At 45.9% G+C, this 144,179-nt stretch overlaps 1 protein-coding gene across 5 annotated transcripts; it reads left to right on the forward strand.

Annotated features, from left to right (window-relative positions):
* Positions 1–15,785: 15,785 nt before the first annotated feature.
* On the forward strand, positions 15,786–114,099 carry CTXN3 (cortexin 3). Of its 5 annotated transcripts, XR_015309453.1 has the most exons (4): positions 15,800–16,220; positions 66,562–66,767; positions 80,847–80,995; positions 112,486–112,888. XR_015309453.1 is itself a non-coding variant. In XM_086963038.1 (2 exons), the coding sequence occupies exon 2, from the start codon at positions 112,582–112,584 to the stop codon at positions 112,828–112,830; it is 249 nt and encodes an 82-aa protein (XP_086819164.1). In that variant the 5' UTR covers positions 16,093–16,220; positions 112,486–112,581; the 3' UTR covers positions 112,831–112,952. The 5 variants fall into 5 exon arrangements, 2 of the variants coding, with proteins under 2 accessions (XP_086819164.1, XP_086819165.1); XR_015309454.1 differs by lacking the exon at positions 66,562–66,767 and having other exon boundaries at positions 15,786–16,220; positions 112,486–114,099; XR_015309452.1 differs by lacking the exon at positions 80,847–80,995 and having other exon boundaries at positions 112,486–112,887.
* The last annotated feature ends 30,080 nt before the right edge of the window (positions 114,100–144,179 follow it).

Raw genomic sequence — 144,179 nt, forward strand, 5'->3', positions numbered from 1 at the left:
AGTTACTAGAGGAACAAGACAGGGGTGTCCGTGCTCTCCGTTATTGTTCACTATATTCACTAATCCTTTCATTCTCAGACTAGAATACAACTTGGCGATACCACCAATCAAAACTATTAATGGCAATTCTAAGACGCTAGCCTATGCGGATGACATAGCAATAGTTACCGGAGATCCTAGCGTAGCAGTGAAAGCAATGAAAGAAGATGCCAAACTATTCGGAGAGGTCTCAAGATACAAACTTAATCAGGGAAAACCCCAGATAGTTGTCAATAACAAGATTACATACCATGATGACCGGGTAGTTACCAACACCTTGTATCTCGGAGTGAACATAACATCAGACCGAGACAATCTGGTCAAAATGAACCTGGAACCCCTCATAAACCATACAAGCAAAAACCTCAGGAGAATTCATAATCTCCATCTGACCTTAGTAGGAAGATGCAATGCCATCAAAATGCTATATCTCCCAAACTTTTAATATTTCTTTCGGACCATTTGTTTAGATTTCACCTCACAAATATTTCAGGACATAGATACCTTATTCTCACAGTTTATATGGAATTATAAAAAAAACACATAGGGCACTCAAATGTATTACACTCCCAAAAGAAAGAGGCGGGCTTGCATACCGAATTTCAAAATATATTGGTGGGCCACGATCATACAGTATAGCAATATACTACTGACCTCGAATAACCAAGCAGAATGCGAGGGAGCGATCCTGACACCACAGGGTTTAATATTAGGTAATGAAGCAAAAGCACATCTCATGCGACTAACCTACAATTGCTACTACAAAAAAGTACGATTTAAAACCCTAAGGGGTGTATACTCAGCCTGGAACAATGTTCGAAAGCTTTTGGGTATTGGGAGATTTTCCTATTACACAGCGCTAGTGGGAAATACCAATCTCCCAGAAACATTTAATGACGCGTGCATGATAAGGTGGCAAAGGGCAGGGATCACCCAATGTGGTAATTTTTACTCCAATATAGGATTCAAATCATTCGAGGAACTGAAATCAGAATTTGGATTAAACCAATCAGATTTCTTCAAATTTTTACAAATTAATGATTTCTTAATGAAGAAAGGGGGAGGCCCTGCCAAATTTGGAAAAATTCACTTAATCGACACAATAAGTTTTACCCTCACTATAAAGATTGGTGGTATATATATAATAATCTCATATCCACTCTATCAGATGATATTGCAAAATTTATAACAAACTGGCACGAAAAATTAGACGTGGTGGAAGATACCTGTGAGAAATCCCCTAAGGCATCTCAACTATGGCTAATGTCGGCCAACCTTCAAGCCCAATATTATAAAACTTTTTGCCAGTTATATTGTACCCCGAACAAGATCGCCAAATTGGGGTCGGGCAGAGGTACAGAATGCCCTCGTTGTAAGCAGTACGAGGCAGATATCGCACACATATTCGCAACATTTGTCACATTGGGTACAATACGTAGGGAAATCTCCACCTTTCTATCCAAAATCTTTAACATATAAATTAAAATTACCACAACAGAATTAATACTTGGTCTAGATGGAGACAAGCGGCCAAAGGAAATTCAAGGGCTTATATTTATTGCTGCGGCTGTATTCAGATTATGTTTGGCTACAGCATGGCTAGACCATAGCCCTCCTGCTTTTGAACAATGGCGGGCCAGACTCTTGGCCACATATAATCTAGAAAAGGCTATATATCGAAAGAAAGGTAGAAAGAGACAAAACGGGGCTGAAAATGTTGGACCCACTGACACATTGGATACAGAATCCGGCTGGATAATTATATAATTTAATCTGTTTGCAATTGTATCGAGAAAATGCATATTATGTTTTCTATAATTTGGACACAAAAAAAATGTCATGTATCATTTACCGTGTTTTCTTCAATTGTTTCTTTGTTTATGTATATACTCATGCTTGGGGGGAGGGGGGTGGAGGTCATGTACATCAGTTTTAATTTCAACATATGGATTTTTTATGTAAAATCAAGGCAGGGATAAAATGAAAATGCCTCAATAAAGATTTATTTTAACCCCTTCCATGCTGATGACAGAACGGTTCCGTCATCAGCTACGGGTGAGCTGTGCTGATGACGGAACCGTTCCGTCATGAGCCCGTTAGAACCTTAGAACCTTCAGCACAGCGCGAAAATTCGCTCCGCGCTGAAGGGGTTAAAAAAACAACAACAATATTTATAGATTATACTCCCCTGGGTAAAGCATATCCATATCCATACTAATATAATAAAGAGAGAGCCCAAACCTTTGACTCGGGTAATCTCAGGAACCAAAGCACCAATCACAACACCCAATACAGTGTTGGAAAGGGCAGTTGCAGCAGAAGGACATAGGCTATGCAGACGCCCACCATATACATTTAAAAGGTAAAAGAACCATGCCAGCAAAGTAGTCCCTTGTGGGAGTGTCTGCGTTGTGCTGTGGGCGTGTGCTGGGGGCGTGACAAATGCTGGGGGCGTGTGGTACGTTCCGCCCTTCATTCCAAGTCTCACATCGTGTTCTAATCCCACCCTGCTCCCTTTAAATACCCCTGCACCCCATAATCATGACCCACCCTTTCTCCGTAAAATACCCCAAAACCCTTAAACACTAACCCATCTTAACCCTATAAATATACCCTGTACCCCAAAACCCAAACCTATCCCTAAACCCTAAAAATACCCCTGTACCCCAAAACCCAAACCTAGCCCTGAACCCTATAAATACCCCTGTACTTCAAAACCCAAACCTACCCCTGAAACCTATAATACCCCTGTACCCCAAAACCCAAACCTAGCCCTGAACCCTAGAAATACCACGGTACCCCAAAACCCAAACCTACCCCTGCACCCTAAAATACCCCTGTACCCCAAACCTAGCCCTGAACCCTTAAAATACCCCTGTACCCCAAAACCCAAACCTACCCCTAAACCCTAAAAATACCCCTGTACCCCAAAACCCAAACCTAGCCCTGAACCCTAAAAATAACCCTGTACCCCAAACCCCAAACCTACCCCTGAACCCTTAAAATACCCCTGTACCCCAAAACCCAAACCTAGCCCTGAACCCTTAAAATACCCCTGTACCCCAAAACCCAAACTACCCCTGAACCCTAAAAATACCCCAATACCCCAAAACCCAAACCTAGCCCTGAACCCTAAAAATACCCCTGTACCCCAAACCCCATACCTTTCCCTAAACCCTAAAACTACCCCTGTACTCCAATACCCAAAACTATATCTGAACCCTTAAAATACCCAAACACCCCAAAACATATACCTCAGTACCCCAAAACATATACCCCCTATACCCATACTTACCTTATCCAAACATTTTAAAAAAACATGCTTTTACCATTCATGCATTTACAACGAATTTCGTTGTAAATGTATGCGTGGTAAAAGCATATAAAATGTAATGCCATGCGTTATAATAACATTGAGGAGTCATGGTACTCGTAATGAAAGTATGCGGAGTGATGGTATGCGGAAAGAATGTTGCAGAAGAATGGGTGTTTACCCTCCCCCGGTAAGTACATTGGTGGCACGGCGGCCCACATCTCCAGCAACATACTCATATTTTTTCACCACCCATTTGAAAAAATGCACAGGTTTCTCTCATTGGTGGCCAGCACCGACATACATTTTTAGTCACACCTCCCGCCACAAGTTCTAAAATTGCGAACTTTAGAGCTGGGGAGCTGCGTTCGCATCTCGGCATCAGCTCAACATCCTGTGATTCCAGGCAAATCGCTTTGTCTCCCCGTGCCTCCCACAAATGAATGTGTTCTTCTGTAATGTAAATTGTGCTCATGCCATGTTGTCGAGTTCGCGCTATACATTATTGCAAGGAAAAATAAAGTAGGTAAACTCGAGTTCACACACTACTGAACGCGCACTCTTATGTGCATCAGCAGTGCGCTGTGAATCGGAGCGCTTCACAGGCCTGTCACAGATAAGAAATGCTATCAAAACGAAATCCTACAAAACAATATACTACTGGCCCGCAGCAATTCATACCCGGACAACGTCGGGACGGGCTGCTAGTGTAACATAAAATCCAAGCTATAAAACCAACCAGCAGGTCTATTAAGTGTTCATGGCGCAGCAGGCTCTAACAGCTGCTTTTAAAAAGCTATGCTATATTTTTCTACTAAACAGGCAAGCACAAGTGCAGTTACCTTAAGACAACAGGGTCATGATTTGAATGGTGCAGTGGCACCGGGACCAAAAGTTGTCAGAACTCCTCTAAACACCTAATATTGCTACATTTTACTACTATACAGGCAGTCACATTTGTAGTTACATTAAAAGCTAAAAGGGGTTTGATTTAAATACTGCAGCGGCACCGGGCCAAAAGTTGTCATAACTCCACTAAACACCAAATATTGCTATATTTTACAACTAAACAGTCAGTCACAAGTGCAGATTTTTAGCAAGTGCTATGGTCATGATTTCAATAGTGCAGCAGGTGTAGTGGCACCGGGACAACAAGCTACTTGGAAAAGACTGTAGCACCGAGTTCAGTGCTGATTAATAATAAAGTAGCGTGTCACCTCTAGACACACAACCACATAATACACACTATCGCAACTAAATTAGAATTTTTTTTCGATTTTATTGATCTTTTAGTATTTTTTGTAGATAGAAAAAATACATATATAAATAAATTCAGTTTATACATGATTTACTTCAAAACATAAATAAATACATACACATTACAACATATATGACACTGGTTAGAACCACATTTTGATATCCATTATGATGTCACCTGAAATAAATGTATGTTGATGTGCCACAAACTTATAAAAGATAAATAGTTATACAATATATTGCACTTGTCACAATCTGTGTTACCAGAACACAATTTCACAATAAAATTACCGTCATATATATAAAATACTGGTAGTGATTTGAGGAATACCACCAATGCGTTTTGGCAAATGCCTTCTTCAGGATTTTCTTTACCAGTGAATACTTGACAGAGGCGCATCTTCTGTATTGAAATTAGTGTTCAGAATAGCAAGGGCATATCTTCTGTATTAAAAATCGTAGAATTCAGGATATAGGGATGACTTCAATGTACTCTTCCTGTTTTATATCTCCTTTTTTTCCTTTATATGGCCCTTGATTACATATCATCACTATTCCTAACGGTCGCAGGTCTGTTGAGTGCATATATATCTCTTCTAGCATAAACAGGATCCAGGCCGAAATGGTATGTTCCTATTCTCTTGTTTACCCTCAAGTATATAGAACTAATATTTAAGATTTGAGGATTCTGTACCTCTATTTACAAGTGTCACTGTTTCCTGTTTCTTTATTTGCTCCAGAGTTGATGGCTGACTCTTTACAGAACCCTCACGGACCCCTGTTTTAATATCTTGGCCACGATGTGATGGCGATCTCAGTCGCTCCCTCCGACCAGCTTTTCTGTCTGCTATAAAACCAACCAGCAGGTCTATTAAGTGTTCATGGCACAACGGTCTCTAGCAGCTGTTTTTAAAAAGCTATGCTATACTTTTCTACTAAACAGGCAAGCACAAGTGCAGTTACCTTTAGACAACAGGGTCATGATTTGAATGGTGCAGTGGCACCGGGACCAAAAGTTGTCGGAACTCCGCTAAACACCTAATATTGCTACATTTTACTACTATACAGGCAGTCACAATTGTAGTTACATTACAGCTAAAAGGGGTTTGATTTAAATGCTGCAGCAGGTGCAGGGACACTGGGGCCAAAAGTTGTCATAACTCTACTAAACACCAAATATTGCTATATTTTACAACTAAACAGTCAGTCACAAGTGCAGATGTTTAGCAAGTGCTAGGGTCATGATTTCAATAGTGCAGCAGGTGCAGTGACACCAGGACCAAAAGCTCCAGGCACCCCACTATACACCGATTATTGCTATATTTTTCAACTAAAAAGACAGCCACAAGTGAAGATACCTTGCAGACAACAGGGTCATGATTTGAATTTGTCCCGAAATGCATTGGGTTTAAGTTCAAATGGTTACTGATGAAGCTTTATGAATCGTTATATGCTGCAGAATGAAGCCTGGAGTGGTATTTCATATGTACTTGAACACTGTAATTACAATGTCATTAAACAATATTGAAGAAGGAAGAAAAAAGTGATTCATTTGGTTACAAAATTGGTAATAAATTGAATTAAGATTGTTTATTACATTGGCCTATGCCGATGGGTTGTACATCTAGGGTCTGGTGCACTTTTTGGGCACAAGCAAGTGGCAAAGAGGTTTACATTGCCAGGTTGAAATGGCAGTTTAAAATTGCACACACAGGCTCTGCAATGGCAGGTATGAGACATGCTTAAAGGACTGCATAGGTGGGTGGCCCAATCAGTGCTGCAGGCCCCCTAGTAACATTTAATTTACAGGCCCTGGGCAAATGTAGTGCCCCATTACTATGGACTCACAAGTAAATTAAGAAAGCCAATTGGGTATAAGCCAATTCTACCATGTTTTAAGGGTCGAGCACAAGCAGTTTAGCACTGGTTAGCAGTACGGAGGAGTACAGGCAAAATGTTTGGGTGTGACACTGCAGCGAGGGTCAGGTCCAAAACTAACCAAGAGTATTAGCACACAGAGGCAATGCTTGTTGGAGGGTTACACCCTTGTGCAGACTTTGACAAAGAGAGTCTGCTGAAGCATTGAATCCTTTTATACAACACAATTCCCTAAGGAAGTATTTGATGACACAATTACATTTTACATTTGCAGTTGAAGCCAAATCATAACAACTACGGCCCAGTATCCACTTGTGTTTGAAAGTTGTGTAGCCTCCTAACTGTGATCCCACATCAAGGACAACAACCTCCTTGGCTGCCTTCAGTTCAGATTCTGTCAAGGCCACAGCAGTGAGACTGCAATTCTGTAGGTTGTGGACGAAGTTCTCCGTAACCTTGACTCTGGTAACTCCTGTCTACTTGTTCTCCTCAACCTCTACGCTTTGTTAGACACTCTGAAGTACTGAATGGGTAATGCTGGTGTTGTCCTTAAGTGGTTCACCTCATACCTACCAAACTGCTCCCAAAGTATAACAATTGGGAATGCAGTCTCAGATCTAGTCAGCCATTTACAATGTGTCCCCAAAGGTTCGATTCTTTCCCCAACACATTTCAATGCAGTCTCAGATATAGTCAGCATGCGACAAGGGGTCCCCCAAAATGCGATTCTTTCCCAGACAACTTTTCGATCTCTACCTTTAACCCCTCTGCACAATTCTCTTCTACCTATATGCCGATGACAACCATATCTACCAGGATATCTCATGCCTGGAAGACTTCACTCACCTATCCAACTCCCTGAATAGATTTCAAGCTTGATCGGCAAACAACCAACAGCAAACTAAAACCACCAAAAAGAGAATTGCTTCTCATCTCTCCAAAGAAAGCCAACTCTTTGATCCAAGACTGGATGGATCTCCTCCTGGACATTAAGGCCTCACCTCCATCCTTCAGAAGGCCAAATCCCTTGGTTTTACCCTCAACAGATTTCCTAACCTCCAGAGCCATATCTCCTCCATGGCTAAGAGTGCCCGGTTCCAGCTAAGGCTGCTTTGGGGAATCAGGAACCTCATCCACCACAATACCTTAAATCTGTGGTTCAGGCGCTCATGCTCTCTAGGCTCGAGTATGAACTTGCACTCCTTTCCGACATCCCTAAAGTCCACCTAGGTCGACTGAGAGCAGTCTTACATGTGGCACCCCACTTTGTGATAGTTCTCAAGGCTTAAGAAATTTGATGACATCTCTCCCATTCTGTGCTCACTTCATTGACTTATCATAGAGGTGAGAGCTCAATTTCAAACTGCCTGCGCACTTATAGATCTCTGCACTCTCTCTACCCTGGTACCTCTCGGAGAAACTGAAAATCTCAGGTGCGGGCCGTGATTCAAGAAATGCTCAACTGCTCCTCCTCGAACCTCCCACCTTTAAGCATGAGCGATACATGAACCAATCATTCTCCAGAAGCGCCACATAAATCTGGAACTCCGCTCCTGTTGAGCCTCCACCGGACTACATGTCATATTATCTTCAAAAGAACCTTCAAAGCTATTCTCTTCGAAAGACACCTGGCCTAAACGCTCCTTCCTTCTCACGCTCCCTTGTATTGCATACCAACCTCAACCTGCACGATCAGTTGATGTACCACCTGCTCTTCATTGCTTTTTCCTGCTATAAATATATGTGAAGTGCTCAGTGGAGGCCTACACAATGAAGAGGTGGGGGGCGTAGGGCAAGGCAGAAGGGGGAGCACATAGGGGGTTTATTACATTTAAAAAACAATTAAAAACTTACCTGGAGGTCCCAGCCGCCTCCCACATTGAACCTCGGCCTTCCTGGTCCCAGCAGGCACTGGAGCAGCGTTAGACTCCCTGTGCAATCCCTGCACTGCTCTCATTCTATGAAAGCAGTGCGGTGACTTGCCTGAGCGTGCTGAAAAGACGCTCCGCTCAGACCAGGGAGTCTGTGCTGTTTCTGTTTTCTGTTCAATACGGCTGGGCTGGAGAACGTGTCTTTGGCCGGCCTGAGAAGGCTGGGGAAACACACATCAGCACTTAAAAGTGCAAATGGCACTCCTGAAGCTTCTCCAGCAGATGCTACTTTGGTCTGCCAGAGTATCTGCTGGAGAAGTTTCAGGTGGAACAAAATGCGGCAGCTCACTTTCTTTTGATGTTATACGCACATGTCCCCTCATCTGAGTGCTCTTCACTGGCTTCCTATCAAGAAAATAATCCTGTTTAAGGCTCTGGTGCTAGTTTACGGAGCCCTGTATCAGGCCTGATGAGTCTACCTCAGAACTAGGTTTGGTTTCCATGTTCCATTTAAGAAACCCGAGGTCAGCTAATAAACTTTTAGCAGAAACGGCCAGAATTCAGCGGGCTAGAGCAAGAGGCAGGGCTCGCATCCATCTTGGTCCAACAGCTTGGAACACGTTCCCTCTTGAGGTCCATGCGGTAAGCAGAGTGACAATGTTTTTAAAAAAAAGTCTGAAAATCGGACTTTTTGTCCAGGATGAAAACGACCGGATTTTCTTTCACCTGTGCTTGGAGCCGGGACACTGCTTGGAGCCGGGACACTCCTCGGAGTAGCTGTGCGCGTTACATGTCGCTTCATCATCATCATCATCATCATCATTCTTCTGCTTGACTTTGGAGGTGATCAATGAAAAGTCCTTTCTTGGGCCATTGTACTTAGTGCACAAGAAGCCCCAGAGAGCAGAAAGCCCAAACTCGAATTTTCACTTTGGAGCTTTTCCTGAAGTTACTGAAGCAAAGGAGTGCCTGCCGCTTATGCATATTGGTACCCGCTGCTCTTCGAGGGAAACTGTAGATCAAATTCTATTTCAGGACAGGAGGCTCCGATTATGCTTAGTCTCATTTCTTTACTGACACATAGCAGCCAATCACATTACAGTAAAGAAAAAACAGAACAATACGTCATGTATGAACCCAGGGCAACCATAGAGTACACCCATAGTATATAAACAGTCTCAGAGGTAACCACTTCCTCTTTCTTTGCTGCTCCGCAGCCAGTTAAGTGCAAACTTGTTATTCTATTACTGTTTAACTTGTTTTATTGGTTAAATTCTTACCGCTTTGTGCGCGCTGTGTGCTGTTGCATTAGCGTTTAGTTCGCGCTCTTGCTGCCGTCTTGGTCGTTTATCATTTCTCGGCCGGCGCGTCGGTGGGAGCGTGTGTCACCTCCCGGGGTCGGGCACTTGCTGCCGTTTGTCCCGTATTTTGGTGGAGGGAGTTAGGGACTGTCCTGCCTCGCGCGCGTTCAGCGCGAGCAGACTCCTGGGCTGTCGGGCGAGCCGTGACTCTGCGCATGCGCGACCTTTGTCCCTAAGGGCTTTTCCTTGCGCAGCTGTGTTTTCTGTCAACACAGCGCCGGCTCTTCAACGCGTCTGTTGACGTATACGCCCACTGCCTGTCAGCTTGTCCCTTTCGACGCCGGAGCTTGGAAAAAGGGTCCCGGTTGTACAATTGCATAGGCTTTGCCTAGAGTGGTGATTTTTTGGTCGGCAAGCCTCCCTCCACGCTTTATTTCTTGTGTTCTACGCAGTTTTTTCTGCCTCTCTTGCTGACCGTGAGGTTTTTCACTCCCTCAGACTGTGTCACTGACATACCAGATTCCTTGTCACCTGGTGGGCTGATTTACTACACTCCCCGTGTATCATGAGTGGCTCCTATCACTTTGAGGAGGAAGGTGACTTTGAGGAGGAGGGGTCTGACTTTTTTGAGCAGGACCTGGTTGAGGCACTGGACAAAGGGGTACAACTCTCTATGAATAGGGCAATGGCTCGTGCCATTACCCCCCTGAAGCGCCATTTGACGCAATATGCGCAACAGCAAGGCTGGCTTCCCTCCAGAAAGTCCTCATCTCCTGGTAATCCCCATTCTTCGGACTTTCGGAAATTGGCTCGGTCATTGTCCTCTAAATCCAAGGCTGTCCCTGTTCTGGTGGAGAGCGATGACCATGATGCTTCATCCTCCTCGTCGGAGGTTTTGCCTCCTCCTCCCAAAAAACGTAAATGCAAAGAACATTTTGTGGACGCATCCTCTCGGCCTCCTGTGTTAACTTTTGAGCCCGAGGATATTGTGCACCCGAATTCTTCCGCCTGGCTTCCTTCCCCGGCTGTGGCTGAGTATGTTCAGCAGTATATCAGGCACCCTTTTGATAAAGATGTACGAGCGCGTCTTCGCTCAGAGTGTCCGCGGCCAGATTTGGCGGACAACCTGGCGGACACGCCGGAGGTCGACCCTACCATCCTTACGTACATGACCAAATTTTCCAAGGACCCCAAAAAAGGTCTAGACCGTTCCTGGCGCGCTTGTCAGGATAAGGTTTTGGACCTCTTAGGTCCTATCACAAAAATGTTGGATCTAGGCTTCCGGGCCAAAGAAGCCTCCTCCACTGTTGACCCTGACGAGCTCATTCAGTGGGCACAGCGAGCCGTCTGTTTTTTAGGGAACGCCAACTGTGCCCTGTCAAGTGAACGCCGGCGTTCTATTCTTTTGAAACTGGACCCGAAATTGTCTGAACTTTCTTCATCTGAGGCAGGTGCTGCTGCTCAGGGTCTTCTTTTTGGTCAATCCTTTTTGAAAGAGCTCACCCATTTTGTCAGCACTTTTAGTAGTATTGACAAGGCACAGGCCACTTTAAAACGGGCCATGCGTCCGGTTTTTAACAAGGCCGGACGAAACTGGGGACGTTCGTCCGGCCGTGGTCAATACCACTCCACTCAACGTGGGAACCAGTCCCAAAAGGGAGGCCATCAGGATTCCGGTTATGCCCAGCGGTCTCACTTCTACCCTTCCAAAAAAGGACGGGGACAGTTCAAGAAAGGAGGCTCAGGTGGCTACTCTGGCGGACGTCAAGATTCCGCCGCTTCAGGTGAGGCTTCTTCCTGCATGCAGTGTTGTTCTGGGGGGCAGGATCCGCCATTTTCTAGCCAATTGGCGCGCAATCTCAGGCGATGCTTGGGTGCTGGAAACAGTTCAGGGATTCAAAATCGAATTCTATCATCCCATTCACCAATCTCGTCCTCCCTTCCCTCTTCACTTCTCACAGGAAAGTCAGGAGTTCATCACAGAGGAACTCAAGTCTCTGGTGTTGAGGGGGGCCATTGTGCCGACAGTCCGTCATCCGCAGGGCTTTGCCAGCTCGATCTTTCTGGTGGACAAGAAGGGAGGAGGGGCTCGGTTGGTCCTCAATCTGAAGGACTTCAATGCGGGGGTAGTCTACAGGCACTTCAAGATGGAGGGTATCCATCTGTTGAGAGACCTCTTGAGGGAACGGGATTGGATGGTTCGTTTGGACCTCAAAGATGCTTATCTTTCGGTCCCGATCTTCCATCCACATCGCCGTTTTCTGCAGTTTCAGTGGCAGGGGACTTGGTATCAATACCAAGTCCTTCCCTTCGGCCTTTCGTCGGCACCGTGGTGCTTCACGAAGCTGTTACGTCCTGTAGTGGAATCGCTCCGCAGTCGTGGGGTTCGTTTGATCATTTATTTGGACGACATCCTCCTTCTGGCGGATTGTCCGGTCCGACTAATGACTCATCTGGACTGGACCATAGACCTTCTCCAGTCCCTCGGATTTCTGGTGAATGTTCCCAAATCTGTGCTTCATCCTTCTCAGGTCATCGATTTCTTGGGGTTCAGAGTCAACTCCATCACTTGTCAGCTGCTGCTGCCCCAGCAGAAGATTCGCTATATCAAGAAAGAATTGAATTCCATTATCTCGAGTCCGACTGTGTCATTGAGGTTGTTAGCACGAGTAGTCGGGCTTCTGGCGTCTTCTCTGCAAGCAATATTTCCAGCGCCACTACATTATCGGGCCCTTCAGCGCCTGAAGATCCAGCATCTGCAGCGGGGCCTCCGGTATTCCGATTTGATACCTCTCTCGGAGGAGGCCAAGCTGGAGATGCAATGGTGGTTGGATCACATGGAGGCCTGGAACGGCAGAGCCCTCTTCGGCTCCTCCCCGGAGATTGTGATCGAATCGGATGCCAGTCGTTGGGGCTGGGGAGCCCGTTGCGGTCCGGTCTCGACGGGGGGGCGGTGGTCTCCGCGGGAACTTTCGCTCCACATCAACTGTTTGGAGTTGCTGGCGGGGTCATTTGCGATCAAATGCCTGTCGCCTCTTCAATCCCACTGTTGCATCCTTCTCCGGATGGACAACGTCTCCGCAGTGCGTTACATCAACAAGCTGGGGGGAACTCGGTCGCGATTGTTGGCAGAGATTGCCAAGGAGTTCTGGCATTATTGCCTCCAACACAAGATCACTGTTATTGCAGAGTACCTTCCCGGGTCTCGCAATATAGTGGCGGACTGGAACTCCAGACATCTGAGGGACTTCAGCGACTGGAGACTCCACCCCAGGGTGTTTCGCCAACTGCTTCGCAACTGGGGTCCGTGTCTGATCGACCTCTTTGCGTCCCGGCTCAACGTCCAACTTCCCCAGTTCTTCAGCTGGCGACCGGATCCGGAGGCTCTTGCCACCGATGCTTTCCTTCAGACGTGGCCGACGTCCCTCTGTTATGCGTTTCCCCCATTTATGATGCTCCCGAGGGTTCTGGCCTACGTGACGCGCTTTCAGGCGGAATTGATTCTGATTGCCCCTCTCTGGAGGGCTCAGCCGTGGTTCCCTGTTCTTCTAGAGATGGCATGCGACCTGCCCTTTCTTCTTCCTCAGAGAGCGAATCTCCTTCTAGATCCATTGCAGAATCCGCATCCCCTGGTTCAGTCAGGCTCCCTCCTTCTCCTGGCGTGGCGAATTTCGGGGAACGTTGGACGGTGCCAGGCCTTTCTGAGGACGCTGCCAGATTCCTCAGCAATGCCTGGGCCCCTAATACTCACAAGCGCTACAGAAGTTCCTGGAAGCGTTGGAGTGATTGGTGTGCTCAACGGCAAGTTGATCCCACATCGGCTGATATCTCTTTGATATGCAATTTTTTGTCCTCTCTGTCCTCCTCTTCGGGTTTGGCTTATTACACTGTCAACAATTTCCGTTCCGCCATCTCGGCGGGTCATCTTCCTGTCGATGGCAAGACAGTTGGGGAGCATCCTCTCGTAGCCCAACTTCTGAAAGGTATTCGTATGGCTACTCCTCCTAAGCCTAAATATGTTTCCCTATGGGATGTTTCTGTGGTACTTCGTTTTCTAGAAGCTTGGCCGATCAATTCCTTATTATCTCGTAAGCAACTTTCAGCCAAGCTTACTATGTTACTGTGTTTGCTTTCCTGCAAACGCATTTCTGACGTCCGCGCTATAGATCTAGCGGGTCGTAGTTTCACGCCTGAGGGGGTTTCCTTTCGCCTTTCCCGGCGCACAAAAACTAACACGGAGGTTATTTCGTATCCTTCTTTTCCGGCTCGACCCAACCTTTGTGTGGTTCAATGCCTTAAGGAGTATGAGGTGAGTACTTCTCTTCTTCGATCTGATATGCAGGGTCAATTGTTGATTGCTTTGCAAAAACCCTTTCGTCCCGTTGCTCCAGCCACTTTGGCCCGTTGGGTAAGATGGCTTATGGAGGAAGCGGGCATTGATGTTTCTGTTTTTGGTGCTCACTCGGCTCGGGGAGCCATGGCCTCTAAGGCTTTTTCATTAGGTGTCTCTTTATGTGACATTATGAAAGCGGCTGATTGGTCCTCAGATTCAGTGTTTAAGACATTCTATTTCAAGCCTGTTCCTACTGTTGCTTCTGTTGTGGTGGATGAGCTTTGAACAAGCATAATCGGAGCCTCCTGTCCTGAAATAGAATTCAAAATTTGCTAACATTCGTGCCAAGAATTTTCAATTCTATTAAGGACAAGGAGGCGAGGATTATCCCACCCTTTGTATATGCATATATCTATTGTATTGTTACTATGCAATGCTTCATAGTTCTTTCCTGATAAAATGTACTGAATGCTTTAATTTTGCTCTACCCACCCTTTATTTGCTCATGATTACACAGGATGTGTATTACGGCTTTGTGTCTCTTTTCAGGCTCTGATCCCAAGTGAGGTTCCTCCGGATCCGCCATTGTGGAAGTTCTGCTGCGAGTTTCTACTCCTCGTGGGACTGCTTCTGTTCCTGTGGCTTTTGGAAGTTCCTCCTTCTCCTCGTTCGGATTTTGGCCCTTTCGGATGATGTTCTCCGTGGTTTTTCTGATGTTCAATTGGTTCTTCCTACTGGATTTGGACAAAGAAAGAGGAAGTGGTTACCTCTGAGACTGTTTATATACTATGGGTGTACTCTATGGTTGCCCTGGGTTCATACATGACGTATTGTTCTGTTTTTTCTTTACTGTAATGTGATTGGCTGCTATGTGTCAGTAAAGAAATGAGACTAAGCATAATCCTCGCCTCCTTGTCCTTAATAGAATTGAAAATTCTTGGCACGAATGTTAGCAAATTTTGAAGTCTGTAGGGTTACGAGGTCGCGTGAATCGGAATGCTGCATTAGGAGCTTTGATTTTTCCACCTGTTATGACTGTGTGACAACTGTCAGACTATTTTAAGTCTGATGTACAGCGCAGATGTATAGAATTCGATTATGTATCAACTACAACTTATGAAGTTTCTCTTCTGAAAGAGAAACAGTGTTGACTGCCTCACAGATTCTCCATATCGGTGTTATTATATGCTACTTTTTTTTATTTATTCCTTGGTTGTTACTCCGGAAGTGATTGTTTTTGTATCATACTGATTCACTGGCACTTTCAAAGGCATTGCGCGAGTTAACACCGTGAAGACTATACCGCCTTTGTTTTATTGCAAGACTAAAATATCGTCAGTAAAAGAGGGTTTCATCTGTAACAATAAAGTGACAATTATTGGATTTTCAAGTCGACTTACCTCAAACCTATTTTGTCGACGTTTTCATTAAACGCTTCTGCTGTTGACCTTCAGTGCAAGAAGCTCATAGCTTGACCAGAGGTGTTTCTTTCCTGCGTAATTAAGAACTAGCTGTTTGTAAGGACGTGGAGTTTCCTGCAATCCAATTCTGATTGATTGACCCTTGGTTTTACACACCTGTTAGTCAAGAAAACACTCTGGCAGGTGGGTGGATGTTCGCTGAACTGGAAAGTCTGCCGATTTCCCTTCATCGGCGTCTCCCTCGGCTTCCTTTCCTCACTACCCTCCCGAAGGCTTCCAATTAGTCAGGTTTGCTTGAAGGTCACAGGGTGTAATCAATGTGGAGGCTGCTTTGTAAAACGTGCACTAATTGGCATCAAAGAGCAGATAACTGACAGCGCGTGCATTCAGGCGGAGGGATACACTGCACGCAGACAAGCTGTGATGGCACGGAGTTGACGGCAACAGGTTGGACAGCCTGTGAATGGCAATGTCTCTGGGAGATGATTGCAGGCTGGACTGCTAAGAAGCTGCAGGCACCCCGGTCCGGAGCTCAGCAGAAGCCAACGAGGAGTGGCGGAGTCACAAGTTAACGCCCCATGGCTGCAACCTACTGCTCCCGGGTCAACTCAGGTCTACTGCCGAATGAAGCAAGCTACCAGTTTGCTTAATCTAAAGATCTGCGCCTCCAGAAGACGACGCAGCTGCGACGTGGTTGGTTTCGAAGCTAATGTTTAGTAGGAGAAGGAAGAACGAGAAATAACGATTATCTGGTAAAGTTATGCCACAATGCCAGACCCACCCAGGCGCTTCTATGGACTAGTCCAGGTATAGTAGCCACAGGCTGGAACCCGAATGATGTGCCTTACTGTTTAACTTCTGGGAAGTTTTCAATGCGCTAACTGAATGTTTTTTTTATGTACCTGAATCAACAGTTGAATATTAACTCTTAGAATTGTGGGCGTTCGTCGTGGTATGAAATTAATATAATGAGACTTAAACAAATATATAGACGACTGAGAAATGCAGTACATGTTTAGTTATTTGAATAATTATTCTAAATGTGCAGCAATATTGATGTTCAGAACTGCACCTAGCTCTCCTTTTTAATTTGAGATTCTCCAGCCACAAAATATACCACTCCCTGCTATTTTAATTAAGTTTGCCACCTTTACTGACTCTAAAGACAGACCGCAGCAAACATTTAAAAATATACTTTTACTATTTACGTGACCTCTCACTAGCCGACTTTAAGCAGTGTCACAGCATGTTCACTGCCCTTATAATTGTTTTTACCCTGCACTGGATGTTATTGACTTCTAGCAGTGGCTCCACATTTGGTCCTAGTATCATTGGAACTGGTTCACAAAGGTAAACTCGTACTTCTTTGTAAGTTTACTTTTTTTTTTCTTTCACAAACTATGGTCCTGATTTTAGAAAGGTAAACTTACACTTTTGTGAAAGTTCATGATTTTTTTTTCCTATTTGCAAAAAAAAAAAATTTTTTTTTACAGATAGTAACCTTATGACTGCCGAGTCTCCGCACTTGTGGCAGAGGCTGCACACTTAACAAGCATTGGTAATGCATTGGATTCGTCTATGTAATGAATAAAGAGCTGTTTTCATTAATCATTGCACGGAAGAAGGAAAGAGCTCCCTGACAGATACACGGGAGTGGAAATTTGTGATGCAGCAGCCAGAGCTGCTGATTGGAGTGCAAGGATCCCAATTTGAATTTCGGCGCCGCGCAGCATCCTGTGATTCTATGCAAATCACTTAATTTCTCTGGTGATAAATTGTTATATAAATATGCTGTAATAGTAAAAGGCAAAAAATGTAATGAAAATATAGTTCCACCAAAGCAGATGTTAACAGTATTTTGACAGCGGGAAACTGATAGGAGAAGCGGACGAGTAACAAGCATTGGTAAATGCAGGCACATATGCTACAACCAATAGAAATAAAGGTAAGTGGAACGCATAGGAACCAATAAGAAGTCAGGAAAGAGAGGAGGTGGGATATTAAGTCCCTTTTTAAGTTTATATTAAAAACAATAGATTTGTCAAGCACAGCGCAAGTGCTGTGCAGCCGAAATCTACAAAGATAGGACTGTCCTTTTTGGCTCTCAGGCTTTATACAAAGGTTATTTGGAAAATTGTTAACACTCTCTGCCAAGGAACAAAGAAGTAAAATGCTTCAATTTAAGTTGACGCCTCTTATATGTTTACAGTGTTTGAGGCAGAGAGCAGCACCAAAAATGTAAAGCTATTTTTCACTGAAGTTGTGTCTAGCATTTCCATCTCACTTCCTGCAAGAAAACACATTGGACCTATCGCAAAAGAATATTTGGTGGATGTTAATACAAGCAGGTTTTTAGCTGTGATATTGTGTACTATGAAGGTTAGCACATGTTGGATGGATGATAGTTGTGGTAGCAGAAAATAACATCTGGTTTCAAAAGCAATGCAATGCACAACACAGACCAGCAAATAATAAAAACGTAAGAACAAATATAACCTTTACCAACAAAATAAAGCAGTTCAACAAGAAAGCCAAAACATTGTTACAAATCAACATACCATAAAACAGCAACACAATAAAATGACTCGATAAACGACAAGGCAGCAACACAATCGTAACACTACAGTACAGCACAATGCTCCAATGAAAACAACACAGCACAAAAATAAAGCACAACAATACTGTTGTAGTGATCTGATTGTTTTGCAATATCTTGATCTGTTGTGTTTGTGCTGTATTGTATTTTTGTGTTAGTGTGGTGTGGTATTATGATGTACTGTTATTGTTATATTTTGTAGCTTCTTTGACGGACAAACAAAAACTGCTGGTTTCAGCCAAAAGCATGCCCCTCTATTTTCCAGTGTGAAACAAACAAGTATTCGTGCCAATGATGCTATAAAACCTTCCTCTGAATCTCTATATATTTACATGATACCATTCATCCAGAAACATCAAAGGCACCTCCCACTCTTAATTTGTATGGTTCAGTCTCAATTATCCAGTTCTGTGCCTACCTTTTTATAAATAATTACTATGCGGTGTGTTTCTATCTCTCAGCACTTTCTACTCATCATGCGTTGTCTTTTCCTAACCCTCATCTCAGCAGAACCCACTTTTTCTAATTTCCCATCTTCTTTTAGTTCTATCTACCGATCATTTAATCTGAGTAGCTCCTGCATACCCTCTTTTGCTCCTCTGACCTCCCTCTGTCCTTTTCATCTCTGCAGTTTATGGTCTTTTTGCTTTGCTCTGTTTTCAGCAGCTCCTATTGTCTCAGTTTATCCTCACTCTTCTGAACAGTTCCTGTTCTTCCTATTTCCCCTTTGCACTTTCTTCTCCAGTTCTTACTCTCCCTGCCCACAATCCATCAGTAGTCTCACTAGTTCCTCTGTTCCTTGTTTTTCTACCTCACTCATTTTAGTAATTCCTACTCTCACCCACTCCCCTCTCTGTTCTCAGCAGTTCTTGGCAGTGTTTAATTTGAGCTGGTGGTTGCCAGTGGAGTCTGCTGGCACTCATTTTTGTGGGCCGGCACTTATTTTTCTGCATCAGAGATTTACAGGAAGGAAGAGAGAAAAGCAAACCAAATGGAAAGACGAAGGAAGAGAATGAAGGAAAACCCATTACAAAGGGAGAAAGTAGCAACTTGCAAGGAGATATACAGGGGCAGGGAGTGCCTGTCGGTGGATTAAAGAGGCATGCGGTGGAATAAAGACTACCCTTTCTTGGTAGTCCGAGCACCAGCATTTAATTGCATCAGCTGTAGACTTCTGAGCAGTGCTTTGGGAACCCACAATCATACTTTTACAAATTAAACACGGGCTTATGGTTCTGTTTGGGTATCACTGATGTTTTCAGCATTTCCTAGTCCACATTTTCATTCTCCTTCAGCCTTCTCAGACCGTGATTTCTCTCTTCCATTTCGTCCTAAGAGGTCATTATTTCCCTGTTTTTTTCTCTCTCCAACATGTCTTCAGACTAGTTTCTGCGTCCTGCTTTCCCTCTCCTACTCTCAGCAGCACCTGCTCCGTGTTTTGATACTGCTCCATCCTTCTAGCTTGCTTCCCCTCTTGCTCCTTAGTCCTCCATCCTAAGTTTCTTATTTGTTTATTCTTCTACCCACCTGTCTTTGCAGCATTTCCCTTTGCTTCCCTCCGTTACTGTCACCTAGTAGTGACTCATACCAAATTATGTTTCTTATGAACAGTTCTTGATTCCCCCTCCTCTCTTTCTCTACTCAGTAGTTCATACTGTTCCAGTTTTCCCCTTCTGCTCTCACAGCAGTTCTTGCTCACCCTGTTGCCCCGCTGTTCTCTGTCTCTTCTCAGCAGTCCCTGCTCTACATGTCCCCTCTCGGCTATATTCTCAGCAGTTCTCTCTCCCACCCACCTCTTCAACCTCACATTAACTGACTCGTCCACCCATAGAATCCCCAACACGCTGACGGATCAAGTAAAAAGCACTTTCACTATCACAAAGCTGGCACAATTGGTGTTACCAATGCTGGTTTTAATTATTTTTGATGAGGCGCTTTATTAGTCATTGCATTGCAGCACTGTTCATTTAAAAAGTACTGTACGAATGACGGTAAAATAGTAAGCTCATCCTTTTTTAAGTCAGTGAAAACGTTTTAGCTATGAACGTGTCTCCAACAGTGACTCATTAGAAATAAGAAAAACTAACCAATTCACAGATGGAAACGAAAATAATCCTATTCCATGGTTGGGTAACAAACGAGGTAGTGCATCTAAAAATAAGGTAATTTTAGGAAAGTATATGTCCAGCAATACACCAGAATCTCTTCTTGTGTATACCTTGCAACAGTTTCACGCGTTTTGGTAACGCATTACTTTAGGTACAAATGAATGTGACCTAGAAGACTTCTTTCCCCCCCCCCCCCCCCCAAGTACAAAACTTCATGTAAACTCAAGACTCTTTAATTTCATAATCTCATATTTCAAGGAATTATTTCATAGTTGGTCCCACATTCTAGTGAAAAGACTTCTTGTTGATACAACTTTCAATGTTTTTAAAGGCATATGCAGATCAGTCCTAAATTATCATTAAGAGTTAATGGTAATCTCCGACGGGTCTGGACCCGGAGTATCCACACCCATTGGGATTAAGAGTAACCTGGTAAACCTTTAGGCTTAGCTGGTGTCTCATAAGGACTCTGATGAAATTGTCTGGTAAAAATGAAGCCGAGCATATGGTCCAACTGGAAAATCGGTCATGGTAAATCTGATCCCCTAGTTATTCTCCATTTCTAAGTGGACCCTGAGGGTCCAATTCGTAGTAGAGCAGGTTTTGTGGTCAATGAGTTACTGTATCGACCAATAAAGGTGACTCATGTGCCTTGAATTCTGAGCCCATTTACTGGAGACCTTGGAATAAGGGTCATAGAGTTGACAGCACATAAGGTGGACTATTGTGCCTCTTTCTCAATTCTTCAAAAATTCCCTATCCAATTCAGAACCCAATGTGGAATGTTTGTTGCCAAGTTTAAGATAATTTAAAGGAGTTGAAAATCTATTTTTTGAGAGTTTTTGGGGAAGCCTTCAAGAAAAAACTATAAATGAGGAAAGGGCTCTAACACCATCCAAATACCAACCGTCTTGAAATGATAACCAACAAAATGTTCTAAGTGTAAATATATGCTAGAAGTGAGAACCAAAGCACAGGCAATGCATGAAGCCCTTTCTGTTAGTTGAAACCTGAAACGTTCCAAGTGGATGCTCCTGGGAGTAGCTTTGCAGTTTATGGTAGAAGCACTATAGAAGAATGATGTGTGTAGAGGGTAATGGTGGAGGTTAAAAACGAAGTAAAAGTAAAATAAAAAAGCATGTCAATCGCACACTTATGTCTACTATTCCTGAATTGTATCTATTTTGAAAATTCACAAAACCCCTTGTCATCAAGTACTTTATTTTGACCCATAAGGCCATAAAAGTTAAAAAAGACAATAATGCAATACGTACAGAGTAAAGATTTTTAAAAAAAATCATTACTCCGATATTCACTACATCTGGTCTATATACATTTGATTAATTGCAATTAATTTTCAGTCTAGATAAATTACATCAATTGGTCTTAATCTGGAGCTAAGCCGCCTCTAAAGTGCATGTGCAATGTAAACAAGGTAAAAATACAGCTTTTTCTATATTAATATCAAGTATCTAAAAAGTACATATGCAATACATGCTTGATGTAGCAATATCTTACTCTACCATTAGACCCGATCATACACTTGAGTGAATTTTAAATCTTGATTAATAAAAAGACAGGAAAGGTTAAACATTCCAAAGAAAGATTTGATAAAGTGCAAATATTGGGAAAGAGCTTTCAGATCTTAAGAGCATTGGATCATTACTAAAAATATATGAGCCAATACAAAACAGAAAGGATAGAAAAGTAATAAATACTTCTAGTTTTACGCAGGAGCGCAACTATTTCAATAACGTTTGTTCTTAGCTAAGCTTTATATACCTCTATAATTTGAATCGAGATTGTTCTTGCCAGATTCAGCAGCGTTACCTTCATATGGGTGCTTAGCGCTAGCAAACGACTAAGAAATTATAATTCTTTCCCTCCCTTTTCCTTGTAAAGTTAACAGCCAGTAGGAATCGGCTGAGGGCAAAGACTATTAGGCACGAGTTATCGGTTTTCAATATTCTCCTCATGTCTACTCTCCTAATGCTGAGTCACCTAGCTATTGGTTTTATCCATTTCCTTCTGGCTGGTTTATAAGCTGGGCAAAAAAACAAAATATGTGCTATACCTTCATCAACCCCCATTCTACTTAAGGTACACAAAGACTCCCCCTCCTTGTTCTATGACATTGACCTTTGGCAACAAAGCTGTTTAATTGTAATATGCCGTATCTAAATTTTAGGTATAAGCACTTTGCCAATAACTGTTCAGTCTTGTCTAAAAACTTCTCGAACTGGGGAGTCGTTTTAAATTGGAGAAATTGTACAGTTAGTCTGCCATGAGAACTGGTTGAAATTACCAGATTCTCAACAAGCTGCCAAAATAAAGAATTGATTTTGGGTTTTGAATCGGTAGTCAGAAGGCATGGATTCACCCAGTATCTTTTCAATCTCAAGTCTTAAAGCCATGATCTAATATGAATCAGTCAAGTGAAAGAAACTTGGGTGCCAAGAGCTAGGAGTTCAATAAGTGACTCTCTATACACTACTAGCTCTTGTGTTGACCAAATTCTAATCCAAAACGACAGGGTTCTCCAAATTGCTAAGGGTTCAATGCGTTTAATACCCAGTTCGTTGGTCAAGGGTGTCAGTGGTGTATGTTAGGAAAGGGCAACGAACATTCTGAGAAATTTTTTTTCGGCAGTAATTCAGGATTTAACAGTGTCCATTCCTCAAATCTCCGCATTGCATAGAGCTGCAGTTTGAGCTCTGGCTTTGTATACTTCTAGAGCAGGAGTGATAGCTTTGAAGGATGTTGCAAATTGTTTTTTTACTATGGGGATAGAATTTTGTGTTAAAATATCCTTTGACTTCTCTATCTGTGGGGCCCAGGAAAGTTTGGAGTTTAATGTCATCCCCAGATATGTGAAATTGGATAGACGTTCTAGTTCTGTCCCATTCAAGTATAATTTGTTTTTAAAACTTCTTTGCGGCCTCATAGTCATGTATTTTGTTTTTGTGGGATTCACCTCGAGTTCTTTCACTATGCAATATTTATTAAGGCTATGAAGCAGATTCTGTAGGCCACTAGGTGTTTGGAACAGTAAGATGGTATCGTCTGCAAATGTTAGGGCGCTGATGTGATTACCTCCCAATTTTGGTGAGTCGTGCATACAGCTTTGAAGGTGTTTAATCAGGTCATTTACATATAAAAGAAAGCGAGTCGGCGCCAGGACACAGCCCTGGCGTACTCCCCTCTTGACTGGGATCTCATCAGTTAACTCACCTCCTTTGCCCCATCGCACTTTGGCATAGTTATCTTGGTGTAACCTGATAATTTGAACTAGGATCTAATCAGGTACACCTAGTTGATGCATGGATTCCCACAACTGAGCTCTTGGAATCGAATAAAAAGCCGCCTTTAGGTCAATAAAGGATATATATATAGATGGCTACATCTTAATCTTGTATATTTCCAGTATATGATCATCAATCTAAAAACTTGGTCTAATGTGCAAATTTTTTCTCTAAACCCAGCTTGACCTGGCTAGAGGACATTTCCTTCTACCATCCAGTCAGTGGGCCTAATTAAAATTTGTTTAGCAAAGACCTTCTGTAAAACATCTATCAGGCTTGTAGGCCTGAAGGTGAAACCAGTAGCATATTAGCTGTTGGCAATATTGGCTGCATTGTATGGCGCCACAATTTTGGGCTGTCTTAATTGCTGTGACAGAACCACATCTGGCAGCTGCCCACCTGGCTGTTGTCTCTTTTGACAGAAATTGATTCGAGTTTGCCTGTGCTCTGGAAAGTGGGTGTCTTAGGATTGGTAAAGGGGACCTTGAAGCGGGTCCAGAGGCAAGCGATGTGAAGTTTGCATGTGGTCCTAGTTAAGGGTGGCATTGGCACCAGCACTCGCACTGCATTCACTCTCGACGCAACCACCTGGTGACCCCCCACATAGTGCAACTGTATCACATAAATCTGTTTCCCGATTCACAGGAGCCTGAGTAGACAGAGCTCCGCCCCATACTATGAGACAGTGCCACTACTGTGGCATTGTGCGACCAATGATTTCTGCCAACTGTAATTTGCCTCCACTGCCCCCACCCCCTTCCAAAATCTTCCTAATTCCATACGGCATTCGGCAACCAGTCAGTAAATTCTGCTGGTGTCTGTAGTGGAAAGTGTATTGATGGACGAGATAAAGCTAAGTGTATGCTGTGAATGATGCATGTTCTATTTAAGAGAGTTACCAGTCCAGTGAGTTATGAAATATTACTGACCGGTGAGATACAATAATGAACAAGCAGATAAGATGGTCTAGCCTGCCTCCCGACATTTGTTGTGACTGTTAGGTCATTTTTTGAAATCGAAGAAAGGCCAGCTCAGGCGTTTATGCTTCTGAAAATGATTAACCGAGAACCATTAAATCAGGTAATAGCAGATTCTGTTATTTGCAGTATTTCTTTGACTTGTTTAGTGAATAGGTATCCCATCACTGGGACATCAAGTACATTCACACAATGCACCTCAATTCTGAGTTGCACTAACCACTGTTGTATCACTTCACAGGCATCCAGAGAGCACCAGCTGTCTAACTATCATGGGTTGCATCATGTACTGGTATTGAAATCCAGAAACAACAAATCACCTCTTTATCTTGTATATTTCAGTTTTTTTCTGATCTTATATAGCCCAGATATGGCCCGGAGGCATCAGAGCACTTTGCAACGGCGCAACTCCAAACGATTACAGCAGGAGTGCAATATAGATACAAGCTCGGAAGAATTAGAGCAGATAGTCGGGAGCAAGCGGGAGAGAAGTTGTACACAAGTGCAGTTCTCCCAACAATCCACACAGAAGCACTTTGGAGATACCACAGAAGAAAAATTAAAAGCAGGCATTGAAGCTTGAGTTGAAGAAAAAGGATCGAACCCAACAGTCTTTGAAAGATCTTTTTGAAGGCTGCATGGCATGTGGTCATACGGCGTGCTGGAGGGAGGGAGTTCCAAAGTCTTGTGGCGTTTCCTGAGAACAACTGGTTTAATACTCACTCTTGTTTGAAAGGGGGGGCTCCAGGAGAAGAGATTGATCAGTTCTTGAACCCCGTTTTTCCGTTAGGTAGCTGGGTGAAGAGGAGTGCAGTGCAGGCAATTTTAAGTTGGGCTGTAGCCTCTATGGGCTGCCACTGGAGAGAAAGCAGGAAAGAAGTGATGTTGTCTTTTGACAGTTACGAAGTGAATGAATCGGTGCGGCTTACTCGTGGAGTGCTCCTAGCTTACTCATGAATTTCAGAAGTAAGCCAGGAGTATTACGTCTTCCCTGGAATTCAGGAGTACCAAAAGAGTAAATAACAGCTCAATGGTTGTAAATCGAGCCCTTTCACTTTAATTACAGTAATGCATGTCATAAATAGTCTCAAGGACATTTGTTTGCTATGTGTAGTGCACAAAAGTCTATTTCCTCTGTCTTCTAGAATTGCTCCTATAAACCAGATCTGTCCTAAAGAGGGAAACACGGGCTGAAGCCTTTTTATTATTTATTTATTTATTATTATTGTTTTTTTAATTCGGTTTAACAGCACTACCTAACTGTGATAAATCCGCAGCCTCCAGGTCGGCAGCTGTCATCACTGAAACACGCATGGACATGGTCTAGATTCTTTAACATGCCAACTTGGAGGGTATTTGAGAGTATGAACAGAGCGGGGAAAAAAGCATATAGAGGGGTAATACAATAAGGACTATACATTGCGTTATAAAAGGAATAAACGTCACAATATAAAATCATGTACAGGGGAAATTACTTGTATCATTGTGCCAATATGGTGGACTAGTCCCTCATGTGGACCACCGAGTGGCCTTCCTTTTCGTAGTATATATTGGAGTTGGCTGTAGGCACCCATTTAGCAGTGCATAATCTGTCATCTGCATAATCTGTCGGCTACACCATTGTTTACTGCCTACCTGACTCTCATAGGATTAGTGAAGATGGAAATGTCCCCTCCTAAGGACTTTGGCCTTCTTGTTTGCACCAACAATGCACCTGACACTTCCCGCCCTTTACAGCATGCATCCTGTCTCACACTCCTTTGTCCTTGTCTTGATTCCCTCCTGCTTTGCGTACAATAGGGCCCTTTCTACATCCATACAATTACCACCTTGGTACCCCGTTCTCTGTCTTTGAGGGAAACAAAAGGAGGCACGCCTCTCACCATGTCTGGAAAGGTGCAGTATTCCCAGAACATATTCTCAAGAGTTTCTTTTCAACGCACTCCATTCACACAGGTAATCTGTAACCATTCTCTTTTTTCCACCATCCATTAGCCTTGATGGAATAAAGTTTGGTGTGTAGTGTTTGATACACCTTTCTGAAATTTGTCAGTAGTACGCCATTATGAGTGTCTCTAGCATTACCTTGAAAGTAGTAAATACACATTTCTATTGACTCCCAAGCCACTGATGGGCCAAATGACGTCAAAGGCTAGATTTATGCATTGCTTTTTTGTTCAATGATGACATGGGTGGTATGCACAGAACTTAGATTTTGTCACTAGCTGCACAAATGAAACTGCCTCTCACCTTGTGCTCAATCATTGAGTGTAGGCTGGGCCACCAGTAATGATTTCTAACTCTATTTTTTGCTAAGCTTTGTCATGTGTGATCTTTGTGGGCCAGTCTCACAATTGCCTCTCCAGGTAGAGTTGATTGTATATTTTTTTCACTGCCAGTGAGTTTACAATTTGATAAGCGCCACTTATTCCTCCCTCCCCATTAGGTGATTAAATGTAAAATGTTATTCTGGCTACCTGGTCATCTTTTTTTTAATTTCAGTCCTCTTGTCCACTTCCCTCCAACATTACAGTTTGGAACACTTTCTCAGTATTATCATCAGCGACGGCTCGTGGAGGGAGTTACGGTGGGGCAGGAGGGCGGGGAGGGGGAGGGGCAGGGTGGAGGTTGCTAAAAACCGGCATATGGATAATTGCAGGTAAGTAAACAATTTAATTAATAAAACGAATTTCGTAGCTCGCACTGCATTGCATTTTGCGATGCAAGGCGCACTACGAAATTCGTTTTATTAATTAAATTGTTTACTTACCTGCAATTATCCATATGCCTGTTTTTAGCAACCTCCACCCTGCCCCTCCCCCTCCCCGCCCTCCTGCCCCACCGTAACTCCCTCCACGAGCCGTCGCTGATTATCATCTTTCTATTTAATTGAAAGTAAGAACTCCCTCCTTGCTTTCACAACTAGGGTCAACGTGGCATCTAGAAATGTTATGACTTTATCGTTTGTAAGAGTAGGTTACCTTCCTAAGTGACAATAGGTATAATATGGTTATGGAAAGATCGCCTTAAATGCACTTTGGCACTCATCAGAGGAAGCTTGTCCCTTTTTAAAAAATCATCTTAGTGAGTTTTAGGGGTCTTCCTCGATTGTTAAGGCGTGCCTTGCCTCATTTCAAAGATGGACCTATCAAGTGAGTAAAGTTAGCAAGAGCATAAAAACTAATCATGGGTGGTGAACTCCGCTCCGCTTGCAGAGTTTTCTGTACTCCACATTATGCGGGGCAGAGTTTTTTTCCTCGCTCACGTTCGTCAACATCAAGTTGGCGACCACAAGCAAGGAAAATCAGCCTCCCGGAGAGATTTTTCCTTGTTCGCGATTGTCAACATCAAGTTGGTGAACGCGAGCATTGAAAATCAACATCCTGGCGAGATTTCTCAACACTGGGGGAGGGTCAGGTTTTTCATTGCGAGTGGACGCGTATGCTCGCAACAGCTTGCGTTGAGAAACTGCCCGTTCGTGTTGAGAAAGCTAGAGTAAAAATCTACTCGAGCAGCAGAAAAGGAAAGCGGGGACCGCTTGCTCTGTGCATGGTGCCGTTCGCAATGATTACACATTGTGGACAAGCATCCAGCACTGTGCAATCATTGCGAACGGCATTTTTCTATCGTACTCTGCCGCTTGGGGAGCTCCACGTAGTGCAGCTGAGTTTTTGTTGCAATTCGCGGAGTTCCGCGTAGTGCAACTCTACCCAGGGTTAATAAAAACATGGCAGCTATGGGCTACTTTAGTCCAGCATTAGAGTATTACATTTTACAATAGCTTGACTAACAGCATTCTAGTGTTCAGCTTTACGCTTGTGGGTGGTGGGTGCCCACTGATAGGATAAGACGGAAACAGTGTAAGTAGCAGTTAGATCAGAACCCAGTGAGGTTTTGAGGTTGTTGTGGCTTGGACACACTTTGTTCTAGTTAACACCAGGCTCCCCTTTCTCACACCTTTCTTTGTTTCTCATTGCAGTCCTTCTCGTGGGTTCCTTTGCTCTAGAGTAGGGTGTTTACAATTTTTTGCAACAGCTACTGCTCTCCCAGTCTTTGCAGGTTTGAATTCTCTGTCTTCTCAAACATTTGTTACCGCACTCATAAATGGGAACGCTGGAAAAGAGACTTAACCTGTTCTTAAATGTTTGATGTCATTTATCTAGGCATACTAAGTTACACTGTTTGCCATTAGTACTATCCCAAAAGACCTCGGGTCCTGACAATTGGCTTGAATCTAGGACCACCAAGTGAAGACCCTGTGTGCAGTGTTTAGTTTTCTGTCATCCTGTCCCCTTTTCACCTCACTCATTCAGAGATTCAATGCGTCCGTGACCTCAGGCAGGGATTCAGGGAAAGTATGGGGTTCCTCAGGAGTCTTTGACTTATCCTGATTTTGTATGGGGGTCTGGCAGGTGTCCGCTAGCAATGACTAAGCTACAACGCGTGGAGACAGGGTGGATTAGCATACCCAGATTTTGAGTCCTCCTAGAGAGGTGTCTGGAATTTCCTGCCTCCCTGCGCTGGGTGCAGTCTGTCTAGGGTCACATTAGGCTACTGTGAAGTCTATTGTATGTGTGCTGAGGCAGCCCCATTCAACTGCAAGTGTGGCAGGGGACAGCTCCACCCCCTTCTCATGCCAGAGATGGCCCATCCTGCCTACATTACTTCCAAAATAAGGGGTTTTAGACCTGGCATCTTTTGGTGTGTTTCCCCCTAGCTTTTTGCTGTCTGGCCTCCTGTTTTTATGGTATGTTGGACTTCGCTTTGCTGGTTTAGTGCCTCTGCACACTTTCTCTCTGCTGTTCAGTGTTAAAGTGCAAGTGCTTCTACTATAAATTGTGTTTATAGATTGTTGTAAATCAAATACCCCAAACATGGAAACACCAAAGTCCCTAGTACAGTGCACTGTGTGTGCCCAGGGCCTGTACATCAAATGCTGCTCTTGGGCCTGCAGCACTGATTGTGCCACCCTCACAAGCAGCCTTTAAAAGGTGTCACAGACCTACAACTGCAGTGTCTTCACACAGTTTTTACTGCCATGCTGACCTGGCATGTACCCCCACTTGCCAGGCCCTAACCTTCAGTTTTCCTACATATAAGGCACCCCTCAGGGAGGCCCAAGGTACCCCCATAAGCAGGGTGCAGTGTATGTGAAAGGTAGGCCATAACCTGGTGTGTGTGACATGTCCTAATGGTGAAATTCTGCCAATTTCATTTTTCACTATGGAAAGGTTATCGGTTTCCATAAGTTAACATGGGAATTGCTTTGTAACCTCTTCCAAGTATAACTTTTCATTGGGACAAGAGGGAGAAATGGGGTTTAGGCTCTCTGAACTCAGAATTTAAAAACATATTTTTAGGGAGATGGTTTTTAAATTGTGCTTTTGAAAATAAAACTTTTAGAAAGTAGGTATTTTCTTGTTGAACCATTGTGTGACTTGGCTGGTTTGTGTATTGACTGTCTGGTTTTGGAGTGACAGGGGCTGGGGATGTGAATCACTGTAGGCAGTCACACAGGGGTTGAGGTGTGTTCTGCCTTTCTTAGGTGACTCATAGTTGTGCTGAAGAGGCCTGGTGTGCATTTAGTGGTGGGAGGAGTTTTCATCAGCACCTGAACAGGCAGTGTCTCCTCTGCACAATGCTGTCTCCACCTCCTGTAGTGAAGCTGGCCAGAGAGGGCAGAACTGGTTTGGACTGGGCTCAGAGACCCTTGCCAAAAAGAGAGAGAACTCTGAGAAAATGTGGTATAAATATTGGGGCCTGAATCCAGGACTTTAGAACACTTTTGGATCAAGGAACCTGCCCAGAAGAGCTGGAGAATCTGTGAGGATTTTGCTGTGTGCTTTGCAGTGGCGGTGTGTTGATTTGGGCGCTGGGGTGTTAACCTACAAGCATATCGCCTGACCGACCACCCCCTTCAGAGTCTGAAAGGGGTGGATGGTCCGGCGTCATGCTGACTGACATGCATTGTCAGACCAGGGGGTGGTGTGGAGCGCACAGCAGGCAGCAGCACAAGTGCGCATGCTGGGTTTAGGTCAGAATTGTTTTCGACCAGCCCAGTCATGCGCACTAGTGTTTACCCCTTGCTGGCCCCTGCGCATTAGGAGAGCAAGGGTTGATCAACGCCGTAACCCTCTGTCTCCTAATGGGAGGAGAGTATCCCTGCTAAGCCAATCCTCGCGCTGCTGGAGCAGAATCAGTATTGGCTGAGAGTGGTTGCCCCCAGTGACGCGGATGTTCCTGTTCACAAGTTGAAGAGTGCCAACGCTGGACCCTGGCCCAGGAGCATAGGCGGTGAGGACCCGTCGGTCTGGTAAGTTTTTATTTTAATTTTAAACTCCCTCAGCCCCCCCACCCGACACCCCCTGCGAGTATTGCGAGCTACAACTGTGCCTTTGACGTTTTAAGAGGAATTTATGCAATTTTATATTTTGAATTTTGTAATTTTTTTGGTGGAAGTATGTGGACTCTGGGATTTATTTAATACATGCACTCCTAAATTAACAGATTTTCAAACGTTACGTTGAGCTTTTTATTGAACAAGTCAGTGATGCATCGGGGATGTAGTTTACATTCCATTCAATTGACTAACACTCCAAAATAATTGTATAAAAGAAAGTCACAGAAATGCAAAGTTGTATAGGGTTGACATTGTTACAGACATTTTGCTCTCTTGCTGAGAAGCACTTTACATTTTTTGTTGCCCTCCCTTTACAGTTAGACCTTCATTTTTCTCAGTACATTATATGTGCACTATTGATCTAGGCTGTAGTAACACACTGGTTTGGCTTAAAAACACCACAGGCCTTCAGTTCCGAAACCCGAAAACAGCATTGCATGAAAGAGAAGTTATTGTCTGCCTGCCTTGCTGGCTTCAGCAGTCCGCACACAAGGACACATTTGCCTTGGGTGGACTTGCCGACCTAAACTACCATCAGTGAGTAGATTAAATGAAATAACTAAGTTAGTGTCACTGCTTGTGGCGCATGGAGGAAGTACAGCTTAATTTACAGTAATTAGTGTCCACTCCAGGAGGGGCGTAGCCACGCTGAGCAGTGGAATGGCCGCATACTAGAGCCGCTCCGCCAGCAGAGCTTGGATAATCCGGAATTAATCCGCACAGGACACGCTGACCAGGGTCCACGGCACTGCGGAGGTTGCCTCAATAGCCCAGGACACCGCGACCAGCATTTTGGGGCAAGCTGGTACTGGACAATGGACAGATGCGTGCTACTGGGAGGATGCCTACCTTCTGGTAAGCCGGGACCTGAAGTCCAGCACCCATCCGCTGAGAGGGACGTAGATGGAGGTGCATCTCATGCTGTGGTGGGTCCGTTGAGGTGTGAATCGTAGATCCAACCGTGGTCTCCCCCAGGGGCCTATGCCTGGTGGGGGATGGGGACTGGTGTGCACTGGGGCAGAGCGACCAGTGGGGCTGCTCTCGCGTCGGCTGGCTGGGACGGAGGGGAGGGTGTCGACGTGGGACTGCTGCCCGCACTGAGTGCTTGGAGGCCTCCGATGAAACCGAGGCCTGATCATCCTGTGGGGGCTGCGGGGCACACTGTGTATCCGGTGCTCCGCAGCTCACTGAAGACAAGCATTTTTGGCCGAGAGGCCCACTACCTCCTGTTGCCGGTGGGGTGACACATGCGGCCGGCATTTTATGCGGCGAGACGGAGCCCTGTGAGCCTGCACACCAGTGAGTGACCCTGATTATTCCTCCCAAGCCTGTGAACCTTTGAGGGGCTGTGCTGGTACCTGTGCACGATCATAGGTGGTGTTGAGCATGCTGGCTGAGTGTGGCGAAGGCTTGGACCGCCTCTGTGCGCCATGGATGCTTTGCCCCGTATTTTATTGGCAGCCATTTCGTGCGGAGAGTGGTGAGACGAGCCATTGTGGTAGCGGTCAGAGAGGAATACCCCCGCCCCACCCCTATCTGAAACAGCGGCGCGGTACGCTGTGTTGAATATTCCTGTGGCGTTGGGGGGGCCAGAGTGACTTATATATGTGAAGAATGCTGCGCAGACCATCTATGGCACAGTGGAGGCCGGGTGTGCCTGAATAAAATATGGTCTCTCCTTCTTGCCAGCTACGACTTGGGTCCCTAACCTGTATTAGTGCTCGCCATAATTGAGAGTAGACTGGGACACAGCGGACAGGTCCAAGCGACAAGCTGACCCAATTCATCAAGCTACGTTCATCAAGAGTTTGAGGGTGACCCCTGGAGAGAATTGTGTAGCGCGCACGCGGGAGGATTTGAGAGGGCGAAGATTCAGTCAATCAAAACATTTATAGAGCGCGCTATTCACCCGTGAGGGTCTCAAGGTGCTGAAGGGAGGTGGGGGGAGGGGGGTGCTGCTACTGCTCGAATAGCCAGGTGTTGAGGTGCCTCCTGAAGGTGAGATGGTCCTGGATCAGTCGTAGGTGTGTGGTGAGGGCGTTCCATGTATTGGTGGCCAGGTAGGAGAACGATCTTCCTCCGGTTGTGGTTCTGCGGATTCGTGGGACTATGGCAAGGGCGAGGCTGGCAGAGCGGAGCCGGCGGGTGGGGGTGTAGAACGTGAGGCGGTTGTTGAGGCATTCGGGGCCCATGTCGTGGAGAGCTTTTTGTTGGTGGGTGAGGAGCCTGAATGTGATCCTCTTGTTGACGGGGAGTCAGTGCAGGTCTGTCAGGAGGGCGGATGTGTGGCTATGGCAAGGGATGTCGAGGATGAGTCGTGCGGAGGCGTTCTGTATGAGTTGTAGTAGTTTCTGGAGTTTGGTGGTGGTTCCTGCGTATAGGACGTTTCCGTAGTCCAGTCGGCTAGTGACGAGGGCCTGGTTGACCGTCTTTCTGGTTTCGGTGGGGATCCACCGGAATATATTTCGGAGCATGCGCAGGGTGTTGAAGTATAATGACGAGACGGCGTTGACTTGCTTGGTCATCGTGAGGGTGGAGTCCAGGATGAATCCCGTGTTGGTGCGGAGCCCAGTGCTGAGGGCCACCAGGAGTCGTCCCAGGCCGAGGGGGATTGTCCGAGGATGAGGACCTCCGTCTTGTCTGAGTTCAGCTTCATGCGGCGGAGCTTCATCCATTCTGCGACGTCTTTCATTCCTTCCTGTAGGTTGGTTTTGGCGGTGGCTGGGTCTTTGGTGAGGGAGAGTATCAGCTGGGTGTCGTCGGCGCAGGAGATGATGTTGGTGTTTGCGTGCGATGGCGGCGAGGGGGCTCATGTATACATTGAAGACCATTGGGCTGAGCGAGGATCCTTGGGGTATGTCGCAGATGATTTTGGTGGCTTCCGAGCGGAAGAGAGGGAGGCGGACTCTCTGGGTTCTGTCGGAGAGGAACAAGGTGATCCAGTCAAGGCCTTTCCTAGGATCCCAGTGTTGAAGAGGCGTGTTATTAGGGTCTGATGGTATACGGTGTCGAAGGCTGCCGAGAGGTCCAGGAGGATGAGGGTGGTTGTTTCTCTGTTGTCCTTCAGGGTGCTGATGTCGTCGGTGGCTGTGATGAAGGTGGTCTTGGTGCTGTGGTTGGCTCGAAAACTGGACTGGAAGGGTCGAGCGAGCTGTTTGTCTCGAAAAGCAGTCAGCTGTTTATTGACTGTCTTCTCGATGACCTTGGCCGGAAAGGGAAGAAGAGAGATGGGGCGGAAGTTCTTGAGGTCTTTGGGGTCTGCTGTGTGTTTCTTCAGAAGGGCGTTGATTTCTGCGTGCTTCCAGCTCTCGGGAAGGTGGCTGACGTGAACGAGATGTTTATGACGTTCCGGAGATGGGGTGCGTTGATGGTGTCGGCTTTGTTGAAGATATGATGGGGGCATGGGTCCGAGGGGGAGCCGGAGTGGATGAAGTTTATGACGTTGGTGGTTTCTTCAGTGCTGATGGGGTCCAGGTGCTGAGGGTGGTGGTGGGGGTCGTTGGCTCGGTGACTGGAGGCGGAGTCTGGGGTCCGAAGCTGTCGTGTATATCTGCGATCTTTCGGTGGAGGAATGTGGCGAGGGAGTTGCAGAGTTCTTGCGATGGTGTGATTGGGATCCCTACATCGCGGAGTCGGTGTGTGGCGGCGTATGTGAGCCTGCCCTGCACGTACCAGTGTTTGGGATACAGAGTACAGCTCCTCAACAAGCGTATATCACAGTCATGGGAAAGCCAGAAACGTGTCAACCAAAAATACATTTTAACAAGAAATCCAATAAATCTGCAGATAGCGACACAGGTCAACAGATCTACCCGGAGGTGGCACCACAGACCAACTGCCCGCAGATGATATCAGAGAAATTTTTGAGCATCTGAAGTCCAGTGTGCAAGGCATAGACTCCAAGATGGACTCCCTGGCGGAAAGGATGGACAGAATAACTAATCTGTTTGAGAAACAAGAGGGTTGAATGGCTGTATTGGAGACCCGGGTTACAGAAACGGAGGAAGGACAGACGGACATGGACAAGAAGTTGCGAGGAATGGATTGAGTCCTACAGGTAATCCGACAGAAGAATGAGAATTTGGAAGCTAGATTGAGAAGGAATAACATACGAATTACGGGAATGGCAGAAACAACAGATATTCAAAATATGGAGAAGTTCATTGAAGAAATGATGAAAGACCTCTTCGGACCTGAACTGTCTGCTATGTTCCTAATTGAAAGAGCTCATTGTACGCTGGGCCCCAGACCCAAGCTGCGTGCACCGGCAGGAACAATCATTGCGAGGGTCCTTAACTACAGAGACAGACACACGATTCTCAGGCTTGCAAGGGAGAAAGGAGGAATTCAATATAAAGGGAATAACATACTTCTATACCCAGACTTCACTCTCCAGGTAAAGGCGGCTCGGAGAGAGTTCATACAGGCGAATTTCTTTTTCCAGCAGATCGGAACCAGATACACCTTGATCTATCCTGCCAAGCTGGGAGTTCAAGGTCACGGCAAGCCCACTTTTTTGTACGAACGCCAAGGCTGCCCTTGCATATGTGAAACAGATGGCGAAAGATCTCAAACAGCTGGGAGTACTGACTGACTCACAATCTTAGAAGGCTATGAGTGACAATGATTGAAGGACCTGGTCATAATCGCTGGATACGCAGATACGTGTTATACAGTTGATAATGATACTGGGTTTTGTGAATATTATGTGATCAGGGATAGGTGGTATTAGCAAAAAAGGTGTTCCCACCCAAGTAATGGTGGGTGCACATGCCTAACTGATAGTCCTGGATGGTGGTTGCTGTGATGCACCTTGGTCAGTGACAGTGTTTTCTAGGCTCTGCCACCCCACCAAAAGAGTGGGGGAGGCATGCCAGCGTCCTCGCGTTGCCCCAGGGGATGAGTCCCTTATGTTTACTATTATGGTTTGCTTGCTTATTGTTTTTGGGGGACAGGGAGGGGCACTCGCACATTAATTGGGGGGTTGGTATGGGTGGGGGGAGGAGAGGAGATTTGTATTGTTTTATTTATCTGCCATGTCCTGTATTGGAGCCGAAGAGTTGTTTTTGCCTAGATTGGATTGATATGTCAGCTGCTTGTTTGGCATCTGGCCCTTGCCTCGCCGCAGGTGGCCACTGGAGAACTACCTGTTATATTCACGCTGGACACTGGACGGAGACTGAGCGTGTATTTATATTACCATTTTTCACTGCAACTGTGAAGGTTATTACATGTCTTACATGGAAAGTTAGGTTCTTAAATGACCGTAGGAGGGTACGACTGATTCACATTTACTTGATTTGTCACGCGGTAGATATATGCCTACTGCAAGAGACACATTTAATTTCTGCACTCACTGACACACTCTGACATAACAGATGGGGGAAGTGGTAGAAGCTAATTACTCAAATTACTCTAGAGGTGTAGCCATCCTAATCTGCAGGGGTTTACTATGGAAGACGCATTCCTCCTTAATTGACAAAGAAGGTAGATACGTGTTACTCCAGGGAACACTTTGCAACACTCCGGTTGTGATAGTGAACACGTTTGGCCCTAATGTGGATAGCCCAATTTTCTTCCAGCATATCTGGCAGACACTCCAGACGTTGGGGAAGGCGGTAATACTGTTGGGGGGGGGGGGGGGCGGGATTTTAATGTAGTTATGTCACCTGCAGCGGACAGGCAAGGTGCATCCCGTGAACATCACCCTAATGCTGCGGCAGTACTTTTAGACATTGTGGAGGACCTCCAGTTGGTGAACACATGGCGAACTCTCCACCCGACAGTTAGAGAAGGCACATGCGTGACACCACACAGAAACGCTTGGTCAAGACTGGATTATTGGCTGGTCTCTACGGACCTGCACTCTTAGGTCACAGAAGCATCTCACCTCCCACAAACATTCTCAGATCATGCACCTCGAAAATGAAACTACAAATTCTACCGCAATACATACAGCCATTTAGTTGGAGATTCCCGTCAAAAGCATTACTGGATCAGGTTTTTCGTGAAGAACTTAGGGAGAAACTGGCTGCATACTTTGAGTTAAATGAAGGATCAGTGAAATCGCCTGGGACGCTGTGGGAGGCTTTTAAGGTGGTCGCTATGGGGCACTGCATGGCGCTAAAGACAGGAGTACTAAGGGCTATATGAAACACACTCCAAAAGCTGGAACGAGACATTAAAGACTTAGAAAAGGAAAACCGGGAGCACCCATCCACTACCACTCAGGCCACACTTCGGGCAAAGTTGACTGAATTTCAGGAAGAGGCAGAGAGGGAACCGGCATACTTACACAAATATTCTCAGGCGAGGCGCTATGGCGAGGGAGACCGGGCCAGGAAAACACTGGCTAACCTCCTTCACACCCCGAGGGGTTCTGAGTATATAACTGAGCTGCATGCAGGTACTGAGGGGGTGGTCAGAACTCCACAGGGCATTCTTCAGACTATGACTCACTTTTATCAGTCGCTATATACCTCCCACACAAACCCGTCCCATTCAGACCACACTGAATATTTGGACACTATCGCATTAGCATGGTTCAACAATGGTGCTAGAGAATACAGAATACATGGAACTTCCCATTACGGTAGAAGATGTAAGACAGGTGATATTCGGTATGCAGGCAGATAAATCTCCAGGGGCAGACTGGCTTACTGCTGCTTCTATAAGGAATACGTAGATCTTATTGCCCCCGTTTGCTTCAGGTATACTTGGAGGTGATGGAAACAGGCGTGCTCCCCCGCCATTAAGACCCTACTAGGCCAGATTCCTATTGCCCACTATCATTGATCAATATAGACGCCAAAATATATGCTAAACTCCTGGCTAATAGACTACAGCCCATGCTGCCACAGATTGCACTACCTGATCAATCCGGATTTATACTGGGTAGGTCTATGTCACACAATCTTAGGGTAATATTCGGGCTACTACATTATTTAGCCCCACATGTCCAGGCGTTAGCAGCGTTCCTGGTCGCTACAAAAGCGTTCGACTCCCTTGAGTGGAAGTTCCTCTTTGCCCTAATGTCTAGGATGGGTTTTAGTCCCATATTCATCAAACAAATTCAAATAATATATACCAACCCAACTGCGAGAGTGAAGGTGAATGGACAGACCTCAGATTCCTTTGATATAACGAGTGGAACAAGGCTGGGTTGCCCACTGTGGCCGTTATTTGTGATTGCTACTGAGCCTTTGGTGGCAAGGCTTCAACACCATACACAGTGTAGCATCTTCTTTACATCGAGAGGATTACTGATATCCATGTACGTGGATGAGACGACCATTTATCTAACTAACCCCAAAGATAATTTTGACATAGTGATGCGAGAGCTGGTCAGATATTACGGGTTGACAGGGATACAGATTAACTGGGCCAAATCTGTGTTGATGCCACTCACTGATTACACCGAACAATGTTAGACCGAGTTTCCTATTCAATGGGCGGCAGGCGAAACAAAATATCTTGGCATATGGATTAGTAGATCCATACAGGAAATATGGTTAGTCAACTATGGGAAGGCGATTGCTTGGATGGAAGGAAAGATACAGAGGTGGAAGCAACTGCCGCTCTCATTAACTGGGCGTATTGCTATTACGAAAATGGTCATCCTACCCAAATTTTTATATTTATTTGTAAATCTACCCATGCCGTTAAACACTCACTACTTTAACCAACTCCAAACGGGGATCGTTGAATTGGTCTGGACGGGAAGACAACTCAGAGTCTCATGCAAGCTACTGACTCTTCCATTTTCCCAGGGCGGCCTAGGGACTCCGGAGTTTGAGCTTTATGCCTACAGCGCACAAGCACAGTATTTACATTACGGGCAGCATCCAACCCTGTACCAACCACATGTGGCTATAGAATTATATATAACTACGCCCACTCCACTGAATGCAGCAGTTTCCCATCCTTCTAAACGGTCTTGCTTGGACATAAATACGGCCAAACGACACGATGGGCGTGGAGAAATATAGCTAAGCGGGCAGGCCACAATGAATTATATGCTCCGTCTATGCCACTGGGAGGCAGTCCGTTAATTGGCCTGATGGACAAGGCTATCACTTAACAGGCAAGGGGCGCAGTTTAATGGTGGGACGAGATCTGTACCCAAATGACTAGTTCTTGTCTCTACAGAAGATACGTGAACCAGATACACCCTCTGCATCTGATATGCTGTTGTATTATCAGCTCAGGGCAGCATGCAGGGCGAGATATGCTGAATTCCCCCTTGTTCCTGCCCCATTACCGGCGCTGGAAAATATTTTGTCCAATAATTCCCCTCGTAAATTGATAACCCGAATCTACAGCGTAACGCAAGAATCATCCCCAATCATTTTAAGTACAGCAAAAGCTGAATGGGAGAGGCAAGCTGATATTACGATTACAGACAAACCGTGGCAATTCTTTCTCTCAATTGGAACATCTCTCGCCAAACTATAGGTTGCGACTTATACATTTTAATTACCTGCATAGAACTTATCGTACGCCTATACCACTACAACGTATGGGTCCACAACAAGATGCCAGTTGTTGAGGGTGTGGGGCACAGGGGGCATTGTTCTTCCATTTAGCATGGTTCTGCAAGCATATGGCGCAATACTGGTCAGAAATCTTCAGGTATATTGGAAACATTTTAGGTACACAACTGCAGGTTATGCCACTTGTGGGAATTCTGGGCTTTGTACTGGATGTACCGAAGGCTTCCCGTAAATTGTCATCCATGTTCCTGTTGCTTGCCAAACGCCAGGTGGCGCTACATTGGAAGAAATCGCATCCACCTACTGTAGCGGAATGGATAAACATGGTCATATATTGCAAAGACCAACTGTCGACTTATTGGGAGTTATTGCCCAGCAGATCTAGTGCAGGTCAGCATATGTGACAAATTTACCGGTCATGGCTCTTGAATGTGATACTAATCATGTAATGCTTACATTGATTCAATTGATGTCTCCCTCCACTTGTTGCTGGATGGATTCCTATAGTTGTGGACAGTTGGGATGTATGGCAGGTACTCTTAGGTCAATGAAGTCAATTTAGATCTAGGGTCACTAGCTCATCGAGATGGCAGAGGGGGGCGAGGGGCGTTTACTAGTTTGTAAAATATGGGTTTCTTTATTGCAAAGGATCATTTTCATTATTCATATTGTACACAAGTCGATTAGTTTGTATGTTAAAAATCTTGACACGCTGCCGGGCCCCGGAATGCCAGCTTAAAGGCTGTGTTCTGAGAGGAAAAGTAATTTCATCATTTGCTGCCTGCCTGGGTTGTACAAAAGGGGGTGGTGATGGACGGAGCATCTGAATCAATCAAACACTCACACCCAGTCAAAAGATCTGGATTTAATCCATCACCGTTCTTTAGCCCACTCTGCCACCCCAGTTCAGACATGGCCAGATGCAAATCAGTCTGACCCTGTGCCTCATGGGAACAGTCCAGCCCGAACTGCCAAGCCATGTCTTCCCTGGACCGGAAACCAGCTTCCGATGACCAGTTTCTGGCATTCCAGCCGTCTTCAGCCCGGCTTGCTTGAATCCAGTGGCAAAGTGAGCAAGGGACTCACGTCTGAGCATACCCTGCCACACTTATGGCGGCCAAAAGCGGTACAAAAGAGGGTGGTGATGGACGGAGCATCTGAATCAATCAAACACTCACACCCAGTCAAAAGATCTGGGTTTAATCCATCACCGTTCTTTAGGCATACAGCTGTGTTACTTGTGCGGAAAACAATAACGGTTTTGAAAAAATAAATAAATAAATTGGTGTCCACCCGCTGCTCCGCCTGCTCGCACCGTGACTGAGGTGATACTTCTTCTTTTTGCTATTTTTTTTTTATAGTGCAAAAACAACCCGACCTAAAGTTATTTAAAGGCTGTACATGACCACCAATTACATTAATGAAGTTCACGTTCAGTTTGAAGACCTGGGAAGTTTAAGTGATTTGACCAGGATCACATGATGTTGAGCCGATGCCGATACTTGAAGGTTCCCCAGTTCAGAAGTCAAGCGGCACATCCTTCTTCACCCTTTCACCCACTCCTCCTCTTACGCTTCTTAGGACTGCTTGTGTCTTATTTAAGAGGACTCTAGGACTGCATGTGACTTATTTTGAGAGGTCCTGGGAGCAACAAAAAGGCTCATGTGCTGCTGTGTGTGTGTGAAGTATGCAGTCCGCCTAACATTGTAGTTTGGTGAAATGACTATGCTCTATAGTAGGAGCAAATGAATTTTGTAGGGCGCTGCACTCTTTAGATTCGGTTTCAGAGCGTTAATGCGGTATGTGTGCTGTGTTGGTTTGTAGCCTGCAAACTATAACGTATGAAGTATGTTAGGCCTGGTTGAGAACCAGGACACCAGCACGCACTACTCAATTTGTGATTTGATCGTTAATGCATTTATTGCAAATTTCATCAATGAGTTAACTTAAGTCAGCATAACATTTATATCCATGTTACATTTGTTTAAAGTGCATATAGATTGGTCAACATATACATGACTGCCATTTACTAAGCATTTATATATCACAGTGACAGTACATTTAATTCCACCCAATGCATTTCGGGGCGCAAGCCCCTTCGTCAGGGGTCTGTAAATGTAAAAGAGAAAAAGAAAGAAGAAATAAAGGAATCGTATTACTAATGATGCACTATTATCAATAAGGATAGGTAGTCAAGTTGTTTATATTTCTTACCGCGAACTAGGTGCAGAAGTAGTACCAGTTACATTTCTAGATGAAGATCAAGGGGATCTATATATGGGAGAAACTGCGTGTGAATATAATCTTTTATTATGAACAATAAGGTGTGTTAATGAGCACTGAATAGAGGGTAAAAGTTACCTTTGTACTTGGGTAGAAAGAGTCTGTGAAAGTAACAGAATAATAAGAGGCGGAGTTAGGGGTGAGAAACATGGATTGTTTGTGTATCCACAACATGAAGTTGAATTTATCATAAGATTTATGGATATATGAGCAACCTCACCTTATGGATGCTGACTTTAACACATGGAGCCTATGTAAAAAATGAACAAAATAGTAATCAAAGGTCGACGTTTGTAAAATAATGACTGTAGTAGGAGCAAACACAAGAAGAGGAAAGTAAGTCATCAAGATCGTAAGTTATGTTCAAATACTCATTCTGCATGTCAGTATACACTTTGCGCTGTAACCTGACACTCCTGGCCTCCCAGGACGAGGAGGGCATATGCATTTTTTTTTTTAGTTTTCTGTTTTCTATTTCAGGGACATCTCATGCAATCTTGGTGACATCTGCAGCAGAGAAAAGGTAGAAGCTCCGAATACTATTAGGGACAGAACATTTGCCCTTTTTATACCTTGTCCTCATTCTCTCACCTTCAGGCAAACTCTTTCACTTCTCTTTCTTGTCCACTCTATCTCTGTTGTGCACCCTTTTCTCTTATCTCTCCCTCTAGTCACAATCTAGCAAGCAAGTTTCCAAAGCCAGATAGCTCACTTCAGGCATGCAAAAAAAGCCCTTCCTGTCAATAAACAACGAAAGGGAACTGCAAAGTGGGGTGCTTCAGGGAGCGTTATTCTTCTAAGCAGAAGGCGGGTCTCACCTGCTCCTAAAAAAAGGCCAATATGTTTTTAAGCTACCTTCAGACCGCTACTTTCTGATGAATCTCTTTGCACAACGCAATGGTTTCTCAGCTATGCTTACCGTTGGCATTACACGTACAAAATTACCACATACCTTGTAAAAAGAGTCACTGTGGAATGAAAAAACACTTTTTGATGTGCAATGAACTACTCCTCCCCATTCTCCAGCCTTGACTAATTCATTCAGCTTTTGTCCGGTGTAAGCTATAGAATGAAGCTGTAATAAGACCATTTGCCACATGCTATTTTCTCTGAGGGTGGAGAGAACTCAATCTATATGGCTCAGGCTTGCTTGCTTGCTTCACGATATAACACTCCTCTCCAACTTTTACGCCCTACCACTTTGAAATGTCACCAGCTGCCACTGGTGCTTTGCTGTGTTGGCCTGCAGTGGTTGCTTCTTTTTTGGGCAGAGAAAGGATTGGACTGAATTGTCTGCAACTTCTTTGTTTTGAGTTTCTCCAGGGGCTTGAGGTAGAATTATCCCCGGTTCAAGAAGTCTCAGTAACAGCAAAGACTTCAAGTTCATATGCTACCAGAACTGGAACTGCAACAGAAGAAAAAGCAACCCAATGCCATCAATGATGCTGCTACCGGCTCCATGCCCTGAAGGCACCGCAGAGGGCACCGCCGCGGGCACCGCCACACTTTGCACTGCAAACCTGGTCTCACCGATGCAGAGACTGAGCAGCTGCTTGCACCGTAACCTGTGGGCACCATACTCTGCACGGCTTCACATTGCTGCCCTTGTATACCTAACGACGCCCCTATATGCTGACATTGATGCTGCTGCTTGCACCATAGTTCGAGGGCACCGCTCGTACGTTAGACAACGCACCACCCCTTCCACACAGCAGCCTTGGCCTTTCGGCGCCATCGACTCTGGTTAGTCAGCCGACTACAGCGTTTCAGGAATGACATAGACTAGGCTGCTGGTACTGTGACCTGCTAGCACCGCAATGAGCATCACCTAAATTTGCACCAAAGCCCTTGTCTCCACGATGCTGCTGAACACCATCGCTGAGCCGCGGTCTGCATCACGAGCTGAGGGCACAGCTCGCTGTACAGCTCTACTTTGCACGGCTGCACTTCGTACTGCTGCCCCGATGCCCGCCGATGCCATCACTTTTCACTTCAACTGCACGGAGTTCAATCTGTAACACGTGTGACTTCAAGGGCCCAAAGACTCCTGCACTGACCTCCGGAACTGCCGTCGCTCTTCGAGGCCCCTCGCGAGGTCACCGATGCCCTGCATTTCTAAAGATACTGTTTTGCTGGTCTTTCCAACACCGTAGCTGGCCCCCAACGCCGCAGTCAGCCAGAACTGTTAGGATTTGTTGTTCACAACGCTGTGAAAGCTACGGACAAAGCTGTTGACTTCAAGGAACTGTATTTTAAGACTATTTTTGAATATTGATATTTCTAAGAACTGTATAGTGGATTTTTATCATTTTTGGTCTTTTTTGCACAGATAAAATATTGCATATTTTTCTAAAACTGGTGTGATGTCCTTTTGTGGTGTTTTCACTGTTTGTTGGTCATGTACAAATGCTTTAAACACTGCATCTGAAATAAGCCAGACTGCTCGTGACAGGCTACCAAGGGGGTGAACAGGGGTTATTTTAGAAGTGTATCCCCTTTACCCTGACTAGGGAGAAGGATCCCTACTTGGACAGGGTAACAACCTGTGAACTAGAGACCCCCATTTCTTACAATGGGGGAAAAAGAGGGAGTAGAATCAGAGGGGCACGTCCTCCTACTGATATGTATCAAAACCAGAAAGAGCTCATCTTCTTTATAAGGTCCAAACTGCCACAAGATCAAGAAAATGCAATGCTTTTTTATTAAACGTTTATATAATAAAACATAGCATTTTCTTTATCTTATGAAGGGTTAGTCCATCCTGCTAGCACCCAGGCTCTCTATTGTGTGGCTTTTTAGGACTACTTAAAGGCCAACTGCACCTAGTCATGTGACACGAACAGGCTGCAGGTGCACCACACCATGCTTTATTAGTATATTTGCAACAGTGAGCTCCAAAATAACCTCAACAACATACCATCTCATTTGCTACACTTGTTTTTGAAACTTGGAATTTTCATAGTCCCAAGGTCTTCCGTGATGCAACATTGATTGCAGTACCCCCACTATAAAAAAAAAGTCCAGCACTACTGATCCTCAACCGACCAAACAACCATTCATCCCCAAGAATATCCATTGACTAAAAAGGTGAACATGTAATAAAGAGGGCGTCTAGTGCAGAGAAATAAATGTTTGCCTTTCTCCAATCCTGTCTCTCTTGCACTTGTTAACAAGAGGCATTCGAGAATGGTTGTTTGATGTCACCTGGGGTTTTGAGACCCATTGTGATATTGTCAATCGGATAGCCCCTTTAAGTGAAGTATTCTTTCTTCCTCTGATCCTAAAGGGAAGTCTACTTGCCTTGTCCAAAATGAAGGCTAGGTTCTCTTAATCTATCAACCATTTCTCCCTGAGTTCTAGTTGTGTATAACCAAATCGTACATGTGAGATCCACTCACTTTAAGCTGACCACATGCTATGTGTAAGTATCTACCACTTCAATTGTGCACTTTATTTATTCCCCTCATGGTGTTAATGCATTTGACAATTTGTGTTTTTGTCAAAAGGTATGCATGTATATTAAAAACATAATGCTATCAATTAATTTATTCTACCCCTGAGGTCCAATGATAGGACTGTCTTCGGTGCCACCATTCAGGAAAACTTGGTGTTCGACCTGGCACCATTGGCGTGGGTCTCTCTTCCCGGTTTCGCTGTTGTCTCCTCTGTTTTTGCTGGTATTAGATGCTCTGGGCGCTGTGCCACTGCCATTCAGTGGCACAGCATGAATGCTCCCTGTGTAAATGTAACTGTGAATTGGTATATCCCTGATTTGCTTATTTGAGTTACCTGTTAGTCCCTAGTAGTATGTCCTGTGTGTGCCCAGGGCTGGTAACCCAAATGCTGCTGGTGGGCCTGCAGGCCTGGTTTGCGCCACCCATGGAAGCAGCTTGTAAATGGTACCTCAGGCCTGCCACTGCAGTGTCTATGTGCAGTCCAGAACTGCCATATTGGCTGTGAAGTGCCCACACTTCCCAGCCCCTGAACCTTCCCTTGGCATCATGTCAGTCACCCCTATGGTAGGTGCATTGTGTGTGTAAGGTAGGACATGGCTTGATAGGTGTAGCATGTCCTGGTAGTGAACTACACTCCATTTAGTTTTTCACTGCTGCAAGGCTACCTGTTCTCCATAGGCTAGAATCAGCAGTCTGACTATTACATCTTATAGTCCTAGCTGACTCAGGGAACATGGTAGAAATTCGAGTTTAGTATGCCTGAGTTCAGAATAATAAAAGACATATTTTAGCAAAGTTGGTTTTAATATTCTGTGTTTGAAAATACCACTTTTAGAAAGTAGATATTTTCTTGCCTAAGCCTTCCAGTATGCTCTGCTGTTATGTGTATTGACTGTCTGGGTTTAGATGGGCAAGGCAGGCTGAGTCAGACCTGGGTTGAATAGACAGATCTGCATTGAGCACTGGGGAGGGGTAGCTCCTTGACTTGAATAGGGCTGTGCCTGGCAAGGTGAATGCTGGCTCCAGCTCCTACTGTGCGTCTGATGGCAGACCCCCTCTTTCTGAAAGGAAGGATGCAGCCTGGTAAACAAAGTGCTCCGTGCCTGAGCAGAACTGGTTCTGGCTGGGTTCAGTGACTAGAGACCTTTGAAAACAAAGACTTTTGGGGTATAAATATCTGTGCCCAAACCCCTGACTTTTGTATTGCTCATGGATGTCAAGAAGAACCTCTGTCCGTTTCACTGAAGTAATCTGCAGCAGAGGACTGTCCTTATGCGGGTGTGCTATTTCTTGGATTGGCCTGCAGTAGTTCCCCCTGGACTTGGAGAAAGAGGGAAAAGGACTTTGCAAGAACTTTTATTTTTGCTAAAACAATCACCCAAGAGCTAGAACAGAGCTAGCCTCCTGCTGGAGTCACAGGAACATCTGACTCCCCCCACCAGACTCCTGATTCCTCCCAGTGAGGATTTCTATCTGCAGGTGAGGCCCCTTTGAGTTCCAGGGCCTCTAGTTCTACTACAGAGAAGAGTGGCTGAAATAGTTGCTAACGCCCATTTGCGAGCCGCCGCAGCCGAAGAGCGTAAGAAAAATCACTGCGCTGCTGCCGCCGAGCGCTGGCAAACCAAAGATCATCGCACGCTTGCGGGCCACAAAGTGCTTGCTAACACCCAAAGATCATTGCATCGCACGTTTGCGGGCTTTTCGAGTGCTCGCTGACCCCGTATCCTCGCATCGAGATCATCGCATCACGACATTGCAGTGCGGGTGCCGTGTCCCGCATGCACTCGCAGTTGGCGCATCATCCTCCCTTGCGGCAAGGATTCAACGCATCGCCAGCCTCACGTGAGGAAAGTCCTAGCTACAGCTAGTTTGCAACATTTTGTTAGTTTTGCTACACAATTGTAAGTAAAAGGGTCGCAGAGATCACTGCCTTGAACTGAACTTATATTTACCCACTTTGAACTCTTTTTACAGCATTTAAAAAAATCCTATTTTACAGTATTGTGGCTTATTACTGTTATTGGTCTTGTGGTAAGTCTATATATAAAGATACTTATTTTTTATACCTACTTGTGTGGTGCCCCTTTGTAGTGTTCCTCACAGTGTTACTGTGTATAATCATAAATACTTTACACACTGCCTCTGAGATCAGCCTAGCTGCTCGTGCAACGTTACCACAGGGTTGAGCAGGGGTTATCAAAGGGTGTATCGTATCAAATCAAATCAAATCATCAGAATTTGTAAAGCGCGCTACTCGCCAGCTAGGGTCTCAAGGCGTTGGGAGGCGGGGGAGACGCTACTGCTCGAACAGCCAGGTCTTGAGTTGCTTCCTGAAGGAGAGATGGTCCTGGGTCAGCCGAAGGTGGATGGGGAGGGAGTTCCATGTCTTGGCCGCCAGGTAGGAAAAGGATCTTTTGGCGGTGGTTCTGCGGATTCGTGGGATGGAGGCGAGGGCGAGGCTGGCGGATCGAAGCTGGCGGGTGGGTGTGTAGAATGTGAGGCGGCAGTTGAGGTATTTGGGGCCCATGTCGTGGAGAGCCTTGTGTGCGTGGGTGAGGAGCCTGAACGTGATGCTCTTGCTGACGGGGAGCCAGTGCAGGTTTCTCAGATGGGCCGAGATGTGGTCGTGGCGGGGGATGTCCAGGATGAGTCGTGCAGAAGCGTTCTGTATGCGCTGGAGTCTTTTCTTGAGTTTGGTTGTGGTTCCCGCATAGAGGGTGTTCCCGTAGTCCAGTCGGCTGGTGATGAGGGCCTGGGTGACAGTCTTCCTGGTTTCGGTGGGGATCCACCAGAAGATCTTACGGAGCATGCGCAGGGTGTTGAAACAGGATGACGAGAAGGAGTTGACTTGCTTGGTCATTGTGAGCGAGGAGTCCAGGATGAAGCCCAGGTTGCGTGCATGGTCTGTTGGCTTGGGGGCGGAGTCCAGGGCCGGGGGCCACCAGGAGTCATCCCAGGCAGCGGGGGAAGGTCCCAGAATGAGGACTTCCGTCTTGTCTGAGTTCAGTTTCAGACGGCTGAGCTTCATCCATTCCGCGACGTCTTTCATTCCTTCCTGGAGGCTGGTTCTGGCGGTGGTGGGGTAGTTTGTGAGAGAGTATCAACTGGGTGTCGTCAGCGTAGGAGATGATGTTGAGGTTGTATTGGCGTGCGATGGCTGCAAGGGGGCTCATGTAGACGTTGAAGAGGGTGGGGCTGAGTGAGGATCCTTGCGGAACACCGCAGATGACTTTGGTGGCCGTGGAATGGGGGGAGGCAGACTCTCTGGGTTCTTCCAGCAAGGAACGAGATGATCCACTCGGCCGTTCCTTGGATTCCGGTGTTGCTGAGGCGCTGTACTAGGGTGCGAGCATACGGTGTCGAAGGCTGCAGAGAGGTCTAGGAGGATGAGGGCGGCTGTTTCCCCTTTGTCGAGCAGGGACCTGATGTTGTCTGTAGCTGCGATGAGGGCGGTCTCGGTGCTGTGGTTTGCTCGGAAGCCAGACTGCGAGGGGTCGAGGGATCCGTTTGTCTTGAGGAAGGCGGAGAGTTGTTTGTTTGACGGTCTTCTCGATGACTTTGGCAGGAAAAGGCAGGAGCGAGAGGAGGTGGATGTTCTTGGGGTCCGCGGTGGGTTTCTTCAGGAGGGCGCTGAGCTCGGTGTGTTTCCAGCTCTCAGGGAAGGTGGTGGATGAGAAGGAGCAGTTAATGATGTCCCGGAGATGGGGTGCGATGATGGTGTCTGCTTTGTTGAAGATGTGGTGTGGACAGGGGTCGGTTGGGGAGCCAGAGTGGGTGGTGTTCATCATGTGGGTGGTGTCTTCAGTGCTGACCGGGGTCCAGGTGCAAAGGGTGGTGGTGGGGGCACTGGTTCGGTGGTTGGGTGCGTGGACTGTGCGCCGAAGCTGTTGTGTATGTCGGCGATCTTGCGGTGAAAGAACAAGGCGAGTGAGTCGCAGAGGTCTTGCGAGGGTGTGATGTCGTTGTTTCCGGCGCTGGGGTTGGAGAGCTCTTTAACGATGCTGAAGAGTTCCTTGCTGTTGTGGGTGTTGTTGTCCAATCGTTCTTTGAATGTTGTCCTCTTGGTGGTGCGGCTCAGCTGGTGGTGTTTGCGGGTGGCGTCCTTGAGGGCTGACATGTTTTCTGGTGCCTTGTCGTGGCGCCATGCTTTCCTCGAGGGTGCGGCAGGTTTTCTTGGAGTTTATGAGGTCGTTGGTGAACCACGAGGCCCTTTTGCTGCCGGGTCTGCTGGGAGGGTTCTTCAGCGGTGCGAGGTCATCGGCGCAGTTGGTGAGCCCCTGAGTGAGGTTGCGGGCTGCTACGTTTGGGTCCTTCGTGTTGGTGGGAGGGTTCTGGCTGAGGGAGTTGGTGAGCTGGTCGGTGGTGATCGTGCTCCAGCTTCTGTGGGAAACCTGTTGCGGGAGGTGGTGGGTCGTGGTTCTCTCGAAGTTGAAGTAGACGCAGCTGTGGTCTGTCCAGTGTAGTCCGGTGGCGTTGCTGAAGGAGATGTGCTTTCTGGAGGAGAAGATGGGGTCTAGCGTGTGGCCGGCGTAGTGGGTGGGGGTGTTCACCAGTTGCTTGAGTCGGAGGTTGGCGAGGTTGTCCAGGTTGTAATTGTTGTTCTCCAGGTGGAAGTTGAGGTCCCCTAGGAGGATGTAGTCTGAGGAGGTTAGGGCGTGGTGGCTGATGAAGTCTGTGATGGCTTCGCTGAATTGCGTGTGTGATCCCGGGAGTCTGTAGATGAGAGTACCCCTGAGGGTGGTCTTTGGGTCGGTGTGTATCTGGAAGTGAAGGTGCTTGGCGGCGGTGAGGGTGTCGTCTGAGTTGGTCGTGATGCGGATGGTGTTTCTGTGGACGATGGCGATGCCTCCTCCGGTTTGGTTGATGCGGTCCCTCGAGTGATCTTGTAGCCATCCGGGATGGCTAAGGCGATGTCGGGGGCTGAGGAGGCGTTCATCCATGTTTCTGTGAGGAAGGCGACGTCTGGTGAGGTTGTGTCGAGTAGGTTCCAGAGTTCTACTGTGTGTCTGTGGACGGAGCTGGTGTTGAGCAGGATGCACTTGAGATGATTGTTGCTGGTGTCTGGCTTGGCGGGTGCGGTGCAGGCTCGGAGGCAGGTGAATTTGCAGGTTTGGCAGATAAAGGGTCCTTGGGTGCGTTTCGGCATAGCTCAGTAGCAGGCGGGGTTCCGGCGTTGAGTGCGTGGATGGTGGCGGCGGCGTAGGTCCGTCGGGTGGGCTGGCATCGTCTAGGACAGGCGCAAACGGGCTTGCTTTTGGCGTGCCAGCGGCGCGCCCGTTGGGCGCGTCTGCTGCACGGTCGCTGCGGGTTCTCCATAAGAAGGAGGGGTCAGCTGGGAGGCGGGAGGGCAGGCGAGCCAGCTGGCACAGGGGGGGCGGGCCGCAGGGGGGGGTCAGCGGCGGGAAAAACGGGGGAGCAGCGGAGCGGGGTGAGGGATTACAGGGGCTACAGGCACACTGGGGTACAGAAAGAAAAGGCAGGGAGCAGGCACAAGCACACTGGCAAGGCGGGTGGATGAGGCAGCAGCAGGCGGCAGGCAGGAGGGTCGAGGTTGCAGGCAGGCAGAGGTCGGTGGCAGGCTGAGGAGGCGCTGCAGCGGTGGAGAAGCGACCTACCCGGAGGGTAGCCCCCTTACTCTGACTTAGGAAGAAGGGGCCCTACTTGGACAATGGCCTGCCATTGCCTACTAGAGACCCCCATTTCTAACAGTTCTTCGGGTGCTCAGACTACTCAACCTAAAGTTAGTAAATTACTGATGCGGCTGAGCTATGTGATTTGACTGGGACAATCCATAGATACAGTAACTTCCTGAATATAACCAGTTGTGCTGTGAACATCCACCATTGAAGTCCAGGGTGGCCCAGGAAAATCTGAAGGCATATGGGTGTACTTCCACAGAGCTGAAGGCTTCAGATCGCAGCATAGAGTTCAAAGTGAAGTCTGATGCTTGTTATCATGGGAAGGGCTGGCAGGGCCTAGAATATTTATACCCAGGGAAAAGGTTGAACCATGGCATACCCTTGAGAGGCCTTGATTCCTCCTTTATATGGTTGTATCTGGAGCTCTGTCATAGTCTGTATCAGTTCTAAGGCTTCCCACTCAATTTAGTCTGTCAGGTGTACTTCATGTTTTGATTGGTGCTCAGCACTGAGTCTATCAAGCGGCAGCCAGGGACGTAATGCAGGTCACCGGCAGCCCTTGTGGCGAAGCCCTCCCCTTCACGAGGGCCCAGTCCTTTGTGGGCGGGGGAGGAGGAGGGGAGGGGGGAGGGAGGGTGTTCCCATTCAGGCCAAGTTCAACGAATATCTAAAAGGGATGGGAGAGTCGGTGTCCTACATCACATTTTGAGGGTGCCGGATGCAATATTTTGCGTTTCACCACTGCTTTTTAGGTCGAGCCTAAACAACGATTGCGCTGTAGGCTATCTGTTGTATATAGTTTGTGAAGACTGACTTCTCCTTTGCTTACGATTGGCTTGTTTCTCTGTCATTCAAAAATGTGAGTGTTACTGGCTGATTAGTGTTTTATGCCCCACCTTTCCATGGAAGTTAACTCCCATGGAGTATTGCCTCTGGGACGAGCAGGGACGCGCATGCTGCTTGCATGGCTTTGTGTTGCCGCCCTCACCACTCCTCCTTGTTTAAAGAAACCATCAATTTGTACAATTGTGAAATTTGTTTAAAACAAAAAACAAATACATCACAGAATTTAGGCGCACAGCTCGCGTCTAAATCGTGCCGCTTAGGTTTCTTTTCGGTAGTCCTTCTAACAGAAATAGCTTCAGCTTAAATGCGCTGCTGGAGACTGACCGTATACGATGCGCACGCGCCTGCCATTCGAGGCATTGTCTGCCGCTTTTCAACATGCGTTTCTGAAGTCCGAGCACTTCTGAGTCTGTCCTAATGATGCTGCTACAACAGCCAGATCTGCTGCCCAGCCTAGCGCAGCGCCTTATCACACTCTGCCTAATCTGGGAGATGTACCAGACCGAGCCCCTAGCAGCCAAACCCTTTGCCGCTATATTCGCACACTTATCGAACCCCAGGCTCCGAGGAACTAGAGCGGCTGCTCTCAGGTAAGGAAAGAGGTCATTCAACATTATGAGGGGGTGCAACATTGCACAGCATTGAGGCTGGAGCATAGATTGTGACGATCAGGCTGAAGAGTAGTGCTTGGGAAGTTCACACTGGAGCTTACACCTTGCTGCTGTCAAAACTAGGTTGGTTTGGGCACACAAATCTGGTGATGACAGACCGTGCCACCCACCCCTCCCTCAGTATATGCGCGCTTTTGCACGTTTGTATGTATCATGCATGGAAGAAGTCAGAGCAGCCATCAAAGCGAGCGTGGTGTCAGTGTAGCCGTACCTTTGCTGTCTTTGCCTTCTTGACCTGTTACTACATCCAACGTAAAGAGGGGGGGGAAAGTACAGGTTTATCTGCTCAGACTTTCATATTTATAAGCTGCGAACACTCGAAGTAGAGTCTCTTTTTGCCTACTTGAAGGCCTTGTCATTTGAGTGATATCCTGAAAATGTTACTAAACTTCGAGCGCAAACAAAACTTTTTTGTGTGGGGTGATAGTTTGATCGTTGACCGTAAATTATTTTTCGAATTAGGGTATTCAGACAATTTTTTAGCAAGCTGCCTCGGTGTTAAATTGAGTTTAATGGAAAAGGTGTCGAGTTATATGAACGCAATGCATAGTACTACCGATATTACCCGAAACCGGTCCTAGGTGCTTGTTTCCAGTCCAGGGAGGACCTCCCTACTACAAACTCTGCAGATTAAAAAGGAGAAACTGTATTCAACATCCTTCCTTTAAATACATAAATAAGCCCATTCTAAATCTAGGAGCGTTCCTTACAGAACCCACTATTAGCTGTTGTTTAAACCACGATGTCTTGACTTTCAATCAATCAAAGCATTTATATAGCGCACTACTCACCCAGAGGGTCTCAAGGCGCTAGGGGAGGGGGGGTCCGCTACTGCTCGAACAGGCAGGTCTTGAGTTGCTTCCTGAAGGCGAGGTGGTCCTGGGTCAGGCGGAGGTGGGTCGGGAGGGAGTTCCATGTCTTGGCGGCGAGGTAGGAGAAGGACCGTCACCCTGTGGTGGCTCTTCGGATGCGGGGGACGGCGGCGAGGGCGTGTCCGGTCGATCAAAGCTGGCGTTTGGGGGCGTAGAAGTTGAGGCGGCTGTTGAGGTATCCTGGGCCTTGGCTGTGTAGGGCTTTGTGTGCGTGGGTGAGGAGACGGAAGGTGATTCTCTTGTTGACCGGGAGCCAGTGCAGGTCTCTCAGGTGTCCGGAGATGTGGCTGCGACGGGGGGTGTCCAGGATGAGTCGTGCTGAGGCATTCTGGATCCGCTGGAGTCTCTTCTGGAGTTTGGCGGTGGTTCCGGCGTAGAGGGAGTTGCCGTAGTCCGGACGGCTGGTGACGAGGGCCTGGGTGACCGACTTCCTGGTCTCGGTGGGGATCCACCGGAAGATCTTGCGTAGCATGCGCAGGATGTTGAAGCACGACGAGGAGACGGCATTGACTTGTCTGGTCATGGAGAGGGAGGAGTCCAGGATGAAGCCCAGGTTGCATGCGTGGTCTGTTGGTTTGGGTGCGCTGCCTAGGGCGGGGGGCCACCAGGAGTCGTCCCAGGCGGAGGGTGATGATCCCAGGATGAGGACTTCCGTCTTGTCCGAGTTAAGTTTCAGGCGGCTGTTCTTCATCCATTCGGTTACCTCTTTCATCCCTTCGTGAAGGTTGGCTCTGGCGGTGGCGGGGTCGTTGGTGAGGGAGAGGATCAGCTGGGTGTCGTCGGCGTAGGAGATGATGTTGAGGTTGTGCTGGCGTGCGATGTGTGCGAGGGGGCTCATGTAGACGTTGAAGAGGGTTGGACTGAGCGAGGAGCCTTGAGGAACGCCGCAGATTACTTCGGTGGCTTCAGATCTGAACGGGGGAAGGCGGACTCTCTGTGTCCTTCCGGCGAGGAAGGAGATGATCCACTCCAGTGCCTTCTCCTGGATTCCGACGTTGCTGAGTCGCTGCACTAGGGTGCGGTGGCAGACAGTGTTGAAGGCCGCGGAGAGGTCTAGGAGGATGAGGGCTGCTGTTTCTCCGTTGTCAAGCAGGGCTCGGATGTCATCGGTGGCTGCGATCAGGGCGGTCTCGGTGCTGTGGTTGGCCCGGAAGCCAGACTGCGAGAGGCCGAGGGATCCGTTCGTCTCGAGGAAGGTGGCCAGCTGCTTGTTGACTGTCTTCTCGATGACTTTTGCAGGGAACGGGAGCAGCGAGATGGGGTGGTAGTTCTTGAGGTCGGTGGGGTCGGCTGATGGCTTCTTTAGAAGAGCGCTGAGTTCGGCGTGCTTCCAGCTCTCCTGGAAGGTAGCGGTGTCGAAGGAGGTGTTGATGATGTCCCGCAGGTGGGGTGCGATGACAGCGTCGGCCTTGTTGAAGATGTGGTGAGGGCAGGGGTCGGTAAGAGGAAAAAGACATATTTCAAAGCTGCCAAGGTTTCAGATTGCTTTGTGTGACATTTTCATAATTTTAGTGTAATTATAAGTGACATTCAAAGACTGAGTGATACTTTCTCGTGACAAAATCAAGCAATGAACGCAAGGGAAACATATAAATATCAGAAATTACACCCATGCGCTCCTCTAAAAGTTAATTAAATGAGTGACAACTTTGCAGACAGACTAGTGACTGCTGAGTTTGCTGTGCCCTCGATCTCTGCCTGACTCTGAGCATTGCAGGCATCAGATTTCCGCCCCGTGTGCAGAAGGCCTTAAACTGTCCGGGAGTTATTGTGCTGCCTTTTGGCAGCAGGCCTTACTGTCTGTGCAGTGCAGGTTTGTTCTGTGTGTAGCAGTGGGCACCACAGAGTCTGCATCCGTGTGATGCCGTTTGCGTGCAGAAGGCTTGCATCCGTGTGAACGGTGTAGCACTGTATAATGTTGTGTGCATGCAGGAGGCTTGTATCAGCATTCCGGCCTTCAATTGTTTCTTTAGGCTTGCATCAGTGTGCACAGTGTACCTGTGCACAATGCTGTATGCATGCATAAGTCCTCACGCCACCCCCCAACCTTGGATCAGTTTGTCATACCTGCCCTCGACGCCTCTCGCACTGCTGAGGAATGAAATGCTGGGGCCCTGCTCTTACCCCACTGTAAGCGTGCCCTCCACTCTCCCACAGACATCTCTGAGCAGTAACAGTTACTTCGTGCTGTCAGCCTGCATTTGTGGAAGGAAGAGAGTGAACATGTACAGTAACTTGAATACTTCGATGGAGAGAATCACATCTGCCAGCACTCCATTGTGGCCGGCTCAGTAATAAATGCTGCCTAGATGATAATTAGTAATGCTGGAGGGAAGGCTGATTATCAAGCGATAATCCGTTGCCATGATGGGGGAGGTGTCGCATTACTTAAATATCATTTTTTCCCCATGAATTTGAAGGCATCCTGCCAGGACAGGAGAAATTGAGTTGCCTACCTCACTCCATGTCAATGCGACAATGTCACCAGACCTGAACTTTTCACCAACAAATTATCGATTTCCGCTGTGTTGGTCTAACTAGTGCCATGGAAGCACAGCAAAAGTACAACACCCAGAATAAATTTGCCAAGGAGTAAAAATAGTGTTCACAATGACCTGGAAGGTCATATGGCTGAGATACCCGCCACCCCCTCTCAACACGATCCCACAAGGAGGGAAACCGGAAACAGTTCTTAAAGTTTTTGGATGTGGGAGGGAGTGACCCTCCCGCGGCCGTATTTATTAAAACAAAAAATTAAACATTAAACGTTTCATGTTATGTACAATTTCATTATCACATTGCGATGTTTGGCTAACCTTAACATATTCTCTAATACAGAGGTTCTCCTAGCCGAACTAGCATCCTACAAAAACATTCTCTATAAACACTGAAATTGTACATCCTAACGTTTAAGGGCCAACGGCAAGGTCATAACCGGTGTCAAGATCCCTAACCAGACTTACCCCTCCCACTTGGGAGGGGCGACAGCACAGAGGCTTACCTCAAGTGCAACTACTAACAATTTCCCTTGACTTGACGGGGGCACTTAAGACTCGACGCCATTTAAAGGTCGTTCGAATACTTGTGTGTGGTATCTAGAAGGTATCGTGGACCTCCCCCCACCCCACACAACTTACCGCATCTGCCGTCGCAGATGACACTGGCCCCGGGAAATTCCCCAGGAGGGGGCTGTAACCCCTCCTACAAAGGAAGGGGCCTTGACCGCCTTTCCTTTACTTCCGGCGACCCGCCCTTAGACGGGACCGCCTCCCCATTGAGGGGCCAATGGCCACCTCTCCCGAGCGCTCCCATCCGTGTTGGGTGACGCCCACTCATAGGGATCTACCAATTAGTGCTCACCGATCATGACCTTACCGCCACAGGTCCGGATAGTTGACCGGCTATCCGGACCCCCCACAAAACTCCTACCTAAAGGTCATGCTTTACGGATTTTAACCAAGCTAAGAAGTCTCCTATGAGTAACTCATTCCCCACCCTCGACAAATGCACACCATCCCCCAAATACATACTGTCATCATTAATACAACTATGCGAGATCGAATGCAATGTCTTGGAACGGAACAACCTACTCACTTTGTTATTCAGCTTCCTAACAGAATGATTCAAAGCAGGGATCGAGATAGCCCCCCGCCACACTTTTCGTGGGATCATATGAGACCACGCAATTATGCACCCCGGAACTCTCCTCGCTAACCAACTTACCGTGGAAAGCATAGCCTCCAGGAGAAGTCGTCTACCGGTGGTGACCAAATCATTGCCCCCCAAATGCACTATGACTAAGGCCGGCGGTGACCTTATCCGCCCTAACAAACCCTCAAAGAATGCTTGAAACTGGTCAATACAGAGACCGCCTCTTCCGTAGAAGGACACTCTGTACCCGTATTCCCCAGGTATGTGAATCATGTCACCTGCTTTGAATACGTCTGCGGCCCGTCTCACGTATGAGTGGCCCACGACCCACACCTCCTTTCTCACAGCCGGTGATGTGCGACCGCTGGCCTGGTGTTGGGTCGACTGCACAGTCCGCCCTGCCACGTAGGCTTGCGCAACTGAAAACAAACAAAAGACAAGAAGCGTGAGTACATGATTACAGCTTCACAACATGTGCAATCGCACGTACCTCTTATAACAATTGGAGGACCAACGCCCCACTCGTTTCACTTGTTCTACATTAAGACCCCTGGCTGTAGCTTCAGTGGCAGCCCCTATTCGAAAGGAATGGGTCCCAAATTCGCCCGGGTCCAAGCCCGCTGCGGCAATGGCCATTGCAAGCACCCGCTGAAACTGAAATCTCGTCAGTGGGGTGGCGTCTGCATGCCTCAACAATGTCCCCCCCCATGATGCCGCCCTCCGTGCTAGGTAATCTTCTAAACACTGTACCGGACACATGGAGGACCCGGGGGTCCTGCGAATGATCGTGCAGTCCCCCCTCCCATCTTGATCGGTCTTGGACCTGAGAAAGGAGACAATCATCGCATCGCCCCTGATCTGAACATGTTCCCTGCACAAGCCCCCCGCCACGTCCTGTTTGTTCCTTGCAACCAGCTCACTTATTCTCATAGCCCCGTGAAATGCCAGCGTAAATGCAGTCCGGAACAAACAGGTCTCGAAAGGAGACGAGCATGTGGTAGGGAGTGTGGCCAGTAACTGGGACAACCTATCCAGACCTATCGGTCGTCTTACGTCTACCCTGCGACCCTCTAAGCGTTGCCACCCACGCAGCGCCCTTTGTACTGAAAAAGACGCTGTCGGGTCCTGGATCCCATGGGCCCTGGCAACAAAGGAAATGGCGGCACGATGCCTTTGGGCCGTAGCCACCGATTTCCCAGCCCTACGTAAGGACATCAAAAAATGTACTACCCACTCTTCATGACCCCAAAGTCCCCCTCTCTCAGCCCCCAAAAAGGCCAAATAGGCCTGAAACGCCCCTTCATATGCCTTCCTTGTCCTGGGTGCTAGACTCTCTCCCACGAGGTGACGAAGTTCGGGGCACCGAGAGACCAGAGAGCTTCGGGGAAGGGTGCCGGCTCTGGGTCCGCTGAAGGAAGGAAACCCGAGAAAGCCTGCATGTGAAAACGAGACAGTGCATCAGCAGCCTGATTCATCACCCCCGGGACATGTTTTGCTCTGAAAACCACGTTCAGTTGCATACACAGCAAGACAATTTCTTTGAGCAGCCTCAAAATCAATTTACAACGGGCTGCCTGACTATTGATGCATTCTACAACGGTCATATTGTCGGACCAGAACACGACAGAATGATCTCTGAACCCTTCAGGCCATGTTCTCAGGGCCACCAGAATGGGAAATAGTTCAAGGAAAGCAATATTACTCGTCAGCCCCTTCTCGTGCCACCACGGGGGCCACCTTTGTGCAGACCATTTTGCGCCGAAGATGGCGCCAAAGCCTATGCTTCCTGCTGAATCTGTCCATAACCCAAGCTCTTCGGAGGACACGGCTGGCTTGTTCCAGACGACTCGACCATTGAAGTCCGCCAAAAATGCCAACCAAATTCGCATGTCCTGGCGGACCTCGGCCGATAACCTCGTACGATGATGACCCTCCTTCAGGCCAACCATCGCTTGGGCAATTGAGCGGGAAAAGGGGCGGGCCATTGGAATCACCCTCAAGGCAAAGTTCAACTTTCCAACCAATTGTTGCAACTGATGCAGTGTAACCTTAGATGCGTTTAAACATACTTGGAGGGCTGTCCTGAATTTCAACACTTTGATAGCTGGTAAACGGAAACACCCCTCCCCTGAGTCCAACTCGATCCCCAAAAACTCGAGGCAAGTCGTGGGACCCATAGTTTTACCCGGTGCCAATGGCACGCCAAAATGACCCATCAACACACAGAATTCAGCTAAGGCCTGGGCACATTCTGAATTTCCGGCGGGACCAAGGAACAGAAAGTCGTCAAGGTAGTGCATTACATTTTGGAGACCCGTTTTCTTAGTGAACACCCATTGCAGGAAAGTACTGAATTTTTCAAAATAAGCACATGATATAGAGCATCCCATTGGCATACACCTATCCATGTAAAATGACCCCTGAAACCCGAATCCCAGAAGACGCTGGTCGTCTGGGTGTACCGGGAGCAACCGGAACGCTGACTCGATATCTGATTTCGCCATCAACGTCCCGGGCCCCAGGCGATTCAAGATGGCTACTGCCTCATCAAACGATGCGTATCGCACCGAACAAACTTCTGGATCAATTGCATCGTTCACCGAAAGACCATGCGGAGCAGACAAATTATGGATCAAACGAAACTCACCTGGGTCCTTCTTGGGGACTACCCCTAACGGAGAACAGACAAAATCCGGTACCGGGGGTACACTAAACGGGCCGGCGACCCGTCCCCTGTTAACCTCTTTCTGAATTTTCTCTTGCGCTACAGATGTATGTTGTAACACGGACAGTTGATTTTTGCATGTCCCTACACCCTGAAAGTCCCCCACCGGGATGCGGAAACCATGTGTAAAACCGTTCCGCAGCACCCCGGCAGAAGTACGATCCGGGTATTCGCTGAGCCAGGGAATCATTGCCAAGGTATCAATCGGGGTTGGTAGAGGCGCCCCTCGGACTATCTTAGACCTGTTTGGTGCCACCCTTTCCCCCATTCTCACTCGTTCTGGCTCTGCACGATGACTCAGGATGGGACAACCCACAAGTACTACATTCGTGTTTGAATTTACAAGTTCCCGGAGGCCTGGTACATTTCCCTTTGTTGAAATTAAAACAGAAACCCTTTTTCCCTGTACTGCCTGCGGGTCTCGAATAATCGTCGGTGCTCGTACTTGGTCGAAAGGGCGTCCCCACATTTTGGCGGGAGTAATCAACAACATTGCTCCCAACCAATGGCATTTTTAACATTCCTGATTCCTTCATTTTATCCCATGTCACAGAATCGTAACAATCCCAAGTCAAACTCTTGTTATGCTCCTTTTCTTTCCTGAACAGATTGTCATAACAGAACCAATGGTTACCTTGATACGCTGTCGAGTAACCCATAATTCGTGATTGATAAATGGGAAATTCGGGAAGCAACTCGGGCCTACGTTCCCCCAAAATCGATGTAAAAATACCCCATGCATTGCCCCAGTTGCCAATATTCTCATTTACCTTAAAGGCGGCCATTTTTGCGCGCCAAACACTTGGATGCATTAAGTCCTTCTGACTCTTAACATGCTCTACCTCATAATGATCGACAAGCAGGGAGAATATATTCACGTATTCCCCCGCCCAAATCTTTTCTTTTATTGCTAAAGGAACATGCTGCCCCAATCTTTCTCTACGAGAGGGTGCTGACTCGTCCCTTGCGATCGGCAATGGCCGCTTACCTGAACCGGATGCTGTTTCTGCCACTTGTGGCTTTTCTACCGGTGCGGTCACCTTGGCTGCTTCTTTCTCCTTACGCAGCTTGCTTATCAGCGCCTGTGCCTCGGCAGCCGTGGCGCCCCCAGTACTATCGCCCAACCATGCTGCTAGCTGTGCTGCCAGCTCGGGGGGCATATCCTCGTTGGTTGTCGGGGTGATGACAACGGGGATTGGATTCCCCTCCATCGGTAGCGGGGTCGGCACCTCGAGCGGGGCAGAGGGAGCCGGGACATCGCCCCCGGCTGGGACCCTTCTCGGCCTCTTAGGTTTCCCGCCAGCCGGTGGTTGGCCCGATCCCTCCTCCCCGTCTCGCTCCGCCAGCCGCCTCTTTATGTCGGACATATCCTTACAAAGGGCCCGAACCATCTGCTCAGTCGTCAATCTCTTTGCGCCTTTCTTGGGCATCTCTCTGACGAAGTATCTAGAAGACAAAGAGAAAGATTAAAACGCTCAAAATCGGCTCTTCGTTCTGTCCCGAGCTCACATGTAGCGAGGAGGTGCAGCTTCGGAGCACAAGAACAAGAGGACGTCTTCTGGTCTTGCGTCTCTTTTTATCCGTCTTCAGGGCGGGCGTAAACCCGCCCCTGCCCGTCCCGGGGGCGGGGCTGGCTACGTCGGTGTCTAGGCCAGCCCACTCTAGGGCGGGAAAAAGCGCGCCCCGGCTACGCCGCTTCGGGCATACCAGCCGAGACGCGCCTCCCGCCCAAAAATGGCTTCCCGGGGGGATCGAGGCACTCCGCCATACGTGCGGGGGGACCGAGTGGTCGCCCCTTTCCATAGTTACCTCGCGACGAGTACAGCTAGTGTACTAGTTAACAAAAAGACTGCTCAGTGCTCTTATAGGCGTTAAGATGAGGTTTTCATATGTAGCAGATTCAAAATCAAGCATTTGCAATGCAATAGGTCTCGCATTTGCTAGAGTTTCAGCTATTGGCATTGTAAATAACAATGCCTTTTATTTATATGTTTTGAAAACTTGCAAGCAGTGGGTAAACACGCAGTTTGTACTTCTAGTCGTAGCAATAAAAGAGGTGCATTTATTGCCAGCTTTGCTTCTCCTAATAAGTAGTAGAAAGTGCGAGTTCGCGCATCGCTTATAGGTTTTCCAACACATAATGAAAAGGCATTGCAATTTACAATGCCTCGCGAATGCGAGTCCTATTGCATTGCAAATGCTTGTTATACATGTTCTTCGTTATCCGCAGGGCCGGCCCTAGGCATGTGCAAACTGTGCACCTGCACAGGGCCGCCAAACCCCAGGGGCCGCCACGACGACCGGATACCAATCATACAATATTCATGGCACTGGCGGCCTCCGAGACCGACCACCCGCATAGCACCATTTCATTCCAATTGGTTACTGGCAAAAACTGAGGCCTACACTTGAAACGGGGCATCGGACCAATTGGCAGGTATATTATATGCTAGGCGCGGAAGACCCCGGAAGTCTTACCCGTACACAGCCCTACGGGGGTGTGGGGTTTAAGCACCAATCATGCGAGCGAAGGCTGGAGCGCTCGCTCAATCCAGGGAGAGTTTCCTCCACAGGGCTGCGAGGCTCTGGATCTGCCCACGCAGCTTAGCCCCCGGCGGCGGCAAATGTCTTCAGAGGGGCCCCTGTTCCCAGAGCCAGCCTCCAAGGGCACAGGAGTCAGGAGCCACCGGCTACCAGCACTGCACCAGCTGCAGCAGCCTCCTCTCACCGTACAGCGCAGTCCTGACCTGACGGAGCACCCAGGTCCCCACTCGCCATTGTCTAATGCTGTGCTAAACTTCTGGGCACGGAGTCTAGGGGATCCGGGCGCACTGCAACAAGGGGCCCAGGCAGCCCGTGCCAGAGGCAAGGAAGTCTTCAGCTTGAGGCCAATCTGTGAAGTGGGGCCTGATGACCAGATGAAGGTAGGAAAAACACAGCAATCAGCTGCAATGTCGGGCGGGTAAGTGCGTGCATCTGTTTTATTTAATTAAACTTCAGAGGCTCTCTTCACCAGATATAATGCACCGGATTGCCAGGCTCTCCTCGTCATTTCATTCGGCTCTTTCACCAGGCGCTTCTGTTTTTTCCCACGGCACTGTTAAAACGTAATTCACTGAAATATCTAAATCCTAATCATGCCACCAATGATCAAATTAAGTTTCCTATTTTTATGTAAGGCAGCTAACATGTGTATTTATATGAGGATGGAAATACATTTTAGAAAGTTATCCTTTCTATGGAAACCGCAAATGTATATTTCTATTGTAACACACTGTTTGCTACCTCTCGCATTTTGTTTGCTTTTAATACTTGCACTAGTGCCACCATTGCCTCGATAACGTTTGTTCTTGTGCCTCTGTGTCTACCCTATATTGCAGTATATTACCTCTAAATGTACTTTGTTTTCTCTTGTAACCTGCACACTTGTCACTCTTTCCTCCTGTAATGCACTGTTTGCTACCTCATATAGTTTTTTTGCTCACAATTGTCACTTTTACCTCATGTAACTTATCGTCTGCTTTTGTAATTCTGCTTTTGTAATTTGTTCACTTGTAATTTTCTGTTCCTATTGTGAAGCACTCTGACGCCTTCGGGTAAAGTTCGCACTATATAAAAACGCATAAATAAATAAATAAAAAAACACTGCATGCATATTATGGCGCACCTTACAGTTTAACTTGGGCCTTTAGGTGGGATGAATGTGGCGGTGCCCGGATGGCTGTTATCGATTATATAGCCTGCAAAACATGTAAAGGAAAGAGGATAGACGACGTACTGCAGGAGAGTGGGTTGTGTGAATGAAGTTTAAAACACTATTACTGACATTTTAGATATGTTTACTTTAAACTTATAAGGTTTCTTTAAGTCAGGGTATAAGTTACAGTAAAAAGTTGCTGCTTAAGTACTACAGGAACATTTAACACAATCGGCCACATGCATCATCCCGGCCTTTTGCGAATTCCAAATTGCGAAAAATAGGGAATCGCAATTTGGAATTCGCAAAATGGGATGCATGTATATTTTCGCAAAATATTTGCGATTCGGTAAAAATCGCAATTTTTACCGAATCGCAAATATTATGCAAATTCTAAAGTGCGAAGTCGCAATTCCCATTGATTCCTATGGGCCAAAAGGCCCATAGGGATCAATGGTAAGGCTTTAACAAATTGCGATTTTCTTTTTGAAAATCGCAATTTGTTAATGCATACCAAGGGTGCAGAGGGGGGTCCAAAGGAACCCCCCCTGCACCCCAGAAATGTAATTTGAAGTGCATGTTTCACACACACATGTCCTAAGGACATGTGTGTCTGAAACATGAAAGTTTAAAAAATGCATTTTTGAGCATTTTCAAAACTTTTCGCAAATTACCACGAGGTTCAACCTCGTGGTAATTTGCACCTCCTAATTGCTAATTCACAATTAGAAAAACAATCATGCATTGCTTTTAAGGAATCTCAAATTTGCGATTCCTTAAAAGCAATCGCATTTTTGGAAATCGCTAAAAATAGCGAATTTCACAAAAATGCATGATGCATCCCAAAAACGTATTTAGGAAGTGCAAACGGACTAATTTACCGATTCGCGCCGTTTGCACTTCCTAAATAGGTTGATGCTTGTGGGGTATGTGACCAAATAGCCCGAAATACTAAAAAGGGCCTTTCACTTGCATGTGATGAGAATAGGAGTACCCATAATTCACAAGGCAGGCCAATCTTTGTTCCCCATTGCTTGTTGAGTCCTAGGTATCTGCAGGCAGGACAGCTAGGAGGGCGTGGTATCCAGTGTGCTCACCGTCCTTTTTCCCCAGCACCTCCCCCTACCCCCAAGGGGCGGCAATCTGAGGGATAGCCCCGGGCGCCACAAGCTCTAGCTACGCCCCTGCCTCCGACCCCGGCTTTTTACTAACTTCCAACCAAAGCCTGAGACTCAACCTAACCTAGTGCTTCCCGTGCGTTGTGGTGCCTTGGCGTATGTGAGTCTCTCTCTCTAGTCTCTGCAGTGCAGCCATTTCTCTGGTGTGGTGGTGCCACTGGTGGCGGTCCTATAGCTGAGCTCAGAATAAGGTAAACTAAGTGAAGTAATAGTATAACGCACCTGGCGCGTGGGAGGCAGATCTGAATGTAGTCGATTCTGATTCTGCAGCAGTGTCACTGACTACTGACTCTGACTGACTGCTGCGTCAGTTAATGGCGTTTGTTGAAGCAGGTTAATGCCTTGCCTTTACTATCCTTTTGTGCAGTAACGCAGGGTAGTATAGGGGGCTGCAAGAGACCCTTCAGGTTCAGAATCTCTGTTCACAATCACCCGTCCAGCCAGGGGTTATTTCTGCTGCCCCAACACTATTACCACAAGGACTCCACCATGCGTAGCTACCGCGGAGCCGGGTTACCCTGATGACCGTGATAACATTTTATGTTAAAACTAAGTAAGATTGAAAATATGAACACATCCAAAATAAAGGAAAAAATCCAATGTAAAAATACATTTTTTTCCGACTTTTTGAGAGTTGGATGAGGCGTCTCTCTCTGTTATTTTGTAGGGGTTCTGTCCGCCTTGTAGAAAGCCTTAAGCATAATTAGTTTTCCTCTCACCTCTGAGGCCTGCCCTTTTCCCTGCAGTGTTCTGTGCACTTTAGCATTCTCTAGATTCCAGGCCGTAGAAATTGTATTCCACGAGCACCCATATACAATAATATTTTTTTCAAATCTTGTACAGTGATATGACCACAGAAGACCCGGATTTTATATTAAAAACAGAGATTGGGACTATACCATTTCCAACTGAAAGGCAATATTTCTCTCCATGTAATACCATACCAGGCGTTTTTCACGTAGTTTGGTGCTTACTTTCCCTCCATGTTAACCCCTTCCACACTCATGACGAGCTGGGCTCGTCATGGTGTAGCCTCCTCGTACACTGATGACGAGCCCAGCTCGTCATAAAACAATGAAAAATAGCAATTCCCAGCACAGGAGGGGAATTGCCTTAGCAGCCATGGAGTTAAAGAGCAGTAGATATTTCAGCACCCGGTTCTACATAGGTAAATCACATATAAGGTCCCTAAGGCGAGAATATTGCATTGCAAATGCTTGTTTAAATTGTTATAACTGCAGCCACGGCGGGTTTTTGCTCAGATAGGGGCCATGACAAAAGCACATTTTGAGCCCCTTCTGATGCCCTCCCGCTCTTGCCCCTCCCCCCTCTAAGGTTTACATTTCCGCCTGTTCTAAGCGCTGTATGTAGCAGGGGATTGTATTCTGTATCACTGAGTGACCCGGTTCTGAGACGAATTCGGAAGGGTAGGAGCAGCCGCAGGTACTGGTCATTTAATGACTTTTCTGGACGTATTATTAAAACACCTTCCTGAGCTCCGCCCCGGCCGGACCCCCTCTTCCGGGGCCTCCACCTACGCTCCCTGCACAGGGCCACCATGAGCCTAGAGCCGGCCCTGTTATCCGAATGTGATATGTGTTCCGCCTTTACACTCAAACGCCCTCGCATATTCGCAAATATTGCTACTCTGCCGGGAAGGTAATCTTTTTGCATGAATGAAGCCAATAGAATGCAATTTATTTTGTGTTTATATCTGATGAAACGTTATCAAGGGGGAACGAACTCCTTTCTTTCGGGCGGATCTGCGCTCTCTAAGGTGGCGTTGTACCAACATGTCTGTCTTCGGTTTTTGTTCTCTTGATATGTTTGTTTCAGAAAGCTTCGGGGTTCTGTCTTGGGTACTATACCGAGGGGAAGACGTACACGAAACACTGAAATAGAGAAAATTTTGGACAGTGTTCTTATTCAAACACACCAGTTTATGTTGTGCGAGCGTGAGGGATTTTCCGAGAGCAGAGGTATTCCCGACACGATTCTTATTACATTAGCTTGACAGTAAGAAGTAATTTAATATACCTAAACTAAAGGCACTGCCATTATTTTTATTTTTTAAGATATTTTTGGCTCTTCAGTATTTGAAAAGCAATTGAAAGCAAATGTCTTCAGTCTGATAGCAGGCGTTGGCAAAGGCGGTCCGACTCGGGGTATCATTTTTGTTGAGGAGAATCTCATAGAGTAGATGGCAGAAAAACACAATTTTAACCAGAAAATGTGTTTGTTGCAACACCAATGTAGGCTTGCATGAAAACAAGGAATAGAACATAAACCGTGGAGCTCTCCTGTGGGGAAACATTCTGACCCTCTACATCAGAAAGAGAATTACTTAATGGACGAACAAACGGATCTATGAATGATTGAAGACATCTATAGCAACACATTACAGCTGAGTGATCTCTGGGCAGAACACCGCTGAAGCAGAGAAGGCACAACTGTTGGGAAAGGTGAGTGTTTTTTTTGTTTTTTTTAAGTCTGGCTAGCCATAACAGACCTTATGTGATCACGAGCATATCGGTTTTAAGAAGTTTTGCAGAGGAAAGAATCAGCATTTTGACTGGACAGAAGGGATGCGTTTCCACTGAAAAGTGTTTGTTTTACCTGGTGGGAATGTTTATGCTCAAAAGGTAGAACATTTCCCGGGTAGGCCCTTTTGCACTGTACATTGTATTTTTTTTTTTTTCTAATGTAATTTTGTACATGCTTGTAACTTTATGACTAAATGCTAGCAGGTTACCTTGTGGAAAAGCTTTTTCAGAACACAATAAGTTAGAATTGGTTTTGGTGGCACACCAATGATAAACAATGTATAGACCCAATTGATTCACTGGAAAAAGGTATGTAAGATGCCATATGTCTTCTCTGTTTATAATGAAGTTACAACAAAAGCAGTAGGTTTGACTTTTTAATGCAATAGGGCTTAATAATGGACTAGTATTACACTGTCGTAAAGTCTGCATACAAGCCTTTTGCTATTTGGAATCTCACAGATTACAGTACTAGGTAAAGACTTTGATATTGTCCTCCTCCTCTGACAAACCCCTGGGTGTAAATGATTTGTAATGTGACGTTCCTTCTTATGCCCTCACAAGAGGTATTGTGAATTGTTTTGTGTTTTGCCAACTGTGATGTGTGTGCATGTTTGTAGTTTTATGGCTGTAAGCCTGGATGTTTCCTTGTGGGAATGTTTGTGCTCAATACATTGGGCCTGAGTTTCTTATGATGACAAGCTAATGATAAAGGTTACAGGCCTCATCTCATCTGAAAGGGTATGTCCGATGTCACAGGACTCCTCTGTTCATAATTAACCACTACGACAAGTGAAGTAGGCTTCACCTATTTTAATATTTAAAGCATATATTTAAAGCATATTAGGTTTTTAAGGATGGATTGTTATTACACTGTGGTAAAGCTTGTAGGCAGGCGTTTTGAAAATTGGAATCTCGGAGGTTACCACAGAAGAAAAGCATTATGTAGTTGTTTACTCCCTTAGACAAACCGTGTGGGTAGAATATATGTACTGTGGGAATCCTTATTAACATTTTTCAGGAAGGGTTGTATATTTTGGCAACTGTAATAGTGTACATATTGCAGATTATAAGACTTTATGCTTGATAAATGCCTTGTGAGAAAAGTTATGTTAAATACAGTTAGCCTGAGTAGGGTAATGTGACAAGCCTAAGCTAAGGACCCTGGGCCCTAGGGTACATTAGAGAAAGTGGTGTCACCTATCATAGGTCTGGTCTGGACTGTTTGTTATGTAAAGTTACCACAAAGACAGTAGGCCTGATTTATTAAATGTGAAAAGCATAGTTAAACCCAAAAGTTGTTTAAGAGTGAATTGTTATCCCAGTGTGTTAAAGTATATATTTAGATATTTTGTTACATGGACTCTCGCATAGTACCATAGCAGGCAAGGTTTTTGATGTTGGCTACCCCCTCTGACAAACCCTGGGAGTAGACGTGTTGCCTTCTGATAAACCTTTTTAGGCCATCTTATGTGGGATTCTATACAGTTTTTCTTCATTGTACATTTGTGCATATTTGTAGTTATATGACTGTATGCCTGAATACAGTTGGCAATACAAAATCACTAGGCAACATACTGGTCCGATACTAATAAATCAGTCCTAAAGTAGAACATTACCCATAGGCATCTAATCCGTGGGAATAGCTAGTGACATATTCATTTGTTGTTGTTCTTATGTTTAAGAATGTACGATAAAACTTTGCCAGCTTTTTAAAGATTTTGTATAAATAATAAAATGAGACATATTTTTATTACTGTTTGGTACATAATGTTATCTTTTCATCATTGTTCTACTTTAGGTCTGATTTCATTAGTATCTGACCAGTATGTTGCCTAGTGAGTTTGAATTGCCAACTGCATTTTCCCTGTCCTAGTAACGTTCATGAGTTACAGGGGATCCCACTTTTCGCGCTAAATATATGCCTGGATACTCAATACAGTGGGCTTGAGTTGGTTTTAGTGACACACCACTGATAAAGGCTTCAAGACATATTGGTTAACTGGAAAATCTCATGTCCGTTACCATAGCTCTGATCTGTTTATTAAACGTTACAGCAGAGGCAGTAGTCCTGACTTATTGTAAAACGCATACGTTGAAACCAAAATACATACAAGGGTGGATTGTTAATACACTTTTTTTAAAGACTACAGACAAGTAGTTTTCTACATGGACGCACATAGATTACCATTATAGACAAGAGTTTTGGCGTTGACACCCTCTCTGACAACTGCTGAGTGTAGAAGTTCATGCATCAGTGAGTGAGCCCACTTCTGCCATTGGCTCTGTTGCCATCTGAACAGTGGTATTTTTCCTGATCATGTGCACATCTGCCTGAAAAGAGTGTTTCAGTACCAGGACTGCTGGGCCAGTCTTTTAGTTTGAAGCACTTGGTGGCTCCTCAGACAGTGCTACTGAGATGCTTGCTTTTTTCTCTTTTCATCTGCAGTGCACAGCAGCCCACATGGCCACTGCTTCTAAACTACGCAACCATCTTAGAATGGCATTATCCAAAGTGTATTGTTTAATGTTTTAAAATGGTAGCTAGATTTAGAAGAAACATGTTGGCCATCAAAGATCGGTGCAACTACGAGAGGCCCTCCGGGTCAGCACCTACAACATGTGTTGCAAGATCCACACATAAAACACTCCTTCACTTTGACCCCTGTAGAGGGGCGCCAGGACTTAGTTTGTTCTCTCGTATTTCTTCAGACCAGTTCAGCTGCTGCTACACATGTAGGCTCTCATTGACCTGGTCAATAAGGTCTTTATAGCATAACTTTTGTTTTCAAGGACATATAAATGTTAGACCGTTAGTAGTGGGCTACTCCCATCATCCCATGAAAGATTGTCCCTCTCCCCCATAGACTGATAGATTATCTGTGTCCCCCCCTGGACCGATTAAGACTTGATTGCCTCCAAGAACAAGCATTGGAAATGCAATAGGTCTCGCATTGACTTTAGTTCGAGTTATTGACATTGTAAAGGACAATTTTTTTTTTCTTTTTTAAAACAAAAAATGCATTGTTATTTACAATGGCAATATAAACTTCACACAGATACCTTTGCTGTTTTTTAAGTTTTAAAGAGGAAAGTGCTGGAGTCCTTGTTCTTGGCCGGTGGAGTAAACGCTGTGAGGGGCAATAAACCATGTTGGACCAACCTGCAGTACACATACAGAGCCACCCGTGTGACATGAAGGAAACCGCGGGCGGCAGTCATCGTAAATTGAAGTTGGCTAGAAGAACAAATAAACACCCAGGGCCAGCGCCGGCTTTGTCATCGTATCTGTGAAATCCTGTGGAGCAAGACCGCAAAGGTTGGCGCAGAACGAGGAAAAGCAAAGTACGACCTACTCACTGCAATGTGGGGGTGCCCTAGGAGATCCACGGTAATAACCTAAATACCCCGCTGGTGCCTAATAAAGATGGAGGAGAGCATGCGAATATTATAGAAATTCATTTTTTCTCCATAAAACCCAAACTAGTATCAGTACCAGTGAGTGTCATTAACATGGGCCCACAAAGGGTGGCTGAGAACAGATGGCAGCTGCCAGCTAATTTTAATTAAAGATGTATTAAGAAAAACGCCATTTCAGCCGTGCTGCGTACAGGAGAGGCATTTTGATACTGAATCACAGCATGATGTGCCCCATGAGGGCTGCCACTAAACTGTGATCTGAGTAGAATGGGGGCAGAAGATGATAATCTTCAAATATAAAACAAACTTCACAGGTGTCTAACACCATTATTGGGAGAAATATACTACCCCCAACCACTCTCGGAAGAGGAACCCCTCCATTTACTTTCTCCTTTCCAGTACAATCATATAACCGGCCTGGGTGTCCCTGCTCTCAAGTCCTCCATTACCCCTCTCCCCTTATCAGTACCACCCATGACACCGACAGCAGCGACGCTGTGTTCAGCCTTCGGTTAGGGAGTTTATTGGATGTGCATGGCACGGTTACCCCAGACCACTTACCCGGTGGTTTCGCCGATTGTCGTCCTAGTGCGTAACATAGGCCGCCTGCATGCAGTCTTCATCGGTCTTGAGCCTCTTGGCCTGGGTCTCGTAGACATCACCCTCATAGTTGTCCTCCTTATTTAGCTGTTCCTCTTGTTCCTCGCCCAGCAAGAGGGCTGAATAATTCTTGTATTTTTTTGTCCTGCAGCATGGCGACCTCTGACAATGCTCGCAGGCAGGTCACTCCCCACATTGCTGCACGGACCTGCCTGCATTGTTTTAGCTGAATCTTGTATTTTTCCCCTGTGCCTAACTTGCTTTCTTGCCCAGACTTGTTTTTATTCCTCTGTGCCTGTACTTGCTTTCTTGCCCAGACTTGTTTTTATTCCTCTGTACCCGTACTTGCTTTCTTGCCCAGACTTGTTTTTATTCCTCTGTGCCTGTACTTGCTTTCTTGCCCAGACTTGTTTTTATTCCTCTGTACCTGTACTTGCTTTCTTGCCCAGACTTACTCTGTGCCTGTACTTATTTTCTTGCCTACACTTGTTTATCCTTCCTGCGCCCGTTTTTCAAACCGCTGCCTCCCTGCGGCCCTGCCCCCTGCAATCCCATTCGCTGCCCCGCTCCAGCCTCCCAGCTGCTCCTCCCTCCCACATCCCCTCATATGGAGGCCGCACATTCGGCCGCGGCGCGCCTAAGGCAAGCCCGTCTGAGCCAGTCCGCGCCTAGACCTCGCTCAGCGCCAGGACCACTGGACCCCACAAACGCCACGGCACCCGACACCGCTACAATGCCAGAACCCTCCACGCACTCCACACCGGACGATCACACACCTGGTTCCTGGCCGCCCGAAGCGCACCCAGGGAGCTTTCACCTGCCGGACCTGCAGCTTCACAAGCATCTGCCCCACCATGCTGCTGACCAGGAAGGAACCCAACCAACTCGGATGCATCCTTCTCAACAACCGCTCTGCCCGCAAACACACAGTTGACCTCTGGGACCTACTCGACTCTACCTCCCCAGACGTCGCCATCCTGACGGAGACTTGGCTGAACCCCGCCTCGGCACCTGACAAAGCCATAGCTGTCCCGGAAGGCTACAAGATTATCCGCAGGGACCGCACCAATAGAGTAGGAGGAGGAATCTCCATCACCCACAGGAACACTCTGAGTCTCAACCAACACCGACGACACACTCGGCACCACCGAACACCTGCACTTCCAGATCCACACCTACCCCAACCCTACCTGCAGAGGAACACTCATCTACAGACCCCCCGGGCCCTGACCATAGTTCAGCGACTCCATCGCCGACTTCGTCAGCACACACGCCCTCGCCTCCATGGACTACATCCTTCTCAGGGACCTGAATTCCCACCTTGAGAACAACAACACCAACTCCACCACCCTGATCGACAACCTAGCCAACTTCGGACTCAGACAACTCATCACAACACCCACTGACTCCGCCGGTCACACGCTTGACCCCATCTTCTACGCAAGCCCCCAGTTTCCTTCAACCACACCACTGAACTCCACTGGACCAACCATCACTGCATCCACTTCACTTTAAACAAACCCACCACCGCACCCTACAGATGCCTCGCCGCTGCTGGAGCAAAGTCACTGAAGACCAGCTAACCACCACCCTCGCCCAGAGCCCACCCGCCGACTCAGACACCGCCCGCGCAAACTCAGACAGTGGATCAATGACTGTGCCAACACCCTCGCCCAGATCAAGATACCCTCCAACAGTCACACCAACAAGAAAACCAGCTGGTTCAGTGAAGACCTCCTGGCCGCCAAGCAAACCTGCAAGAACGCCACCGCAGACCCCATCACCTCATCAGATCTGCCAAAAGGGCCTCCTTCAAAGACCGCCTAGACAACAATGTGCACAACAGCAAAGAGCTCTTCAACATCGTGAAGGACTTCTCCAACCCCAATGACATCCCACCTTCACAAGACCTGTGCGACTCGCTGGCCACCTTCTTCCACCGCAAGATCGCAGACATCCACAACAGCTTCAACGCCACACCACCCGACAACCACTGAGACCTCCGCCCCCATGACCACCATCTGCACCAACCACCTGCTCCCCTGGACCAACATCAATGATGATGACACCATCCAGATCATGAACACCATCCACTCCGGATCTCCCTCAGATCCATTCCACACCACATCTTCAACAAAGCCAGCACAGACATCGCACCACATCTCCGGAAAGTCATCGACACCTCCTTCGAGACAGCAACCTTCCCTAAGAGCTGGAAGCACGCCAAGATAGACGCCTTACTCAAGAACCCAAGGTGGACCCCAAGGACCTCAAGAACCTCCGGCCCATCACCCTGCTTCCGTTCCCGGCTAAGTTCATCGAGAAGACCGTCAATGAACAAATGACCCGCTGCCTCGAGGAAAACAACATCCTGGACTTTTCCCAGTCAGGGTTCCGCAGCAACCACAGCACCGAGACTGCCCTCATCGCCGCCACCAATGACATAAAGTCCCTGCTTGACAATGGAGAAACGGCGGCCCTCATCCTCCTGGACCTGTCATCCGCCTTCGACACAGTCTGCCACCACACACTACGAACACTCCTCCACAATGCCAGGATCCAAAAGAAGGCCTTGGACTGGACCACCTCCTTCCTCTCTGGCAGAACGTCCGCCTTCCCCCTCCTTCTGCTCCGAAGCCACTGAGATCATCTGCGGCATACCCCAGGGCTCATCCCTCAGCCCAACTCTGTTTAACATCTACATGGCACCGCTCGCCCACGTCGCCCGTCGGCACGATCTCAACATAATCTCCTACCCCAATGACACCCAGCTGATCCTCTCCCTCACCGGGATCCCCACACCGCCAAAACCAACCTTCACGAAGGAATGAAGGCCGTCGCTGAATGGATGAGGAACAGCAGACTGAAGCTGAACTCGCACAAAACTGAGGTCCTCATCCTTGGATCCACCCCTTCGGCCTGGGACGACTCCTGGAGGCTGACCGCACTGGGAACTGCCCCAACACCCAGCGACCATGCACGCAACCTAGGAGTCCTCCTCGACTCCACCCTCTCCATGACTAAACAGGTCAACGCCGTCTCCTCCTCCTGTTTCAACACCCTTTGCATGCTCCGCAGGATCTACCAGTGGATCCCCACTGAAACGAGAAGAATGGTCACCCAGGCCCTCCTCAGCAGCTGGTTGGACTACGGAAACGCCCTCTACGCAGAAGCCTCGGCCAAACCCCTGAGACGGCTCCAACGCATCCAGAACGCCTCTGCACGCCTGATCCTCTACATCCCTCGCCACAGCCACATCACACCCCACCTGAGAGACCTGCACTGGCTCCTGTCAACAAGAGGATAACATTCAAGCTCCTCATCCACGCACACAAGGCACTCCACAACATCGGGCCAACGTGCCTCAACAGACGACTCTGCTTCTACACCCCAAACTGCCAGCTCCGCTCCTCTGACCTCACCCTTGCCACAATCCCCTGCTTCCGAAGAGCGACCTCTGGCGGCAGATCGTTCTCCCACCTCGCCGCCAAGACCTGGAACACCCTCCCCATCCACCTGGGGCAGACCCAAGACCTGCTTACCTTCAGAAAGCTCCTCAAGACCTGGCTTTTGAAGTAGTTGCATAATTCCCCACCCCAGCTCCTTGAGACCCTCACAGGTGAGTAGTGCGCTTTACAAAGGATATGATTGATTCATTCATTTGGAGAGGTTGGACAATGATGGTAGATGCTACTGCTTCGGTCTCCGCAGCAGTTGCAACCAACTGCCGGAGTGCGTGCACCCACACCACAAATAAAAACCTTGGAGTTAAAGACCAAGTACCCACAACAATCCCGCCTGGCCCACCTCATCACCAGAGAGCCCAAAATTTATATATGCCCATAAAATGATCCACTCACTGCTGCCCAGAAATATGGTGGCATAAGGCGGGTCCCGAGAGCTCAGCAAAACAGTGCTTGTTTATCACCCGTCAAAAGATTGTGCTATCTCTTAATTCGTGGGCTTGGGCTAGATCCATGGGGACTTGCTTAAGATATGCTTAAAGCTGTTAAGGGCCATCTTCTATACTTTCTGGCATCGGGCAACATGCTCCCTGTCTCTTGGAGACTGTTTATGTGCAGCTTTCAGCAGAATAACACTCCTGGTCAAACCATCTGGGGTCATCACATCTGGATTTTGTCACTGGAACGGAAAGCAGTGCCGACACCTTTCGGCGATGCATACAAATGCACTCCAGATTGCCTCACGGGAGGTATTCATAGCCAAACAAGTAGATATCGCCTACCGACACTTTGTAAAGAGTGCCCGGTTAAATTCTTTTGGTTCTACCTGTGTCACTGCCAGTGATCTAATCCTGCATTAAAACTGGTATTGACAATGCCAATCGTTTTGGCTTTTTTTTTTTTTAACAGTGGAATGCTTTATACCAAATTCCTCTATCACGCAGGTGAGGAATCTCATGGTTACCAACAGCAGTGCAACCTTTCCTAACACAAAGAATAGGTAACAGATGGGTGGCAGCAGCAGCATGAGGAGGGGGATAAGATTCTGTCTCACGCATACAAGATTGAATGTCTGGGAACATTGAGTCTCTTTTTAAAGGGTCTTTTAGCAATTGTGTACACTTGAACCACCTTGGCGAGCGTTCTTCTATGAATTGCAGATGGTATCCTTTCCTTACCATTAACATCACCCAACCATCTGACCAGTGACTTTTTTCCGGTCTTCCTCCCATCTTCATATGCTCACTTTTGCTCTGGTTCTTGGGTTTGAGAAGATTGCATCCAGGATTTGTTTGTAAACACAGCCCCCGGCCTTTGGCTCAACCATGAAAGGGATGTTGGCTCTCTCTTTGGCTCTGCATTACCCTTCTCATCGCCTCTTAAAACTGAAAATGAGAGACAATAATAAAATAAAGGACTTCTTTCTCAAAAACATTTGAATGTTGGCATTTCAATCCATTGTTTCAGATGCTGACAACATTGTATCTAAAAAATGCTTATTTACATATTTCAATTCACCTAGACAGTCAAAGATAACTGAGATGTACAATCCTTGATAATACCTACCAATTTCAAGCACTCCCGTTTGGTTTTTGTACTTCATCAACTTTGTCCCCAAAAGTATTGGCACCACTGTTTGCATCATTGCAATTTAAAGGGATTTCCAAATTTCCTTATCTTGATGATTGGCTTTTCTGTACTTCCTCCTTTTCTAAGGCAGAGCACAGATACAGTCTGAAATTTCCTCTGCATGTGGGCCTGATCTTCAACCAGAAGTCTCATTTGGTGCCAACTCAACAAGTGAAATTTATAAGAGCAGTCTTTGACACGGGAAAGCCTTTCTCCCACAGAAGAGTCCTTTCTCTCCAGTCAAATCTGCTTCTCCTGTTGGGGCAGCAGCAGGCTGTAGGATGGACTTTGTTAAATTGTTACTTTATCACCTCCAACATAACTTTTTGGATTGCACTGAGGATATAGTCTGTGGCCTTTCGCAGGAACCCGTCGAGTGATTTCTCAATGCAGACCAGAGTTTAAGTGCAGGTATCATGCCATCTGCAGGATTCTTTTATCCTATTGTCTAAAATTGTCTCTCATTTTCAGTTTTTTCTTATGTTTTGCTTAGCCATTCAACATCTCTTCAATGTCTTTATGATGCAGTACATGAAATTGAATGTATTAGTGTAACTTGCTTCCTTATGCAGCTCACAGGTACATGATTTCTTTGGCTATGACAGCTTCCACTGAAATGTTACAGCTGACCTAGCATTTGAGTGTGAATTCATTTGGTATGTAAAAAGTTGATGGATGAAATACTTTAATGATCCATCTCAGCTAATGATAATTACTCGCCCATCAATCCCAGTCCATTATTTTGCACACCATGCCACTTCAGTGTGGACCCAGCCATATGCAAATCAGTCTTGACCCTGTTCTAATGGGATCAGCCCAGCCCGAACTGCTGGGCCAGCTCCCCCCTGAACTGGAACACAAGTAACTCATGACCAGTATCCGCCTAATTAAGGCTCATCAGCCAAGTATAACTTGTCTCCATTGAGACTCATGTCAGAGCATACCAACACCACTTAGGGCAACACACTAAAGTAACCAAAAATGTATAGATGGAATGCCTGAGTTAATCTCAGCCACTGGCATTTATCAGGCTACATCCAAGTCCATTGTTATTTTGCACACCATGCCAACTAAGATTTGCCCCAGCCATATGCAAATCAGTCTTGACCCTCCTCCAATTGAACAGTCCTACCCAACTGCCAGGCCACGTCTTCCCTGAGGAATGAGAACTATAAAGAGAAAGATGAAAAAGAAAGCACCATTATCCATTGATTGTGTCATTCACACATTGATTAGCCCCCATTCATAAACCATTGACTAATGTCTTTCATAAGAATGGACAATCGGGTGGCATGTGAGACCTGAACCGCCAGAGGCTGGGGTCTCAACAAGTTGACAAAGCGGATTTTCTCTTGGGCTGTGAGTGCAGTTTATATCCCAGGAAAGACACATTTCCAAGTAGTCACAATATGCCGGATATTTCATATACCTGACCTTCACTTCCAGTAGATATGCAGTAATTTCATTTGTCCGATGATGGGCCACTTTGCATCCCCTTGAGGTGCGATTCTTCCTCTGTTTCTTTCTTCTTTAAAAAAAGAGTGCCCTCGAGTGTATGCAGTGGACGCCAAGTCTACCCTGTGTCCTCACCACATACTATTTGTCTTACCACTGAAATCCCTCCTCTAGAGGACCTGTAGAAGATTGGAGAGGAGAAGTTGATGACCATATTAATAGCCTCATTGTGGCCAAAACGCCCATGGTTTCCCTTCATCCTGCAGATGATGCTCGAGGACTCTTTTCAACTCCCTCCCAAACATCTTTCACTTCAAGTTCCTAAGCTTCTATTGCAGGTTTTCAGCTGGCTAAACCTGAACGCTTGGACATTGAAAAAGAGGGAGGAGAACCGTTGGGTTGTTAAAAGCAGATATCAATAGACATCCAGGAATCAGTAAAACTGTGCATATTGCTTTCACATAAGATACATTTGGGTTCTTTCCAATCATGGTGTAGTGAGAAGGCGGCAGCCACTGACTCTACAGATCGTTTTCAACTTCTTGAATTTTGAGTGATAGTTTCCTCCATGGTTTGGCTCCAGCCACTGTGGTTACTTAAGGGGCAGCTATCAGGGCAATCAGATGTCCTTGCAAGGCTATGTTGAAGATTTTGCCCTGGTTTGCCATCTTCTTCATAGTTTTAGACTTAAAATTATAGCTCGTCACAATCTGGTGCCAACCTGGGATTTTTCAGTAGTCCGGAAGGATTTTCAGAAACCTCCATTTGAGCTTTTAGAATGGCAAAATTTCAATGTTTGTCATCAGAAGGTTTTTTTTATCTGCAATAATTTCCACTAGAAAATTGGGGAAGTTATCTGCTTTGGTGATCTTTTATCCTCAACCAAGATTTTTTCCAGACATGGTGGTTCTGAAACTGGATCATAAAATTGTCCTAAAGGATAACTGCAGTATTATTGTTCTCAAGCGGTAGTCCTTCCTGTTCTGAAGGTGACTTCAGGCTTGGGCATTCCTTCATCTCTGGATGTGAGAAGGTGTTTGTTAACACATTTGAAGAGAACAAAACCTTTTGAAGTTTCCAATTCTTTGTTTACTTTATTTAGAGCAGCCAACAAATGGTTAAAAATTCTCAAGTTCTACTTTAAGTAAATAGGTAAAATACGCCATAACACTGGCTTACAGATCAATATTGGCTGAGCCCTGATAATATGTGCAGAGTTGATTTACAAGATCGTGGGCCGAGGCTGGGGGTGTATCCTTGGTGGAGATCTGCGGGCAGCCACCTGGCCCAAACCACAAACCTTTGTTAATCATTATCAACTAGACTTAGTCCAGTCTTTTGAAAAATATTTGAGTTCAGTAAACATTGATACAGCAATGAAGTAATTGCTATATATGAGATTAAGCTATGCTTCATGTTAGCATCTAAATTATTACACTTGGTATATCCTCAACTATTTTAGGACTGAAAATCAAAAGTTCAAATTTATTTGCATAAGTTAATTAAAACATTGCATTACAATAAAATAACAATTAAAAAGGATCCATTGTTAAAAGTTCTGATGAAGTGCAATTGTATGGAGTCGTCATGACTCGGGCATTTGTCTCTTATTTCACTGCAACCGGTCCCATGACGCAGTGTCACCCATCTGGCTGTTCGATTTTCCAGATCTTGTTTCCTTTCTAGTCTCCTTGTGGGTACTAGTTCTCTTGTAAGGTGCTGGTGCTTTGCAGCTTTATGGGGGATTAGAACAGATATTTGTAGGTTATGGTGCAAATGTTATGTGCTGTCATTGATGTGTTTTATCTAGGAACCCAATCAATATTGTGACCTTATGCCCCTATACCGCTATGATCAATAAATATCCCTATAATGGCATAATAATCAGAGCCATATTTCAGTAACTCGCCTCTGCAGTCCATAACACAGCAGAAGCTACTTCCTTAGATTCCTAGAGAGCACACCGAGTTCTTCCGACACACCAAACCCCCAGCAACCTGGGAAAGCCCCGCTTGCTTTGTTTTGATTAGTAATAGAACTCCTGCGAGCACTGTAAGAACGACCAGTTCTTAGTGACCTCTTTATTGACGTCTTATGTCCAAAACTTACATCAAATTCAGCACCTTTCAGGTATAAATATACCAACGTTGCCTTAAGCAAACACACGGTGGTGAATACTGGAGCAGAACAGCTGTCCCCTTGCAGAGAGCCCAGCAGATGCGAGAATCCCACGGACGCTGCTTCTCCTCTTTGACGCGCTGAGAAAGACGCTGTCTTTTCTCCTGCCGAGAAAATCCAGCTCCGGCGTTTCCAGCCTACCCTTGCGGGTGACTGGGATATCGGGTCCTGAGATGGAGATACCAGACCTCCTACATTCTATTCCAGAGGTACGGTGCTGACTAAACCCTTAGAGAGAATTCTTGAATCATACTCTTGGCAAAACCAACTTAACTTAAACTGCTACTTACTCCCTCCCATGTGTTAGGCTTAGGTCAGGTACACCGGGGTAGGCGTAGTTAGAAGCACCAGTTGAGGTCGTTAGCCAATGTATATATGAATGTATATATTGTATATATTTTATTCATTTTAACTATCTTATGGCTAAGAAACCATATCAATGCTTTAACAGTATTATTTCGTAATACTCCTTTTACTGTACGCACTTTTCGTTATAACAATTCTTGCAATTGTGGCAATTCATTTCTCTTGCATGAGAAGGAAGACTGCTCAATAAATAATATCTTTTATTGAAAACGCCCGTCTCTCTATTCTCTGCACCCTGGTGAAATTAAATCTGCACAACTGACTGAGTGAAATAGCTGTCTATTGTTTCACACGACTCTAGAGATTGACTTTTATTCTGGGGAGCAAAGTTGTCATGTTTGTGCGGTTGTCGGAAGATGAATCCCTTCTTGTCTGAGCCAAGGAAGCTGATCACTTCCTATTCAGTCAGGAAAGTTTCCAGTGACCTCTGAGCTAGCTGGCGCAAACCTAAATTAAGTCTAACATAGTCAGTAGAGACCTAGAAGACCACAGTCCTACATCTACACTGCTGTTTATGTTATTCCAATGCGCAGGGCCTATAGGGAAAATAGGAACTACACTACAACCTTTTAACTTTTAACCGTTGTTCTGCTTTTGGCCCCGGTGGAGGATGACACCAGTCTAGCTCATCGATTGCCCAAATCTTCCTTTCTTTCTGTTCTCCTCAAACACCACGTTTACTGTCATTAGTCCTCGTTTGTTTGTTTGTAAAGTGCTTGTGCGTGTGAAGTGCTTGTGCGTGTGCAATGCGATTTTTTTTTTATGTCAATTTAGTACAGACTTCTAGTTGAGTTCAATGGTTTGAGGTCTATGGTCTCAATTGCTGCATCCATGGCTGGATCTGATTTTTTTTTGTTTGTTTTTTTTTTGTTTTTTTGTTTTAAAGTAATCCAGGATCAGCTTTTGGACTTTGCAAGGGCAAGAACTAGGACCAATGCGGGGCTGGAGAGCGTCCCTGATGAATTGTACAAATCTACCGCAACAAGCCAGGATATGGGGTTCCTTTTGTGTGAAACCTATTGCTGAGGCCTCAAGGCAAGTGTTTGCTTTTTCACTCCGGTATAGTTCACCGCCATGACTCTCGTTTGAAGTCACACAGTCAACATGCTCCTTCAGTGTTTTGGTTTGCCCAGCCCCAGCTGAAATTCGATATTGGTAGTGCTAACAGACGCATGTTCATGATCTCTCTTCTAATTTTGGGGTTCAGCGAGGCAGAGAGGTAAGGCTGTGGTTTGATTACCAAATAGAAGATGTTCAGCCGAGCCAAGAAATGTAAAGTTTTTAATGTTGTCTGGTCTTGCGAGAACAAGGCTAATTGAACTTGATTGTTGATTTGATTTTTCCAAGTAACATATGAGATGCAAGGCAGAGCGAGTGCTGGTTTATTTATTTCAGTGAAGTCCAGGGCTCTCTTGAGCTGCATGTTCCACAGGGAGCCAGTTATTTGAAATGTCTCTGAAGCCGCTTTTTAAAAATTCCTCCTGGGATTTCAAAATTCGAATGTAGTATTTTACGAAATCCGCCTCTAGGGTTAGTGTTAGTTTGACCAGCCTGATCTCCAGCCTAAGCCTGAGATTTTTTTGTAGCCCATGCACTGAGCCCGCTCCAGAATTTACCAGCAAGCGCCCGGCAATGCACAATGTCCATAAGAGTGCTGGGAGGAGAGAAGCTTGATGACTTGTCTAATACTCTCGTCTACTAATACTCTCTGATGACTGACTTTTTAGCATGTTGAGTTTTTTTATACCATAGGTTATGGCAATCTATTTCTTGGACAATACTTTTTTTTGTGAGAGCAGGTTAGTTGAGCGGATTCAGTGAACCAAACCCCCAGATACTTGTATTTCTGCGTTACGTTGATCGTCCTGAAGCCTATGCTGCATGTGTTTTCTTTTTTGTGCTTTTGCCTTGCACATTCATAGATCTTGGTTTTGCCTGAATTGATGCTGATGATGAAGTGGTTAGTTGTACTGTACTCATGTAGGCTGGTCCAGGCACGTTGCAAACCCTCTTTGGTGTGATCCATGATGACGATGACATCCTCATATTTAAGAATGTGTAGAGTTCGGTGGCATAGTCGGGTAGTGGCCAGGCAGCAGTTGGAGAGAGCTTTTTTGCAGGTCTGCTGTATAGAGGTTGAAGAGTAGGGGAGCGAGCATGCAACCTTTTTTCAGACCCCAGTCGTGCTGATTTTGGCTGAGAGAGATATAGGGCCTGTTTTCACCGTACCCAGGTTTCCGAGTAGAGGGACGTTACTGCCGTTAGGAGCGTATATGGACTGTTCCAGTTTGCTAGTTTCCTCCAGAGGGTTGTTCTATCGACTTTATCGAAAGCTGCGGTTAGATCGACAAAGCAGCAGAAGAGTGGAGGTTGATTGAGCTGGGTGGCTCGATGGCAAAGGGCAGATAAAGCCATTATGTTGTCAGTTGTAGCCGCTCGGTTCTCCCACACTGATGCTGGGCCTGCGTTTGCCCTTGGAGGCCCAAGGAATTTCAGAATGTTCACACTCTGCCCGAATCGGGCTAGTGGTCCTTCCTTGAGCATTCTAAAGATTTGTTTTTTCATTCTTCCTCTTGTTTTGCTTGTTTCAAGGCTCAGACATTTGTTTGTGGGCTGTCCGTGCTTCCTTTACAGCCAACAGATTCCCTAATGTTGGGTTAAGTTTGAGCAGACAGGTTTTCTTCCTCAAGTTCTTCTGCGTGAGGTTAAATCTCAGTTACGAGAGAGATTTTGTTTGGGTGACTAGTGATCCAGCGCGGCTCCAGACATTAACTGCAAACCATCACCGTACTCCTAAGGAGCTATTCTCACATTACTTGTCAGTGGGGCCCATAACACTGCGAGTCATTTATACACATATGCATCCTGCTCCCAGGATTGGTGAAGACTAGAGGAGAGCTGCTGAATTTTAGCGAAGTGTCTTATTTCATACTAAAATTTTATATACTATATACATCTGCAGTTTATCGATATTACCATGGATTTATTTCAAGAAACATTGAAACACCCCACCATTATTGTCAATGGATCTGGTAGTAAAAGAACAGCTTAATTCTCCATGTATTTAATTTTAATTTTTTTATTTTAAAGATAAAATCTCCTAGCATGACCTTACTTTTATTCACTCTATTTCAATGATCATTTTAAACATTAATAACCTAGAGAGAAAAAGAAGTTAAATTCAAAAATTTATATTAGCATAACAGTTCAGAGAAATAAGTAAAAATTATATTACCAAGATTTCAGGACACGGACATCAGCATAAGGACAGAACAGTTCCCAAAAACCCCATCTCTATTCTTTCTTGATGTTCACCTCCCATCAGGACTCCGCACCCAAAAGAATTTCAAAGTCCTTGCACCATAAAATTCATTGATCCAACATGTCCTGGTGCGAACTAAAATCGGAAAGCAAGCTTTTTTCTTACTTCCAAACGTCCTCTTTTATACCCTTTTTCCCTAACTTATCTATCTAAAACTCGTTACTTTAGGGGTTTTCATTCATTCTGATTGGTTAAATCAAGGGGTGGATGAGCATAACCTCATCTCCTCATTGTCCATATTTCCGCAAAATCATCGTTCTAATCAAAAAATAAAGTCTCAATTGTCCTTTAGCAGTCCTTTCCGCTTGTGTCCTTTAATTTGTTGTTTCTCTTTACTTTCCCATGCTCACGATGCGGACATTCTCTGGAGCTTAGCCGCGTATGCCTACATCATCACAAACTCGGAGTCGCGGAAAACCTCCATCTTTTTATAGGCTGCATAGGCCATAATGGGAACTATTATAGAAACAAACACAATTAAACATTAATTTTCGAAGTATAACCCTTCTGTTTACCTACCCCCATTCTAAGGTAACCCAGTTAATTATTACCAAGCATATTTGGCAACAAATAAGCATGGTTTACTCCACATTCTCCATCACTTATGCCACAATTAGACATACAGAAAGCATATACACACAGATTTTGGTTAACTTATGACATCTGCGCACAGGATTAATATAACTACTTCACTTAATTAGTAAATTATGATTTGCAACATAAGCAAATTAGTATCCCACATGTATTTATATGTGCACTCTATTCTATGTTGGTCATTTACAAAAACACAAGATTAGTACATATTACCGTTATGAGGAAATTACATCACGAGGGGTATACACACATTTTTTTGTTTCCATCCTCGCTCCATCAACTCCCTCCTTTGGTGATTTATCACCAAATAACACCCAAAATTTCGTAAATTTTATCTCAACATGTTTCAAATTCTTTTAATTAGTATGAGTTATACTCTAGTTTCTTCCTGTCTTGATAAAGTTTCTCTTTGAACTCTGCCATCTCAATATCACCTTTTTCACGTTCCCTTTCTTGTCTTTCTTCAAATTCTTTCTTTATAGACTTTTTAATATTTCTTCTCTTTCTGATTTTACAACCTAATCTTAAAATCAAAAACACTACTATTATAACTGTTACTGGAATTAGTACCTTCCCTATTATGGATCTAGCTATTTCATAAAACCAATTTCTAACTGCTGAAAAACTTCTACCAAGTTTCTCTAGAACACCGTCAACCTCTAGTGGTTCAACTTCCTTATGCAATTCTGTAAGATTTGTAATATATCTCTCAATGTTTTGACTTTTGTCTAGAATGTAGGTACAGCAGTGTTGTACCTTTTTAAAATTCCACAAACTTCTCCTTCCTTTGCAAAAATGATATCAAGAGCAAGTCGATTTTGCATCACCATAGCTCTCATTACAACCATTTCAGTATTTTTCATTAAATATCCTTCAGCTGTATCTGTTGACAAACGATCTACTATCGTTGACAGTTTCCGAATTCTGTTTGCATTAAAGGATCTACCCACTGCTGGTATCAGTGCTCCAAAAACATCTCCTATTATTTCTATCACACTTTCTCTTTTTGTACGACTTAAAGGTTTACCTATTTCATTTGTTCCTCTATCAACATGGAAAACTTTAGGAAAGACCAAGCCTATGTAACTATGTCCCATACCAGTGATCAGGCAATCTATAATAAGCTTTATTCCCACAAAGAATGTATATCCCAGGAAAGACGGTGTCATTACCACCTTTAAATCCCCAACCCCCTTTTATAATGTATGTATCTTCACATTGACTTGCTCCCACAAAATAATTATCATACAAAGTGTTGTCTCTCCGAATTCATAGTTTCCCTAATAATGGTGTATCTATATTTATAGCTACATTCACATTATGTCCTTCTTTATTATCATCCTCAAATGTCCACATTGAAGATTTAGTTTGCTTTGCTTTTTTTCTTCTTTTATACTGAATTCTCCTTTCTTCTACCATATCCAAAGAGGCTTTTTCTTCATTTCTCATTTTACAGGTCAAATTATGTTTAAACGCATAATCATGGGTCAACTCTTGGGCTTCCAAAAAATATTCTCCAAAAGGTTTTGTAGGCTTGATTTGATTCAAATCAGCTACAATCTTCAATTTGGCAAAATTATAATCAGAATTAGAATAATAATACTCTAATTTACCTGTTCTATAAAACAAACTAGTTAATACCCTACAAGTAACTCCATACGTTAATGGAAGCTGGCGGCATGTCACACCCTCTGATACAGATGCTGGTCATTTTACACACACATAGCAATTGCTTGCATCCACCTTTCTCACATATTCAGACAATAATCTTGAAAACGAATTGCGAGAAAAGTCACTAATGGAGTTATCTTGATCTACTTCAGGTTTATATACATTCGACATTTCACCTTTTGTCTCATAGGTCTTCTCTTTCATATTCTCATTTGCCTTTGCTTTCTCAAAATCAGGCCTGAAAGGAATTATAATAGCTAAAATCAACCATAGCAACATTAATAATCCAGTACATATTAACCACATTCTACACCATTTTCCAACAATAGTACATTTCGATTTAGTTACATCACTAGTAGCCATTTCTTTTTTACACAGCGCTTTCCACAATCTTTTCTGCCCTTATATTGATGATTTAAAACCGCTTTCTTTCCTTACCACAAAAATTTCAAAATTCTTGTTCCTTTCCTCTTTTCTCTTTAAGTTTCCCATTTTTGGTACTTTTCTTTCTTTTGAGTTACAGTTCACTCACTTTCTTTTTCTTCACTTTGGCAACTCAAATTTTCTTGGTTGCTATTCACTTCACTTATTGGAGGCAAAGCCATCTATGTCCATTCAGGTGACTTGTATTTTTGATTTGGTCTTCTCACTTTTTTTGGCCTTGGCACAATCTCTATCTTTTTTCCCAACAACTCCTTTTGACTGGTTATTTCATTTACTTGATCTTCTGGTACTTTTGCTTTATTAACCAGTTTAAATTTCAGTCCATCAGTTTCTTTAGGCTAATTATCTTCTTTGTGAGCTTTCTTTGTTTCAGGTCCGACAGTGTTACATTCCACTCTCCAAACTCTTTTTCTTGAGCTTCTTCTCAATTGAATTTCATCTTCACTGTTATCAAATTCAGTTTCAGATCTCTCTACAGTTTAATTTATGGTGAACATTATAATGTCTGTTTCTTTCTCTGAGCTTGTTTTCTATTTGGTCAGTTCTTTCACTCTGTTAGGACTTCTCAATAGCTGGCACTTGGAAGCTCATCCTCATAGGGAGTTTTTTCCTTTTCACCAATTTCGAGATTTCGGATCCTGCTACCAGAGCTTTCAGACTGCCCTTCAGTATTTTTCTTACTACCAGTTTTATTTTCACTTTGCTCAGTGTCCTTACTGGTATCAGTTCTTACCAAATCTCGACTTTCAGGTCGATCTTCAGAATTTGTTACTTCAATAGCTTCACTTTCTCCTTCAGGCGCAGAGTTCGCGTCTGATATTTTCAGATGTCGACGAACAGGTCGAGCTTCAGTATCTGGATCTTTCTCTGGTTCACCTTCAGAATCTGAATTAGTTGTGCTTTCTCCTTCGTCTTGTGGATTTTCAGGCTCAGGCACACAGATGGTGTGACTTGCATAGACCGATCTCTTCACTCCAGCACATTTAACTGCAGTTGTGCTGACCAAAATGACTTGTCTGGGCTTCTGCCAACGAGGGACTAAGCAATTTCTTCTCTTGTGTACCTTTATCTGAACCCAATCTCCAGGGACTGCATCATGAGCTGGATGTTTTTCTTTCGAGTTTGCCCCAGTTCCCACCTGATGGAACACAGAAGTTACCATGTCAGACAGGTTTTTGCAGTAATCCTGTATGATATCATCATAAATAGTCAATAGTTTATCAACTGGCACAAATGCTTGTCTCATCATTCTTCCCATCAGAATTTCATTTGGACTTAGTCCTGTCTTTTTCTCAGGTATGCTCCTTAGGGTCATCAGAACAAGTGGCAAAACTTCAGGCCATTTGAATCCAGTGGCCAAACACATTTTTGCAATTCTGTTCTTTATGGTTCCATTTACATGTTCAACTACCCCAGAAGCCTCTGGTCTGTAAGCACAATGCAATTTCTGACAAATATCCAGTGCTTCACAAATCATCTGCATTAGCTCATTGTGAAAATGTGTTCCACGATCTGTTTCAATGGTTACTGGGAAACCGTAGCGTGGAATAATTTCAGGCAACAGTAGTTTTGCAACAGTCACTCCATCATTCCTCCTTGTAGGAAAGGCCTCCACCCACCGAGAAAACAGGCAAATGATCACAAGTACATATCGAAGTCGATTACAAGGTGGTAGCTCAATAAAGTCCGATTGCATTTGTGTGAATGGACCACCCTCCCGTCCTATGGTTCTCAAACTCACAACTGTCTTTCTTCTTGGGGTTCAACTGTTGACAAGCAAGACATCACTGACAAAGACTCTCAGCAATCATCATGAACTTAGGATCATACCATGCCTGTCTGAACATACGGATCATAGCATCTCTACCAATATGGGCTTGACCATGGTACATTCGGGCCATATTTGAAATCATGTCATCAGGCATTACTGGTCTTTCATCTTTAAACCCAAATTTCATCCTCTTCTCTTTGTCTACATCCTGATTTTAACCAGATATATTTCTCTTCCTCACTTGCTTCTTCCTGCATTGGTCTCACTTCCTGCCAAGTCTCAACTACTGTAGTTAGCATTAAAGGACTTGAAACGTGTTCAGCTTTTCTGTCCCGATTTTATAGATGCAAGATTTTTAGCACAGTATTTTGCAATTGAATCAACGTAGCGATTACCTCTGGTGACATAGTCATCTCCTTTCTTGTGAGCTGCATATTTCACAACCGCAATTTTATCAGGTAATTGGATTGCATCAATCAACATTTTCACAAATTCAGCATTTCTAATGGGGGATCCTGAAGAAGTTAAATAACCTCTTTGGGGCCACAGTTGACCATAATCATGGACAACCCCAAAGCCCTATTGACTATCAGTCACTATGGTAACTCTATCTCTTTTCCCAGTTCACATGCTCAAATTAAAGCAATCAATTCTGCTAACTGAGCAGAACGAATTCCTTTTAGGCAAGATGCTTCCAGGACATCTGCCACTGTGCATACAGCATATGCACCACTCAGAACACCCTCATCTCGTCTCAGACATGAACCATCAACAAACATTACATAATCAGATTCAGGCAAAGGTTCATCTTTAATGTCAGGTCTTGGCTTGGTACAGTATTCAAGAACATCCAAACATTTGTGATCATCTTCATTTCTTACCTCAACATCCATGACATCAGGTAGTAGATGGGTTTACATTCACACATCGTGAAATTGCCACGTTATCTGCACCTAGAATTGTCTTCTCATATTTTGTCATCCTGCTATTGATAAGGAACTGTGTCTTTGTCCTAGTAAGGAGAATCTCCACTGAATGAGGTACATACACCCTCAAAGGAAATCCCATCACTACACCTTTACTTTGTTCCAAACTCACACTGGTAGCAGCTACTGTTTTTAAACATCCTGGCAATGCTCTTGCAACTGGATCCAAAGCAGCTGAGAAATATGCAATTGGCTTTCTCAGTTTTCCATGTCTCTGAATTAGAACTGACAATGCACATCCTTCTCGTTCACTGCAATATAGTCTCTGAATTTGAACTATATTGCAGTGAACGAGAAGGATGTGCATTGTCAGTTCTAACTCCTTGTCATAATCAGGCATTCCTAATGCGGGTGCTTCACATAGACTGGTTTTTAGTCGCTCAAAGGCTTCCATTTCAGTTTTATCAACACTATGGTATATTTTACATCTGCTCTTGCAACCTCTGTAAGGGTTTGGCTTTTAGTGAGAATCCACTAATCCATTGTCGACAGTAACCTACCATTCCTAGAAACATTCTAACTTGTGTTTTTGGAGGCCTCATTCCCTGTATCATTTTAATTCTCTCTATGGTAGCTTGTCTAATTATTTTAGCAATTTTGTGACCTAGGTATTGTACTTCTCTCTGACAAAACTGTAACCTTGATGGGGACACCTTATGTCCTCCGTCTGCCAAATGGTTCATTAATGCAACGGTATCCGAAACACATGCATTTTTGTTTTTGATGCCACCAATAGGTCATCAATATATTGAACCAGGACTGGTTCTCCAGGCATGTTTAGACTCTCCAATGTTTTCTTCAACAACTGATTAAAGATAGATGGACTCTCAGTATACCCCTGAGGAATTTGGCAGCATGCCAAAATACGGTCTCCAAACCGGAAAGCAAATATTGGCTGGCTATCAGGATGTAATGGAACAGTGAAGAACGCATTACATAGATCAATGACTGTATACCATTCTGCATCATGTGGAATTTGGTACAAGATTACTGCTGGGTTTGGCACAATTGGATAACATGGGACGGTAATTTTATAAATTTTTTCAAATCCTGCACTATCCTGAATGTTCCATTAGGCTTTTTCAAGCCCATTATAGGTGAATTACACGGACTGCTTACTATTTCTCTTAAAATTCCTTGTTCAATCATTTTGTTTATCACTGGAGTTATTCCTTCGATTATTTCTGCTGTCATTTTGTACTGAGGAATGTTTGGGTAACTCACTCCTCCTTTTACAGAAACTTTCACAGGATCTACATCTTTCATTAATCCAATATCTTCTCCTGTGAAATCCCACACTCGTTCTTTAACTTACTCATTCAATTCAACAGATATCTTCTCTCGGTCAAATACAGGAAACGTACTACTCTTTTCAGATCTATCAATGACATAGTCATTTTATATAGGTTATCTTCACCAGATGGCATTGAGCTTCAAACTCCAGATGAACAGTAAATGCCAAACTTCATCTTACACAAAATGCCCCTACCAAGAAGGTTAACAGGACTACTGTCACACACTACAAATCGATGCATGTCTTTAAAATTTCGAATTTCTACTTCAACTGGTTTTGTTAGGGATGTTTTGATCTGCCTATTTGCTACACCTACAACTTGGATGCTATCACCATAGAGAGGAAGATTTTGGACTTCTACTGATCTAACAGTAGAAAGGGTAGCACCTGTGTCCACTAGGAAAGTCACATTTACATCATTCACCTTTCCATTCACAAAAGGACCAGATTGATCTACCTCTAGAGTGGCGCCAAGTACGCACTCTTCTCCCTCTCTCTGGCACCGTCAGAAGCTGTCATCTGACTCACTCCTATATTCCTTCAACCAACATTCACTCTAGGTGATCTTATTACCTGTTCTCCTCCGCATAATCCTGTCTCTGCACTGTATTTCTATAGATTTACACTTTGTGTAAGTGGTGGTTGTGGCACCTGAATCTGCTGAGTAACAACCTGCTGCTGTGGCGATGGCACTTGATTTACCTCATTCTGCACCTGCGGATTCAATGATGTATTTTCATGATTAACTCTTGGTGGAAACCTACACTTTCTTCCAATGTCCTAACCTTCCACAATTGTGACTTAGAAACTTTTTCTTAGCTTCATCCAAATTTCCCATTACTTTCGTTTTATTAAAATTCTCTTTCATTCTTACTTGACCTCCTTCTGAATTTTTATTCTCTAATTGAGCTACTTGATGATCTGCCACTTTTACTTGTGTCCACATTGCTTTCTCTTTAAGCTTCCTTTGTTTAACATCAATCTCATCACTACAGTATTTTGCATGTCTCAAAACCTCATCTACTGAAGATGACTGCCATCCCATCAAATTATGCTTAATCATGTCTCCTATTTCTGTTCTTAATCCAAACACAAAGCGAATCACAAAATGACTCCTGTCCTTTTCACTCAACTCTTCCTATCCACTGTACTGTTTAAACACTAATAGCAATCTCTCACAAAATGCATGTACTGATTCTTTTGGTTCTTGCATTGTCCTGTCAATCTTTACCCAATCTGTATTTTGGTGGGATTTTATTTTTCAGAAACACTATTACATGTTCATACTTTCGTATTACCTCAGGTCCAGGAGCACCTGTTACTGGATCTCGTGGATATTCAGTTTTTGGCCAGTCCAAGGTAATTTTACACTCAGACCATAGGTCTGCTGGTACTACTATGTCAAACAATCAGTCTAAATCTTCCCATAATGCCTTTACAAATTGATCCACTTGTTGATACCATTCCACTGGTTTTTCTCTCAACCTGGGGAAATCATTTGTGAATGACAATATATCCTGTCTAGTCCAGGGAACATGTACATACCCTCCTCCCGGTATTTCTCTCATAGGGAATTCCTTTGCTACAGGCTCTTTTCCTCTAACTGGGAACGCTAACGTTGTTTTATCATTGCTCTCTTCTCTTTTCTTTGCCCATTTAGCTTTCCATTTTTCCACATCTCCCCATTTTCTTAGCAACACAATTAACTCTTTTATCTGGGTTAATCTTAAAGCAGTATTCATGGTGTCAATATCTTTTTCAGTATAATCTACTCTGTAAGGTTTTAGTAACACTTTATGCTTAGCAAAATCTACATTTAGTTCACTTGCCAATTCTTCTAATCAGTCATGCAGGTTTTTCTCTCTCCAAGTAATGCTTTTACACATAAATATTAATTCATCATCTTGGTATGTTTTTAATTTATCTGTTCCAATTGTTCCAATTATTAATTCTTCCATATCGATTTTCAGCCTAACCACATCTAATATTTTCGGTTCTTGGTCTCTTACTTTTAAAGTTTTAAGCCAATCACTTAAGTCCTGCTCTATTGGTCCTAACGGAGTTTGCGACAAATCGATTTTCCCTATTCTTTTCTCAGGTGTTTCAGAATCTGATTCTGCACCCGTTGGAAACTTAAATGGGAGACTTTGAGTAAAAGTCAAGTCAGGCGGTGTCATATGGCTAGTACGCCTAACCTCGGACAAGTTTGGATAAACCTTTCCTCTTACTTTTTGTAAACTTTGATTTAAAGGAATTGTTAAGGACAGGTTTTTTATTTTTTAGTTTTCAAACACTGGAGTTACAGGACCTATTGTTACTGGGACAGTTACAGCTTCTATGTTTTTTTAGTGAGTTCCTGTATCTTTTCCGTCAATTCATTAGTAGAATGTATATATTCAGAAGTACTTGGTTGTTCTTCCATTCGCCTCTCTACTCTAGCTACACTTCCTCTGTTTTCATCATTTTGTCTGGGTGTACCAGTAAGTCTTGTTTCCATTACTGGGGCATTTGAATCATATCTCATTTCTACCCTTTCCGGGAGATCTCTGAATTTAGAAAATCGTCTTGGGGTATCAGTAAATCTATCCTCCATTGATGGAGCGTTTGGAGTCACATCTACAGAACTTGGTTGATATGGAGGCGGTCTTCTATTTAATATCTCCTCCAGCACTGCCTCCTCTGTTTCACAATCCTCATAACTTTTCCTTTCCACATTATTTTTTTTCTCTGTATATTTCCGTCCTACCATTTCATCAACTGTTCTTACCGGATACATTCCATCACACATATCAGCATTTCTCCATCTCCGCATTCTACTCTCATGAGTTGTTCCCCCACAACCCTCGCAATCTACCTCTTGGTCCTCTGAACTCTTCTAACCTTTCTCGAGCCAATTCATGCATCTCATCTTCCCACTCAACTTATGCTTCAAATTGAGTCAGTCTAGGTCTTGGTTCAAGCTTTGTCATCTTTTCTCTCAAATTGCGCAGTACAGCAAGGCTAAAGTAACCTACTTCTGGAAATGCTAACGCACCAACATTCTTGGTATACCTGGCCCAATTTTCTAACCATACACACGTACGGTAGCCATATTTTGTCATCATATACGATGCAGGCGTTTTGGGCGGAGGAAGCAATTTTCCCTCTCTTGTCACTATTGCCTTATCCTTTTTAAACACATTCTTCAACTTTTTGGACCATGTAGGTTTTTCTTTTTCCTCTCCATAATAAAACTACATTTTTCTGATGATTTCCTGACATTCAAAACAATCGCGCACTCTTCCACAAACTGCTTTGCTACACCGACCTATCGAAGCGCGGTTCACACTAACACACCAATCAGAATAAGATATGTTTCACTTACGCACAACCAATGATTTTACAGCCTTAACTAATGCACCAATCAGGGCTTACTCCGTTCTAGTCATGCGGACCAATCCCAGCGCAACACTTTTGACATCAGCCCTGCTCTGGCTTCTGCAGCTTCGACTGACCCCTCCTTTACAAAAATGTTTGCCACACTATATCTACACCTTTATACAATTAAAATCGGTTAGTAACTACATAAAACATCCCCATTCATTTGTTTCGCTAAACCAAAGTGAAAGTTTCCTCAAACTCACAGGTATTCTGTATTTCCAGTAGACAGCGCTTACCTCTTCTCTGCCACAGAATTTTAGTTTCGCCGATAAAGTGCACATTCCCTCTACCTTACCCTTCTCTCAAGCTTAGGTTAAACTCTATTACTCTCTCAGGGATAAGTTTAAGTCAGAATACGCAATGATTCCTTTGCTTAAGCCCAAAATTTTATAGCTTGCCTTCGCTATACATTCACCACTTTTACACGTAAAGGTCCCTAAACTTGTAACATACGACGATGTCACCACTTTGAAACAGTCTATGTGATGTGTGGCTTACATGCCACACTTGTGCGACTTACATGCCACACGTTCCTCCTCCTAGGCAGAGTAACCAGCTTTCTACTTCCTGCAGTTTATCAATATTACCATGGTTTTATTTCAAGAAACATTAAAACACCCCACCAATATTGTCAATGAATCTGCTAGTAAAAGTTTACTAAAGGACCACAAGACTTAATTTTCCATTTATTTAATTTGTATTTTAAAGATCAATCTCCTATCATGACCTTACTTTTATTCACTCTATTTCAATGATTATTTTAAACATTAATAACCTAGAGAGAAAAAGAAGTTACATTCAAAGATTTATATTTATTAGCATATCAGTTCAGAGAAATAAGTAAAAATTATATTACCAAGATTTCAGGACACAGACATCAGCATAAGGACAGAACAGTTCTCAAAAACCATTTCTCTATTCTTTCTTGATGTTCACCTCCCATCAGGACTCTGCACCAATTCAAAAGATAAAGTCCAGAAAAATTTCAAAGTCCTTGCACCATACAATTCATCAATCTGACAGCATGTCGTGGTGCGAAATAAAATCGAAAAGCAAGCTTTTTTCTTACTTCCAAACGCCCTCTTTTATACCCTTTTTCCCTAACTTATCTATCTAAAACTCCTAACTTTTGGGGTTTTCATTCTGCTTGGTTAAATCAAGGGGTGGATGAGCATAACCTCATCTCTTCATTGTCCATATTTCCGCAAAGTCATCGTTGTAATCAAAAAATAAAGTCTCAATTGTCCTTTAGCAGTATTCAGATTGTTGGCACCAGCTCGAACATTCAGGCCACGCTGTCCTTGACCCACGCTGTTCAGGCACAGGCTGCTTGCACTTCTCTCGAGCTTGCGTGCATCATCACAAACTCAGTCGCGGAAAACCTCCATCTTTTTATAGGCCGCATAGGCCATAATGGGAACTATTATAGAAACAAACAAAATTAAACATTAATTTTCGAAGTATAGCCCTTCTGTTTACCTCCCCCCGCATTCTAAGGTAAAGCAGTTAGTTATTCCCTAGCATATTTGGCAACAAATAAGCATGGTTTACCCACCATTCTCCATCATTTATGCCACAATTAGACATACAGAAACTATATACACACAGATTTTGGTTAAGTTATGACATCTGCGCACAGGATTAATATAACAACTTCACTTAATGTATATCTCCAACCTCTCTTAGCCTCCCTCCGTAACTCCCTGGTCACTATCTTTAATTATGCAGACGACCTTCAGTTAATTTTCCCCATAGACTCCCTCCCTTCCTCCCGAATTAATTTTCAGGCCACCATGCTGACCATTGCAGAGTGGATGTACCATAGCCACCTAAAGCTGAACCCCACCAAGACTGAGCTCGTCTTGGTGGGTGGCCCCAATCACCCATGGAATACCACCTTCTGGCCTACATCTTTGGGGACTGCACCTATTCCTGTGAGCTCAGTCAAAAGCCTGGGGGTGATCATCTCCGAAGATCTATCAATGAGACCACATATCAACGCGATCACTTCTGCCTGTTTCTTCCACCTCAGGCGGATCCGCAAGATCAGTAGGTTTCTTAGTAAAGAGGCCCTGATCCAGGTTGTCATTGCGCTCATCACCTCCAGGCTTGATTACGCCAACATTCTGTACGCAGGAATTCCTGCATGTCACCTCCACCGACTTCAGCTGGTGCAGAATCAGGCTGCTCGCCTGATCTTCCGTCAGCCCAAACACCAGCACGTCACTCCCCTCCTCCGCAGCCTGCATTGGCTCCCTGTTTCCAAACGCTGCACTTTCAAACTGGCATGCACTACCTTTAAGGCCCTATCGGACGCAGCTCCCAGGTTCATCTCTTTGGCCTTGTCCCGTCACATTCCTCCAAGAGCCCTTCGCTCAGCATCACTAAACCTCCTTGAGGTCCCAAGATTTAAAAGGAAAAAGCATGGAGGTCTGAGTTTTTCCGTACTGGCTCCCTCCACCTGGAACGCCCTACCTTCTTCTCTCCGTCTCTGTCCATCGTACGACTGCTTTCGTACACTTCTAAAAACCCTGCTCTTTCAAGCTGCCTGTGATTAATCCCTCACCCTTGATCAACGCTATATGTCACCCTTGACCAACGCTATATGTCAACGCAATATGTCAATGAGCGCCAAGAAACCGCTGGTGATAGTGCGCGTAATAAATAATTTTAATAGAATTTTAATAGAATTAATAGACTTAATTAGTAAATTATGATTCGCAACATAAGTGAATTAGTATCCCACGTGTATTTGTGTGTGCATTCTATTTTATGTTGGTTATTTTCAAAACCATACGATTAGTATATATTACTGTTATAAGGAAATGACCTTACGAGAGGTATACAAAAATTTTTAGTTTCCATCCTCGCTCAATCACTAGGTAACTGCTGTTTTGACATTGGGCAACCCGTATGATCATGGAGTGATGCTGCCAGGTTTCTGGTCATGAGGTCCCAGTTAGTTAAGATAATGTCCCCTGGTTGGTCCTGTAACTAAAGTCTCTTTATCGAGCCATTTGGCTACCTTGAGTGAGTGATCAGGCTGCTACTTGATTCGCCTTACCAGGGTCTTTTAAAAAAAAAAAAAAAAATTCTTTTTATTGATAAGAAAACTCAACAATACAAAACACAAACATTGACCAGGGTGTATCGGGTGACTGCTGTTACATATAAATAGATGCAATCTTCCCATAAGTACAGCAAAGGATTAAGAAAAAGTAATCGGGCCTAGGTGTCCTCCTGGTCTGTGTTGACAGGATCCAGTTCCGGTGGTTCACAGATACCCCCACGGTAGGCATTCCAGGTTCCCCAGATCTTAACCCATTTGCGGGGGCGCCCGCTGGACACATACACTGACTTCTTGCGGAACATACACCAGTCAAGGTCGTCCATCCATTTCCCTATTCGAGGTGCCTGAGAGGCACCCCAGAGCTGTGCTATATTTCGTTTAGCAATTATACAAGCGAGAGCCACCCAGACCATGTCATGACTCTGCAAGTCTGTAGGCTCCCACACATTCAACAGACATCTCCTGGCCTCCAGCTCAACCCTCACCCCCACACTTCGCTCATTTTTGAATGTATCTTGGTCCAGAAATCACGAACCCCCGCACACTCCCACAGTATATGCATGAACGTCCCTGGCAGCCCACACCCTCTTCGGCAATCAGCAGAACCAGCCAGGCCCATCCTCTGCAGTCTCAGGCCCGTGATATAGGCTCGATGTAAAATCCTGAGTTGAACCAACCGGAGTCTCATGGGGACCGCAACTTCTCTAGGGGATGCCACTGCCTCCCGCCAATCCTCGTCTTCAAGGACAAAGCCATCGGCAACCCACTTTCCGCGCAATGACACCAAGGGGTCCTCGGTGTGGTTGACCAACTTGCTTTATGTCAATGAGATCGCCCTGGTGGGCAGAAGACCGTCCAGCAAACGGTCCTCCAGTGGGGAGGCCACTGGAGGCGTCTCACCTCCGGGGATAACAGGGCGCAAAGCTTGACTGATCTGAAGGTACCGAAACCGTTCTGACTCATTCAGCTGATACTTAGCCTGTAGTTCCTCAAACGTCAGCACCCTATCTTTACCCCACATATCTCTGATCTGCGTTATACCTATCAGATCCCAACGATCAAACCCCTTGGTTTTCCAGAGCATCCCCAGCTTCTCAGAACTCCACAGGGGAGTAGCCAGTGTTAGACGACGAGCCCAATTAAGGTCTCTATTGGCCTTGTGCCATACTCTAGTTGAGATAGAGGGAGGCCCCACCAATGGGAATCGTCCACGTTTCGCATAAAGAACACGGGTGTATTCTCCCCCCGGCACTTGACCACGATCCATTGCATATCCGGGATCTGCCGGTGAGCCGTATATGGCATGGTTTATAGGGGCTAACTGGGACGCCCAATAGTATTTACGGACATTGGGCAATCCAATGCCTCCGTCATACCAGGGCAGCATTAGTTTTGACAGAGCAATGCGCGGCCTCCCCTCCCACAGAAGGCTACGCTGAAGAGACTCGATCTCGCCAAAGTATGTCTGCGGCACAGGGTCAAAGGAGTTTTGCAATGCGTAAAGAAATCGCGGGAGAGCCATCATCTTGAAAAGAACAGCCCGGCCCAGCAGGGAGAGTGGGAGCGTCCTCCACCGCGCAACATCTGACCGGAGCCTAGCTAGGGGGGGCAACAGGTTAAGCCGGAAGTGCACCTTAGGATCAATAGAAACCTGGATCCCTAAACAGCGGAAGCTGACAGATTCCAATCTCACAGGGCAATTCTCAGGCACTCTAGGGGGATCTCCGCTCAAAACAAAAAGGACTGACTTGGCCCAATTTATCGCAAATCCCGAATACCTGCCGAAAATGGCCAGGACGTCCATGAAAACAATGAGGGAACTGCGCGGGGAGGTCAGAGATAGTAGAATATCGTCAGCGTAGAGCGATATCTTTTCTTTCCATTCCGCAGTCTAACGCAACCCCTGAATTGAACGGTCCCATCGCACCCAGGCCGCAAGCAGCTCCAAGGCCAATGCAAAAAGAAGAGGCGAGAGGGGGCAACCCTGTCGCGTTCCCCGTCCGAGAGAAAAGTCACGCGACTTATGATTGTTCACGACCACGTGGGACAAGGGGGCTGTTTACAAAAGACGGACCCAGCCAATAAATATAGGGCCGAACCCCAGCTTCGTCAAAACCGCAAAAAGGTAGGGCCACTCGACCCGGTTAAAGGCCATAGTAGCGTCAAGAGACAACAAAACTGCTGGCTCGTGGATTTGAGACTCAGCTGCCACTACACCATGCAGCTGCGGAGATTAAGAGCGGTGTTACACCGCGGCATAAAACCGGACTAATCGGGATGGATTATAGTCGAAATAACTTTCACCAAGCGGGCAGCAAGCAGTTTGGCCAAGATATTGGGCTCCGCGTTCAACAAGGATATAGGGCAGTACGAAGAGCAGTCCAATCTGGGCTTACCCTCCTTATAAATGACAACGATGTTAGCAACTCTTTGATCATAGGGCATCTCCCCCCTTTCACAGTTTTCCATATACATTCCCTTCAGATACGGGGCCAGTCGGTCTGCATGTGGCTTAAACAACTCAATGGGGAGGCCATTGGGGCCAGAAGCCTTACCAGAGTGGACCCCCCCTAATAGCCATTGCCACCTCATCATTAGTGAGAGCGGAGTCTAGCAGCTGTCTATGGTCATCCGACAGGGTAGGCATCGGTATATCTTGGATCATATCAACGTTGTCGGCCTCGGTAAATGTCCCTACCGCAGTGTACACACACTTCCTCGTAGTATCGCGCAAATTCCTGAACTATGGACTGAGGATCCGATGTGGCTGCCGAACCCACATTAAGCTCCGGCACCAGACGAGACCCCCAGTCACCCTTTTCCAACCAGGCAATCCACTTCCCCGCCTTGTCGCCATGCTCATAGATCCTACTCTGTATGGAGGCGTGTGCCTTTGCACCATCACGCGTCATTGACTTGTATTCGTCCCGGAGTAGCCCGAGGCGATGGCTCGCCCCAGGATCACTCACGGAAGAAGCTGCTGTTTCCAAGGCCACAAGCTCCGCCTCCACTCTATCCAATTCCTCCCTCCTCTTCTTCTTTTGCCCGGATACAAGGGAGAGGGCCTCCCCTCTTACAACAGTCTTGTACGCTTCCCAGAGGGAGCACCTCGATGTAACCGATCCTTCATTGTCGTGAAAAAACCTATCCGTGACCCGCATTAGTCCCCTCTTAACCACAGGGTCTTTCAAACGCCATGCACTTATGGGAGCTATTCTACCAATATCACCCTGCCCCAGGCACAACCAAAGCCAGATCGGCGAGTGGTCGGAACCCCCCCCCGCGCCAAGTGGGCCACTTCACACACAAAGGCCGCCTGGGCCGCCGGCAAAAGCACGTGATCAATTCTTGAGAGGGAATGGTGTGCCGCAGAGGTGTGTGTATATACTCAGTGGCATTTGGATGTCTGAGACGCCAAGCATCTAATAATCCTGATACAGAAGCAAAGTCGTATAGCCACCTACGTGATGACAACAGCACACGAGGGGAGCCTATCCAATTCGCCATCCATGACCGCATTAAAGTCACCGCCCAGCACCATAATGCCGACGGGTAGTGTGCGAAACATACGGCCTAAGTCGCGGAACGTGTCGACCTGCAGTGCCGGGGGGATATAGATAGACACTAACGTGACAATTCTACCCTCCCAAATACCCGATGTGCCAACATAGCGACCACGATTATCAGACCAGGTGGATCGGATCGTGAAGGGAAAGGTGTTCCTCACTAGGATGCCCACTCCTCTCGAGACAGAAGTAAAGCCAGCATGCGCAATGTGCTTGTACCCTCCCCTGTGTAACCCCATACATCGCTTCCCCCATTAGATGCGTCTCCTGCAGCAGAACAACATCAGGCATGTGTCGTCTTATGAACTGACTAACCATAGTGCGCTTTATTTTATCACCCCATCCATTCACATTCCAACTGAGGACGGAAAACCCTAAGCCCTGCCTAGAGGAAGCCATGCACCGTACCAAGCATAAACAGGAGATCTGAAGGCACCCTAAGCAATCCCTGGTCACTCAAAACAAACAAAACAACATAAAAGTCCCCAACAACCAGACCCCCAACCCCCCACCCTGCACCCCTGCATGTAGCAAATGCACATACCCAACTCGTAGTGTGCCTGTCGCCCCCCCTAACCGGTATCTAAAAGTAGAAAAATGGAGGAGGACCTTACGACAGGCCACCCTCTCCCACCCACCCAAACCGACCACTATCCCCCCCAACCAGAATAATCACATAAAAAGAGTCTCAAGCAAAAATAATCCAAAGGAGGGGGGCTGGAAGGAAAGAACAGCCCCCACCAGACCCCTGCACCAGTGAAAAGGATCAGGGCGGCAATTTAGTCTCAAGTGATGCACTGTTCTTCGCTGTCCGTTTAGACCTCGTCGTGTTCGATCCTCAAGCGGGCGGGATACAACATCGAATATTTCATGCCTTTGTCCCGCAGCCGCGGCTTGACGGACATGAAGCCTTGTCTCTGTCTCTGGACCATCTGCGGAAAAAACAACAGTGAAGCGTTCTCATAAGCCAATGGCCCGGTGGATCTCACCGATTGCAGAATGGCGTCTCGGTCACGGAAATTCAGAACCCGGGCGATGATGGGACGCGGAGATGTCCCTACCTTCCGGCGGCCTCCGGGAATCCTATGCGCCCTCTTCACCGTGAAGAAATTACTGAGGCCCTTCGGCTTTAGATGTTTGAGAATGAGGTCTTCGACAAAGAGGTCCGGGGTCGCCCCCTCGGATTTCTCCGGAACCCCCAAAATACGGACATTATTGCGGCGGGCCCGACCCTCATACTCGTCGAGCTTCCAATCAAGCTGGCTTCGATCCGCCTTAAGATCCTGCACTTCTCGTTGGAGCTCAGAGACATCCTCAAGGAGACTTTTTGTCTTAACCTCCAGGTTCTTGACCTTCTCTGTTGTCTTAGTGAGGTCGGTCCTGATAAGACCCACCTCAATTGTGACAGTGTCCAGTTTAGTGTCCATCTTGCCCAAGGAGGATTGGACCCCAGTTATGGCTGCCATTAAATCTTTCATAGTGGGGTCTCCACCGACTGTGTCGTCATCGGTGCCTCCAACCGGAGGTCGCTTCGCTTCAACTGGGGACCCCTTGGAGATAGCATATTTGTCAATGCGGTTCGACTGGACCTGTCGAGTAATTTTTGAGGTCTTCTGCTGAATCTTCTCAGAGTCCCTCAATGCCATCTCAATCGCTAAGGCAGGGGAGACCCACCACTCCTCAGTCGAATGTGGGCAAATCCTGCAATGATCAGCTTCCGAACCATGTTGAGAGGCCCACGTCGTCCCAGCTGCCACTCGAGTGCGACAAAATAGAATCTGACCGGCGACCTCCAGTCCCGGAGGCCGATGTTGTTGCACTGCGCCCCGGGTGGCTCCACACTCGGGTCCCCGGTCCTCGAAACCACAGGCCCCAATTTTCTCGACGACGATATTCGGCTGCCGCAGCCACCAAACGAGCCAGAATTTCACCTAGCGACTCGGGTGCTGGTCCCCCACCTGATGGTAGGGACGGGGCTCAGGATAATGTGCCGGATAGTCGGTCAGGATGTGGCGACCGGCGGAGCCGATGCTCAAGCGGCCATCTTGGTCGCTGGCTCGGCTCCTCCCCTACCAGTGTCTTTCATTCTTTTCCTGTAGAGTAGCCTAGGTTCCGGATAGTGTCTGCTATCTGATGGTGTAAGCTCAGGTTTATGACCAGTGGATTATGGTCCCTTTTGGTGCGGGTTACTGTGTCAAAACACTGGAGAGGATTTGTTAAACTACTTGATATAAAGATGTAATCAATTATGGAATGTTCTTGAACGTGGGGCGTACCACCCTCTCTGCCTCCATTTGACTGGTCAGCTGATTTTAGGCCAGGGGTTTCCAAACCGGTCCTGGAGGGCCGGATCCATGCCCGATTTTTTTTGGATATCCCTATTGAGATACATGTAGTAATTTTTAAAATCTGGCACGGATCCGGCCCTCCAGGACCGGTTTGGAGACCCCTGTTTTAGGCCATATGTAGTGAGTAGGTCGTTGAATTGGTCTTGTTCGCGACTCTTTAGCGCAGCGTTGTGGCATTGACCCAGGTATTATATGGGTAATGAAATAATTACGTAACAGTAATTTTCATTACCCTGAATCATAGTCCTCTTTGTTCCAGTCTACCTTCCCCCCCCCCCCCCCCCCCCTCCATATTTATACCTCCTAGCAACAATACCTTTTAGGTGAGAGGTATAGCACTGATTTTCTAGATAGTTTTCTCGTATAAAGACCTATGTGGGAGGCAGAGGAGGATTATGATTCAAGGCAATAATGATTACCGGTGAGCCGAGCACCAGACTCCTTAATCCATGTAAGTACCCAGCACTAGGTAGGGGAGAAAGCCCTAAGTTACTATCCAGAGGTGAGGGTACCGCGAGGAGTTCAGAGTACCTGTATTTGCCACTAGAGGCTACTGGCCCAGCCCGTGTAACAAAACAGCAGCCAGCAAGACCTGAGGCTGCAAGTAGAGGCCTACAAACCTCAGCTTGATCTGGTGGGAGAACAGCAAAGAATCCAGCAGACTATACTGCAACTGCAAGACACCTTCACTGTGGGCAGGCCCCGCCTGGAGCAGAGGGGTGGGGGCCATGGTTTCTTGTGGCAATGCGTCCTAATCTGTGGGATGGCTCCCACAGACACAATGACTATCTCCGGCGGGGAAGAGCGGGTGACCTATAGCCACTCACCTACTGATGACTTCTCCTGATTTCCTCCCTCCCCCAAGGACTAGGGGGAGACTCAGAGCGGGAGATGTTAAGAGGATGGAGACCCCGCAATCCTCCCACCTAACCTTGCCCTATTTGCACATCCAAATCTGATGCTGCTTGGGAAGATACTCCCCTTGTTCCAGTGTGAACCCATGCAGACTGAGTACGGGATATGGTCCTGGCCCGTCAGATCCTTTGTAAAATGTCTGGGTGAGACACTGCACCAGAGATGCATCTGTTGAACCTTGATCAGAGCACCTCTTGGCACCAGGGACCTGCCAGCTTTAGACCACTATGGCTGAGATGGTCATTGAGGTTTTGGAGATAACTACCCTGGGGATCATCTCCCACTGTGACACCACACTTTAGGATTGTCACGGGGCACACAGAGGACAAAAATCAGCAAATGAAGAACCAAGGGACCTGAGAACCTCCCCAACTACACACTACTCTCATACTAGGGAGCTGATCCGCATCTGATGTCCCTGTTGCTTGCCAGACTGGTGGTGGTTAAAGTCCATAAACCGATGTGTGATTGTGCCCAAAACTGAGTAAGAGCCCTACACACAGGGGGCCGTGGGCACAGGTGGCTTGGGTGGACTACTGGACCAGGGTGTCTGCCAGGAGGGGAGGAGAGAGCGCCCAGGACCCTGTTGGCATCGAAGCACTGGCATGGGCCGGTAGGCTGTTCATGCTGCTCACTTGCACACCTTGCCAGGTGTTAATGGCTGCAAGCGGGTCCCCACCATTCACCCCCTCTACCAGACTCACGACGCCCCGGCCTCTATGGACATATACATGATGGGATGCACTTTATTACCCAAACCTGACTGCCCGTTTCTTACTCCAGAGATCCAGCAAGCCGAACAGCAGACCCCGCTAAGCCAGATGCCATTCTCCGGGCAAATGAAACTTCTTGAGATTCCCGCGAATCCAAAAGTGATTCAGTGGTGGTGGTGGTGGGTTTGACCTTCCTGAGCAGAGATAATCACAGATTGTCAGATTGCATCGCACAATCAAAGAAGACCCTGGAAAATTTGACGCGCCAGGCAGCTGACCTCTCCACCTAGGTGACTGACCTCAGAAAGTGAGTTCAACTCCTGGAGATTCGAGCTGAGGATGCAGAAGGTTGATCCAGCCGCAGCAATATTAGAGCGGTGGTGCAGGGCACTGGGGGTTGACAAGTGGAGGACTGCCTAGAGACCTGGATTTTGGAGCTGGTCCCGAATGACGAACAGACCCCATATGTTTTGGTTGAAGGGTTCCATAGGGTGCCCTTGTGTCACCCTGACCTATAGTGTCCAAGATCCTATATTATACAGAATGAGACGCTATACTGCGATGGGCTAGGCAGCCAGATCCTATTCTCAGAGATAACTACAGAGTCCTTATTTTACCAGACTACACTCTGGCGGTCCAGAGGAAGAGAGTATTCTTTATTGGGGTGAAACAATGAATTTGAGAGCTAGGTTTGACATGTGCTTTGTTTTTCCCACCCAAACTCATCCTAGCAGGCCAAAAGTCAATTTTTTTCATAGACCTGGGTAGAGACTTGGAACACTTCCTGATGACTGGTACCTCTCTTATCCCGCCACTACCACAGTCACCTCAGAGGCGCTGCTGCTGATCCGAGTGGGGCCTTACACAGATGCCGCAGCTTTCAACAGTACCATCGCCGGCCCAAGTCCAGAATAGCCAGCGCTCAGCCTTAGATACTGTGGCCACATTCCAGTACATTCACTTGATGTCCTCAGTCCCTTCTGTTGAAGATTCTGGGGATTATCACTCTACCTGACCCTCCCTGGCTTTCATCCCCTGCCGCAAGTGATGACATAGACTGCTGATGACATTTGCTGACCTCCCAGATGCAATTATCTCTGTATCCACCTCCCCTACCCCTTGCTAGATCTACGCCAACTTTGGGAGGGGACATCTAATATCAGGCCTCGGATGCCCCTACTATCCCAGTGCCTTCTTCTTCCCCTACCCCTCATGCTACGCTCCATGAGGGACATTCCCCTAGGAGTTTCCTCCCTCCTCCTACCATATTCCAGGTGGCTCAGTGCCCACAGTTCCTTTATTATGATCCTGGTCATCCTCTTGACCTATACTGCCACCTAGCACACTCTGCCCTCATTAGGGGTAGTTACCATGAGATTTGGACAACCGTCCTCAGACCGGTCGCCATGTTGTATTCTTTTCCACCGATACCCTACTGGTATCTATTTTGGTTGTTCCATTTATGCACTCACTTGCCTATCTGTTCATCCGACCATTGGCTTACTCTTGTATTTACACACTCGACCATCCACACTCCACATACACAAGTCAACCAATTGAGAAGCACTTTCAACAGATCGTTTGCCGTTGTCAGCTAGAGATCTCTCTATTGTAATTGCATCCACATCTTTTCATTCTGTGTTTCCTGCTTTATTTATAAGAGTCCAATAGTATGGTATAGCAGGTCCTTTTTGATTAAGGTTTTTTTCTTTTTTACAAATAATGTGGTTAGTGGGAGTGCTAATTAGTGTGCTGTATGTGCCTCTCTTGCTGCCTTTCAATGGTGTACGCAGTCGCAGGGTGTTTTAGGGCGACGTATTGCAAGTCTAAATTTCTTCAAAAATACCAACACTTCAGTCTTAGATTTCCTACCTTGCCGAATTAACTTTCTCATTGAGTGTGCAGAGTACTACCTACACGTCAAGAGCATGTGTGCATCAAATGCGGATGTAATATGATGATTGAAGAGCTGCAAATGTTTTGGGTAGTGGCTCCAAAACCTGAAGTTAATTCACCACCAATCATGGACCACACAGCCTGCTTATGTCATTATTTCAATGCATTTTATTGCACCAAATGTTTTATTCTGACACATTGAGTGCTTTTTCGGTCTGCTCCTCAAACTGGGTGGAACCCCCCAAGTTCCAGTGCCTCTCGCCTACCTACGTGTGTTATCCAATAGGTAGAAATCTACCTCATTATGGTAACTTAGTGGTCTATCATTGGTCTTGGACGCACCTTGTAATACTAGGAATTATTCCTCTTTTGTGTTTCATCTTCTGTAACATCTCAATGATAAGCACAAAATTATTTATTATAGATGGCAGAAGGTTTATCGTATACAAAGCCATTTTGAATGTGATTACGCTAAATTTAGTCCTTGCCTTCCCTACTAAATTCAGCACCCATGGTCTTTTATTTGCCTGCTGAAAGTGGTTAAGGGGAGTAAACACTTCAAAATTATACTTACAATTTAGTCCTGTTTAAAAGACCACAGACTCCAAATTCCAGTTTATGGATTTTATTATAGGGCCAAAAACAATTGTATATAAACACATCTGAGAATCAGCTAATATAGGTACCTAAAAATCAATACAGAGCCGAACCTACGAATATAAATAATTCAGTCCAGAAGGCATAATGTAACGAACTCCAAAATCAAAATGCAACACAGAATTGAAGCTGAGTCCAAATCCTTTTTTATTAGGAAGGAAAGCGTTATCTTTCCCTACACTACTCTCATTGAGGATCTTGCCTATTTCCCGTAAATCATTTCTCAAAGGTGTCAGACTCCGCACGTGTAGACTTCCTAAGAAGTACTCCCGTCAAATGGGTCAGATAGCTTAAGGCTATGGAGCTCGCTGTCAAGATGCTCCTTCTCCTCCGAAAATGTAGAAGTCTGATTTACTCTCCTTGCGCATCATACAAAAAGAGACTCTTCCGCCTACGCTACGTCATCTAAAACTTTCCATTTTGCTCCTGGTTGTATTTTTCCACAAAAGCTGTGTTGTTTAGCTCCAGTTCTGTGACCTTGATGCTTAGAGCAGCCAGACAAGAGGCATCCTCCCTTTTTCTCCTTCCAGTCGTCTTCAAAGACATTCCGGGTATCTCCTTAAATGTAAGAATAACGAGGTCTAATTCTTGCACCTGCAGTGGGATGAGAACATACTGTTTCTCTCTGTACAAAAAGTATTAATTTAATTAATTCTTGAGCAACTAAGGAGAATATCAACAACAACCCACAATGTTGGGCATAAAATGCAGGCAACTTAAATGACACACAGTTACATTGATATGAACATAATGTTATCCTGCACATGCACATGCATACAGGAACGATAGTTTCTCTAATACATGTAAATCCTGCTTAAGGGTGCACCTTTACATTTCAGTGCTTAGATTGTTGAATAAATGCATTTGATGAACATAATACACTGCAAATGATAAAAATACATGTGAGTGCAATTGAACCATGCATATAATGCACCCGTACAATTTAGAGTGCTGTAAGTGCTCTATCAATGCATTGGGCTGTTCTTGAATTCCATAAACTCTGCAATTTTATGCCACTACCGGGGATTGAGCCCATGCTGCCACCTGCCTGTGTATGCTCATTCTGGGATGTCACAATCTAAGAGAAAATCACTATAACAGGTCTTGATTTAAATTTTAAATACAACCTCAAATTGGTATCCGTTGAAATCTCATAATGCGTTCTTATTTTAACTTCATGCTTTTGTACTTCATGTATACCCAGCCTTACTAATTGTATTTTCATTTTACTTAATTTAGATTTATTGAAATTTGGTGCCTCTTCTGACAGAAGTACTGTACATGGAGCAAGGGGGGTGGGGGGTGGGGGGGGGTAGTTGAAACTCTGGTTCACTTTTTATTATTCTGCACTAAAACTAGATATTTGTACCCCAAGTGGGTGGTGCTGCTTTTGAAACTATTTTCAATTACAACCTACAGTAATGCACTTGCATTTTGTAATGGAACCAACGTACCATTGAACTACAAGACAAGAGGGCAACCCCCTAGTTATCAATCAATCAGAACATTTGTAAAGTGCGCTCAAGGCACTGGGGAGGGGGGGGGACAAGCTGCTTCTGCACGACTAGCCAGGTCTTGAGTAGTACTCTGAAGGTTAGCAGGTCCTAGGTCTCCCCTAGGAGTTTGGGGAGGGTGTTCCAGGTCTTGGCGGAATGATCTGCCGCCGTAGGTTGCTCTTTGGATGCTGGGGATGGTGGCAAGGGCGAGGTTGGCCTAGCGGAGCTGGCGATGAGGGGTGTAAAAGGTGAGTCGTCTGTTGAGGTATGCTGGTCCGGTGTTGTGGAGTGCCTTGTATGCGTGGGTGAGGAGCATGAAGGTGATCCTCTTATTGATGGGGAGTCAGTGCAGGTCTCTCAGGTGGGGTGTGACGTGGCTGCCGTGAGGGATGCAGAGGATCAGGTGTGCAGAGACGTTCTGGATGAGTTTTAGTCGTTTCAGAAGTTTGGCTGAGGCTCCTACATAGAGGGCGTTTCCGTAGTCCAATCTGCTGCTGACGAGGTCCAGGGTGACCATTCTTCTTGTTTTGGTGGGAATCCACCTGTAGATCTTGCAGAGCATGCGGAGGGTGTTGAAGCAGGAGGACGAGATGGCGTTGACCTCCTTCGTGGAGGTTGGTTTTGGCGGTGAGGCGGTCCTTGGTGAGGGATAGGATCAGCTGACTGTTGTGGGAGTAGGAGATGATGTTGAAGTTGTGCGACGTAGGCAAGCAGTGCCATGTAGATGTTGAACAATGTTGGGCTGAGGGATGAGCCCTGGGGTACGCCACAGAGGACCTTGGTGGCTTTGGAGCTGAAAGGGAGGAGGCGGACGCTCTGGGTTCTGCCGGAGAGGAAGGAGGGGGTCCAGTCCAGAGCCTTGTCTCGGATCCAAGAGTCGTGAAGGCGTGTGCATAGGGTGCAGTGGCAGACAGTGTCAAAGGCGGTTGATAGGTCCAGGAGGATGAGGGCCGCGGTTTTGCCATTGTCCAGCAGGGCCCTGATATCATCTGTGGCTGCGATGAGGGCGGTTTCGGTGCTATGGTTGCTGCGGAACCCTGACTGGGATGGGTCCAGGATGCTGTTCTCCTTGAGGTAGCGGGTCAGTTGTCTGACGGTCTTTTTGATGACCTTCTCCAGGAATGAGAGCAGGGAGATGGGCCGGAAGTTCTTGAGGTCCTTAGGGTTAGCTTTTGCTTTTTTTGAGTAAGGCGTAGAGCTTGGCGTGCTTCCAGCTCTCTGGGAAGGTCGCTGTTTCGAAGGAGATGTTGATGGCTTCCCGGAGATGGGGTGCCATGGTGTTGACAGTGTCTGGGTTATAAGGTATCTACGGAACATGAACCTTTTGTAAATGATTGTATGGTCATCCAGTCTCTGTCTTTCTCACGTAAAGTGCCTACACAGACACTAGCTAATGGTGATATTTCTTGGTGGAGGTTACTATATTTTTCCTTCATTTCTCAAACATATAGAGATTTTATGTTATAATATGGGCATTGTTTATATGTTTTGGTTACAGCCCTGAGGAAGTCTAAGTGTTGTATAAATACACGACGAAACACGTGTTGGCTGATGTACCAGCTATACACTGGACTGTTATACTGAATGTACAGAAACACTGAACATTGGATTGGAATAAATTTTGAAGATACAAAGAGACTTCAACTACTGATGAATGGACTTGAATTCATTTTATACCTTGTGGCTTGCCAAGTATTTATAATTTGTGTAACTATAATACTGTTTAGATTTACATTGGGACTACTATTACTGTGCTCAGGGGGACACAATACAATTTGTTTCTGTTTTTACAGAAGTTTAGGGTGTTGGATGCGCGCCCTCCCTCTAGAAGCACCAACTGTTGATTTAGCAATTTAGGTATATACCGTTGTTATTGAGAGTGGAGCGCCCATTAACTGTCAGTATCCACATTTCTGTTATGGGTGCGATGGTGGTGCTGGCCTTATTGAAGATGTGGTGTGGTCATGGGTCTGACAGGGAGCCGGAGTGGATGATCATGATTTTTATGGTTTCGTCATCCTTTATGTTGGTCCAGGAGAGCAGGGGATTGGTGGGGATGGTGGCCATGGGGACAGAGGTCTCAGTGGATGTCGGAGCGGTCATGACGTTGAAGCTGTCGTGGATGTCTGCGATCTTGCGATGGAAGAAGGTGGCAAGGGAGTTGCACAGGTCTTGCGAAGGTGGGATGTTGTTGGTGTTGGAGCTGGGGTTGGAGAGTTCCTTCACGATGTTGAAGAGCTCTTTGCTGTTGTGTGCGTTGTTTTCTATGCGGTCTTTGAAGGAGGCCCTTTTGGCGGATCTGATGAGGTGATGGTGTCTGCGGGCGGCGTTCTTGTGGGCTGCGTAGCTGTCCGGCGTCTGTTCACGGTGCCATTTCTTCTCTAGTTTTTGGCAGATTTGCTTGGAGGCCTGGAGGTCCTCGGTAAACCAGCTGGCTTTCTTACTGGTGTGTCTGTTGGATGGGTTCTTGTCGGGGCGAGAGTGTTGGCGCCGTCGTCGATCCATTGTCTGCGGTTGATGGCGGCTGTGTCGGGGTCGGTGGGTGGTCTCCGGGCAAGGGTGGTGGGTAGCTGGTTTTTGGTGACTTTGCTCTAGCAGCGGCGAGGGATCTGTTGGGTGCCGTGGTGCGTGGTGGGTTTCCGGATGGTGACGTGGATGCAGCGATGGTCGGTTCGGGGCTGAAGGAGATGTGGGAGCTTGCGGAGAAGATGGGGTCAAGCTGGTGGCCGGCAGAGTGGGTTGGTGTTGTGATGAGCTGTCTGACAAAGATTTCTGCAGGATGCTTGTATCTTACTCAGTTCAACGTGTCATGCAGAGGGCGCTCACTTGAATTGGCGCTCAGTGAGACTTCACTGTTCACACTGCCATAAAGCTGGCAGTGAATATGAGCGACAGCATGAGCATTTTGATACTGATGGGATCTGTAAATCTGATGCTTTCAGGCATCATATAGACACTCTCTGATGACCACTGAAAGCTTACCCAGAAAGAGCTGATTTAGAAATGTACATTAGAAAACCTGTCCGATTAGATACTGTCAGTGATTAGCACTGATGAACCAAACAACCAGTGCTAACACTAATAGCAATTCTTATCCAAACAATTATTAAATAAACCAATCTGGAAATAGTAGTGCAAGCTCTGATTGTAAATGATCATTCTAGCACTGATAGTTACAATGAGTAATGGTGTCAATCGACAAATCTATGACATTATTACACATGCTTTTACAACGCAGTGTTTACATCGCAACTACCAATAAATTGCATGATTTTACAATGCATGCCATTACAACGCATTTTTTAAAACTACCATTACACCGCAATCCATTACACCGCAATCCATTACACCGCAATCCATTACACCGCATTCCATTACAACGCTACACAGTAGGGAAAGGGTTGGATAGTGTAGGGGTAAAAATTACTATTCCCATGTACCCCAAAACCCATACCCACCTCAGTACTAAAATCTTCATTACTTACCTCATAATGCGTTGTAATCGCATCAGTTGTAATGACATTTGTTGTAATGGCATCCGTTGTAGTGTCATGCGTTGTAATGACATGCATTGTAATAGCATGCAATGTAAAGGCAGTTGCGCTGTAAAGGTAGGTCATTGTAATGACTGCTTTGTAATAGATGTTTCTCTTAATCAACATGTATGATGGAGTGTTTTTATCTGGGTACTAAAGGCCTCATATTCTAAGTTACCTATCACATTGTCTGACATTATTTACCCAAAATGCTTCTCACCTGCATGGTGTAAGTCGCTAGAGGGGGGAAAAGATGATCATGGAAACTGGTGAAGCAACCTTTGCATAAGTGATAACTGGAGATAGACCACCAAAGTGAGGTTCCATTTCCAGGAAACATATAATAAATGTTCTGGGTGCCCTGGGAGTTATATCCGTATGTGTTAAGGGCAGCAAATAAAAAACTAAAACAAGGGGCCGTCATTGTTTCAATGCTCGTCCTTGACAGACCCGACACTGGCTGAAATGGGCACGATCAGCTACTCAAAGTTGTGTCCCCTGTATGACACCATTTATGTTGGCATCTGTTGTATCCGATTGTTATTGCCAACAGATGAGCCCTCTGCTGCTCCACCATCTGGTGCACTGCCTTCCCAACCGACAGATAGTTTGGGCAGAAGAGGCATGGCAATGTTTTGGTCTATGTCTTTTTACTACCATCCTCTAAATAGGACCATATTTTTTACTTGCTAAATTGATGTTCTGTGCCATTGTGAGATGCAAAATTTCTGGTATTTACAAAAGTTGCAAATTGCAAAGAACAAACATTTTCAGAAATTTTACTGACAGACGGGTTGTGCTGATAATCTTGTCTTTCTTCTTCCAGTAATAGTGTTTCGGGTAAATGACGGCTGCTTCTGGTTCAACTTGCCAGTGATGACAAAAGGCACATTTTCAGGTGTCCTCCTTTCTTTTGTGGAAGATGGCTACAGAAACTTTCACATCAACATTATTGCCACCAGGGGACCTTGCATTTGACTACAGCTTCAGTATGAGCTTGGAACAGAAGACAACCTTTATCTTTGTGACACTCCTGTTCGTTGTTCTAGCCATTCTCATTGTCCGGTGCTTTAGAATTCTTTTGGACCCTTATAAAAGTATGCCAACGTCCACTTGGGCAGATGGAATTGAAGGCTTGGAGAAGGGCCAATTTGATTATGCTTTGGCTTAGAAAGTCTTACACTCAAGAAGACAAATGTAAAGCTCAATAAAGTCATAAAATACTGCTTAATTTCTCTGAATATGTGACTTGTACATAGACTCTAGAAGCTAACCAACACATGTTTGTCCAAGTCTTTAACATGAATTTAATTAAGTATGTAGACGTATGTTTTCATTAGGAAATTATACCTTACTTGCATTTTATAGGACTTATATAAAGTTTAGTGGATGCAAGACATCCACCAAAAATTGGCAGATGTCTTAAACATTCTAATTAGTGTGCATACATTGGTATTCAAGGGAAGACCCAAATGATGCATTTCCTAGATGCTGGGCTACCTGGACCTATACACAGGCATACCCATGTATGCACACTAAATAGGGCCAATGAGATAAATAGGGCAATGAGACAGCTGCCAATTCGTTGCAGATGTTCTGTATCTGCTAGACTCTAAATAACCCCCCAATGGAAGAGTTATTATGTTTACATTTTCATGAGCTACTTGTGTGCCGCTGCTACATAGTAGAGAACTTCCTGAAATTTTATGTCACTTTTGATGAGGAGCCTCTTCAATGGCTTTAACCAAGTCTGGTTTTGGTTTAGTCTATTCGGAAGTAAATTAAATCCTTTAGATTACCAACAGTGGTTTCCAAAAATATAATTTTTTTCACGTGGCACTCATTCTTCTTGTTTTGTGAATTTCCAGTACACAAACATGATATAATTGCTTTCCCACAGTTTCATCTTTAAATTCTCTGACCCTCCTGAATATAGAAATGCATTAGGTTCTGAGAAACTGAGTCCAAAGAAGGTCATTCAAAAGATAGTGAGAAGTATCTACTTGTACCATGAGGAGTAACGTGTCATGTCTCACTTTAGCAATTCTTCCGAGTCGCTTAAGACACGGAGACCCCAAAGCAGGATCTCTGGTTTGATAACCCAGTCCTTGCGCATCGTTCTTGGAAAGCTGAAAGCTCATCCCTAATACCCAATGGTACATTGTGGGTTTATGTCAAATATGACTCGCACAGTCCTTCAAAACAATTTTTGTTTATCAACCTTCTCAAAGTTTTATTTCGTTGCCTTGGTATAAATGACAAGACTACTTAAAATGACTGTCTGAAAATATTTTTTGTGTTTTTAATATGTTTTCAGTACATAGCATCATCGAAGTACATCGTACAATTGCCATGTGAGACCAGTCAAAATACATTCATGAATATTTTATAGAAAAATATGTATGTAAGAAAAAAGTAATAACATGATTCTGTGAACTAGGGTAACGTTGCTAAATGTTATATTACTAGCTGCACATATTGGTTTTCTCTTAGAGGATGTAGGATATTTATGCTGTTTCATATAGTAAAACCGTTCCCATAGATTCATTTGACATACACATTTCGGAATAACGGCAAAACAGCAGTGTTAAACTCAATATGTACAGGACATCAACCGAATGTATTTATTAAAAGACGAAAATAGATCACGTTACAACTGTTTCCAATTCACATTCAAAGATATATTGCAGATGCAAGACAATTCTACAAAAGTTTCTGGACGTGGCAATATTTTGTGTTCCAGTGTGATGCTGAGCAGTGAGTATAAAACGATTTTTGTCTAGACATTTTCAAAAGCAATTGGCTACCCACTAGATGCACAGCCACGTTCACTATATTTTCTGTAGCGCCACCCCACTTAAAAACACTGACACTGTTTGTATCATCCCCTACCAATAAACACACGTTGGTGTCGTATGTATACAATTTGATACAAGAAGTATCCATGGTGAAACAAGCTGCCAGAGATAAATGTGCTTTACATTTAAAATGCTCAGTCATGGCAAATGATTGAGCTCAGTACTGTAAGAAGATTGGAGCTCTTGCTACTAATTACAAATTCACTTACATTTCATCCATCGGATATATCGCACAGAGATAAGCCTAGAGAAATCAGCTTGCGTAACAACCCTAAAAGGAGAAGATGCCACGTCCCAGTGCAGGGCACCTCCATCTCACTTGATAATGCCCCTCAATCTGGCAGTACGGTCATGGCATGTTTGATACCTTGTCCACCATGATTGGCCAACCTCTTACCCCCCCCCCCTCTCTCTCCAGACATAGATGGCCCTATTTGATTGTGTTAGCGGCATACCAACAAGATCTAAGAAGTGCACGGAGCGTGCACTGCTCGTTGCAAAAAGAGGTGTCTTGTCACTTGGGAACAAGTGCAGGCTACAAAAACCCAAGACTGGTTGGAAGAGTTCGATTCCTGCAATGAGAAACTGGGAAAATATGAAACCACACTCTTCAAAACCCCAAAACATCTGGGATCCGCTGCGCTCTCTACTGCTGCTGTGAGACACTTCCTGTCAGTTCTACTACACCAGTGCCTATTACACATCTACTTGACAATGTTGCTAACAATTTAAGGGACTGAAGGAAATGCACGGACCACACCTCTTCTGTGGTGCTTGATTGATATGTGATGTTTGGGACATGGAAATCCTACCATGTATGTATTTATTTTCTAATGTCCAATTAGCCTCCCTGGTATCCAACTGACGGTGATATGTTCATCGTGCAAGTATACCAACTGGTGGGTGCAATTGTGGTATTAAACATGTTATCAACTTGTTGCAAAAATCATTCAATAAATATTCAAAGAATACTGCCAACACAGATGATGAATAAACCACAAGTTGGCTGTATTAAATTGTATTTATCCAACATAATTAACCCCTTAAGGACTATAACTAGACAAAGGTTTTAAGTTGCAATTTCGACTTCTAATCCAAACAGGAGGTTCTCTCCTGGTCATGAACACTAGATAGGTGGACCTTACCAACAGCTGATTTAACTCGGTGTACTTGGTACTACCTGTGCATATAGGTCTGTCACTCATGCTCCGAAGGAGGGGCATGTAAGGGCAAACAAAGGACCACCGACCACTATGAGGCAATAGCCTCAAGGACTAGGGGCCAAATGTATCAAAGTTATTTTGCGATTCTCAAATAGCAATTTTTTGCGAATCGCTATTTGAGAATCGCAAAATGCTATGCATGTAGGATTTGCAATAAATTTTGCGAATCCTACATATTCCTTAATTGCGAATCTCAAAATGCGAATTGCAATTAAGGAATACCTCCCCATTCATTCCTATGGGCCAATAGGCCCATAGGAATGAATGGGAAGACATTCTCAATTTGTGATTAGCAATTAGAGAATCGCAAATTGAAAATGCAATTCCAAGGGTGTCAAAAGGACACCCTGTTGCACCACTGAAATAAGCATGAGTACACATGTGGTGCACATACATGCCCTTAGCTTCACATACGCCTTTAATAATGCAAAAAAGTGCATTTTTCAAAGAAATCGCAAATTACCACCAACTTGAAGTTGGTGGTAATTTGAAATTCCTTGAGGCCAAATTGCACTTTTTTGGTGCTTCTTACATTGCATTTAAGGAATCGCAAAATTTGCGATTCCTTAAATGCAATCGCAAAATAAGGAATCGCAAACTTTGCGATTCCTTATTTTGCACGCAGATTTGCCTCTTACATACCATTTGGCAAAATTGCGATAGCAAACGCAGAAATTCTGCAAATGTCGGCGTTTGCGAATGCAATTCTGCTTGATACATGTGGCCCCACGCCACTTATTATCTCTTACGCCCCCCTCCCCCACCACCCCACAGGAGGACAAAACAAGGGCAGACCAAGAGCTAATCACCTCTAGGATGAAACATCCTTAAGGGTTAGGACACTGAGTAGATATAGTAAGAGGAATCTTTCTTCATTACTCCTCAGTGATAAGTAACTCAGGGGTAGACTGACATAGAATGATGACACATTCAGCACACAGGTAGACTCAATGCATTGTAGGTGGCAGTGCTTGGCACTGGCACTTACTCGTCAACACCCACACTTATGACAGTCTGCCACATAGTGGCACTGTTTGTGTAATTTAGACGAGCAGAATAGTTGTTTATTAATTCAATATGCATTAAAAACGACTAATACCTGCTGACCAAGCCATTCTTATAGCTATGGGGGTCTGAATTGTCATACTTGTAGGAATGTGAAGGTTAGTAGTTGTGTACTTACTGTTGTTGGGAGCGTTGGCAGGGACAACTGGTAATTCAGGATGCAGTGACCTCTTGACGAGGGCTCTGGCACTTTTTAAAACATATTAAGCATTGGTAGGTGGTCATAGCTAGTATAGTTTCTATTAAATTCCACCCTGATGAATGTAATATACCCAATAGGGCTCGTAGTGAACAAAAAAAACATGTTGAGTAGAAACATGATGGCTCTTAATTAGTCTCATGTTTTTTTTAAATGTTTCTCATTAAAAAAATCTAGTCTCCTATGAGGCAATTTTAACTGATAGCCTCCTACATCTGGGTCCTCTAGAAAGTGATGACCTCGTATAAAGACACACCTGTGGTTACACTGGAAATCATGCAGATGTCGTTTTTACTCCGACATCGGAGTATGTGTACTGACTATTGTCTTAGGATGTGCAGACATCAACTGAAGATAGGCTTCTTTGTTTCTGGCGTTGTACCTTTAGCACTGCTCTGTTTACTCAAGTAAGGGAGGAGGTACTGTAGGCCAAATAAGCTTATTTTTTCCCTCCTCCTCGATGAATTTAGTAATTCCTGTAGCAGCATTACATTCTAAGTAGACGGCCAAGCTGCAGGCAGAGTGTTTTTGGAAAAGCATCTCAAAATGACTCGTCGAATCAAGACTCCTACCACCCATTCCAGCACGCCCCTTACACCTGGCCGCGTAGCAGTTTCAGTCTAAGACACATTTGTGCCCTTTGAGTTTACCTGAGCCAACTTCCCTCCCTAGTCACCTCTCCAATCGGGTTCCGTGTTCAGTCACATCGAAAACCCCTGCTGTCACTAAACCCTTGTGCAAAGGTATAATTGAAAAAATGCGTCATCTTCATCCAAGATTTATACAGTGCTAAAGCACTGATGCAGCAAACAAGCACTGAGAAGAAGAGGAAGAGTCTATCCGGTGAATCAGAACAAGTTGGCGTTTAACATCTGCCAAAAGAGTATTATTTTGTTTGTATTCTTAGCATTTTCAATTCAGCATTCATAGCTGTAGATGACAGAAGGGTTTATGACCAGCATTGACCCTCTTGAGTCTGGATGTTCTACTTTCGATATCTCTCTGGGCTGGGCACCCCTACCCAAAATAAAAATCCTTCTTTGTTTTCACTTGTTAAAGAAAATTTAGGGCATCCTTACACCTTTCTTATGTAACGGTACTCTCCTCTGCCCAATCCCTACTTCGCTGTCACCGCTAATAACGCTGATGAGGTGAACCTGTCTGTGGCCATATCCTCCTTTTAAGTGTTGGAAGCAATACCATCTCAAGTACTTTGAGAGCCCTATATATAAATAATGTGGGATCCTTGGTAGAAAATAACTTCCTTGAACTTCTTAACCAGAAGGGAATGACCAGGGGTGCAGTGGCATGGAGGCGGCAACCAGAGTCAGTGGGCCCAGAATGTGAGCACACAATCTGGGAATTGATTCAGAACAGGCAATATCTAAGAGCCAGTGAACAAAAAGAAGTGAGGCAGTGAGCCCTTGCAAGCATGAGTTAAGACCAATGGTTCCCATTTAAGTGTCGATATGGGGAATTGGAGTGCACACTTGGAGGGATTTCAGGATGGCAGGGCCCGCATCTGCGATCACAAGGAGTCTGTGAACCGAGGAGGTTGTCAGTGTGCAGGGGCTGTCTCTGGAAAAGGAAAAGCCAGATCAGAGATAAAAGGCTGGGCAATAAAGAACTCTGCAAACACCATTTGCATTGGATGAGTGCTGACCTGGTGGCGACAGGCATGGTGAGCGGACCATGACCTATGAATTGCTGGAGCAGAGGGCCAACCAGAAAAAGAGCTCGAAGATGGAAGTCTGTCAAACCGTGGCATCATCAAACCCCTACTTTAGCAGCTACAGTGGGGGTTGTCACTAGGCCCTATGGCCTGGTATAACGTCACTCCAAAAAGTTCATTTGCTGTGTTTTTCGGATTCTGCAGGTGAAAGCTCCTATTAACACATTAGTACCATGTCTGGACTGAGACAAGAGGCTGAAAGGCAGCTAAGAGAGCCACATTCAGTTAAGGAGACTGAGAAAAAATGATGGCAAATGGAGACCGCAGCAAATAGTGAGAGAGGACAGGAAGATAAGTGAGAAAAAAATAAGATTGTTAAAGAAAGAAAGATTGGAAGTCGAAACGAGACAGAGAGAAATGGTGTAAATAATAAAATGTAAAAGGAAGGATTGAGAACATGGAAAGAAGGAATGGTGAAAGGATAGGTGACTGGAAAGATAAAAAGAACAAAGACAGGAAGGAGATGAGGGATGAATGCATGCATGGAAGAATGGCTGGAAGGAACAATGAAACAATATATGAAACAATGGCTGGACAGATGGATGGATTGATTTATGGATGGATCAAAACAGTGACAATTGGTTAGATGGAATTGGGAAAGTGGATGAATGGTTACAAGGATGGATGGATGGAATGGTGAAAAGATGGGGGAAAGAGTGAACAGATCGGAAGGTGAAAGAGCATGCAAGACTAGAGTACGGGTGATCTGATAGAGGATGAATGAAAAGATGGGTGGATGCAAGGGTGAATGTTCTCACTTGCTTCGCTCTCTCTGTGTTGTCAGAGGTCTAATTCTAAGTGGGGGCATTTTAATTTTCTGGCTGCTCCCTTGCTGTCAAAAGCACCAGCTGGAGCTGCCAGGAGGCACAGGTTGGCCCAGAGGGAAAGAAACTGGTATATGGAACTCTCCCTTGGGGCTAATTACCGATGTTGCATCCTATTGATTGAATTGCCTATTGAGATACTGAGACATTGAACGTTACAGAGGGTACCATGGAGGTAGACTGTGAGGTCTGGTAGTGGAAACAATGTAGAAAGACTGTTGGAATTTTGCCCCACAAATGATCTGGTCAAAGGAGGGACTGTCTTTCCTCACCACCGTGATGTTCACAAACTAAATTTGTGATGAACCGAAGGCAGAGACAGAAACCATATTGACCACCTGATAAGAGCCATCTGGAGACACTCACTTCAAGATGTTATAGTGAGGAAGAGGGCAGATGTCAAAAACAATTGCCTTCTAGTAACTGCTCAAAACAAGAGGATGACTGCACTTTGATGTAATATTACAGGATCCCAAGACATCTTTCAAACAAAAAGCATGTTCCAGCTTCTGGCAGACATGGAAGATCAGTAGGAGTCCGCAGCAGACTCAGTCACCAAGAAATGAGAACAGGTCTCTTCAGTATGTGTGAAGAGCAATGTAAAATACCTGGGGACTAAGATAGGGAAGAGGAAAGAATGCTTAAGACAAGACATATGGAAAGCTACTGAAGACAGGAGGGCAGCAAAAAAAGAAATTCATGGAGGCCAACTCTGAGAGGCTGCAGGAAACGTAGAAGGAACAGTACATAGAAAAAAACAGGGCAGTCAAAAAAATGACAAATGGGTGTATATGGATAACCTTGCCAGCCAAGCAGAGAAGTAAGCCAGCAGAGAACAAAGGGGGAAGGTCCTCAAGATCACAAAAATAGTCCGTTATACATCTTGTGAGATACAAAACACTCCTATCTCGGACAAGCAAGACACACTACTCACAACAGAGAAAGAGCAATAAGCATGCAAGGCTGAGCCCTTCAAAGAACAGACCAGTAACAACAGGCAAGCGAAACGGACCTCCAAGTAGTAGAGTCAGACTTGGATGTGAACACGATACACCCTCAGAAAGAATGAGCCATCTCAGCCATCTGATCTCTCAAGAATGGAAAATATCCTGGGCAAAACAACCTGAATGCAGAAATGCTCATGGCAGACCCTCAAACATCAGGCAAGATATTCCAACCACACTTTAAACTGATTTGGGAGGGAAAGAAGGTGCCAGATGACTGGAGCCAAGGCATCCTCATCCAGATTCCAAATAAGGGAACATTAACTAACTGTAACGACTGGAGTGGAAACGCCCCCAAAGTAAAATCCTGATGAAAATCATTATATACCACATTTCTGAAGCCATGGACAGCTGTTCTTGGTTCTGCAAGAGAAGGAGATGTGTTGCTCAGATCCTTAGTCTACACAGCATCATAGATCAGTGCACAGAGCGGCAGAGACAACTATACATCAACTTTATTGATTTTGGGAAAGCCTTTGACAGTATACCGAGAGACTATGGCCTACCAAAGCAGATAGTTCTCCTCACAAGAGCTTCTGTGATAATTTTACCTGCAAGGAGGGAAATAGTGAGTATAGCTTCGAAGTCAAGAATGGTGTGAGATAGAAGTCCATTATGATAGGGTTGCTCTTCCACCTAGTCATCAACTTAGGGATGCAATGCACAACTGAAGACCAAGAAGACTAAGGAGGCATCAGATGGACCTTATTCTCTACATTGGAGGACCATGATTATGCAAATGACCTAGCCTTGCTCTCTCTCACGCACACACCCATCAGCATATGCAGGTAAAGACATCTCACCTCAACATGTATGCACAGCAAGTGGGCCTGAATATAAATAGAAAAGGCATCAGAAGTCATGCCACTCAACATTTCCAATTCTTCACCAGTCAAGGTAGATGGAGGGTACCTAGCCATGACTGAAGAGCGCACCTACCCACACAGTAATATCAGACATAATGGACGGTCAGGCAGTGACCACAAGAGCACTGAACAAGGCCAAGAATGCCTTCAGGATGCTAAACAATGGGTGGAGGTCATCTCAGTACAGAACCACCACCAAGCTGAGACTTTACCAGAACACTGTTCTGTCCACACTATTGTATGGATCAGAATACTGGCGGGTGACGAAAAGCGACATCACCAAACTGTTAGCCTTCCACACAGTAACCTTGGAAGAGTCTTGCATATTTTTTTGGCCGTAAAACATCTCCAGTCAAGAGGTGCTAACCAGATGCAAGCTAGAGACCATTGACATCATATTTCTGAGAAAAAGATAGAGATGGATACTATCCGAAGAGAACAAGACTCCATAAGAAGAACATCTCTCAACTGGATATAAGAAGGCAAATGGAAGAGAGGCAGGCCACAGAACACCTGGAGGCAAACTGTGGTAACAGAAATTAAGACACTGAACCACAGCTGGGACACAGTACAGAAATGTTCCCAAGACAAATAAAAGTGGAGGTGTTTGTTGTGGCTCCATGCCAGTCGGCATAATGGGCATTAAGCAAAGTAACTGCCTGAACTTGTGAGTAAACCGATCCAGAGCGACCAGATACCTGTGAGTGGTGCTCTGTGATTTGTTTTCATTTGGAGCTTTATCATTTCGTAACATTGTTCTTGTTGTTATTGTTAAGGGTATTTTTAGAGCACATGGCTACCCGAAGGCATCCCAGCACTAGCAGAGATACCAGACAGTTCACAACTGCTTAGTAGGTGGGGTTTTGAAAAAAAACAAGTTCTCAAAAGTTTACGGAAGGAGAAGAGGTTGGGTTCTGAACTTAGATGGGAAGGGGGGAGAGCATTCCAGGGCTTGGTAGAACTGTAATGGAAGGACCAGCCACCACTTCTCATCCTATTGATTTTGGGGACCCAAGCTGGGTAGAGACTGGATAATCGGAGGCATCTGTTTGGACGATAGGGGAAGATGATGGATCGAAGGATGGGGGGGCCTCTATTCCAGAAGGATTTCTGAGCAATACATAAGCAATACATAAGGACTTGTATTTTATTCTTTCCACAATCTGGAGCCAGTGCAAGGTTTTCAGAGCAGGTCTTGCAGAGTGGCTGTTGGGTATCTTAAGAAGCATACATGCCGGGGGGCGCTAGAGGGCGCACGGCAAGATGGTCGCCTTTTAGAGCACATAATCCTTTCACTGTCCTGCATCATCCACCTTTGCTTAAGGCCATCTCGGCGAACTAAACATTCGTGAAGGTATGTAAAAACATCAAAGCCAGAAACTGCAGACGGTGGAACCGAACTCGAGGCAGATCGGAGGCGAGAGAGGTTCCGGGCCTGCGGCAGCAGCATTGCGGACTGCGTCTAGGCAGTGAGAACTGGTGTGGGCCGTGGAGTGGCTGGCATTGGGCTGCATTGCTGTGGGGGGAACTGCGCCACTAGGCCTGTGATCTGGAGACCGCGGGGCGCGTGCTGAGGTCTGGTAAACTTCTACCGCTGCGAGGAATCGGGTCGGGGGAGTGGGTCACTCTCGGCTCTCCAACCTCATGGCCTGCCGGTGTGGGTCTGTGAGTAGCTGTGTTGCCCACCGCAGCTGTGGGCTGATACCTTACGTTCGGCGTTGCGAGGCTGGTTAACGGCTCCCCAGTGTGGGCGCGGCAGCCCCACCTCTCTGCTGTGTGGTGTGGTTGTCGCTGGAGCACGGGAGACCTCCTGCTGAGGGACCGCGTTCGCTGCCTGTTGCTGCCTAGGAGTGGTTCCCCAATATGGGGGCGGCGCTAAGTGCTGTGAGGAGATTGCGGCGGTCTTTGGGCAGGTGCAATACATGCACCCCATCCTGCTGATGTAAACCCTCAGTGCTGTGCTGCAGTGGTGCGTTGGAGTGGACCAGGTGCAGTTGTAACTCGTCCTGGGCGGTGCTTCTCCATTGCAAATCTGCTCCTCCCTTGATATTGCGACTGTGGACTAATGTAAAAGTGAGACCCATATTGGCGCCCAGTAGGTGATTGTGGACTTACAGCCCTGCCTGATTATCATCTAGGTCTCGTTGAACTTCGACCTCTCTTTTAGACTGGCAGGTGTATGTGGCTACATTATTTGCTCAATTGTGCAGCTGGGCCTCTCTTCTTTTCACGTACAGGCCTATACCTGCTGGCTCGGTTTTTCTGTCTGGCATTGTACACTGCAGATGGGCCTGGCCTGTGATATCGGTGGAGATCAGGGTGCACATTGACAAAAAGCTGTGGTGCAGTCTGCGCAGTATCTCCTTACCCTCATTATCTCCTTGGGCCTCTAGGACATACTGCTGGGCATAGAGAGACTCCCATTTTTTTTAATTTTCGGTCCAGGCCTCGCTCCGACCCTTCTCGGCTGAGTCATCATCATGGGTAAATCCGCGACTTACGTTTGAACCACGTAAGACCAGCCGAGCTTCTCAACATGCAGCCTCTGACTCTGAGGCGGACGCTCCCGCAGATCATCTCACAAACATTGACAAAACTCTCCTATTGGCAAGTCTTCAGTCCATAGACGGTAAGATTGATCATTTGAACTTGCGCATGGACCACATGTCCGCAAAACTGGATAAGCATGCGCAACGTCTGGGTGAAGCGGAGACTCGCATATCGGACGCGGAGGATGGTCTCCAACAAGTTAACGACAAAGCGGCCTCTATGGAAAAGGTGCTGGCAGTCATACAGGCCCGTAATGAAGACTTGGTAGCTAGATCACTCCACAATAATGTGCTCATTACGGGCCTACCAGAATCCACAAATACAGGACGCTTAGAAACCTACGTGGAGAATCTTTTGCGAGAGCTCTTTGTGGCTGAACAGTTGTCTCAGGTCCTGATAGTGGAATGTGCACATCGTTCATTGGCTTCCCGTCCGCCTTCAGGTGTGCCTCTGCGTCCCATCATTGCCCGCCTTCTGAATTACAGAGATCAGGACACTGTCCTCTGTCTGGCACGTGAAAAGGGCTCCATCCCACATCAAGGGAACAGTCTAGCCTTTTACCCTGATTTCACGATGGCAGTTCAAGAGGCTCAGAGAGAGTATCAACCTGTAAAGAAACTTCTCATCGCAGCGAAAATACCGTACGCATGCTATACCCCGCAAGACTGCACATAGAGGACAATGGGAAGTACAAGATGTTCACCTGCCCAAAGATGGCGATGACTTTTGCTAAAAATATTAAAAGAAGCAGTTGCTCCTCAACTGCTAGTGTGGGGCACGATGCCAGAGGAAGTAGTGAATTGATGGATGAATGATAGTGGCCAATATCTGCACGTGATGTCTCAACTTTGTGTATTGTGTTATTACTACGCTGCATTGTATCCGTTAACCATGCTGCCACGTTGGCTTTAAATAGCAATGTGTTATTAATTGCTATGCACTGTTCCGATGCTATCACTGCTGCTTAGTGGAAATGCTTACTTTGCGCTATTAGCTTTGTTCTTGCAAGATGCTGTAAAAATTAGCATGCAGATGTTCTAACAACGGCTTGGCCACCTCCTGTTGTAACTGGGAGGGTTCCTGGGCTCCAGCGCCCCCTCATGGGTGATCACCGCAACTGGCTTCTCCCATGGTATTACACTTGGAAATTGTTTTGGGAGGTTCGGGAAGGCTTTGGCATGTTGGGGACGCTGGGTGGAGGTATTGGTGGGTGGGGGAGTGTGGTCGGGATTGTTACTGTGACTGATTTTGTTTTTAAAACCTTTAACATTGGCATGTATGTTAGTTCAAACAATCATAGCAGTACTTGTTTCCGAGTGAAGATGGGCATTCTGATGCGATGGGCTATGTGGGTCTCAGATATAACTTGCTGCAAGTGTCCATAGTACTGTGATGTCCATCTCCTGTTTAACATGGAATTTCAGGGGCTAAATTTGCCAAAAAAGATTCGACAAGTTCTGCCACATTTAGATCGCCACGGTATTGGCATTGCCCTTATACAGGAAACACATCTGACACAAATAACGGATAGGTTGGTGGGAAATAGCTGGGGAGGATATCTGATTGCTTACTCATATTCTTCCTATAGCCGCTATGTCCTCACCCTTGTCAAAAAGTACTCCCATTCACAGAAATCCAAACTCATACTGACACAGCAGGGCGCTACGCTATTCTGCATGGGCAGCTGATGGGCACGCTGGTTACTATTGTTAATACCTTTGGTCCTAACATTGATGATCCTGTATTGTGTGAGAGTATTTTTGCTGTTCTCCTTGCACTCCCGGAGGCTATCATTCGCTGGGACTGTGACCGTAACACACATTTAGATCCAACTAAAGATAAGTCCAGCGGCAGGGTGGGTCACTCTCCTTGGGCAGCGAGTGCGATTAAAAATGGAATGGAAGACATGGGGTTGCTAGATGTCTGGCGCCATAGGCACCCTGACACACTGGAGCGTGCACACATCTCCACAGCACTTGGTAGCTGGTCCCGTCTCGATTACTGGTTGATGAGTGAGGAGGCAGTGGGCTGGGTGGCAAATGTGGCTGGGTTACCGCGTACACTCTCGGATCACTGTCCTGTCCGCCTTGTCCTCTCTGTCCTGCAGGCTGTTCCTAGTGCCTTCACATGGTGCTTTAGGTCTTAAGCGCTGTTGGACCCTGTCTACGTTGACGATCCGAGAAGTCATAACACAATATTTCGAACATAACAAGGGGTCAGTAGATAGCGCTGGGGTGCTTTGGGAGGGGTTTAAAGCCACTATTCGTGGCACCTTTATCAGCACAACTTCCGGTAACTAAAGGATCTGAAAGGACAACTGTCTTAGCTCAAGACCACGCTAAAAAAACTAGAACAGGAATATCAAGCCGCGCCTTGCGAGTCCACCCTAGCTTCCCTTAAAGAGGCTATCCTTGTACATGCCACTTTGGCGGCGGAAGAGATTAAATATATATTGAAACGTTGTAGAGCATGTGCCTATGGAGAGGGTGGCAGACCTAGACATCACTTAGCTAATAGGATTAAATACCGACTGGAGAGAGAGATAATTACTAAAGTCACAGACGAGGCAGGCCAAGACTATCACAGTATTCCAGACATAGCAAATCAATTTCGGCAATTTTATGAGAAACTGTACACCTCCCAAGGGGAGACTGATGTTGCCGATATTGATAAATACCTCTCGCAGATAGCCATCGCGTGGCTGTCAGAGGGAATACCTCAGTCAACCGATCGCAGTGGAAGATATTCAAATGGCGATAAAAAAGTTACCTAATAAAAAAGTGTTGGGCCCGACTGCTTCACATGTGAATTTTACAAGGCCTATGTTGAAGAACTCTCCCCGTATTTATTAGAAATGTACGCTGAAGCGTATGAGGTAGGCAGGCTGCCATGTCCCTTCGCGAGGTACTAATAATAACGCTACTCACGAAGGATAAATTCCCTACTAGTTGTAAGTCTTACAGGCCTCTGTCACTCATTAATATAGATGTAAAAATCTTGGCGAAGATTCTGGCTACTCTTCTCTAGCCACTCATGCAAAATCTGGTCCTGCCTGACCAATCGGGCTTTATTCCAGGGCCTACCTCACATAATTTGCGGACACTGTTTGCCACACTCCACACTCTCAATCCCGAATTGCCGGCTGCAGCGATCATGCTGGATGCTGCAAAGGCATTTGATTCTATGGAATGGGGATATCTTTTTTATCAACTCTATCTAAGAGCGGGCACAGCAATAAGTCTATGTTTGTGGATTATCGTGTGTGCCGTGCTCCTGGGTATCGCTCCCTGTAGAAGAGCGTACTTCTATATCACTGTGGTTGCATCCCCAAATCCATGAGATAGGTATGTCTCGCAAGGCACAGGCTAAAGTGCTTTCAATGTGGCTTTCTTGTTTTATCAAAAAGACACGCTTTTCCAAAAAGTGCTTTCAAGAATTCAATCTTCAATCTATTAGTTACACGACCCCCAGCGGGATGATGATTAAAGGTTTACTTGGAAAGATGCATTATGGGAAATTAAGTTTACCCTTGAAAAAGATAATATTGTGAATTAAACAATATACACAAGATTGAATTCTTGAAAGAACTTTTTGGAGAAGTGTGTCTTTTTGATAAAACAGGAAAGCCACATTGAAAGCACTTTAGCCTGTGCCTTGGGAGACACACCCCATGGATTCGGGGATGCAACCACAATGATATCTTTTTTAATGTCTTGGAGAGGATGGGCTTTTCACCCCTATTCATTAACTGGGTGCGTCTCTTGTATGCTGGACCAACTGCGCACGTGCGGCTGGAGAGCTACACATCGGATCCGATACAAATCACTAGGGGCACTCAACAGGTGTGCCCACTCTCACAGATGTTGTTTGCTCCGACAGTGGAGCCCCTAGCCTGTCTTATTAGACAATCTCATAAATGCGCGGCTCTCAACTTTATACATCGGACTGTAATAATCATATCCCTTTACGCAGATGATATGCTGCTTTTTATACGAGAGCCCCGCACTTTCTTAGCAACAGTCCTTCATGAATATATTCACGTTTCTGTTTTTCTGGCCTGAATATTAACTGGTCCAAGTCCGTAGTGATGCCACTAACGGAGAGCACTATCCCGCATGAACTCAAATTTCCCCTAGTGTGGACCACGGATTCCGTAAAATGCCTGAATGTGTGGATTTGCCGCAATCCGGAGGTTGTTATTCACGAGAATTACGGGACTGCACAGCGATGCTGGAACAACAAGTGGATAGATGGGAAAAACTCCCGCTTTTGCTTGCAGGCAGTATCGCATTGGTTAAAATGGTGGTGTTACCCACATTTTTATATTTTTTCAGTAACATACTGCTTCAACTCACACAACAATTTTTTAAAACTCTGTGCACATTGCTGCTTCGCTTCATCTGGGGTGGCCATCAGGCGAGGGTGAGATGGAAGACTCTCACACCGGATTACAAACATGGGGGTTTAATGTACCTGATTTTTATCTTTATTATCTGTGTGCGCATGCACAATGCGCACATTTCTGGTTCTCTTCACATGCATTTGTCCCTCATGTATCTGTGGAACACTGGGATGCACACTCCATCCCACTGAGCTCATTGTTAACTCACAGCCATAGGACTTCACCTCGCAACACTTTCAACACCATTAACACTATGATTGCCGCTTGGCAGGCGTGGGGTCGTGAGGCAGGAATACTACCATTATACTTCCCGCTCTTACCGGTGGCTCACCACTCAAGCGTATCTGTAACACATGAGCAGGGAGCACTGCGTACACTAGAACAAGTATGCATAACCAAGATAAGATTTTTTCCCGGGTGGCACCTTTCTGACTCCCATTGACATGGATTACATTCAAAATAAGACACCGCTCTTTGGGTTATACAGGTATAGATTAAAAAAGGTGTTGCAGCTTCACTACTCCACATTCCCCTCAGAGCCACCCGAGGCATTGGCACTGCATACACTTATCATTGCCCCACCCCGACATAAGGTCGTCACTAAGCTGTATCACTCAGCTCAGGAAGACAGGCCCCTCAATTGTGACAAGAGTCTTGAAACGTGGAATACGTATCTCGCACCACCACTAACGCAGAAGGAATGGGAAGTCTGCTGTCAACTTACTAGCGCCCTCACCTCGAATGGGAATCTCTGTATTATACATTTTAAATATTTACACCAGGTTTATTAAACTCCATAAAAGCTTTTTAAATATGGGTTCCGGGACACGGATGCATGTAAGCGATGTGGGCTCCGGGGGCGGACTTCTGGCACCTAGCCTGGACCTGTAGTGTTGGAATACTGGGCTGCAGTGATTACCACGCTATCAAAGATTATTGGGATTGCACTGCAATGCTCTCCACAGATGTGCTTGCTGGGTTTAGTTCCCTTCCTAAAAGGTGCCGTGGGTAGGTTAGTGAAAGTAGCACTGCTTTTTGCCAAGCATCGAGTGTCGATAGTGTGGGATAGTACTCTGAGCCCCAGAGTGGAACAGTGGCTTAAAGATCTGTCACTCTGTATAGAAAATGTAGTCCTGTATGCAGAGGAGTTGCCACTGTCCTCTCGACCAAACGACATCTGGGAGCCCTTAGTCACATACCTGCGTACTGCAACTCAGCCCAATCCACATGAAACAGATGCTACGTAAACATGTATAGATAAATATAGACAAAATAGACACTATATTCTTTGTCCAGCCGGACAGATTTATTTTCTGATAACCAATTTCAAGGAAGTTATAGAGTGATAACAGCAGTACACCAGCCGATGACCAACTGACACATTAAAGGAAGAGACAAACAAGGCAACTCAAACAGTCTGTGTAGTACGATTCACAGTCAGACGATATTAATTGCACACTATTGCTGGCATCAAATAATACAGTTCATACACATATAGTGTGGCCAGTGTTTCTTAACACTTTTAGTGATGAGCGTTAAGAAACACTGGCCAGTTGTAAATGCAGGAGCACTCGCTGTAGACAGACCCTTGTTTGCCTTTAAAAAGTCTAAGAAATATCAGAGACCATCTAGTGAGGGCTGCTCTACCCCCCCTAAAAGCATTGATACATTGGACGACCTATGGGGCCTCCCTCGCGTGACAGGTCATGCTAAATGTGGGAATTGTTCTATGTGTAACACCACCATAGAGGGTAAAGAATTCATTTATGAGGATGCCAAGTTCACACTATGATATCTCACCAACTGTAAGAGCGTGAATGTTATTTATGCTATTCTTCGTCCATGTTCTAAGATCTACATCGGTCGGACCACTCAAAAAGTATGACTTAGGATGTGTCAACATAGAAGTCGCATACGCTGCAAGACACCCAACGCCCCACTGGTTGACCATTTCAGTGCACTGGCCCACACAGAATTGGATTTTCAATGGACTGTCATCACCCAAATCAAGATACCTCCAAGAGGGGCTAATGTACAAGCTCTTCTGAATAAGGAAGAACTCCACTGGATACTTAAAATGAAAAGTATTCAGAATGGGCTCAACCGGGCCGAGGACTGGACTCCACTACTATGAACCGTGCAATTAATTCTTTATGGGCCCTGCAACCCTGTAATAATTTATGATTCTGGCTATTACTATGTATATATTTACTGTTCTTCTGTTCATATGGTCCTTTGGACTAAGGCTTTCTATAACTATGTAGTCCTCACTTATAGCTCCTTGTTGCACAGTGTCCCCCATCCCAGCAAAGCCAAATACTCTGGGTTCTGTTAATCAAGATTTTATTGGAATTAATCAAATTGGTTATGGTTTTAATATAGGCTATCACGATGTGTGCAGTTCGATAATTCTTACACCTTGGTAATTGACGTGTCCTTTAATGTACACTTTTTTTCTTAGACCCAGATCACTCCTACTGTCGTCCCTTGGTTGTTTAATTTTTATTGGTCGCTGCTAGGCTTACTATTGATGCATTAATTAGATCCCCCTATTGATAATGTGACAAGGTATTCACTCTTCTGGAGGGTTTTGCCACCAGCCCTTTATAACAATAATATGGCCGTACCGAGCACCGAGGGGCCGTAGTTCATAACATTATGAGACGTTAATGCCTCTTACACTGTTGCACAACATGGGTACGTGATTGGCTAATTCCTGGTCACTTGACGGCGATCTTGCCTTATGACCATTCCAACATGGCCGTTTAAGACGGATACGCGATTGGCCCATTCGGGTCACATGATCGCGGTTTATACTTCCTGACTGCTCCAACATGGCTGCTCCGGATGGCCCCTGGTTGGTTAATCCTGGACCACATGACCGCACGTTAGTTACTTCCTGGTCTTGGACCCCTTGGTTCTTAAGGCGATTCTTACCCGAGGACGCGGATCGCATTGTCGGCCCGTCTACAGCTATTCCAGGTAAGAGCGCGCAATTGAGCCTCTCCCCCATTTCTCCCTTTATTCCTTGATGCTGCTAATAATAGAAGAGTAATCATGCTAATTTCCTTCCAGCAAATAATCCTTATCAGCAGTGGCTGTTTTGCTGTTTAATCGGTAAGCTGCTTGACTTAACACTATCGGTAGCGAGTTGATCACAACTCTTGCTCCACTATTTTTAATCACTTATTCCTTATGATTTAGGTAGTTCCTAATACTCAGGCTATTGTCCTCCATGCCAGTCCTACAGGTACAATAAACCCCTTTCCGTTCTTCTTTTGATGTGCCTAGGCAAGGTAATGGGCTCTTAGAATTCCCCTAATAACCTCTGGTTCTTGCACTTGTGATAGGAAACTCACAGTTTAGAACTCCCCTGTGGCTTCCCAAACATCCCTCGTAAGCCATGCTTTACTTTCCGTCACGTGCACCTGATAATGGGTATTCACATGTTACAAATCACGTCGTTAAGGTTTTCTGCACAAAAAAAAGTTTTTTTATCTCATGATTCATTAAGGATTATGAACCTTCTGCCATAAGTGTATGGCTCTGCTTGGTTTTTATCGGGTAACTGGTGCAACATACTAATTTACACTTTATATGTGTGAACCTCTTCTCCAGAAGAAATGCCCTAATCTATGTAATTTGTTTTTTCTCTCCTTCATTATTTCTTGTTTTGCTGTAATAATATATGTTGTGGCAATTGTTGCCCTTAGTACGGGCTGAAAAAGTTAATTGTAACTTTTTTAGAAGGCATATATCTAATGTCCTGAGGATGAACCTTTAATAATTCATAGGGTCGAAACGTCGTCGACTGTGTCACACTATATGTGTATGAACTGTATTATTTGATGGCAGCAATAGTGTGCAATTAATATCGTCTGACTGTGAATCGTACTACAAAGACTGTTTGAGTTGCCTTGTTTGGCTCTTCCTTTAGTGTGTCAGTTGGACATCGGCTGGTGTCCTGCTGTTATCACTTTATAACTTCCTTGAAATTGGTTATCAGAAAATAAATCTGTCCGGCTGGACAAAGAATATAGTGTCTATTTAGTCTATATTTATCTTTCAACATCCCTTTTGTCTAGGGACCATTGTCCTGTTTAAAAATACAATTACCCTAAAGTCCCTAGCATATTGCTTCCTTGTGTTCCCTTTTGCATTAAAAATGATACGTAAACATGTATGCCATACGCTGTATGTAATGATGTCAGTCTGTTTAATTTCTTTCCCATGTATACTTCAGACGTAGTCATGGGTCAATTGTGTTCTTTGGTTTTTTATGTGTTTATGTCCTGTATTTTGTTAAATTTGCTTACGTTGTATTGTATGCGGATGCTCTTTTACCACTTTGTATTCCTTTGGCTCTGTAACTGTATTTTGTGCAAGAAAAAGTGGAAAGCAAAAAAAGAAGCATACATGCTGCGCAGTTCTGAATGACTTGCAGTTTGTTTGTGGTAGTCCCTGGAGCTCCTAGATACAGAGCATTTCCATAAACGAGGAGGGAGAGGATCAAGGCCTGGACCATGAGTCTCTTTGCTGAGAAGGGGAGGAGCGGGAGGACTTTGCGGAGAATTCGTAGGATGCCATAGCAGGATGCGGCCAGTTTAATCGCCTGATGATCAAATGTGAGTGGCCGATCTAGCCACATGCTGAGACTTTTGATCTGGTTTTAGGGCTTGGGTGGGGAGCCGAGACAGCTTGGCCATGCTGATGCGATATCGATGATGGGTGAGTTACCCAGCAGAATAAGCTCTGTTTTATTTCCATTGGATTTAAGGAAGGACGATTCCATCCATTTGGCAACTCTCTCCAGGCAGGGGCCTAGGTAGGGTGGGGTGCCTTATGGGTGATTTAAGGCCACCACTAATTGGGTGTCATTGGCGTAGGTGACAATTTCTATCCTGAAAGGGAGGACAATCTGTGCCAGGGGGCTCATATAGTATTAAACAGCGTTGGGCTCCGGGACGAGCCCTGAGGGACACCGCAGCCAAGTGAGATCCATTTTGAAATGTTATCTCCTTCAAAGCCCTCAAGGGGGGCATCCCTGACTGGTAGTTTTAGTAGATACTTCACAATCTTAAAAATTTTGCGTGGGGTGTTTGAGACAAAATAATTTTTTCCTCATAGTGGGATACTTGTGCATCCTTCATTTTGGATTGATCCTTTTTTTGGAGTCCCTGTATTACAGTTTACTTGTTGCGTGCATAGTTTTTTCTCCATTTCCTCTTAAGTCTCTTACAAGTTTGTTTGTACTCATGCAGCTTGGGGGATTACCACATAGAAGGGTTATTCCTAGCTTTTTTATGAATGTGTTTCTTAGGTATGACTAGGTCCAGGGAGGAATCGATCCAATGGTTAAATTTGTCCTTCGCGACAGTGGGATAGGAATCTAAAGTGGGTATGGAATTTTTCAGAGATAATTTCCATGAGTACAACAGAAGGTTGGCCCAAGAGCGTTTCCAGCCACTGGTCGTGCCGGTGATAAGGAAGGGTTTCAGCAAGTCCCAAAAAAGGGGACCAGAAAGTGGTCTGAACATGGCACTCGGACCAGGGCTCCCACTGAAAGTTCCCTACAATTGGAAAATATGGGATCTAGGAGGTGTTCTTTTTCGTGGGTGGGGCTACTGACCTTTTGTTTCATCTGAATAGCTAGGAGATTCTAGATTAGGTCAATCACTACTGATTCCGTGGGATCATGAAAATGCAAGTTGAGATCCCCTAGTACAGTGAAATTGGAGGGAGAGCTTGCCTGGTTGGCGACAATTTCTGGTAAGACTTTGAACAGTTGTCCATCGGGGCTCGGGGGGCAGTATATAAGAATACCCAAAAAGTTATAGGTGGGAGAGAGCCTGATGAAGGACACGTTTTCACAATCTGGTAGGATGTTAGGGACAATGTGACATTTAAAACACTCTTTTAAAATAATGTCAATGCCGCCTCCCTTCCCCATGCTCCCGGTCTCCCTTCAGGATATAGTATACCGGTGTGAGACATTGCACCAGGTCTGGTTCTGGCTCATTATTGAGACACGTTTCTGTAAGAAACAGCACAACGGGACCCTCCTATTGGAGCAGAATAGAGATTTGAGTGCCATGTTTGGGTAAGGATCTACAGTTTAAGGACTGCAGTTTATAAACTGAGGTGGTTGCAGGGGCCAGGCGGAGTTTAGGATTAGGGAATGGTGTGGAAGAACAATGTGTACAGCTCAAAACATCCATAACTGGACAAATGGAGTGTAGACAATTCTTGCTAGGATAGCCCCTTAATCTCCAGAGTTACTCTGAGGAGTAAGTTGATTTGTGTTATAACGGGCAGGGGTTGGCCCCTGTCCCTGGTAGGGCACGGATGGGCGCAGACGGGCTTGCCTTTGGCGCGCCACTGACTCGTCGGCTGCACGTCTGCGCCATTGCCTCTGATATAGCCGTAGTCCTTATTAAAGTTGAGGGAGACCAGAGCGTCTCACCTCCAAGATGGCCATCGTATAATGGCCCAACAGAAGTGGGCGAAGAACACTCTTCCAGGAACAAAGGAGATCTTCCCTCTGCTACAGTGGACCGAGGAGAAGGAGAAACAGGAGGATGCCAAAGGCATGTTGATCGTTTATAGAGTGCAAAGTAGGCAGAATGTAATGCAGTCCAAAGTTAAAAGCACAGTTCAGAATATACGTTTTTAAAGCACAATTAGTTAGAAGCACAGGCTAAAAATAACGTGATAACTGGAGGGAACGATTAACACCAGCAGTGATGAGTAAACTACCTTGTCCCGGTTTATTCAGTCCGCGTTGGTGCCATAGCCTCTGATATTGCTGGAGCCCTAATTGAAGTTGAGGGAGACTAGAGTGTCTCACCTCCAAGATGGCCGCCGTGTAAAGGCCCAATGGAAGTGGGTAAAAACACTCTTCCAGGAAAAAAGGAGATCCTCCCTCCACTCAAACATCAGCCTAGCTGCTGCGGTGGACCGGGGAGAAGGAGAGACAGGAGAACGCGAAAGGTACGGTGAGCGTTTATAGAGTGCAAAGTAGGCACAATGTAAGGCAGCCCAAAGTTAAAAGCACAGTTCAGAATATACTTTTTTATAGCATAATTAATTAGAAGCACAGGCTAAAAATAACACGATAACTGGAGGGAACGATTAACACCAGAAGCGCAAAGTAATCTACCTTGTCCCGGCTTATACTGATTGGATTTTTATTGTTGTGGTTTTAATTTATTTACAAAATGTCACAAAATTTTTTAAAATTGATTTGGGATTTTTCATGTGTTGTATTACTTTATTACTGTTTCAGTGCTTCGTAAATGCTTTACACATTGTCTCTAAGTTAAGTCTGGCTGTTTTTGTGCAAAGCTACCAAAGAATTAAGCACAGGTTTTTTTAGTGACTTCTTTGGTTCACCCTGGCAAGGATTGTGTTATTATTTGAGTGGGACTTTCACCCCTCTCAACTAATAACCAATTTTCTCACAGGTATGAAAGAAACCTATGTATTTCTGAAATGTACAGCAGATTCTGAGTTTCTGAGCAGTTGCTATTTTTACATCTTTGAATTTGTGAGTACCCATTCTAGCATGTGATTGAAAGGGCACTTTTGCAAAATGTCTCCTTCCTTGCACACTGGCTTACATTTGGAAGGCACAAATGTTAAGAAATCCAGTTGGTCATATCAAATGTTCTACTATTCTGTGATCCCACATATCTCCCAATAAAAATGGCCCCCCATTTGTATGGCTGGGCCTAGCACCTGCAACACCATACACCCCAAAACACAAGCTGGGGGCATCATATTTTAGCCAGCAGAATCACATTTTTTTATTAACAATGTGGGAGATGGTTGATTTTGACCCTATCTCAGCTGCCACCCAGGAAAACCTACTATACCCAGATATTTTCGGAAACTAGACACCAGTGTGGCTTATGTGGTTCTAACAAGGTGTTTTTACCCGAGAGTCTTTGCAAACCTCAAGCTGTGCCTAAAAAACAGACATTTGCTCACATTTATGTGAGGGAAAGTTCTGGAATCTGCAGGTATCCACACATTTTCTACCACCCAACGTTCTTCCAGGTGTCCCAATAAAAATTCTACCTCACTTATGTCAATGGGCTTGGTGCCTGTAACAAGAAAAGTTCAGCAACACACATGGACAGCTCAAATGTATCCATCCAAAAACCCAACATTTTCTCCAATGTTGGGGGTTGCAGATTTGGGCCCTAGCTTAGCCATCACCCAGGGAAATCAACAAACCTGCACATTTAAGAAAATAGATACTCGGGAGAGTTCAGGATGGCATGAGAGTCATGGATCTCACCAGGTTGGTTACCCAGAAACACTTAAAAAATTCAGAATTTGTCTAAAAACATAAATTTTCCTCACAATTCTTTGATGGAATGTTCTGGAATCAGTGGTTAGCCATATATTTCCTATGACGCAGCATTATCCCAAGTTTCCAGATAAAAATGCAACCTCACTTGTGTGCGTGGGCCTTTTGCCTGCAACAAGAAAAGGTCAAAAATACAACATGGAGGGCGTGGCCTTGTCAGCCAGCATGGCAGATGCAGATTGATTCAGCTCCGTGCGTCCACCTTAATTAATCTGACTGAAATCCTTCCTTAACTAATTACGGTGCAGACATCCGAGGCTACAACGGACGAGGCATCTGCCTAGTGTGCCTGGAGCTGAGCCGGAGACAGATTGCCACTGCGACACAGAGAGAGGGCCAGAAACCGTGAGAGAAGCACAGCGGACCGGGCCCAGTGTCCTAAGCTTTGCTGCCTGATCCCGGGCAGACGTGACTGGTCCCTGAGTGCTGGCCGTGGTGCCTTCCCTAGAAAGTCCCCCCGGAGTGGCTGCTTGGCATCCTCATGACTGAGAGGGCCTTATTGGACCTGCACCTTCCCTCGGGCATAGTTGGAGTAACTACTTGGTGGTGCCGCAATGGGGAGTGACAAACCATGAGCCACAGGCCCAAAACAAAGCACCCTGGACCAATTTACGATGAACACGGGCGGCGGCTCTCCCCCTGGCCCCATACCAGATAATGCGGACCTCTTTGCGGCCATCATAGAAGCAAGAGACACGTTGGATGCGGTTGGACTCGGCCCGTTGGGCAGGTTCACCCCTAGACTTTTTGCTTTTTCCTAGCCTGTTTATGGAACCTGGTGTTGGTGATTTTAGGCCTCTGCGCACTTTTTCACTGTGGTACAGTGTAAAGTGCTTGAGCTCTCTGTGAATGAGTGGTGAGTGACCTGCCCTCCCATAGGAATGAATGGGGAATATGTATGCCCATGGTAGTTCCTGATGTGTGGGGAGTGCAGGGGCGAGTTTGGTATGTATGAACTCGTGAGAATGAATGCTGCAAAATGATATATGCGGCATGACTATGTCTAGTCTAGAAGTACTACTTTTGGAAGTTGGCATATTTGTGTAAGTCGGTGCTGGCGTGTGATTGGCTGGTGAGCCTGCCCAGAGTGCCTGGTGGGCCTGCTTGTGGATTGACTGTCTGGTTTGAGGATGACAGGGGCTGGAGAGCCCAGGAGGTTGTCTGAAGTCAGCCCATGGATGAAAGGCAGCATCTGCTGCCAGGGAAGTGGGAGGAGATGGCACCTGATAGTGAAGGGCTGTGCCTGCTTAACTACAAAGCTGGCTCCACCTCCCGCTGGGCGACTGTCACCTCTGTCCCTGATACTGAAGGGACTTCCCTCTAAACCAGTCCAGCTGGTTCTCACACTGAGACTTCAAAGACTTCAAAGACTTTTCACTGTATAAGAAGGGGCTGTGTCCCCTTCCAAAATGTTCTTGTTTCTAACTTGAATCTGCCAGGGGCATGCTGCTGCTGGGGCCCAGGGGACCCCAGCTCCTGGACACCTGATGGACTGATGGGGGACTCTTCCTGACTGTCCCCCTGCTTACTGGACTCCTGAAGGACTTATTGCTGGGACCTGCTGTGTGCTGTCCTTGCTGAGGGCCGACTGGACTCTGCCCCCTTTGTTCCAGGGGGGACTTTATTGATGGACCTGCTGTGTCCCTGGGACCCTTCTTGATGCAGGGGTCGTTCCTGTGGGCTTGTCTATGCCCCTAGCGCCTTGAGAGCGCTCTTTGCGATATTACAGGCGTTTTTAGCGTCTCACGCCCGATGCGTGAGACTTGGCAGGTGCCTACCCTGCGATGCTGCCCGTATTTGGACTATATCCTGCGAGTGCCCACCTCGTTTATTTTGGATTTATTGTCCTCTGGCAGGTGCCTACCCTACCAGGGACCTTGCCGCGATATTGTTACTTTCCACGAGGGAGCCCACTCCTCGGGAAACTGTGCCTGCGCCTGCCTGTCTAAGGAAGGGGCCGCCGCGCTGCCCGCGGCGACCCGGAAGCGCTTGGCCGGCCGGCCAATCCGGTCGCGGCCGGCCGGAAGTCCCGCCCTGAGGGAAGAGGCGAGGAGGAGAAGCATGGCGGAGCGGTAGCGGAGGGGGCGCGAGGCACATTGTCGGTGCCTGCCCCCGCCGCGGAGAGAAGAAGAAAGGAGGAGTGTGGCCGGCTTCTGGGGCTCCCATGTGCAGAGGGAGCCCCGAGTGATAAGGAGAGCGTCTGAGCGCGCCGGCGGGGCTCCGTGGTGGAAGAGGAGCCCCGCGCTGGCCAGAAGAAGAGCCGCCGCCCGGAGGAGCCGCCCCTGAGGCCCGGTGAGTCTGGGCTGGGGCCGGGCAGAGTGGGGCAGAGCAGGGGAGGGGCGCCGGGACACATTGTCGGTGTCCGCCCCCTCCCCCCCGCAGTAGCGCGAGCTCGCGCTCGATGTGTGAAGCCACGAGGGCTTCAAGGGCAGCCCCGGTTGGCAGTGGGCCGCCCCAACGTGATTTAGAGCCTGTTGAGGCTCGGGGCCATTTCCTTTGACTCGAGTCCCCCGTGAGGGACTCCAACGACCCCCACCTTTGTCGTCAGAGCCAGAGAGGCTCAGGGGGCCATGCTTTGAGATGTCGAGCCCCAGAGGGGGGGCTCCAACGACCCCCCATGTGTTTAAGAGCCTGCTAGGCTCAGGGGGGTTAACTTGCTGAGGAGCCAGAGGGCTCCAGAGAGAGCGTTTGTTTTCGAGCCTGTGTGGCTCAGTTTGGCGCAATGTACTGCTAGGGCCAGTGAGAGTCCTGCCGCAGTTTTTATTTCCCAGCTGTCCAGCACTTTGTGGGCAGCTGCCACGTTTAGGCTTTTTGTACTTTTGAAACTGGCGCTGCATAGCAGCGCACCCTGACTTTGGACTCAGGGCATCTTTGCCCCACAAGGCCAGTTGGCCTAGGGACTGCCACAGGTAGTGGCTTATGTAGTGTTGGCGCAATGTGATTTCTATGCTTTTTAATAGTTATTGCTAACGTGAGTTTTGCGCTATTGATTTATTATGCACCTCTGAATGTTTTAGGCATCATGTGTCTTTCTTTCCATGCGCTGCACCTCTGAATGTTTAGTCATCATGTGTCTTCTTGCGCTGCACCCCTGAATGTATTTTATTGCATCATGTGCTTTATTTATTACTCCTCTGAATGTAGGTTATTGCATCATGGGTAATGTGTTCTTTTCCTAGACCCCTAAACGCTGAGTGATACTTAGGTGGTTGTCTTTTCTACTCCTCTGAATGTAGGTTTATTGCATCATGAGTAATGTATTCTTTCTTAGACCCCTAAATGCTGTGTGATACTTAGGTGGTTCTTCTTTTTTTAGTACAGGAGGTCCTAGTAAGGTCCTGGTTCCTGTTACCAGTGGTTACTGGTTGTTATCTTTGATTATTATTTTATGTTACATTTTCTAGAAGTGATTTTATATTCTACATTTTATCTAGAAGTGCTATATCTGATTCTGACAGGCGCCCATGTGGCCCTGTCTTGTGTACATAATCCCTGTGAATATTGCCCGTGCCAGTTGGCACCATGTATATGTGTGATTTTATCTGATGTGTTTTTACAATACAAAAGTTATTTTTATAATAACCTTGTGTGGAGTCTCTTTTGTGGTGTGCCTAGTATGTTGTTGCTGTTGTGCGCTGGCGCAAATGCTTTACACATTGCCTCCGAGTTTAGCCTTACTGCTTGAGCCAAGCTACCAAGGGGGTGAGCAGGGGTTATCTTGGCGTGTAACTTCCTTGCCCTGACTAGAATGGTGGTTTCTGCCTGGCTTTGGCGTCAGCCTTAGCCTACCAGAAATAGCCAGTTCTAACATTGTTGGTCAGCGGTGCGGATTTGGACTTGTGTTTGCGCAGTGCCATAGCGACAACTGGCTACATCACAAAACTCTGCAATTGTTTTTTACAGATAGTCACATGTTTGGGATTATTGTTTTTGATTTTTTTCCTCAAGAGTGTCATTTTCAAATGTGTTCCTGCGCTTTATGTTTAGTGGCAGATGAGAGAAAGTGACAGGGCGGGACGCCATTAGAGGGGGAGGTTCCCATAGATTAGGAATCCCTTGCTGGGTCTCGTGTCCAATCCCAAATCCTGTCCCTGTGTGGGTAGATGGAAGAGAGGGAGTGTGAGGAGAAATGACTAGCTCAGGAGGGTGGTTGTTCCCTGAGTGTAGTGTGTGTTTCTGGATTCCCCAGTGTGGTAGGATCCAGTGGTGGCAGCTTTAATGTGTCCAGTGTGTTAATTCCCATTCCCCGCTCCCAGAGTTTGGTACCTGTGTCACGTGTGGTCAGGTTGAGTGATCAGGGGTGGTAGAAACTGCCTTACCAGTCCGAGGGGGGGGGGAGTGTGTGAATGAGTGATGTGCTGAACTGGAGGAGTTGGTGTGAGTTTTCTTTTTTGTTAAAGAGCTTGCATGAGAGGTGTACCTCTGGTGGTGTGCAGGAGGTCCTGCAGAGGAACTGGACAAGAAGGTGGATGTCTGGCGGTGTGCTAGATGTCTTGCAGAGGCATTAGGGAGTGGTTCCAAAAGGAGTGGCTTGTGTATCTGATGATCCTGTGAAGGGGAAGAGGTTACTGTGTAACCCAGCTAGGTCCCAGTAGTATGGTAGGGGTGTAGGGGCTCACACCCTGTCTCAGTGGAGGCGGAGTGAGTGTGGGACGGTGTGTCCCACGTTGGCCTGAAACCCTATCTCAGGGCCTGGAGGGTTCCCTGAGGGAGCGCCAGGTCAGGGGCCTAAGCTGTACATAGGTCATTTGAGGAGGATCTTCCTGTGTCTAGAGGACGGGGAGTGTCTGTAACCAGATCTCCGGCGGTCCTAGTGTTGGGCAGTACCGCTCCTAGTGGAGGGTGCAGAAGTCCTGGCTCGCTGAGCATTTGACCATCTAGAGTGCTTGACCATTTGTGGGGCCTCTGGAGGTCGTTCCCCGAGGAGGGGGGAAAACCAGGTTGGGGTGTGGCCTGACCTGGAAGGAGTACTGAGGGAAAGTGTGTCACTGATACGCCGCTGGCGTGTGCTCTGTCTAGCCTGGGACATACTGAGAATCACCCTGTGATAGGGAGTACTGGAGGAGAGTGTGTCGCTGATACGCCGCTGGCGTGTGCTCTGTCTAGCCTGAGACATACTGATACTGGAAGGGGGTGCAGAGGGACGGTGTCCTTACTTCTGACCCCGGTGCAGCCTGAGGGTTTAGATCTTAGGTTGGGAGATTAGGAAACTTCTAGGTCAAGAGGAATCTCTGCCAAAGTGGATCAGCTGAAGAGACTGAGGGGGCTGCCCTTGCTGTGTGTTCTGGGGCTCACCTGCAGTTTGTTGTTTCCACCAAGGTAGAGGAAAGGGGGCTTTGCTGTGTGCTGTGTCCCCCCACCTGCTTGAAGAGGAACTGTGCTGTGTGCTTTGTACCTCAGAAGTGGAATAGTTTCCAGGTGGTAGACCAGTGATGGAGTGAGGTCCTGATCTGGTAGGAGAATTGTGTTCTGGTGAAATTGCTTCTCTGTGAGGGTGCGGAAACCCTGAAGTAGAGAAAGGGTGGGGAATTCTTGCCCGTGACCTCTGGTCAGCCTGGGGGGTGGACCCTAGGTTGTTGGATCAGTGGTAGTTGTACCTGCACTGAGAGAGAGAGTGGAGAATGGCTATTGTGTGCCAGGGGTTACTACCCCCAACTCTGTGGATTGGTTAGGACCTGTGATATTTGGATGGTCTTGGCTGTGGATGACTAGTGAGTACCAGTGGGGTATCCTAGTTGTGTCAGAGAGTTATTGTTTGGAGGAAACCATGTAGGTTCAGAGTGGCGAAAAACCAGAGGGTGTCCCTGCCGTGCGGGTCAGTGTCCGTGTTTTGTCGCCCAAAGCAAGGAAGCCCATCAGTGGAGTGATTGGTCTACCCTGCGTTTTGGCTGGAAGGGGGTTGTGTTGGACCCGGCCCGTTGGGCAGGTTCACCCCTAGACTTTTTGCTTTTTCCTAGCCTGTTTATGGAACCTGGTGTTGGTGATTTTAGGCCTCTGTGCACTTTTTCACTGTGGTACAGTGTAAAGTGCTTGAGCTCTCTGTGAATGAGTGGTGAGTGACCTGCCCTCCCATAGGAATGAATGGGGAATATGTATGCCCATGGTAGTTCCTGATGTGTGGGGAGTGCAGGGGCGAGTTTGGTATATATGAACTCGTGAGAATGAATGCTGCAAAATGATATATGCGGCATGACTGTGTCTAGTCTAGAAGTACTACTTTTGGAAGTTGGCATATTTGTGTAAGTTGGTGCTGGCGTGTGATTGGCTGGTGAGCCTGGCCCAGAGTGCCTGGGCCTGCTTGTGGATTGACTGTCTGGTTTGAGGATGACAGGGGCTGGAGAGCCCAGGAGGTTGTCTGAAGTCAGCCCATGGATGAAAGGCAGCATCTGCTGCCAGGGAAGTGGGAGGAGATGGCACCTGATAGTGAAGGGCTGTGCCTGCTTAACTACAAAGCTGGCTCCACCTCCCGCTGGGCGACTGTCACCTCTGTCCCTGATACTGAAGGGACTTCCCTCTAAACCAGTCCAGCTGGTTCTCACACTGAGACTTCAAAGACTTCAAAGACTTTTCACTGTATAAGAAGGGGCTGTGTCCCCTTCCAAAATGTTCTTGTTTCTAACTTGAATCTGCCAGGGGCATGCTGCTGCTGGGGCCCAGGGGAATCCCTGGGCCCTGCCCAGCTCCTGGACACCTGATGGACTGATGGGGGACTCTTCCTGACTGTCCCCCTTGTCCACATTGTCGGTGTCCGCCCCCTCCCCCCACAGTAGCGCGAGCTCGCGCTCGATGTGTGAAGCCACGAGGGCTTCAAGGGCGGCCACGGTTGGCAGTGGGCCGCCCCAACGTGATTTAGAGCCTGTTGAGGCTCGGGGCCATTTCCTTTGACTCGAGTCCCCCGTGAGGGACTCCAACGACCCCCACCTTTGTCGTCAGAGCCAGAGAGGCTCAGGGGGCCATGCTTTGAGATGTCGAGCCCCAGAGGGGGGGCTCCAACGACCCCCCATGTGTTTAAGAGCCTGCTAGGCTCAGGGGGGTTAACTTGCTGAGGAGCCAGAGGGCTCCAGAGAGAGCGTTTGTTTTCGAGCCTGTGTGGCTCAGTTTGGCGCAATGTACTGCTAGGACCAGTGAGAGTCCTGCCGCAGTTTTTATTTCCCAGCTGTCCAGCACTTTGTGGGCAGCTGCCATGTTTAGGCTTTTTGTACTTTTGAAACTGGTGCTGCATGGCAGCGCACCCTGACTTTGGACTCAGGGCATCTTTGCCCCACAAGGCCAGTTGGCCTAGGGACTGCCACAGGTAGTGGCTTATGTAGTGTTGGCGCAATGTGATTTCTATGCTTTTTAATAGTTATTGCTAACGTGAGTTTTGCGCTATTGATTTATTATGCACCTCTGAATGTTTTAGGCATCATGTGTCTTTCTTTCC

The sequence above is a fragment of the Lissotriton vulgaris genome, chromosome 3_1 (assembly GCF_964263255.1).
Source record: "Lissotriton vulgaris chromosome 3_1, aLisVul1.2, whole genome shotgun sequence".
NCBI lineage: Eukaryota > Metazoa > Chordata > Amphibia > Caudata > Salamandridae > Lissotriton > Lissotriton vulgaris.

Bases quoted from the DNA above. Each gene is read 5' to 3' on its own strand.
- CTXN3 (XM_086963038.1), top strand. From the start codon at position 112,582: ATGGCTACAGAAACTTTCACATCAACATTATTGCCACCAGGGGACCTT.